The 136,390-nt window shown below is 38.0% G+C and overlaps 2 protein-coding genes across 4 annotated transcripts in view; both read right to left on the reverse strand.

Annotated features, from left to right (window-relative positions):
• Nucleotides 1-19,448, reverse strand: part of LOC134529582 (vesicle-associated membrane protein 2-like) — a 34,599-nt gene extending 15,151 nt beyond the window's left edge. The window contains exons 1-3 of the mRNA XM_063363821.1: nucleotides 19,332-19,448; nucleotides 8,645-8,750; nucleotides 2,213-2,291 (exon numbers count right to left, since the gene is read on the reverse strand). Coding sequence (XP_063219891.1) covers nucleotides 2,213-2,291; nucleotides 8,645-8,750; nucleotides 19,332-19,333 — 187 coding nt within the window. The 5' untranslated portion in view covers nucleotides 19,334-19,448. The remainder of the gene's footprint in view (nucleotides 1-2,212; nucleotides 2,292-8,644; nucleotides 8,751-19,331) is intronic.
• A 32,351-nt stretch (nucleotides 19,449-51,799) lies between these two features.
• On the reverse strand, nucleotides 51,800-118,637 carry LOC134529583 (uncharacterized). 3 transcript variants are annotated; one of them, XM_063363822.1, is made up of 8 exons: nucleotides 118,554-118,637; nucleotides 103,191-103,523; nucleotides 100,366-100,561; nucleotides 97,263-97,480; nucleotides 94,929-95,178; nucleotides 83,975-84,214; nucleotides 78,065-78,261; nucleotides 51,800-58,813 (listed from the first exon to the last, which is right to left on the reverse strand). In XM_063363822.1, the coding sequence occupies exons 2-8, from the start codon at nucleotides 103,482-103,484 to the stop codon at nucleotides 56,846-56,848; spliced, it is 3,363 nt and encodes a 1,120-aa protein (XP_063219892.1). In that variant the 5' UTR covers nucleotides 103,485-103,523; nucleotides 118,554-118,637; the 3' UTR covers nucleotides 51,800-56,845. The 3 variants fall into 3 exon arrangements, with proteins under 3 accessions (XP_063219892.1, XP_063219894.1, XP_063219893.1); XM_063363824.1 differs by lacking the exon at nucleotides 118,554-118,637 and adding an exon at nucleotides 118,463-118,524; XM_063363823.1 differs by lacking the exon at nucleotides 118,554-118,637 and adding an exon at nucleotides 104,620-105,737.
• Between the last annotated feature and the right edge of the window lie 17,753 nt (nucleotides 118,638-136,390).

Raw genomic sequence — 136,390 nt, forward strand, 5'->3', positions numbered from 1 at the left:
CATGGTCCAAGATACAGGTTTTAGAGACCCCATGTCACTGGTCAAACCAAAATATAGCATGCCTGACCGTAGAACGTTTGCAAGGCGTGTGATTCCAGATCTTTATGAACATCGTCTTGAAAGAATAAAAACAAAACTGGCAACAGACATTGACACCGGAGTAAATGCCATAGCTTTAACCACAGACCTTAATGATTCTTTCTTATCATTAACAGCTCGCTACCTTGATGAAAATTTTGCACCTTCACATTTGATGCTGGAAAATTCTCCCTTCACAGGTGAAAACACTGGAACCTGCAATTGCACATACCTTAACTGGAATGTTTGAAAAGTATAACATTCCAAACTCGCTACCAGTATATGTTGTGTCGGACAATGCCAGAAACATCAAGTTGGCATTGTCAAAGACAACTTGGACTGCCTTCAGTTGTCTGGGTCATACGTTACAACTGGCAATCAATGATGCAAAGAAAAAAAACGCCTGGAATTGAGACCCTTTGCAAGAAAGCTCGTGCAATTGTAGGGCACTACAGACGCAGCACACAAGCCCGTCAACGATCCCACGATCTTCAAGTTTTAATGAAAATATCTGAACACAAGTTAATTCAAGTAGTTGAAACTCGCTGGAACAGCGAATTTGCCATGTTGCAGAGACTTGCTGAACAAAAAGAACCAATTTCAGCAGAAACTGCATCATCTGGATCCATTGACAATTTGAATTTAAATGAATGGAAACTAGCTGAAGGTGTAGTTAAGGTTCTTGAACCTCTAAATCGTGCAACTCTAGAATTCAGTAGCCAGAATTTCCCTACAATTTCAAGATTATACCCATCATAGATGGTATAAGAAATATGCTATATTGTTTTGTATCAAAAGCAGAGTCGGGAGATGGAATTTTGTTTGCCAGGAATCTGTCGAAGGCTATGTTATCAAGGTTTACACATATTAAACTGACGGGAGAACATGTCGCGGGTATGATTCTTGACCCCAGGTTTAAAGCAGTTCTACTTGAAGCTCACGAACGAGAAAAGGCAATTGCCTTAATAAAGCGTATTATTCATTTTCATAAGAATGTTAATGTGCCTGCCGAGTGCATTCGCGTAGACAGGACAAATTGAATGTCAGGCTGGGCCACCTGTAAATATTTGGAGCAATTTCGAGGAACAATGTGCCAAGAATGAATCTTGTTTCGTTGGAACATTCAGTGATCCGGTGGAGCATGAGATATCAAGATACCTCAATGAACCTGTTGAGAAAAGACATATTAACACATACGACTGGTGGAGAGAAAACAAGACTGCATACAAATATTTTTCAGCTGCTGCCAGGAGATTCCTATGCATTCCTGCAACATCAGTTCCCAGTGAACGTTTGTTTTCTGCTGCTGGAAACATTGTAACATCTCGAAGGCAATGCCTCTCGCCAGATGTTGTTGAACAGTTATTGTTTTTACATGAAAACATAAATGCTAATTAGCAATAAAACTGATAGTGTCAATAACAGTGAAATAATTGATTTCTTATTCTGTTTATTTATAGAAAATAGTATGTATGCTTTTGAGTAATGTACACTATTTCCAAGTACCAGTTTAAAGGGCATTTATCTTCAAATATGTAAGAAATTAGGGTAAGTAATATCATCTGTTTGTAATATTGGTTAAGAAATATGTATCTAAAGATTAAAGAATGTTTGCCTACATTGTTATTAACTTTTTTACACTTATTACCTTATGCATTTGGTCTAGAATTAAGGAATTGAATCAAAATTGAAATTTCAATTTTTTTTACAGTAATTCTAATCGGAATCGAATGGAAATGAAATCTGTGGAATCGCCCAGCCCTAGCCATGACGTATCGTTAGAAACTAATCCAACATTTGCCTGGAGTGATTCTTGGGCCACCATGATAAACTGGAATGTTTGGTTTGACCTGAATTTGACCCAGCCCCCCCCCCCCCCCCCCCAACCCAATTGTCTCTAGTTTCTAAAGACAATGTTGACGAGACAGACACCAATTTTCCATTTGCACCATCTGGCTCTGCAAGAGATATGAGTGATGTCCATTCTGTAACTGATGAGCCCATAGTCATTGGTGTATGCATAAACAGGCTTCATTAACAAGCATACCTAAGAAAGGCAAATATCAAAAATTATAAAAATCCTAAATATTTTATCAACCCCTAGACACAAAAAAATATTAGCAAACTTGCTTACCTGCTCTGTTGTCAAGTTCTGACAGTTTAGAATCACGTTCCAAGACCTTCTCCACATTCACCCTCATGATCCCGACCACCTATCAAACATGCACTTCTATATAAAAATATATCAGAACAATAAAGTTAGATCCACTTTTTATAGTATAGTAAATTAGACAATTATGACAGCTTATTAACTGATTCTGTTTATAATGTCCAAAAAAACTAAATATAAAAATATCAATAAAATAAATTTTTGTACAGTTACTAAAAATACTAAGCAGATTCTACAAAAAAAATTGCTTTATTTTCCAGTCAAAGCATAGGCTTTGAAGAATGAAATTCCTTCTATTTAATTCCACAAATAAATTTCATAAGCAGAAACACACCTCAAAAGATATCAAAATTTCTCATCACTACTTTAAGACTCCCGGTGATATTAGATGACATTCTGTCATAAATTGTAAGTAAAATCTTGTTAAGTCAGATCAATAAAGACCAAAGTCAATAAAGGATAGCGAAAATCCAACTTAGTAAGAGTTTGAGGAAACTCGATATACGAGAATACACTTGCAGAAAATGTCTTTTATAAGTATTGACAAAAAAACAATATAAACATGTCACCTGTCAATGCCATCTTGCCAAGTAGTGAGACTTACAGCATCATTGTGTAATCCCAAAAAACACACACTTGTACAATACAGTTACAAATGTGCATATCAATTTACACAATATTTGTTCCCGTAATTCTAGCAAAAAAAAAAAAAAAGACATTTCTTTGTTCGTAAATAAATATTTGTACATTTTAACACTTCTGACTAACTATTAAATTTAAAAAATTTTTTTATTTGTTCCTCTTAATCGGTTAAATTGGTTATAAAATACTACTCAAACGAGGCTGACAAAGTCCTATAGCACATACATTAACTAAATAGTTAGCCTATCTCACTTTGAACAAGATGCTATCGCATAAATCACATAAACCTTAATTGAAAATAACAGCAGTTAACTACAGATGATACAATGATACAATATTAAAATTGTTATCTATTGGCTGGTAACTACCATAAAAATGTAGAACATAAGAGCTTGTTGAAGAGAAAAAAAAGAGAATAACTGCGATAAAATATGCCAATGTTAAAGGGCATACAAAACTTCAAAAAATATTTTGGTTATAGGCAAAAATGAACACACCAAAGTTAGAGGGAATATAAATATTTTTTTAAAGGTTGTGGTTGTTAAAACTTTTTAAAAATCCTAAAATCATTTTAAAAAAGGTGCATCTTGAACATTTAAAAAATTTATTCAATAATTTCTAATTTCTCCAAAACATATTTTACATACAATAGTAGTAGCATTTAGATGAAAGCGAACACATTAAAATGTAAATTTCATTAGCATTAAGGCATTACTAGCCAAAACATAACACTTTTTAAACACTCTAAAAAGTCAGAATGCCCAACTCATAAACCAACTATCACAGGATAAAGTTTATCACTTGGACAAGAGGTTCTGTTGTATCTACATCTAAATCCACAAAAGGCAATGACCAAACACCCCACAGTCCTCTGCCCAGGTCGTATGTGATTATCTGCCAGCTGACCAATTCATAAGAGTAAACATATCCTCTAGCATAGCTGGCCAAGTCGTAAGTGGATAACTGCCAGTTATGACAGAGGAGCCCCAGCCAATATTAAGCAGACAAATAAAAAACACTAAATATATCCTATAGCCTAGCTGGCCAGGTCATAATCAGATAACTGCCAGCCATGATGACAGAGGAACCCCAGCCTGCATAGTTCTCCCCACCTCATCACAGTAAACATGTTCTCTTTCATACTGCACACATTTAGAATACTTCTACTGAAAACCTTTAGTATTCTTACTGTAACTTACTTATGAAAAAGTCCTCCATTCACATTTAGGATCCTCCACTGGCATTATACTTAACCCACCTTGCTTATATTGCGTGTGTCAACGGTTTGACCCCAACCCCTGGCATGACAAGTTTAAGAGGACCGAGTCAGCATCCAAGTGGTTTAAATATCCTTGGAGCTCCCTTGCTCAAAACCTTCGTTCATGACCATGTGATGTCACTTTGCCTTTTAGCTCAGACTTCTAATACAGTGATTTAATTTTATTGTATTATTTTGTACCAACTGCTTTGCATAGAAATTGTTTTATTACAAAACCAATTTAAAATGGTATTTTTTTTTGCTATTTTTATAAGATTCACAAACACATTACATATATTTATACTACACTTAATAATTATGAATGCTACAACACATAATAATTATAGCCTTGTTTAGTAGATGATTTACATACTTACGTTTCAATAACATCTCAATGACTGGCTGCAACAGTAGTGCATATCATTTAACTAATTAAAATAGAAAACAATACTAAAACAAATTAAAAAATATGCTGGAAAGCTACTAAAAGACAGTAACTCAAATTTAGTTAAAGCATGAAAGCCTTCTCTATTTTACAATTATATAAATTTTAAGATGATTACTAAAACCAGGCAAAGTACTTGAACTTTTTATTCACATTGAAATTTCTGTATATTTCTCTACTAGAATAATTTTCAGTTAGCACTAAACATGTGACATAGTAAAGTTCACAAAAAAGTCTGAGATTACTACCAAAAAACTATACATAAACATGGATTCTAGAAATGTGTTTTATCAAGTACAGATTTTTCACACTGTCACAGAATTGTACATATATTTCTTGCATTTTCTGTTTTCCCAGCCATTTATTAAATTTTTTGCTCATCTTCAAAAAAGAATTTTCTAACATGGATTAATGATAATGTAAAGCTTCCCTAGCTTTGGAGCATTGGGATGGATGGCCAGAACCTGGCAAGGACTGCGGTTTACGTGAATGGAGCAGTTTAGGTAAGCAAGGTAAAAGGTATCAGGTACACAGACATTTTATTCAAACAACAAATCATAACATAAGGTTACTGATGAAGTTAAGTCAATACAATTTAGGGAAGGTTAAATACAATAATCAAAAACAATGATTCTAGACAAAACGGGCTTCAAGGGTAAGCCGGCTACACCGTGTAAGCGTTCCCATTATACAACGTGCCGTTAACGCGAGTTAAAAGCAGTGCCAAGTATGCATTACAGTTCAAACTTATTTACTTTTACAAACTGCTGCAAGATGCAGTTACAATTACGGAAAAGCGTTACATTGACAAACCTACTGCAAAGTGCAGTTACATTTAAATTGTTACATTATTAAGAAAAGATCAAATACGTGCGACGACGTCTCGGGAAGATGGTTACCAATAAAAAATACTAAGTTTCCAGTTAAGTTACATTAAATCATTAATCCAAACTGAATAATTTTTAAGGTGACGGCTGAAAGGGAATTTAGACAAACCAATTTACAAATATATGACTACATTAAGGCGAGGGCCACCGCCTCACAGACACTTCAAACCAACTTACATTTTTCCCCTGAGGTCGCACACACACGTAGTTCTAAGTGAACCTAATCGACTACATGCTCATAGATTACAACGCTGACAACCGAGCCTGACAAAAATCAAGAAAGAAAGAGGCTCCTGACCAATTTACAACTCGTTTTATAACATCGCGCCGCAGCGCGCGCATGCGCCAATCCACGAGGGGGAAGGGGGTGAACGAGTAGACATAGAACCACTAGGAGGGGAGGGAATGGAGGGAGAAGGAGGAGGGGAGCGGAGTGCCGGAGGCCGATGCGGCGCGCACAGTTCAAATCGCTACAATAAAAAAATAAAAGCTTCCATCAGTTCAGAATCATACATCCTCAAACATGACTAGAAATAAAAATACTATAGCAAAGATGCTTTAATAAAAGTTGGATTTAGATTTGCAAAATATTACATTATCTTCTTTCTAAACTGAGATGTGGTATGAACAAAAGCTGTGCTCTGCAATTGTTTTGTCCATGATGCAAAACAAGAACCAGAAATATAGTTAATGAAGGAAAACAATTTACACTGTTTTGCCACATTTATCACAAATATTTATTAAATACATATATATATATGTTTAATTTGGAAAGACATTGATTGATACATTCAGCAGACTGCACTAAAAAAACAAAAACTAAGTGTTTTTAAATTCATAAACATTCAGTGTTTTTGGAGTCTATTGAATTTTGATGTTTTATTTAATACTGACATAGGAATCTTATTGTTATTAAACTATGCATCATCGTAGTTGAATATACCAATCATACAGCACTATACCATCATTATTTTCCTTCCAATTAAAATTTTGCTTATTGAATGCCTCTATTGATTTTACCTTTAGAGTGTTTCAAGTAGCTTTTACAGTTCCTCTAATTTTCTTGTCTTTAGCCATTCTGTTATTTGTGTGTTTTGTTTAGAAATATATCCTACTACTAGCCGAGCCCCACCGTGTAACCCACGTTAGATTTGAACTATACATATTATATCTACATATTACCCTATAAACCTTCAACAACAAATAGTCTATCGGACAACAATTTAATGTTTATTTTGATTAAAAAGTAACTACTGGTTTAGAGCTTATCTGTACACAATGTTAGCCGTAGTTTTATGTTCTGGTAGAAAAATATATTGGTTTTCTAGAGTTCCAACTAATGATAAGCCAACGTATAGTTAGTTAGTTGCCCATGGAAGAAACACAATTTTCGTAAATCAATGCCAACCAAAGAGAATGTTTGTCACCGAGCTTATTAATGGTCAGAGCAAATTAATTTTTACAGGAAACTGGGGCCGTTTGAAACATATTGGCAAGTTCGTGTGGATCATTGGAATCCTCGGGATGTACACCAACTGGCCCGCCGCTGGGTCGCCACAATTGTTGTCTTTTAGGTCTTTTATTGTAGCCTTGTGCCATTTTAAATATTAAGTGAGCTTGAATTTCTTAAGAGCATGACAGGCATACAGATTTGTAATAATAGTTTGTGAGGTGACAGGCCAGATGGATTCAGTGAATTAAAAAATTCTTGTGGATAGTGGACTACATCCTCGACATTGCAAACTGTGTCAACCGACTTACAGTTTTTAACTTGGCTGGGAACTTTTTGTAGAATTATATTGTTGACTTCATTGACAGTGTCGTTCCTAGGTGACACTATTGCTCTTGAACAGAGCCAATGAAAGTCTCTAACGAGTAGTTTTTCAAGGTCAGGATATACTGCATCTATAAGATGCTGCAGGCTGTGAACTATTCAACCTCGTGTCTCATTTAGTACGATTTAAGCACAGTTAGCATTCAATTTTGAAGAAAATGCTCCTTTTCCAAGGTTGAGTAAATGTTGAAGAAAATCATTACCCAAATTTCCACTAAGACAGGCTCTCATGTTTGTTTGCAAATTCAGTCTTTAAATGGAACTCCATAAGCAAGATAATTTTAAGAATGCTTTAATAATATCTGCACATGTCCCTTCTGTAACGACGGGAAGTGTCTGCTAAAAATCACCAGCAAACACAAAAGTAACCCTGGCATCTAAATTTCCGAGGTTCTTTAACGTTTTGTAAACAGCTTCAACTTGGGCTCTATGACTCTTAGCACATTCGTCCCATATTATCAATGATTCATCCTGTAACAATTTGCCTAGAGGCCCACCTTCGGTGCTGGTCTCCCTAGCACTAACTTGCGAAATTTAATCTCTGTGACTCGCAAGACGCTGCATGGTTTCAGTAGAAGACTTCCGTTCGGCGTAGCCTTGCTGCTCTCGTCTAAGATGTCATTCGTGAGAGTTGTGATTTTCTTTTAGGCATGTTGCCATTATACAATTACAGTTACTACAAGCCTTCAATAAGATAAAAGTTAGAACCTAACCTAAATGAGTTTTCAAATTAAAACAATGTCTATGTCATACATGTACTGATTAAATTATTCATAAAGATATTCATAGAGAATACTTGAAAACCTTATCTTGTAAAATTTCTTGGACTTTTAACATAAAAACAGTCTCTGTGGTCGGAATATTAAACTTAGATATATGGTATTGCGGACTTCTTTGTAAAGATAATAAAGTTCAATATTTTTGCTATACATTTTTTTTAATTTCAAAATGTTTAGGCAGCGCACGCCGATAAATCAGCTAGACGGCTAGTTTTTTCTGACTTTAATTATAGTTATTGTGATTTTTTCTCACTGAAAACACATCTTTATAAGAGTAAAAAACAGCCTATAGCACTCAGGAATAATGTAGCTTCCTATTAGTGAAAGAATTGTCAGAATAGGATCAGTAGTTTCAGAGATTACCCTCCTTACATCCAAAGTTACAAACAAACTTTAACTCTTAATAATATTAGTATAGATAACACCTAGGGAATCTGAAATAGAATACACAAAAATTCCATTCTTTCAGTTTACGTAAATCACTATGCAGAAATTATAACTATGCAGCTCTTCATAATATTTGACTGTAACAAGTGAAGGCTGATAGTTACCTCATCAACTTGTGCTTGTGTCTTCTTCAAGTTTTGCTGAGCTTGCTGCTGTTGTGGCGTACGCGGCCCACCAAACCCATCTCTGCTGCCGCCTGCCTGATTGTCCCTGGAACAAGCAAACCTCACAGGGACTCCAAGATACACTAACAACTAATCACAAATTCAGTACACTAGTATAAATATTCAGTGCACATATTATTCAACCAATGAGTAACATAGAACATAACGGGAATATTGCAACTCAATGTGTTGAAGACCGAAAAAAAAAAAAAAACAAAGTTAGAATTAGAAATAGTTCTACCATAAAAACCGTCTCTAAACCAATTCATAAAAAGACAAAAAACCTTTTTGTCACGTGTTCTGAACCATACAGGAAAAATATAAATTATTGATTACATTTCACAAGAAATCAACATGGCTCAAGTTAAAGTGACAAAACTTCGTACAAAATTTAACACGTTTGCATCTTTCTATGTACGTATCCATCTTGGAAGAGAACTTTGATAGATTAAACAATATTGTTTTCTGGCCAAGTGGATGTCTTATAAGCACTTTATATGGGAAACTTCATCCAGATCAAGTAGCCAGCAATGTCTTAATCATTCAGGAGCCTAATAATGCTAGCAGCACAACCTCCAATCCTTCCATTAAGGACTCTACTTCATCCCCGGTGCAAGGAGGAGCATTTTAGTGTCCTTCAGTGCATACATCTAGCAAAGATTGATTAATTTCCTACCAAAACATCAGGGGACTTCGAACAAAAGCTCTTGAATTATTTTTAAACCGTGCTAACTCCACTAATGACATTATTTGTCTTATGGAAACGTGGTTCAATGAAAACAGTATTAATTTGCATTATTTCATGGACCAAAACATGATTTTTAGAAATGACAGGAACTTGCTACTTACTATGAAGAATAGAGGTGATGGTGCTTGACCTGAGTTACATTAGGAGGCAAGTAAACATTGCCGAGCGTGAGAAAATTGGAAGGTGAGATTTTGATTCTTAGCTAAACAGCTTCAATTCCCAGGAAATCAAAATTGTCAATAAGTTTAACAGATGAAAATTTAAGTTTAACAGGTACAAAACGACAAGAGCTAGGATGCGGCTCAAGAGTTGTCACTAAGGATACATTATCTCGTAGACAACCGACAGCACAAGATAAAATAAACCCAATCGCTGAGGGACATGGAAAATTTTCCTGTTTCACAACAAAAAATTTTTTTTTGTAAATTCATTGAAAATTTTCACTAGAAATATTTTCCAGGAAAACGTGCTAATTATTATGATACAGATTCTGTAATCAAAAGCAAGTTGTGAAATTATTTAGGAAAAATGGCTCATAGTGCAAAACTCATGTTTATCTAACTGCTCAACCTATCTTTTGTATTAGAGTTAAACTATACTATTTTATTTGTTAGCATTTGACTATGTAAGATAAACCTTTCAAATGAAAGAATAAGTGTAATCCACTAATATAATTCTCATTTGACCAATTTTAATTTTTCCCCACATAACCAAGTTTACAAGAACATATACATTTCTCGTCATTTTCCATTTTCAAACTGAACCACAAACATACCAAGCTTCTGAAACACAAATTATCCTGCTGTATTTTTAACATCACCACTACACCTTTACAAGTACATAGTTGAATCAACCACAGCATATAGTATTTCTGGCTTTCAGTGATGCCATATGCCAGTCACTCAAAAACAAAAGTACAAACCACAAATTTAAAAAAAAAAAATTCACTAAGTACAATTTAGTGATAGTGTTAGCACGGTGCTTGACTGCAGCCAGCCTACAATAGCATCGAAACTGACTCGACTGGAAACTTCGGTGCAGCCTATCTTTGCAAATAATCCATGCTTAGGTCTCAAGTTTTTTGAAAAATAATTAGCACTGAGGGAACTTTCCCAATTTCAATCTAACAAAAGTTTTTTTTAAAAAAAAAAAAGCTTCACAGCTTCTTAAAATAGTTTTTTTGGGCAAGTAAAATTTATAAAATAGGTATTACATAGTTTTTTAATACAAAAATTCCAGAAAAAATCTTAAAAGCAACAAGGCAAAAAACTTAATCATAAAATGAAAAAAAAATTACATTGCAATATAGCAAAAATTGTATGAGAAACCAACGTAAATATTGTCTACAAATAAAAATCTACTCGTAATATCACAATACTGTTTGGAAAAATAACATAGGTATCATTAATTGTAGGTTCTTAGATATTTCATTGCTTAGCTCTTCTTTTAAGTGAGATAATAAATTTTTAAAATCTTTTTACTAGTTTTTGAATTTAATTTTTAAAACTAACAAAAACCTAGAATTTTGCATGTTTCTTATCAACAAAAATTCTTGGCACACTTGAATTATTGGAGCCAGAAAACTCAAACACTATTTACTTGAAAACTATTTTAGCTAATGTGATTTCATGTGACAAAACTTGATAGGGATTGCAGTATTAAAAAAAATCTAATGTTTTTATAGCAGCATGTTGCAATATTTTCAGTAATATTTTTACCTATTAAATTTTATATTTTGCCATATTTATGTCCGTTAATAAGATCAACTTCATCAATCATGCCTGTCTCATGCTGAACAAGTCACTAATGTATCGGTGCCATTGCTTATGTTTGGATAGCAGCGATTGAAGCTTATTTTATTTCATATAAAATACTTGTGCCTTTTTTTTTTCAGTATATCTTAAATATCCAGTTTTATTTTTGTTTTTTATACTTAATTTATTTGCTTTCCAGTTCCAATGTAAAGAACTTTTGCTAAATAATTCAAGGTCTGTATCGTAAGTGCACCATTTAGTTATGGTTTTAATTTGTGAATATGTGAATTTTTGTGATTTAAAACAATTATTAAAACATTTAAATGAATTCATAATTTGTTGCAGATTTCCAGAAAAAGGTTTGCATCTTAATCATTTCATGATCACTGATAACTATTTTTAACTGCCTCCAAAATAGATAATTTTTTCATGACTTTGTAGTCCTGTTTCATAAAATTAATATTCTTTCATTTTGCATTGTCTTCACTTGCTGAAATTCTTCTGAAAAGTGTTTGCGATCTTCGTGTTAAATTCTGCAGTACCTACCACTATTTAACAAAGGTTAAAGTAATGGTAACGTTGGGGCAACCTAATTTAAAATACACTACAAGGGTTATTTAATTATTAAGTTATACAAACACATTTTTAGTTGTGACTGAACCCTCAAAAAATGTTATAAATTATGGGAATGGATAATTTAAATACGATGAAAAATTCTTAAAATTAATATAGGTAGTATGTATGAATGGTTGAATAGATTAAAGGTTTTGAAAGAAAATACGACAAAAATAACTGAAACGTGCCTTCCCAAAGCATGAGCAGTGTGAGCACCAAAGCCATACCTGCAGTGTATCATAAAGTCTCACAGTATGTAAGTGAAAATATTGTAACATGTTCAAGTACTTACATTCAAACAAGTGAAACACAGACATTTTGACTAAAGGTCCTGCAGGGCAAAGATGAAATATTTTGCAAATGCTTTGGGTATTCAAGAAAATACATTAGAGTTAACATTAAAAATTAATTTAGCAACAAGGGGAAGTGTTAAAATGTGTTACTTCATTTATTTAATGCATTTGTTACTCTCTATGGAATTGCCATAGTTGTGTATAAGCTCCTTGAGTGTTTTGTTTATGAGTAAGAAGTGCGCTAAAAATAGTTTTCAAATTTTTATGGAAACCTTTAGTGAACAGAATGGATTATAAGAAATAAAAGTTTAGTGCAATTCATTATAGTTTAATTTTTTAACAAAATCTCCATGTAGAAGGGTGTGCTTGCAAGCTTGCTACGCTCAGGCTCCAACAAGTAATGTAGTGCAGATTTGCATTAACACTGGAATTTGTATATTTTACCAGTTTTGATTCTACAAAATATAATCTTTTCTATTCTTATTTTGTTTTATTGTGTATATAGTTAACATGTTCTCAGGCATTTTCCATCCGTGTTCTCCTTCCCAATCATTTTTACCCCACAATATTCCTGGTCTTCATAGTGTTCCCAAATTTCAAGTATCTTTAAATCTGATTTGTAATTGAAAAATCATGGTTGCTACAAGCTTAGAATTTAAAAATTCCATGACTTTTCCTGATTTTCCAGGCTTGAACTGACAAATTTCACTGACCTTTCAGACACAAACAATCTTGCGGCGCTACTATTTGATGTTGACGGTTTTTCTGCAGAAAAAGAAGGTGTTATTTGCCGTTCAAATGTGTGATTTTCATATTAAAACCTATGCATACCACAACAAATTAATAATTACATGATTAAACATTACCGAATTTTTGAGGTGAATAAATGTCAATGAAAGCTGTATTTTCCATTTCACTTTTGTTAGCAAAAGAACAGATTCCAGAAAGATGTTGTGATTTCCCTGACATTTTCCGAAATTCTCTGATCATTTTAAATTCCATGACTTTTCCCGGTTTTCTATTCCTGTAGCAAACATGAAAATACACCTTTGCAGATAAGCAAAAAACATTAGTATTACTAGAAACTTAGTTTATTTTTAAGAAAAGTCCTTTAAGCTCTTGACACAAAGTGCTGATAGCCTGTCTACCACCGCGCTTCCCCTGGCACAATTTAACGACTGATGTTCTACCATAGGTGGTCTAGATTTATGTAGCTTGTAAATAAACTGTTAATTTATTTTATTGCATATTTTACAAAAACTTGTATTTGCACACATATAAGTAATTTTATGTAAGATAATTATTAAAAACATTGTTTCATTTACCATATCACCTTCTTGGTTGGGAAGCCAAGACTTTATGTAGTTATAAGGCTCTGCCAAATGACCCACATTCATGGGACTTGAGAATTTTTTTTCTGTACACCCAATATAAACATGACCGGTCATGTTCGATAGTCAAAAAATACAGTGATACTTCATTGTATTATAATTCCAATTAAATCCATAAATGTTTTACCGTCTTCATTAAATGAAGCTTAGATTTTATTTAGCTAATTTTTTTTATGTAAGTAATTGTGCTTTGTTTCATGACGATAGGCTAAAATCCATAGTAACAAGTTCAACTAGTGATCTATAATTGATTTAGATGAAAAAGTTTCTCAATTTAAAAATAAGGGAGGGGGGATGTGTTTGGCAGAATCTTCAGCCTAGGGATTATGATTTTACAAGAGTAAAGCAGGCGGACCCCCCCCCCCCCCCCCCCAGAAAGGAGCTTATAATTCCAGGGGGCCTGTCCCTCTCCTCCCCTAATCTATGCGCCTATGGCTGTAAAAATGTATGTTTGTCAAAAATGTCTACCTAGACTTAATAAAATCAGCTTTGACACAAAAAATTATGTAATTTCCAAATGCAAACTCAGTTACACGATCGAGCAATTCACTTGAGACTCAGTTTGAATGAGAAAGGGTTTCAGCGGAGACATTTTCATGATTTATGTATATAATCAACATAGATTTTAAACTGATATTTTTAACACACAGGTAATGAATTAACATTATTTACTGTGGCTACGTAGCAACAAGAAAAACCAAATTAAATATGGTAAGTATCCTTAGAAAACCTAAAAATTTAAATACAACTTCACCAATACTTAGTACTAATTTTAAAAAAAATTTTAGGCTATAAATATGTAAATTTCTATGGCAGTACAAAATATTCCGGCAAATCCAATGATTTTGGACTCGTATTGCGACAAACTTTCTTATCAATAACTGCTCACAATTCCAACTCATTATTCACAATGTATAACATTATGATCCAATCCACAACTTTTAAGATTAAGTAGTTTCATGTTTTAACTTTTTTAGTGACTTAGCAACTTATCAAAATTGTTAAGATTATCTGGAATATACTATAAGTCTATAAATACAAAATGTTAAATCTATTCTAATATTATAAAGCTGAAGAGTTTGTTTGTTTGTTTGTTTGTTCGAACGCGCTAATCTCAGGAACCACTGGTCCGATTTGAAAAATTCTTTCAGTGTTGGACAGCACATTTATCGAGGAAGGCTATAGGCTATATTATATCATCATTAACATTAGGGATCCTTACTAAAAGTCCAATTTAGAATCAAATGCGTTGGAGGGGGTTAGATACAACATGCAGTACACGTACGAAGTGTGTGTTGACAATGCCGCAGGCACTAGAAGTTTATTTCCTATTGCCTATTAACATTGTTGCCACGCACTAGATGCCTTATCATTCTTAATTTTCCCATACAAGTAAAAAACACCCGTGTGATATTAACAACGAAGCAATCAGTACCCTCATAAGAGTTCAATTAGTATTTAAATGCTTTTTATCACTTTAAATCGCAAACCTAAACTATTGTTTTTTTTTCCTCTCTCTGTGTTTAATTTGTTTTTTATTGCCCTTTTTTTCAAGCATATATATTTTACAGACTTGAAACTTCACAGTAATGTTCCTTATGTTACGCAGGATGATATTTTCCGAAAATTAGATCCCATGGGTGGTTAAAACCAGGCAACAGTGGGTACTTTGTCTGCATGAGAACAGGATTTTGCATTGTTCATGCCTTCTGCATCTCCATGGCAACGGGCATCACGCGGCAGTGGCGTACCCACAAGGAGGGGCATGTATAATGAGCGGCGCAAGAGTGATCTGCCTGTAGACTGCCGTAGCGAAGTACAGGTACATCAGTTGTACGTTGCGTGCACGAGTCGGGAAACTATCGGTGCTATTCATTTTCTCTCCGGTACATTATACAGCATTGTAATAAATTTTCACTGAATTTTTTTTTATTTACCATTACTGTAAATGTGAGATGTGGCTTAATTTTTTTCCATTAGTATAGCCGTGCGAAGCCGGGCAGGGCAGCTAGTTTGTTATAAAAAAAAATCTTAAATATCAATAAAAGAAAAATCATATTACCTACCAGTTGATCAACATTGTTTGAAATTTAATACTTTAAGCCTTGGGAACATTGCAAATAAGCATTTTCTTCTATTGTGAAATTGTCCCTGAAAAAATTTATCACCTGTCCAGGGTTCCCATGGATATATTGAAAAAATATATATAATTTGTGTTCCTATAATCTGTAATATATAAAAAGTAAAACATTGTTATATTGTATTTACAAGGAGGATTCCCTACAGCTATTCTTACAAGTAACAGAACTAGAACAAAAGTTATCTCGGAAGAAGCCTTTCACCTCAGGAGCATACACAGAATTTCATTTCGGGGGGAGATACAACCACTTTGTCTGCTGTTTTTTCCTAATTCTTTCTTTTTGTTAGTGGGTATGCTAGATTTTTTTAGAATTTTGGGGAGGGGAAGTATTCCCCATCCCCCCTTGCATTCGCCACTGCTTTCAATCGTTACTGACTACTCTATAGTCACTACCTGCTCACGAGCTGAAAAATCAAGTTAATTTAACGGTGTACAAAAGAATGGAACCTAGGGCTATTTGGTACCCAGTCTCATCGACAATGTGGTCGATAACATACAGCCTTGGGACCACGGTGGATGAATGATTCCTGCCCCGGTGTTCCCGGTTTGAATACCAGCAAGGTCTAATTTTTTTGAATACACCTGTTAAAATTTTAATTTTTTTTTAAATCGCCTTCCCCCCAAAAAATTCTTGTATCCGCCACTGACCTACACTAAGTGAGTATATACAAATACATAACAAAATGAGAAATATCTTTTATCCTACTGGCTTTTGAGAAATTACACTGGAGTGATGCGGTGTCGTCACTGTGCTTTAGCCAGTTTCTACTGTGAATCCAAACATAAGAATTGACCCTTGACAAGTTTTTTTTTTTTTTAAAAAGCTATATGAAGGTGTGAAGCACTCACCTGTTACATGCAATAGCACATAACCTGACACATAAAAAGGATTGTCATTACATGTATCAAACGTACTAATTCTTTTTTTACGTCAGGTTACTGCTATTACACACAAGTTGGCATTCACGCCTCCATACTGATGAAAAACATCCCTGTCGATGCTAGGTTGATGCTTGGTTTTGGATGCACTGTAGGGACTCACATATTTGTTTTAATTTTTATTTACCTCACTGTATCACAAAATCCAAATCCAAATTATACATGTTCTTATATAAGGAGAACCACAGTATCAGCAACACAAAGTACAAAATGGCTGCAGCCAAGTCAACGCAGAGGCTTTGGAATGTAAACAATAATCTGTAATTTCTATCAGAAATTAGTACGAATTTATGAATGCTGTTTTAAGAGTAAAACAAGACTATCTATAGAACTCAAAAACACCATTTTCAGAATTTTATTATTTTATTCACAGAAAAGCCATGACAATTATTTTATTACATTTTTTAAACACTAATATCTTCATATTATGAAAAATTATCATGTGCTCCTTGTGTATACCAATACCACCATGTACCACAGGATCAAGCCAAAAGGATCATGCCATCAGGATTAAGCTTTCACGATCCGAGGATAAACTTTAATATATAAATGGAAGAATGAGCGTATTTTTAATTCTACATAGTTGGCTACCGTTGTGCTAAACAAGAAATACACGATTGCAGGTAAACAATGAATGGAGGCAGCAATGTGAAAACTCAGGTATTATAACGTAAGCTTTAAACTGTTTTCACACACAGTACGACTTAAACAATGTTTTCAGGGTAAATTTAGGGACGTCTAGTACCTACTTGAAAAACATATTTCCCGGGTTTTTTTTACTTTTCGTTCCTCGAAGCCGCGACGTCTGATGTTGGTATAGTAATGTAAGCTATAAACTATTATTTTTCACAAACTAGTAAGAATTATGCAACCATCTCTTAAGGGTAAATTTAGGGGTGTGTGTAGTGTGTGAAACCATTTTTTCTGAGTTTTTTCTTTCCATTCGAAAAAGCCGCTACGACATAAATGGTAAATATGTAGTTGGGCGGTATTTGCGAAAAAAAATTTTAAAAATCCGAAAATACTTTTATTCTATGCTCTTTAACTTCCTCTTTTCATTAAAAGCGGCGGAGGTAAGAAATTCCAAATACTTTAGGAGATATTGAATTTTTAAATTTCATCATATGTAGTTGAGCGGTATTTGCGAAAAAAAAATGTTAAAAATTTGAAAATACCTATAGTAGATGCTCTTCAACTTCCTCTTTTCATTAAAAGCAGCGGAGTTAAGAAATTCCAAATACTTTAGGAGATATCGAATTTTTAAATTTCATCACAATTATACCAGTGCATTCTTGTGGCATTCCACATTGTTTCTTGTTTACGGGTATCTATTTTTTTATTGGAAAATGATGTCACGTGATTGATCGTGATAGGCCAGAATTCTAATGAACCAATACGTGATTATTTAGTTCATTTATTGTTTTAAAACAGTGTTTAATTACCGCCTCCAACTTAGGCGAGTTTTTAACGTTTCTAATTTTAAAGTCTTATTTTTTATTGTTGCGCAAGTAATAAGTAACAAAAAAATTTTACGTGAGTTGTTACTGTTCATCCTTTGTCCTGGTTTGTTAGGTCAGGTCAGTTACATTATAAATACAAACTAAAGAACCATTGAAATAATTTCATATTATTTGTAATGTACGCTTAGTTTCAAAGTATTTATAATGTAACTGACCTGACATAATCGACCATTTTCTTTAATTAGGCATTCACAAACACACGGCAAAATAAAAAAAAATGGCGACGGTCGAATTATAAACACAGGTCTTGTATGCAAAATAAGAACGGCGATATCTCCTAAAGTATTTGGAATTTCTTACCTCTGCCGCTTTAAATGAAAAGAGGAAGTTGAAGAGCGTCTAATAAAATTATTTTCGGATTTTTAACATTTTTTTTCGCAAATACCGCTCAACTACATATTTACCACATAAATTTACCCTTCGGTGAACTTCGGAACTACTCGGCAGGGTCTTATAACTATGTGAAGTGTAGGCTTCCCTTCTTGTTTGTTACTGAGCCTTCATACATTTGCCATGCATTTGATTGGTTCACATCATTCAAGGCCAATAGTGCACACTGTTCTAAACTGCAGCTGACCTGCATACCAACCAAATCAAAATTCACAAATTCCATTGGTGCAACTTTGCCCTGCTCATAAGCTGTAGATATGTAGTCACGTAAAAACAGTTTAGCCAGTCAGAAGCCAAATAACTACTGGCAGACGGTCGGCACTGCAAAAGATTGGCTCATTGTGCCATATTATACAATAAAATTACCAATGTAATATCAAACACCACTGTAGTTAACATATCTAATGTACATTCTACATTTACAACTAAATTTACTAAAAAATTCCATACGGAAATATTCAAAAATACACCTACACGATAAAGCATATTTTCTTATATTATTACATCTTCACCGTAAGGCTAAGAGACATAAAAGATTTATTCAAATCTCCTACAAAGGTTAATATTCTAGACAAAAGTCATATTACAGACATGGGACAAACTCTGCACCATTAGATTAGTGTCACTACGAGTTTTAATTGGTGCGCAGAAAAAAAAAGTGTAGTTCGACACATTTTCATTCAAAAACAGTAGTTTTTCAGAGGAAGTGCCTCTATTAAACTTAAAAATTTTACAGTGTATATATTATATCACAAAACATAAGAAGCTTACGCGATAAAGAAAATGGTTAATCAAGAAATAACTTAAAACATTCACGAACTTATCTTTCTTACTTACATTCTTAGAAATGGAAGTACAGTAACTTAATACTAATCGTAATATAACCTCAACAAGTGATATCTGTCGTTCTGTCCTTGCCTTAACTTTTATAATGACATTCCAGATGAAATCAGGGTTGCCAGAAATATTAATAAAAAAAAACTATCCTTTCCGAATGTTGCCAAACTTAGCTTTGTTCGAAGGACTGATTCTATTTCCCTCAATTGAAAAATAAGAAAGTATTAATATTTAAAAAGGGTCCGGGTTAAAAATTTTCAAAAGATGGAAATATTACTATCCGAAACCTCAAGGATAAAGGCCCTGTGACACTGACAAATATTTGTCTCCAATATATCATCTGGACAGATAACCTCAAATATGTTTTAAATCTTGTCACACAATCAAATATTATTTTTGGTCTGAGCTAACTCAATTTTTTTTCTAATATGTTTCTTAATTTTGAAATTAAATTTTGAATCAGAGTTATAGACGGATTTTTAAAATTTGTTTTCATGCTTCTGAACTTTTTATTTGTTTGAACTGACGCCGTCCCCGTTGCCTAATCTGAATTTACGTAAATTTAAGCTGGTATGTTAATTTTGAATCTCAAGGGGGGGGGGGGGTTCCTGGCCTCGTGGCGGTAGGCAGGGATGCGGCGACAAAGGACTCCCCGGGCTGTTATGGCCTCCCAGGACGCCTTATTAATGAAACACACGAGTTCCTTTGGTGATTTATTGCGGAGTACACTCTACAGGTCACACGTTCACGTGACTGGCCGCTTCACCGTCGACCTAAGCTCCGCGCACCTGGACCTGCTGGGGTCACTGCGAGAGTATACGGACGTGGCGTGACGAGTGAGGACGAACGGTCCCACGACTTAATTAAGGGAACACATGACACTAAATTACTGTGGTTAGTCCGCACAAGAGAATGATTGGCTTATTAAAACACGTTACACTAAGTTACTGCGATTAGTCCCGCACAGGAGAATAAGCCACTTATTAAAACACGTTACACTGAATTACTGCGATTGGTCCGCACAGGAGAATAAGTTACGTACTAAAACACGTTACACTGAATTACTGCGATTAGTCCCGCACAGGAGAATATGCATGAGCGGATAGTCCGCGGGGTGGCGATGGCCACGTTAAGCTGGGAACGGACACGGTGGAATCTGGAGCGATATCACACACGTGGCCGTGGCACGTCCCAGGTGAATACTCGTCCGAAAGTTTTGGTCGCGTTCGGCGCAGTGCCGCCCTGCGTGGGCAAAGAACTATGTCCCGTGGTGGGACGTGAAAGCGTGAGGCGCAGGTGCCACGACGGGTCACCTAATTGCATACGTAAAATATAAAAATCCCTGATGGGATACACATGTTATTAAAAGACCGCGCGTGACTGCTAACGGCCGATTTGGGCCGACCGGGGAGCTGATATAAAACGTTTGGACTATATTTACCTATTGCAGTTATATGGCGTTGGTGCAAAAATTGAAGGCTCCCCGTGCGTGGGCTGCCGGCCCGGGCGAGTGCTGGATGGCGACTGCCTAACCTCCCTGGCCGCCGGGACCAGGGAGGGGGAAAATTCCGCGGGAAAACTGCGGAGCGCGGGAAGGTGACTTCGGCCAGTTTTGTGAATTATACCCTTTTAACATATGATCATTTAATTAACATTAATTATTGAATGGTTTAGATTTCTTAGTTTTTGTTTATATTATGAAATGCTTGAGAAACAATACCCTTGCGCAGTGCCACACCCGGCCGGGCGCTTTGCAAACGTAGGAGGCCGTGACTGACGTCACGCCGTTCGGGGCACTGCACTACGTTGCGCGCGCGGGCGCGTTCGGGGCGCGGCACTTATCAGGTGTTGAGGACACATAACGGCCTGTGCTCTCAGAGGGAGCACTGACGGCGGCGTCAGAACATAAATAAATTTAAATCACAAAAAATAATCGTTACATTTGAAATCAAATTTAAGAGTTTTTTTAATTATAAAACATGATTTAATTTTTATGGATATGCTTGCCGAGCATGCTTGCCGCATGGCCGCTACCACACATTACACAAGCATGCTCGTCTCTTTCTCTATAAAGACAGTCGGTGTTGTAATTGCACAATGGCTGCAAGCAGCATTGCACTGTATGGCGGATTATTTTGTTTGGATGAAGAGCCACTAAAAAAGAAACTAAGAGTTTGGTCTAAAAGGTGGCTTATGGGTCGAAATCGTTATAGTGACATGTCACTGCTAAGAAAGCTGGAAATCTCAGAGCCAACAGACCTGCATAATTATCTGAGGATGGATAAACGTCCAGTGAATGTTTTTTTTAAATATTGTAACTTAAAGCCAATTAGCAAAATTAACACTGAGCTACAAGAATTAGTAGAAGAACGACGAATTGATACCTTGCGCTTCCTAGCTACTGGTAGAAGTTACAAAGATTTGAAGTTCAACTGTGCTGTTTCCCCTCAGTTGCTTCGACGAACTATTCCGGAGACCTGCTCCGCAATATTTATAGTATTTGTATTGAAATAAATATATACACTAACATCGTCCGGCCGAAGGCTGCCTTAAACCCTGCCTGCAACCACCAGCATCTGACCCCGCTAACGGAATGCACCCCTAGCAAACCAACACGAGTCAAGCAAGCCTCCCAACTCTAAGGTAAAACTGTTGCCACAGTGACGCCAACCACCGGTGCTCCCTCTGGTCCGCTAAGACCGTTATGTCACAACAACACTTACTCTTAAGTGCATCAAACACGCCCGAGCGTGATGTCCGCCGAGTGATTGTAAGTGCACCGCGACGAACGCCAAGTCGATTACAGCGTCCGGCCGGGTGTGGCAATGCGCTAAACTAAATCAGTAAATCATTCTTTTAACTAAAAAAACAACCAAATTAATAACAATTAAAAGATGATTAATTCAAGGGAAATTATGTACAATTGTCCAAAAATCATAGATTGTGAAATATGTATTTTAAGTACAAAACTGGTCGGAGCGGTTTTCCCTCGTTTCACGTGTCTAGGCGCGAGGTCGCAGGGCACCCTCGCGCTCAGTTACCGTCGGGAGCTCGCAGGGGTCGGTCGCTCCGCGAACGCAGAGCCTTCAACTTTCGCGCTACATCCAAGTCTCAGCAATAGTGTATAAGTTCTTCAAATCCTTTTACCAGCTCTGCGCCGACCCCACTCAGTCGCACACCTTTTCGTGCGACTCGTTAACTAATCATTTATTCCCAACAGGGAGATTTTCAACTGTTTACGTAATTTTCCTGTCCAGAGTTTAAGGACAGCGTAAATGAGTTTTACGCAGTTTTCAGGCTTCGAAGCCAAGTAATCATTCTCGTCAAAGGCTCCTAGCCAGCCTCGTGTGTCGAGTTCTAATTCGTTTATCTACGTATCTAACTTTCATCTAATTTAAATGTGTAACTTCTACATGTAATCTAACCACGTCATAATTGTTTAATAAGTGACTGTAACTTGTATGTTTGTATCTAACCGGACCTATGGACTATTCGGGAATTTTATGTTTTGCAACAGGTTAGATTTCAACTAACTTTAGAACATTCATTCGTACGTGCTGTCTGACATAATAACGCCAATCTCTGCATAAGCTGTTGCAGCATTGTAACTCCGCGACTATCCGCCGCGTCTTTCACGTTGATAATCGGCCACTATGTAAGTCCACCCATACCACTTTGCAACCTATCCTGGCCGCGCGCATCGTCTACGCACAGAGACTCGCGTGCCGCGATGGTCAGACAACAGACACGGCCAGTACTTGGATCAGTGTGTGTAACGGTTCTTAATAAAGTGCAGTGTCGTGTCAAACAGTTTATTATTTATTTATAAGGCGTCCTGGGTGGCCTGAACAGCCCGGATAGGTTTCGAAATACGACGCGCTCCTGCCTGCAGCCATGAAGCCGAACCCCCGTTAAAATCCCTGAGATCACTTTTCAAATTAACAAGTATTAAAAAAAACTTAGACAGGCAGCGGGAGTGGCGTCAAAAGCACTTAACCACCATATCGCTTGACACCACACCTTATTATTAGACGCCACTCACCAGTGATTTTTATATAATTTCCCAACGCCTTCTGGGGAAAGTGCGATGCAGGAGTGCCCAGGTCACTCCCGCAGGAACGTGTTAATCTATGAGCGTGAGTGTCCCCCTTGCGGCCTTCCGCCTTAATCAAGTGTAGTGTTATGTCTACCAAATTAGGCCTCCACATTTTTATGCATAAGGAATTACTAAAGTAGTCAACAAGTGACTTTAGATTTTTAAACATATATTTACGTAAATTTCATTAGCATATTAATTATTATAGGCCTTCTGTCGCCTAATTTGCCTATAACTGATTATTAATAGAGTTTGTACAATCATTACTTACTCATGTTTCATATTTTTCGAATAACGGCACTTTAGGAACCTTGGCGCTCACCCCCTCCCTCGCGCCAGGGCCAGACACCAGTACCTGCGCGACTCGCGAACCGGGGCGGACCTAGTGTCCCACAGGGAGCTGCATTTTTGTCTTCACTGAACTGTTCATTCTGGTAACTATTAACTCATTATCCTACCCCTTTTTCTTAACTACCCCCCATGTCCTTTTACTGTGCAGGGCTTAGCCCGGCCGCTTAAGGTTTTGCTCATGTGCGACTTAGACCCACTGTGTAGTAACATCACGGCACGAGCCAACTCCCAAGGACTCAAAACTTTTTTTAATGTGTCAGGAACACGAGTGCCGATACCAATCGCGTAACAGACTTGTTCGCTTAATTTAATTCGGACCGGAGCTCACACAGGTGAGCCCGGCCCCCACTCGGCTTGTAATTTACGGAATTGGCCGCCTCCAATCGCCACCCCACCCGAGACTGGCGTTAGGGTATCACGTAAGAAGCAGTGCCTTTCAACCTACATAGTTTTACAGTGTAATGTGTCGTGTAACTTCCTTTGTAAGGTATCGTGTAACTTCATTTGTAACGTGTCCCATCACTCCGTATGTAATTGCAAACATTCGTACAAGGCAGGCTATGCCCAATCAATGCGCACTGCGCAATTCAAAGACGTCTCATAAAACCTGCATACATTATTTGTAGTAAGTACCACCGACGATCCTAGTAAACCATGCAAGGTGCGAAACACCCACACCCACATCATGGTTAGAGCAGCTAGCCTGGCGCCCACTCGGAGAAACACCTAATAGCAACATATATGCTAGGACACACGCCCGGTCTCGAGCATGAGACCCCGGGCAACGGCAACACTTACTGGGCTGTTGTAAACATCTTCAGTTTCTCCATCATCATCTGTCTCTGCAACATAGCCTTCAGCACTCCTCTTTGTCTGCAATGAAGAAATTCCTTTGCGCCCACATTCTTGGTCAACAGTGAAATGTAGTATATTAAAATACCACAATGTCGGCTGGTAAAGATTATCACTTCCATTTCCTGTTTTTTTGGATGTTTTAATTTTTCGCAGTTCACGACGAAAGCTTGCAAGTAAATTGTCAATTTGTTTCTTCACAAAGTCGACGTCGGCGTTTGGAAACATTTCTCTGGCTTTTTTCACTAGCTGTTCGTAGCCCTCTCATTTTATATGCCTATTGACATATTCCCTACTCCTTATATCCTACACTGGTCGATGAGTGCTATGGTATAAATTTATGAACTCCTCCCAAAAAACTTTATTGTAATTAGAAGACATCATGATGCAATAGCAGATAGCACACTCACTGTGGGCTCGGGGCGAGCATGTTGGGACCTGCCACACACTGGCGGATATGCTCGGTCCGGGGCTTGGCTCGGAGGGAATTGCCATCCGATGGCGAGCTCAGCATGCTCGGTTTGACAGAAGCCGGACCAGCCCATACACTAGCGGATATGCTCGCAGAGCCAAGTCGGCGAGCATATCTGCTAGTGTATGGGGCGCTTAAGATGTTTTCGCATTTAAAATTCATATTAACATTCATTTAATTATTTAACTTTTTTTCTTACTTCTTTAATCGGCCATGTTCTATTCGTAATTTAAAAGAATCGTTGAGAAGAGATCGGATGTCATTTCTATCTTCCTTAGGCACGATTTTGATTGGTCGATAGCATCCAATATCCAACTCATTTTAGAAAAAGTTGGAAAATATTTTATGGAAAATCAAGTCATCCAACTTGTCAAACAAACATGGCTGCGCTAGTGACAATATTGATGACATCATAACTCTCTAACTTTATTTGACACGACATATTGGATGGTGTTGGAACCGAAAATGTGACAGTAAGACAGGGCCTTAATTAAAAATCATGGAGGTATTAGCAAAAATTGTAGTAGAACAATATAGGATGCCGTCACCTGACCTCTGTGAAAGGCCCGGGGGGTACCTGACGGGCGCTACGGGCGTCGCGATGGTCTTGTTGTCCGGAGGGGCGCCAGGCTAGCGGGCTGCTAGGCCGTTGGTGTGGGGTCGTGGGTACTCTGCCCCCGCGTGCCCCGCCAGGTTCACGGCTTGAATGTAACCTGAATGGTTCTACCTTGACTGTAAAGGCCGCTCGGCCGTGTGGAGGACGGGGAATCACGGAAAATGATATACGAGTTGGCGAGAATACATTTAATTTGGGAGTTTCACCGGGGGTCCATGTGGGTGCACAGTACACTCTACAAGTCCGCTCCGCGGTTCATTCCCGCTACAAAAATTCTCACCAACACTAAACACAACACTACGTGACAATGGTTACCGCGGCAGTCTCGCGGGACGTGGGTCGATGCTCGCTGGAGACGGACAGCGCCGAAAGTTAACGGGTGCAGGGGGGGCTCTATGAGCGGGCTCCTAAATTCGGCGAAACACTTACGTGTGTGCAGCCGGCAGGCATATGCACGGCGTCCTAAAGTATAAACACTTTCGCTGGAGTCGGCCAGTACCGTACGTTCTGTGATACGATACGTCGCGTTATCACGATGAAGACGGTCGGGATAGTACCGGTTCCGTAAAATACGCGCAGAGTCGACGTGGGCAGCGATGAATTAATAAGAGGTTTTAAATTTAAAGATTTAGTATAGAATAAAATAATCAAAGAAAGAAAACTTGGATGCTGCCCACGGACACACGTCTGTTCCCGGTGCGGAGTGGTTGGAGACTGCCGAACATGGCCGCCTCACAAGGAAGAGAATCTTTCTCTTCTTTGTGAGTCGGCGTCAAAAAACTTATATTAATTAAATTTACTCTATTACCAGTTAAAACATGTTCCAGGTGCCCAATTAAAATGTAGCACCTGGTAATTGGGTGCTTAAGGCTTAACAATGGTTTTAATGTATTTAATTATTTAAATTGTGACATCAAGTTGGCGACTGTAAATTTACTAACATATTGTCCCACTGTGAATTGTTTTAGAGGGATTTCTCCTATTCTGACTTGATCATAGTCACGGGCATTTTAATTAGGGCCAGTGGCCGTGGTGACTGTTAAAGAGGTTTGTTGTCTGCTCCGTGCGTGGTGTACTCGCCCGGAGTGGCTACGACGCACTTATTACATGTCGGGTAAATAGTAATTTCGTACTAATGGCTTTTCCCTTAATTGAATTATGGGTTCGAGCCTCCGGGGTTCCGTACCTTTAAATTTCGTTATGTCTATTGGGGTCACGCCCGAGGCGCTCGCCTGACTCAATCCGGCTGGGCAAGGGGCGTGCTCCGAAAACGGGATACGGTACTGGCGGTGCGGAGCACGGGCTTAACGGCCATGGTCGGTACGACGTCAACTGCTCCCCCCCCCCATTGGAAGCCCGTCTCCACCCCGTGTTCCCGCTCCTGCGCTACGACGACCCCCTAGCACAGCCGGTACCCTTCGACACGCGATCCCATGGCGCGTGGCGCCTTAGCGCCGGCGGCGCATGAGGTGCTGGCGCAGGCGGACGCCGACTCGGTCGCTGCCGTCGGGGGCGCTCTCCCGGGCTACTCTCTTCGGGGCACTCCCCTGCGACCTTCATTACCCGGTGCCGGGTACGGCGGGGTTGGCCCCTTCTCTGCCGGCGTGGCGTGGTGTATGTCCCCGCGGGCTCCTCTTGCCTCGGGGAGGGCTTGCTCTCGGGGGCTTCCCCCCGTGTCGGGGCTGCTGTGGAGCAGGGGACCTCGCGGGGGTCATGTTCTGTGTCCGTTTCCGGTCCTCCGGGCGGGTGTGCGTCGGGAGGAGTCTCAAGCCCGTCGGAAGCTGTGCTGGCATGTGTGGGGGGCAGGATCTTGTTTACCTCAGCCTGGTGAGCGGGGGGGACGTCGATGCGCACGTCCACTAGGGCCAGTACCGTGTCCTGGTGGAGGGGCGTCTGTCCTAGGGCGTACACTACACATCTCTCCGCCCGCCCCAGGATGAGGCAGGGAGGTTCCAGCGCTAAGACCGCGTCTTGCTGGGCTAGCCAGGAGAGTCCCAGCACCACCTCCTCGCGCAAATCCTGCACCACCACCGCGGATACACAACTGTCCGATTCTCTGGTACTCACCGCGTTCTCGGCATGTCCCAGCATCCGCCCGGTGTGCGTCGTGGTGGCCAGGCATAGCTCGCCACCGCCCGGTCGTAACGCGCCTGCGGGCACGAACGAGGGCCGCACGAAGACGTCGCTCGCTCTGGTGTCGACGAGCGCGGCGGCCGGCCATCTGTTGACCTCCACGGGGATGCGGAACAAGTTGTCCAGCGGGTGGTCCAGCTGTCCCAAGGTCGGGAGGGCGTGTCCCTCTCCGAGCGCGTGGCTGTGGGCGTGTGCGGGGGAAAGGCCCCCCTATACCTGGGGCCGGCGGGCTGGCGCGTTGCAGCGGGGGTGGTCTCACGTGCGCCTCCTGGCGCGGCGGCGTGGCGGGTCGCGCCGCCCGGAATCCCCGCGGGCACTCACTTTGCCAATGACGTTCGCCGCGCAGGAACCCCAAGCGACACAGCGGGACGTGTTACCATGCCGTGGCGTCCTGCGGTGGTCGCTCCGCCCGCCAAGATGGCGGCGCCTCAAAGGCTCGTGTTCCTCTGGGCTGGTATGGGGGCGTGTCCCGTGGTGCCGTGTTCTGCTGGGCTTCCGGTGGGTTGTCATTCCCTCGGGCGTTCGCGGCGGGGTCGCGCTTGCAGGCCCGCTGAAAGTTGCTCTCTGTCTCGCGTGCTTACTGCACGTAATCTGCTACGCCACCGGCGTGGTAGCGGTGCAGGAAGGGTTGCAGCTCGTCTCTCACCAAGCTCGTGATGACGGGCAGGGCCCCGGACAGGTCGGTGCCGGGTGAGATGCGGCGGAACAGTCGTATTTTCGTGGCTATGAACGCCTCGACTGCTTCGTCGTCCCTCTGCCGTGTCCCATAGAAGTGGAACCGAAAATGTGAAAGTGATACAGGGCCTTAATTAAAAATCATGGAGGTATTAGCAAATATTGTAGTAGAACAATATAGGATGCCGTCACCCAACCTCTGTGAAAGGACCGGGGGGTACCTGACGGGCGCTAAGGGGCGTCGCGATGCTATTGTTGTCCGGAGGGGCGCCAGGCTAGCGGGCTGCTAGGCCGTTGGTGTGGGGTCGTGGGTACTCTGCCCCCGCGTGTCCCGCCAGGTACACGGCTTGAATGTAACCTGAATGGTTCTACCTTGACTGTTAAGGCCGCTCGGCCGTGTGGAGGACGGGGAATTACGGAAAATGATATACGAGTTTGCGAGAATACATGAGTTTCACCGGTGTTCCATGTGGGTACACGGTACACTCTACAAGTCTGCTCCGCGGTTCATTCCCGCTACAAAAATTCTCACCAACACTAAACACAACACTACGTGACAATGGTTACCGCGGCAGTCTCGCGGGACGTGGGTCGATGCTCGCTGGAGACGGACAGCGCCGAAAGTTAACGGGTGCAGGGGGGGCTCTATGAGCGGGCTCCTAAATTCGGCGAAACACTTACGTGTGTGCAGCCGGCAGGCATATGCACGGCGTCCTAAAGTATAAACACTTTCGCTGGAGTCGGCCAGTACCGTACGTTCTGTGATACGATACGTCGCGTTATCACGATGAAGACGGTCGGGATAGTACCAGTTCCGTAAAATACGCGCCGAGTCGACGTGGGCAGCGATGAATTAATAAGAGGTTTTAAATTTAAAGCTTTAGTATAGAATAAAATAATCAAAGAAAGAAAACTTGGATGCTGCCCACGGACACACGTCTGTTCCCGGTGCGGAGTGTTTGGAGACTGCCGAACATGGCCGCCTCACAAGGAAGAGAATCTTTCTCTTCTTTGTGAGTCGGCGTCAAAAAACTTATATTAATTGAATTTACTCTATTACCATTTAAAACATGTTCCAGGTGCCCAATTAAAATGTAGCACCTGGTAATTGGGTGCTTAAGGCTTAACAATGGTTTTAATGTATTTAATTATTTAAATTGTGACATCAAGTTGGCGACTGTAAATTTACTAACATATTGTCCCACTGTGAATTGTTTTAGAGGGATTTCTCCTATTCTGACTTGATCATAGTCACGGGCATTTTAATTAGGCCAGTGGGCGCGGTGACTGTTATGAGGTTTGTTGTCTGCTCCGTGCGTGGTGTACTTGCCTGGAGTGGCTACGACGCACTTATCACATGTCGGGTAATTATTAATTTCGTACTAATGGCTTTTCCCTTAATTGAATTATGGGTTCGAGCCTCCGGGGTTCCGTACCTTTAAATTTCGTTATGTCTATTGGGGTCACGCCCGAGGCGCTCGCCTGACTCAATCCGGCTGGGCAAGGGGCGTGCTCCGAAAACGGGATACGGTACTGGCGGTGCGGAGCACGGGTTTAACGGCCATGGTCGGTACGACGTCAAGGAAAGTCTTCCAAAAAATTGGGAGATAGGTACCTTCATGATGCAGCGTATTCCAGAGGCGGGGTCTGGGTCTATACCGTTAGCGCATTTGTGATAAGGGTATTGGGGCCATTTAGAATGTAGTTTCTTTCTTCAAAATTTTCTGCAATTGGGTCTATTTATTATGCCTTTAAAAATTCGTACGATGTTCAGTTGTAATAATTACAATGTTGCTAACTGTTTGAAGTCGTTTTTGAATAATGTATGGACGACAGTCGTCGTGCCCTCCTAGATGTAGAGGCCGTACCTGACCACCAACGTGGGCCTAGGGGAGGTATTTTCCACATTAGTGCAACCTAAGTGCAGTGCAGTGTCCACGATCAGGGACGCACCTGCGTACGCCCTGGAACGTTCATAGATGACCATGTGTTTTGTAAATAATTTCTACTCTATTATAATTATTGTGTCATTATGTTTCTGTGTCAATAATCACGAGCGTCTACGTTTTGTATAATTTGTAACATTGCATTATTCTGAATACCTTGTGTTTATGTTTTTGTATAATTACTTATAATGTCGTTTCAACTCTGAATAATTTGTATTTATTTTCAAGTTGACGCCGACCGCCAGTGCTCCTCTATGTCGCATAGACCGCTATGCCTCATCAACGTCTCACGAAGGCGTGTGCAACGAACGCGCTCGTGCGCGCACCGGAGTGTAGAAAGTGCAACGGGGCGAACGCCAGGTAACAAGTGCTATGTCGGCGGAAGGATCCGGCCGGGTGTGGCATATCCCTCCACCGAACTACAACAAATGTAATGTATGTATTTTTCCACAGAATATTATTAGACATTATTTTCATAATTTAATATTTTATTTCTTTCAAAATTAGGTTTCCCTGTGCGCCTTGTCCAGAATCTGGCCGGTTCAGTTTCCCGTGAAAATCACACATTTTCGCTAGATTCTCGCAGGGGAAGGGGGTCGCGCGCGGTGAGAGCGGCAGTTTCCTTCCGGAGCTTATAGAGGCCGGCAGCCTCCGCGCAACACGGGACCAGCAGTTCTTTTTTTTCACTGATAAGTAGTTTCAATAGATGTAATCTTTCGCAAACCTTTTTCTTTCAGTTCCGTGGTCGGCCTCGACTTACCAAGTGGTATTTAACTTAATTATTCAGTGCTCCAAGACGAGCGTTCGTTGTATTATGTAAGTCCTGTGTGCGAACTACGAGATGTTACTTAGGCGCTTCACGCGATAACCTAGCCAACCGGCTAACTAGTTTCAGCCCGCACGGGGCAGCCAGTAGGCAACATGTACATTCAAACTTACTAACGCATCAATTTTTGGGATAGGCCTAAGAGTCAGGTACCGTCGCCGGAGTTACGGGCCTACGTGTTCTTAGCCCAGTGTACTACGCAATGTGTAATTGTGCAGTGTAATATTTTATCAGGATTATAGTATGTCATGTTAGGGTTTGTTTTGTAATCACCACATCGTGTCCAAATGTATGACCTTACCAGGGAATAAAATCGTGAGCCGCCACTGAGAGAGTGGTCGCGCGTGTGACGATTCAAATCGGGACAACCGTTACGGCCAGGACGGGCAGAACTATGTATAGGGCTGTGCCGTAATAAATTAATCAGATATCAGCCGGTATATTCTTGTTCTTTTCAGGCGTCCCGAGTGGCCTAAACAGCTCGGGGGGCCCTACTGTGTCGAACCACTACCTCTAGCCACAAGGTCGAACCTACCCTGAGATTTCGAACAATACTAAAATCACGTAAATTTTCATAGAGGTAGCGGGGTTCGCGTCAAAGTGCTGTGTTCGTAATATGTAAACCGCAACCTGGCCTGCCGTGAGTCGCGTCTCTTCCACGCCGGCCTTTTTCCCCTTCCCCTCCTCCGCGGACTGCGCATGACGGCGCGCGGGTGGGCGGAGGAGGCAGTGGCTAGCCAGACTCCGAGCCGATCAGACGTGCTACCGCTCGCTCCGCTCGAGGCGCGCGCTCAGTACGGTATAATTCTCGTAACCAGCAAGTTCGTCACGGGACTGCCTCCGCAGTCGTGTCAGGTCGCGTATGAGTTATTTTGTGCTGTTTAATTCTCGTAACCAGCAAGTTCGTCACGAAACTGCCTCCGCAGTAATGTCAGGCCGCGTATGAGTTATTTTGTGCTGTTTAATTCTCGTAACCAGCAAGTTCGTCAAAGGACTGCCTCCGTAGTCGTATCAGACTGCGTATGAGTTACTTTGAACGTCTGAACTCTCGTAACCAGCACGTTTCGTCACGGGGCTGCCTCCACAGTCATATCAAGTCGCGTATAAGTTGCTACCAGTGTACTTCCGGGAATCCGGGTCGCGGCGAGGGAGAACGTTCGTCCTGCAACGTGTCGGCCAGGCTGCGACAGGGCTTCGACGGAATAAAATAACTCGTAAATACGGACAGCATCGTCTTCTCCGTTCAACCCTCATCTTAACCACCAACCTCTACAAGTTTCCCTCCCGGTCCCACGTTTCCCGGTCCTGGCCACGTTGGCCTGAACTCCACCATCTCTCTGACTGGAGCTACGCGGGCAAATCAGGGCGAGATTCAGGACCATTCGCAACAGGTACTTAGGGACCCCAGGGCGAGGGACGTCAGTATGTTTGCTTACACGAACACTGGGGGACATATCAAGTTTATTAGTGTGCCAAATATATCTTTGTGATAGACTGCCGTCACCTGGCCTCTGTAGAAGGCCCGGGAAGTACCTGACGGGCACTACGGGCACTACTGGCATTACAGTAATGCTGCTGTCGTCCGTTGGGGGGGAGGGGGAACCAGGCTAGTGGGACACTTAGCCGTTGGTGATGGGTTGCGGGTACGCTGCCCCCGTGTGCCCCGCCAGGTATGTGGCTGGGAATCTACCCTGAAACTCCCTATTTGACTGTAAGGCCGCTCGGCCGTGTGGAGGACGAAATGGTGCGGAATAATCGCAGATGACACAGTTTATATTAAATTGGCTTTTAATCCACGGACTTCTCCAGTGGTATGCATGGGTACGCTGTACTCCCTACACATACACTACGCGGTGGCAGAACCTCTACAAAAGCTAGAATAGTGCGCTATGTGGCATCTGAGCTGTTGTAATATTACACTAACATGTACTGATTACAAAACAAAACACGACACAAACATAACACTGTGAATTTGCCACGGCAGTCTCGCGGGGACGCAATTACTAGTTCGCCGGAGACGGCCAGCACCGAAAGTTAATTGTCTTAGGAGAGCTCAATGAGCGTGGTCCTAAATTCGGTTCCACACTTACGTGAGGTTGCAGCCGGCAGGCAAATGCGCGGCGATCTTAACAAAGACGAGTTGGCTGGAGTCGGCCAGTGCCGTAAATTGCGTAGTGCGGAATCACCGAGGAAACGGTTGAGATAAGCCCGGGTCTGCGAAATACATGCCGAGTCTACGTGAGCAGCAATGAATTAAAAATGTTTAGGTTATTAAATCAAGTACAGAGTGAACGATCGCGGGAACAAAATTGAAGGCTGCTCACGGACACACGTCTTGACCCGGCGCGGAGTGGTTGGAGACTGCCGAACATGGCCTCCTCGCATGGGAGGGAAACTTTCACCTCCTTTGTGAGTCGGCGCCAAAAACTTATATAAACTTAATTTGCTCTATTATAAGATAAAAACACGTTCCAGGCGCTCAATTAAAAGGTAGCACCTGGTAATTGGGTGCTTAAGGTGTAACTGTTTTATAGTATTTAATTATTTGAATTGTGGCATCAATTTGGCGACTGTATATTTATTAACATATTGTCTCACTGTGAACTGTTTTAGTTGGATTTCTCCTTATTTGACTCGATCATTGTCGCGGGCACTTTAATTAAGGCCAGTGGCCGCGATGATTGATAATGAGGTTCGTTGTCTACTCTGTGCGTGCGGTGCTCGCACGGAGTAGCTACGACGCACTTGTTTAATGCCTGTGAATTAATAATTGTGTCCTAATGTCTTGTTCCTTAATTGTTTTATGGGGTCGAGGCCCGGGGTTTCGTGCCCTGAAGTTTGAGAATGACGCCACTCCCGCTGCCTGTTTTAGTTTTTTAATTAAATATTAACTTTGTAAAAGATCTCAGGGGTTTTAACGGGGGTTCGGCCTCGTGGCTGCAGGCAGGAGTGCGCCGTGATTCGGAACTTCCCTGGGCTGTTCAGGCCACCCAGGACGCCTTGTAAATGACTAGTAAACGGATTACGAAACACTGCACTTTATTCAGCATTGATACATTGATTGGTCCCGGTACTGGCCGCGTCCGTTGTCGGACCGCTGTGACACGCGTATCTAGGAATGCGAACGGTGCGCGGGGCCAGGATAGGTTGCAAACTTATATCAACGGGCTGAACCGGTGGACACTCGTCTCTATGTGAGATTCAACAGAAAGTTACGGAATTGATGTTGCAACGACCTTTGCAGACGCGTTAACATATAGAGGAAAAACCCGTGTTCAGGGTGGTATGCAGTCTAGCCTGCGACGGGATATTAATGACTTTGAATTTACGTAATAACGCCAGTGGGCGACGTACACTCTAAGTCCCTTGAATTGGAAAGCTAGTCACTTAAAATACACGTTACACTTTGCACTATCAAAATGGAGAAAGTTAAGAGACGAAAGTTAGTCAGTATTATTCTGAACACTTATTACGGATGATCTACGACGATGACGATTAATTGGCTAATGAGCCGAAAATTGCGTACCACTACTACGCGGTCCTTAAACTGGACATGGAATTATGCATGAAAATAAAGTTCCCTGATGGGAAGAATTTAATAAATTAAGAGTCGCACGGAATATCGTGCGACTGGGTTGGGGTCGGCGCCGAGCTGATTAAAAGATTTACAAAACTTACACTATTGCTGAAATGTTGAAGAGATGCTAAAGTTGATGGTCCGACGTTCGCGGAGCGCCCGACCCCTGCGAGCTCCCAACGGTAACTCAGCGCGAGACCGCCCTGCGGCTTCGCGACTAACCACGTGGAACGCGGGAAAACCGACCCGGCCAGTTTTGGACTTAAAGACAAGTGACACAATATATGCTTATAAAACAATTAGACATAATTTCCCTTACATGAATCCTCTTTTAAATTGTTATTAATTTAGTTGTTTTAATTTGACAAAATAATTATATAATTAATTAGGCGCATTGCCACACCCGGCCGGGCGCTGATGTCGCTTTGGTGTTCGTCGCGGCGCACTTTCACACACTCGGCGGACATCACGCTCGGGCGTGTTCGATGCACTTAGGAGCAAGTGTTGCTGTGGCATAACAACCTTTGCGGACCAGAGGGAGCACCGGCGGTTGGCATCAAGTCTAGTGAGGTCACGGACAGTTCACAGAGACTGTAATCTGTGGTCAGTCTGGATAGTGAATTACAGCATGATGTAAATTTGCAGGTTACCGAACATTTAACTATGGAGGTGGATAATAGTAGTTTAACTAAGAGGAAATTGCTAACTGAGGAAGTTACTGAGGTTGATAGACAAGCTAAAGCTCATAAGATTGCAGATCCACAGCAACACAGTTCTCCTAATAACAGGTATGTTCATCGTTCAGAGTGTCGTTACCCCATTAACCATCCTGGCCCATATATTGTCCTGATAGAATCAATGCAACATAATATAGGTAACTTACACCCTTTGACCATTGGCAAAAAACTTCATCCTAACCCTTATATTGTCCAAATTCAGCGCTCGGGGCCTAACAGGCTGAAGATTACCTTCGCTACCCTACAGGCAGCGAACCAATTTGTTACCTCAGATCAAGTCAAGTCACTTCAGGTTAAATGTCTTATTCCCCAAGGTCTAATCCAGCGGGAGGGATTGATCTATGGCATCCCTTTGGACGTGGCTATCGACGATCTGCTAGAGGGTATCGAGTCCCCTCAACGCGTCATACATCTTGAGCGGTTGACTAAATATATAGCTCCAGATACCCGGGTGCCCATTAAACTAGTTAAAGTGACGTTTGAGGGACAAACTCTTCCCGAATATATTGCCATCTTTAAAGAGCGTTTCATCGTCAAACCTCGTGTTCAGTCAGTCCTTCAATGCCATCGATGTCATCGTTTTGGTCACTCGATCAAGTTATGTCGATCTAAGGCTCTATCATGTGCAATTTGCTCTCAGGAGCACTCCTTGGATACATGTCCCCATAACGATTCTCCATTATGTGTCAACTGCCGGGGTAACCACCCCCCCACGGACAAGGTTAAGTGCCCTGCTTGGGAATTTGAGAGGGAGATAAAACGGGTCATGGCCTACAATAATCTCTCATATTCGGATGCGAGACAGCAGGTACAGCGCGCTACTGGTCGGATATACCCATTTCCTAAAGATCGTATGGATCCCCACCACTTGCCGAGACTCACCAGCTTCCCCCCTCTGACGCAGCCTTCACCTATCGGTCCACAACACATTCCCATTTCTGATCACTCTTACGCACAGGCTATTCACTCCGACTCCCCGCACCCACCCCTTCGACCGGATGGGTACAGGGTTTGCTATAAAGCAGTACCACCGATCACGAATGTCACAAGTCAGAATTCTTTCAATCTTCAACATTATTATTCTCAGTTTCGGCCCTACACGCCTGACATCACCAATGGTGTGGCACTGCCGGGGCCTCCCGACGGAGGACTGTCCTCTTCTCCCCCTATGATGCATACGCGTCATCCTTCACAGGATGCCCTACAGGACACTTCCTCTTCTGACGTAGCTCCACCTCCACACTCCACACGATTAAGGCTTAACATGGAAAAACTTAAGTCATTGGTCGATACCATTGAAATTATGATAGCTACAGCTAAAAAGGAAACTGATTACGCCTTCGACAAAGAAAGCCTCATCGCGGCTTTTGTCCAGGTGCTCGTTTAACAATGCTTCTCAGACACCCCTTCTTGCTTCTTCAGTGGAATGCGCAATCTCTTTCGGCTAATAGGTTCCCCCTGCTCCATTTTCTCTCTACAGTCTCATGTGATGCAGTTCTTCTTACAGAAACTCTCTTAACTTCAGGACATCATGTTACTTTTCCCGGCTATAACTTATACCTCTCGAAAAAGCTGGATAGGGGTACGGCAATTCTGGTCTTTCGAAGACATCCCAGCACGGAAATTAACGTGTCCTACCCTCCCTCTATGCAACGCGTAGATGCTATCGCTATCAGGCTCCTCCTTGATGATGTTCCACTCACCATTGTCTCGATTTATGTCCACCCCCGATCTTCGTATACATCTCAAGATTGGGAAGACTTTTTTCAACAATTCGATGGTGCTGTGTTCATTGGGGGTGATTTTAATGCCCATCATATCTACTGGGGCAACAAATCTAATGATGCAGCTGGGATCAATCTTCTTGACTATTTACATACGTCTCCTTATATTCTATTAAATGGTACACAACACACCTGGATGGGTCCTCCTACTGCGTCATCTACTGCAATCGATCTCTCTTTCATAACGTCTAATCTGGCTGGCAACTTTAAATGGGAGGTTCTTTCGGACAACTGGGGCAGTGACCACTTCCCTATTCTTATCACCACGTCACAGCCCACTACCTCAAGGCACTCAGAAGCACACTGGTATTATACTTTTCTTTCATCACGGGCCGATTGGACTTTGTTTTCTTCGTGGCTGGAATCTCGGACCGCAGCTACGTTCTGCTCTTCCAATGATGACCTCCTTCGCTTATACTCTAGCTTCTATAATAACCTCTTCCAAGCAGCTCGCGCATTTATGCCATTCCGGTTAAAGGGTCCTGTACATAAACAAAGTAAGGCTCCCTGGTGGGATGAACACTGTGCCAGTGCCAATCGGCAGCGCTTAAACGCCCTACGAACGTACAAAACACGGTCTACTTTGGATAACTTTATACTTCTTAAGAAATCTCAAGCATTTGCTAAATTAACCTGGAAAAAGCGTAAACAAGCTCACTGGCAATCTTACTGTGAATCTTTTTCACGTTATACCTCTCTGAAAACGTTATGGCGACAATTCAATACTTTTAGACATAGTCTCACATCCACGGCCTGGGCATCTCTGCCTCCCCATTTACTCCATGACTTCATGTCACTGGTCGCTCCTCCTACAGTTTCCCCTCCGCCTTTCCTCGCTGACGTTCCTCAGGTTCGCCCCGCGTCAAAGGATAAGGTCTGTACCTCGCTCCTACAAGACTTTTCTTTTTCAGAATTCTCTCAATGTGTCCAGACAACACCTGATTCTGCACCCGGACCGGACTTGGTTACTTATAGTATGATCCGTCATCTTCCTGTCAATGCGCAGTCCTTCTTATTGCACATTTTTAACCTCATTCTACGGCTTGGCATTATTCCACCTAGCTGGCACGAATTCTACATCCTTCCGATACTTAAACCAGGCAAGTCTCCTCTTGAGGCCACCTCCTATCGACCTATCGCTCTCCGTTCGTGCTTGGCTAAATTGTTTGAGAAGTTACTCAAAAATAGGTTGGTGTGGTGGTTCGAATATTATAACCTCCTTCGTCCAGAACAATTTGGCTTTCGTTCTGGTATGGGCACTGAAGATGCAATCTGCTCCCTTTACTCCCAAATTCGTTTAGCCTTTCAACGTAAAGAGATATTCTCTGCCATATTTATGGACATATCTGCGGCTTTTGATAATGTCCAACTTCCTATCCTGTATTCGAAACTATACAAATTAGGACTTCCTCATCAGATTATCAGGATCCTTTCTGCCTTACTCTCTTCTCGTACTTATACACCGCGGATGGTATGGCCTGCACCTTACACCCGACAGGTGACCCAAGGATTAGTGCAAGGAAGCTCTCTTAGCCCTCTTCTCTTCCTTCTCTATACTCAGGACCTTATGTTTCACATTGGAACTTCGGCTAAATTAACTGCGTACACCGATGATGTGGTGTTGTGGTATCGTGGTTCTACTATTCTTGACACTAGTACTACTCTTTCAGCTGCCCTCACTCAGGCTCAAAGTTGGTTGGGAACGCATGGATTCAGTCTGTCCTTATCGAAAACGAAGATAATACACTTCACACGAAAACGGGTTACGACGCCTGCTCATGCTATTTCATTGGATGGTGTTCCCTTACCTATAGTCACGTGCATCAAATACCTTGGTGTTTTCTTAGATCAACGGATGCTCGGTATCGCTCACATTAATTATGTCATTGATAAATGCTCTCGTCGGTTACACCTCCTTAAGGCTCTAGCTGGGAAAACTTGGGGGGCTGATGTCCGTAGTCTTCGCTCGTTTTACATTTCTACTATCCGACCGAACCTTCTCTACGGTAGCCAGGTATTAATGTACGCGTCCACTTCTCAGTTGCAAAGGTTGGAAACACTTCAGAATACTGCTATGCGAATCATCCTAGGTGCGTTTAAATCCACACCTATCATGTATATGTACATTGAACTAGGCCTTATTCCATTATCCTTATATCGCCGTATGCTATATGCCCGCCATTGGGTTCACCTTCGTATCGTAAGGCTGCCAGGTTTACGACGGGCTATGGACGCCCTATATGACATCCCCACTCCAGTTCTTACAGCTGCTCGATCCATTGATCCTGGACCGTATGGCTATAAATACTGCTACTCGTTTGATGTTCTTACTTATGTCCCCTTGGTTCGTATAGAGGGTCGTAAAGACAAACCCCCCGCGGTGCTTCGGCAAATATACTTGGACCTTCTAGCTTCCTACCCCTCTGCCTCTCGCATATATACGGACGGCTCTAAACGTCAGGATGGTGTGGGTGCAGCATGGTTTGACTCCTCGCACGGTCGATCTGGACTTTACAGGCTTCCTGAATACACTTCCATCTACTATGCCGAAGCGTATGCAATACTTATGGCCTTACAATATATTCTGTCGCACGTGGTTCCCATTCCCTTGATTGTTTCCGATTCTGCCAGCGTTCTCACGTCCCTCTGCTCATCTCATCAGACCTCCGACTTGCTTCTCTTACGTATTAAACACCTCTGCCTTCAAATTGAACCACATTCGGGCCCTGTTACATTCCTTTGGGTTCCCAGCCATGTGGGCTTGGGGGGAAATGAAACTGTAGATAAGATGGCTAATTTAGCCATATCCACCGGTCACCTAGTACAACCCGCCTCGTACCAGCCTCTGCTCCCTCTCGTGAAGAGATACTTCAAGGAGATTATGTTCCAGGATTGGATTGCTTATGCCCACACGCATTCATCACTCTACCCTTCTCTCCATCCCTCTACGGTTCCAGTTTACAAAACTCTTCCCCCTTATGCTTCTCGCCGTCAGGCGGTCATGTCCTTCCGTCTTCGGTCCGAACATCTTCTGACTCCAGAGCACCTCTGTCGACTGGACATGACACCCCATCCGACCTGCCCTTGTGGGGCTCCTGTTGCGGATGTTCAGCATCTTTTATTGGAATGTCCCCGTTTGAGTGCGAGAACACACCTCCTACGTACTTTTCAAGAACTGGAATTGCCGTCCCCACTTTCATACCCTAATATGGTATACACCTCCACCCACGCTGCATATTTGGCAATTATCGCTTACTTTTTGTCCAATGGTATCACTTTTTAACCCTGGGGTTGCTCTTGTAACTTCCTTGGTGACCGGCCCTCCCCAACTCCTTGTTCCATGCTCCACGGCCTACTCCACCCTTGGTAGACGGGCCTCTACCAAGAAGATGTAGTTTATTCTCTAGCCTCCTCTTCTGATTAACATGCTCCCGACACTCTGACCTATGGCCATGGGCTTCATGCTGTAGGCCACTATCCAATTAAAAAAAAAAAAAAAAAAATAGTGGGGTCACGCCCGAGGCGCTCGCCTGACTCATTCCCGCTAGGCTATGGGTGCGCTCCGAAAACGGAATCTTGTACTAGCGGTGTGAAGCACGGGCTTAGAGGCCATGGTCGGGACGACGTCAGCACAAATATTCTAGAATACATCTTATAAATTTAATAGTCACACAAAGTAACTGTCACAAGTTGAAAAAAAAAAGTTACTATCATAACACCTTTTTTATAATGGATTAGGTATGTGTATTAGCTTTGCATTTTTGTGCGTGGTTAGGGATATTAAGTACCTACTTGGGATCAAATCCCCTCAAGTTGAAATTCAATATTTAATTTTCTTAAGAGATTAATTATATTTTGATACAATATTTAAAGCAAATGATATTATTACTTGTTATTGTTATTGTTTAAGTATTATAATAGTAACTATAAGTACACAGCCCAGTCCGTTGGTTTGGTTATTTACACTAGGTAGGCATTACATAAAAATTAAATCTTATAAAAATAATCGAAATTATTTATTGGGTATACATGAATAAGTGTGTACAGATAAATATAAAGCAGAGTTTATATAGCTTGTTTGAATGTTTTCAATATAAATTTAAAGTTTTATTCCGAGCTTGATTAAATTTTATACACTTGACCTTCAAAATAAGTAGAATATCATAGTCTACATAAGAAGCCTAAAAACCACCCGAGTCACACTTAACCCCCCTCACCCCCCCACTAAAAAGGTTTTTTGGTACTTCCTTAGTGAAATTTTGCCAAATTTCCATTTAAAATATGATGAATATCTAATTCTGAAAAAAACTTACGGAAACAAATCTCAATGAGCATGAAGTAAAGAAGTTATATACCTAAAACATTACATTATTTAAATGTTTATTCTTTTTGTAAAATATAAGGTTTTAAATTTTTTTGTAAGTATTAAATGATAATATTCTAGAGTATGTGCTTTTATAAAAAAAATATATATAAAATTCTGAAAAATGTATTAAGTTCCTCTCATTCTATTTGATGATAGCTAAACAGCTTTGCTATCTTTTAAAGTAATTTAACAATAGTTCACTGATTTGAACGGTTGATACTGCTAGGTTGGCTACATTTAAAATGCTGTTTATTTCAGATGAACACCTATTCTAGGAAATTAAAATTTTATATATTGTATCATGTTTCAGGGAATTATTTACAAAATAATCAATTAACAAAAATTCAGGTTTGAAGTTAAGTAATCTTTAAGTCAATAAATTTTGTAGACTGCGAAAACTTGTTTCGATTATGAATGCACTGTTTTCACACAAATGTATGGATTGTAAATTTATTACTCTACAACATTAATATATCAAACAACAAGAGAAAATCTGCGAGTTCACACATTGTAATACACTGGAAATTAAACTTCGCGGGAGTTCTTCAGTTCTTGGGTATATCAGAAACATGTACATATGTGCTTTAGATATTTTTATTACATTTCCATTGCATGCAAAAATTTCACCCTCAACATACCTATAGTAGTATAACTTTAAAAGTAGTTAAGGATATTGGAGAGGTAGAAGGGGGAGGCAGGGGCGTAGCCAGGGAAGGGGTTTTAAGGGTTCAAACCCCCCCCCCCCCTAGCACCAAATCTTTTATTAATTTCTTATTCATCACTCAAACAAATTTAATATTAAAATTAATAAAATTATTACCATTACAATATTTAAATTTAAGAACCGAAAACTGCTAAAATAGCACTATTTTACACCTTAAAATCCAAATTTTCCCGGGGGAGGACCGGGGGGAGGGAGGGGGTGAATGTCGTTGGAACAATGACTAGGGCAGAAACTGGATAAATTTGTAATGTTGGTAGTTTTAAGACTTGGTATGGCCAAAAATGGGTTAGATAAAATTTGGTTGAGTTAATAGTTCTGTAAATTTGGGACGTAACAATAGTAAGGTTACAATATCCATGTTCTGCAGCATAATTTTTGTTGCATATTTATATAATAAATACTGACCCCAACAGTATTTACACACACATGCCGAATGAGACAATCAAAGCATCATTTGGACAATGGGTAAAAACAATAAAACAGCACAGCTTAGCAGCTCAAGAGGTAAATATTTATTATAAAGAAATATTATTTATTTTTTTACACTTTATTGTTGTTAGTTTAGTTCTTTAACATTTTATTCATGTGAAAGTTAAATGTGTTTGGTTTATATGAAATGGCAGATAATTCTCACTTAAGTGAATACAATGTTGGTAATAATAAATGATCATGAAAGCAATAACATAGACTACCAACAATGATTTGCTCACTGCAATGAGCATGTACAAATGACAGTATTTTTTTTCAAGCATAAGGAATAAAAATACATTCAATAATAATTATACAAGCAAAATCAATTGTTAAAAAAAGATTATTTTCCCCCCTATGCAAACAGATTATTGTATTCACCTACATGCAAGACCAAGAAGGACTTTCAAGCATAACATTTTTGTTTAAGTATAGCTTTCAAATATGTATCTCATTTGGATTACATTTCATTTGAAAGCTAAAAAACATGTGTCTGTTAATTCCAATCACTCCAATGTCACTAATAACAACAAGAAAGACTTTTGCAGCCTGAACATGTTTCAAGTTATTAATGCATGAACATATCTTCCTACTAATAATCTGCGTTCTTTCATCCAGCATTCTTCAGTTCAGCACATTCTGTAATCCAGCACGTATCCAACCACTTGTGTTTAGATTTTTTGTTAAGTGGATTCAGGCGTTTGTTGACCATGACTACCAGGCCAAGCCACTGTGAAACGTGATATGAGACTTTCTAGAATGGCAACACTCGTGTGTATTTTTTCTTGCCATAGAGCAGCTTAATACAATAGGAATTAGGCAACATATTATTTATGTTTTAAATGTAATTGCACTATACATATTAATTTTCCTTTGGTATTCCCATTCAAACAGAACTGACTTTTACTAAAACAGTAATAATCCAGCAAAATTGGTAATTTTTAATGGCAGTGACCCCGAACGTGCTGGATTAAATAGATTCAATGTTATTTGGCAGATACACATGTGTTAGTAAATTTGATGGTGGCAAATCAAGTTTTTAGTGCATGCAAAACTTAAAATTTCTTGGTGCAAACACAGCAAAGAGGAAGCAGTGATGAAAGTGTCCAACCAAAAGCAATAAACTTCTAGTAAAGAATACATTTTCTAATTATTTTCTTTATATAACTACCCTTTAAAATCTAGCATTACTACTGGTTCCCTGTTGTTTGAGGCGCACACCATGAGCTACATATTATTTTCAGATCTTAAGACATTAAATAAATTAACAAATAAAATTGTTTAAAGTTTAAATAACCTTTTAATTTAATCATTACATTTAAAAACATTATGTTAACTTTAAATTATTAAGCTTTTGATTGATTAAAATTAACATACATTGGTTTTGTCATTGTCAGAAGGCAACAAAAATGACCAATAACTAGTGTAATGTTGTTTCACAAACTGTGATGACGACTTCAAGAGGCCAAAACACCTGTTATTTACACACACCTTCGGGAAGAAGAAAGCCAAATACAGGATTTCACACCACTACACACCAAAAATTTACAAACAAAAATTAACAATACGTTAACACAGTTTCTACCATGTTACATCACTTTCCACGATTCTGTTAAGTTACTTCTACTGTTGTGTAATAAAATTGACAGTAAAATTCAAGCAGTTCATTATGTAAATAATTTGAAAGTTACCAGATAGTGCATGTTTTCGCCACTATCCCTCTGCATGGTGGTCTGGAGTAGGGGAAGAAATACAGGAAGAAAGATTTTTATTTCCCTTGGCTGAAGGACACAGATTTGCTAGTTCTATGCTAAGATTTTATGTGACTGCAAATTATGTAACCTTCAGGCCACTGCAGTTAATTAGTGCCTTTCTGTGTGATTTATAAAATACTTATATCGTTTAATGTTAAAAAGATGAAATTGTGCCATAAATTACTGCTCAAATAAAAGTATTAAAACTACAGAGAATCAAATAAGATCTTTCTAAAATTAATATAACATGATTGGATTTATGCAAACCAAATTTGTGAAATAAATTTGAGCAAGGATAAAAAAAAAAGTTGAGTATATTTTACTAAAGAAAATGATTGGTAGAGACGGTTACTTTACCATTGTACTAGTTCCTTTACATATAATGATCAAAAAATCTAAATTTATAGGAAATAATGGGCTACAACTTATTTCACAAATTTTACAAGCCTTCAGGTATTTGTGAATTTTGGAAAATTACTCAAATCATATTTTGTGAGTTTAATATTTTTAATTTTTAATACTATATTTAAATGTGTTTATAAAGTTTTACTTCAACAAACAAAGTTTTGCGGTTTCTTTGAAACTTTAATTTTCTTGATTCAATTCTATTCATTAAATTGTTCTTGAACATTCCCTTAGAACAGTTATTTATGCATGACATAGCTTTTAACTTCGATCAGTTAACTTTTACATAAATAATCATGTATCAGTTAAATATTTTTGTTATCTTTCCTCAGTATGCAAATTTAACTTGTGGAAAGAAATATCTATCTACCTGAAGGACATTCTAAATAAAATAGTAAATACCTGTATTAAATTTGTTAGAAGGCTTGTCAAAAAAACAAAAATTAGAGAGAAAACATTCAAACAAACAGGGGCGGATCCAGGGCCGGGCGACCCGGGCAATCGCCCAGGGCCCCGTGTCTGCCCTCACCCTAGCACCTGTCATGTAAGGTGTCTGAAATTAAGTTGTACACCCCTAATGTTTATTAGAACCTCTTTTATATGCATTACCCGCAACATGCAGGGGACGAGTGTCAGATAATCGGGTTAGCAATATGTGGTGCCGGCGATGGTGATTAGTGTTTGCTTCAGGTTACAGATATCACAGATACCGCGACAACAAGGCTTTGCTCTGAGTGTCGTTTTCCTCTGATATATCTCTGGGGAAGGGCGAAAAGTACACACAGTTGTACTTTTTTTTGTTTTATGTTTATATTACCATTATTATTATTATTATTATTATTATTATTATTATATTATCAAAGGAATTGAAAGTATAGGTCGCTATGTATATCTACCCTAAACTTCCTCTCAACCTTCTCAATTTACGTGACTGTAGTCAGCGGCTGATAATTAGCCTTCCCTTCCCTTTTACGATATTCAAAAGTGGAAGGGGTGTGAACGTACGCGTTACAGACCGAGTATTGTTATTTCAGTGTCGCCACATCAGTGGAAATATTAAGTCATGTATCGTGCAGTGCACATTTTGAATCTCTATTCGTTCATCCTGTTATTTTGTTGTAACTACTTTCAATGATATTTATTAATAGGGCTAGTTATTTTTAATTAGACAGTTTCATAATCAAGGCTGAAATTTTTATTTGTTAGTTTCAGTCATATTAATTTACAATGACCTCTCGTGATCGTGACTTTGGTAGGAAATATGATTCTGGCAGTTCCAAACGGAAAAAAATTGAAAACAAAATTAAGTTTAATTTTCTAATTTTCCGGGAGAGTGACCACAAATCCCCCTTTCCCTAGTGGTATTCCATACTCCAGTCTGATAAGACCCCCCCCCCCCCCCCCCCCTCTAACCGAGATACAAGGGCCCCGCTGAAATAAATTGTCCAGGGCCCCGCAGAGTCTAGGTCCGCCACTGCAAACAAATGTAACAACTGAATATTACAAACAACACAGCTATATAGGACACTTAATTACATGCACAATAATATCAAAATAAACAAAAAGGAAACCACTTTGAACCTACTCACCATTTAAGTTTCAATGATTTCAAAGTTATGAAGCTATCAAATGGACAGTTGTATAAATTATGAAGTACAGAATTTCCCTGAAATTAGTTGGTAACAACCTTGGAGGATAGCCATTTTCAAGATGGATCAGGATTAAAAATAAATTATGCAAAATATAGTAAAACTCGCTTAAGCTGTCCCGCATAAAACATTTTTCCGTTTATAATGTTTAAACAATTATTCCTTTGATCACTTCCCTATATCCCTATGTTAATTTTTCCCATTCAAAATGTTTGCATTTATAGATGCTTTCCGCATATAACGTTCATCATTTCAGGAATAAAATAATATAATAAAGTTTATCTTTACACTCTTAAACTTTATTTATAGTTAAACCCTTAAACAATTGTTTCAAAACAATAACAAACATGATCGTCAAAACTTTTGCCGCACACAGCACGCTGTAACAATATATTTTTCGACAAATCATCTACTTGCATTTGTATCTTATGTGAGGCTGTTCCATCTGTAAATCATTTCCCTCATTGGAGGCATAACATTGATGAATACACAACAAAAAACAAACCACTAGCCATTTGTTGACCTGATTGCATGACATGTGATGCAACTGGTACAGCAGTATGTGGAGCTTATTCAGTTTCATTGTTTGTTAAGCACTGTGGTAAAAATTTAAATAGTGGACGTAATGATGAAAATTTTAGTTTACTTGTCTTACTAATTTTCGTTTTTGGCCAGACTTATACCGTATCTACCCGTAAATTGTGCACAATTTTTCATAAAACACGTGTTGAAAAATCATGGTATGACGCTAATTCAAAACTTGACAACACCGCATAGCAACGCTGCATAATGAATAGGATTTTTCCTCCAAGCTCCAAGGCTAATTGACTTGTTACTGCTTAAAGGAATGACAGACATCTTTAACGTGAACTGTGCTTTGTGATTTTGTTTTTCTGTAAGAAGATGTTGCAATGATTGCTGAAGGTTTGTGGTATCGATCATCTGCGCATGCTGAAAAAAAAAAACTAAAATGATTTTAAAAAGCTCAGGATATGAAAACTTGTGCCTTGGGTAGAAAAATATCGCGGAAAATCATATATGCAATTGGAGAGGAGGGGGAAAATTGGTTTTGAGCGATGGTGTTATTGTAATAAAAAGTTTATTTAAAAGGTGAGAATTTGTGGCTTGGTTTTTTTTTATCCAGTCCATTATGGTAAACATGTTATTATTCAAAAATAAAATATTTATTACCCGGTATATTTAGATACATGTATTTAAGACAAAGAATTGTAAGGAAAATATTTATAAGTTTTATGATACCCTTGAAGCAAAATTAAAGAATGCTGCAAAAATATAACCGCAGAGGTTAACACCATTACCAAGAAGGCTAACTGTGCTGAAGTTAGCTCTATCCGCTGGATCTATTTACCGCCCGGGTGCGTCATTGTACAGAGAGTTTGGGACAAAAGCCTACGCGATTCCATGCAACTAAGGCAAATTCTGTCCTGGCTTTTATTTTTTTTACATCTAAATGTGCAGTGATGCCAATAGACCTAAGCACTTTCCTACAGGTGCCTACTACATTAAAAAATAAAATAAGAGAGGCAAACACTGTACAGGTTGCACCAGGGCCTCTGAGGTTCTCAAGTGTCATGGTAACTTAAAAGGTAATTCAACATTTTGAATAATTACTTAATTCCATAATAAACATTTAAAAGTAATGCAAGGCTTTTAACCAACAACAAATATTTGTGGTAATGGAATCCCCACAAATGGTTGAATAACAAAAAAAAACAAAAAACTGAACAGCGTACAATCTAAGTATGTCATTCATTTTAATGATTTTTTTATGTAGCAACTGATCTGTACTATTTCCCTTTTGAGAAATTTTCCCTGTTAATAAGTTTTTATCATCCAGTCCATTGAAAAACATCTTAACAGGGTTTTACTGTACCTACTACATAAATATAAATACTCCATTGATAATTAAACCAAACAATCACTTAATACAATTTTAAAAAAGTAGTTAAGATAACATTTGCACCTTAACCTTAAGAACCAAAATGCAAAGTCAAAGCACTTTTGAAGAGCTGATCAGAGAAGCCAACACCCAAAGAGAAAGCAATGAACTGTGAATGTGAGCACAACCAAATACGAAGAGTCTAGCACAAGAAAATTAATAAAATTTTTGGCGCTGGCTCAAGTGATTGCACGGAAGTCAGTTGTTGACTGGCAACTAGGCTCGTGCGAATGTTTTTTAGTTCGAATCAAATACAAATAAGAATACCAAATTATTCGTGAATGAATATTGAATTTGAATATTAAGAATGATAGAATCCCACAAAATTTTTTTTTCACATCATGTAACAACTTCTGGAAAATTAGACAAATGTAACAACTTCTGGAAAATTAGACAAGTAATATTAAGTGAAAAGTTGGTTAAGTCAAGTCAGCTACAATAATTATATGGAATATGATGGTGAAAATATAAAAAAAATTATGAAATAAAATATTGTGTTTTTACTTATGCAACTCATTAATCTTAATATAACCTAACCAACCAAACTTTCATTTCAGTTCCTATTCGCCTTATTTTCCAGAACCTGATACTCTATGTTGATCCAGAAAATTTTCACAAACTGCAAAAATACTGTGAAATCCCGTGCAATTCATTTCCGAAGTGAATATTTTTTTATAACTACTGTTTTCTCAAATAAAATAAGCTCATATTTACATATTTAAACCTTAGTTATTCACAAGTTTCCATTATTATTGCAGTCAATAATTTTTTTTTTGTTCAGCAATATTATAAAAACAATTTCTGCCAATTTAATCTGAAATCTTAAACCATTTACTTTGTTTTTATATATATATTCTTGAGTCGCATCATCTGTTTTGTCATAGTTGCATACAGCAAGGAAGCTGCAACTGTGTCACATGGCAGTAGATTGATTGTAACAACCGATTTATACGTTGTTCAAACTATGACATTTACGTCTTTAATGGCCACTGCGATGGAGTGTCCGTGTTTTGTGGTGTTGTAGTCCATGGTTGTTAAGGTTTATTTATTTATTTTTTCCCCACTTCTGGTGCGTGTGACTACGATATTTGGTATGATGAAATGAATACAAATAATATTTTGTTTTTAAGTTTGAAATAATAAATGTGAAATTTTTTGAATTGTTCACGCAATGTTTACATTACCAGACCTGCCAACATTCAAATTTAAAAAATCATGAGGTCCTCGATAAAAATTTCCAGGCCCATAAATACAGATTAGATATAAAAAACAACAAATGAGAATCTTTAAATTTAAGTGACATACCTGCACATGTGTTACATGGTCTCTGCTTCAAAATTTATTTCAACAAATTATAGGTTGCAGATTTAATTTAGTTGAACATAATTTAGCGCTGTCGTGTAGTGACCATGCAGGGCCGCAACTAAAAAAGATGTAAAATAACATTCTGCTCGTGTAACACTATTATCACTGCTCAAAGCAAAATTAATTTTTTTATTGGAAGCAATACACTTCACGTGTTAGTTGTGTTTTTTTGTAGCGACATGTTTCACAATGTCTCCTCTTCCACTACGCGAGATAAAAAAATCAGCACGGCACACGCTACAAAACGCAAAATTGCTTCCTTTACGTGACTCGAGTATTGATGGAAACTCGTTACTGTAAGCTTTCGTAAAACTTGTTTTGTAACTTTTACTAACAAAATCTTGGGGCCCCAAAAAATCGTGAGGAAACACTATTTTGGCGTGAGGGCGTGAGATGGACCTTAAAATCGTGAGCCTCACACCAAAATCGTGAGAGTTGGCAGGTCTGCATTACTGTTTAGTGAGACAGTAATGATAAAACCTTTGAATGCTTGTCGCAAGTTTAAAATGTTGCTTATTGTTCATGTTTCTGATTATGAAGTCCCACTAAAACATCAAAAAAGGGTATTCATAGCATACAAATTACCTAACCTCAACAGTGAACGTTGGTATACAACAAACTCATGCGGTATGCTAAGTCAAATATTTGTAAGGAAACAAATATTCGTAATTACAAAGTGTTAGTATTTTAGGTCAAATTGAATACAAATAGTTTATTATTTTTATTCGTATTAGAAAATTTGAATATTTGCACAGGCCTACTGGCAACCAAACAACTGCTATAAATAAGGCGAGATGAGGGGTAATGAAGTCAAGTGCCCAATGTGAGTCCAGGGCAAGAGCCTATTAAGAAAGCAGTTTTTCTTCATAATTTGCACACACTAATTGGCTACATATATAAAATTTCAATAATCAGTTATTCACAATTACATTAATAACCATAGTGATATTTACCGAAAAAAATCATTCATAATTATAACTAAGATGAAATTCTTGTTTATACTTTTAAAGGGACAAGTAAAAATGTAAAATGGAGAAAATGTAAAAAACATATATAACAATTTATCAGTATTAAATAGGATAGCAGAAAGGTGTTGTAAAATAAAGAAAATTCTAAAATCAGAAATTGTAAATAAGGGGTTCTACTGTTCAAAAACTTTTCAATAGACAGTATATCACATTATTAGATTAGGAACTCTAAAAATTCAACCTGTTAAATTTTTATCTGACTCAAACTCAAATTCAATGTAAATAATAACAAAAAACTTTTAAAATATTAATAAAACTTTTTTGGACTAAAAGTCAACTCATCTATTTATAAATTGAAATTACATATCAATTGTTGCAATAATATAAAGTATAAATTGACATCATACACAAAAATACACCTAAATCTATGTGTTACTAAAATGGATACTGTTGAAAAGAAAGTGACATCAATATCATTCCAAGTCATAAAAACATTTTATAACACAGTAATCCTCATTCAAGATTTTGATTTGTCAGAATTTAATATATGAAGATTACAGAGAAAGAGAGAACGCCAAAAAAAAAAAAAAAAAAATTCTTTTTGAAAAGCTTTACGTGGTTTTTAAAGGGTTATTTTAGCTAACTCACCACAATATAACTAAATGTATGTGTTAAAAATATAACAAAGCAGAAAGATTAGCAGCAACAAATGAAACTGAAAGATATACCAAAAAAGCTGTTAAAATGATTCTCTTTATTTGATTTTAGGTTTAAAAAAAAAACAAAAAAAATTTTAAATTAGTATATTATTAAAGTTCCCATAACTATGATAAAAAGAAATTTTTTTCAAGCAAATAGTTTTATAATCAAAGCATCTTGTCTTCTGGTAAATACATTATTCAAAACAATATTTATCTATTTTAAATGCTGTAAATTTGGGACAGATAAAATAGAAGTTAGTATCATAAAACAGTCTGCAACATTTCACTTATTTTCATTAGCATCACAAGTAAAACAAACATTTATTAATGCAAAAAGCTCTGCCATAAGCACAACAAATACATTTTTGATACACTAAATAGTATTGTTCATTTTTAAAAGTAAATCAGAAGCTTCACATTGTTGTATATTCAAATAGAAAAAAAAAAAAAAAATCAAATATCTCAAAATTTTTTCAAATAAAAACTCTTTTCATAAAAAATAAATAATAATTAAGTAAAACAATAATTACTTTTAGTCAAAGAAAGCCTACTAACATATACTGCCATAATTAAATCAGGAAATGCTGACTTATGGAATCAAGCTGACTTTTAAAATAAGTTTTTCTTAAAAAAACATACCAACAAATGCAGACAACACAAAGGCTTTAAGATGATAGTCAAAATTTGTACAGATCATGTTTAGATGACGTACAAAAAATTTAAATGTAAAGCTAGTAGCAATGTGATTTAAAAGGTACAATAAAAACCAACATTTCAGTTAATGCCCATGGTCAGCTGTAAACAATTACAGTAGAATCTCGATTATCCCATGTGTGTTTAAATGTGATATGCTGATAATCTTGTTTGTTGTTGGCAGACTTTGTTGAGTGCATGACAGCCATGCTGGAGTATAGGCTAACAGTGAATCACCCCTCACCGACTGTTTAGGGTGTATCCACTGATTCCAGACAAACTATATAGATGCAGATGCTGACCCATCAGTATCTGTACATGAAGCAAGTTGCCACTACCCTGATGGTGGTTTGAGGACATAAAAGAAGGAATATTTTAACAGGCATCAAGCCTGCTGACACAGATATCTGGTCAGTGGAAGTTTATTCTAAGTTTCTCTGCTATTCTAGCTCAAAGTTTTGGTATCTACTCCGACAGACTGCCCACTCGCCAATCAGAACAAACCAGTTTGACAGGAAGTTTTGAAAATGCTATTTTAAGTGCTCTCTTTGCAATTTTGAGTCTAATGATTTCCCACCACTACGCTTCTGCCTTCCCCTCCGGATTGCCAGACAAATGTGGTGATATTAACCAACCCTCACCTCTATATAATTTTTTACAAAATCTTCTTACCAATTCCTACAAGATCCATGCTTACAAAACAGTCACCTATTATAAAAATATTGCAGCAGCATAGGTTATTTTAAATACATTGTCATGTATGAACAGAACACCGTCTCTTCTTCCAAAATAACTAAAGCAAAATTTAAGGTGAAATTTCTTCCTTTGTGCCAATCCATTATTTTATTTAAATGTATGCATATGGGTTAGGAGATGGAAGGGCTATTAAAAATGGTGATTTGTCTAATAAAGAATCCTGCGCAATTCACAAAAAGAACATCTTGCAAAATTCAAAGTAATAGAAGTTATTTGCTATGATAGTTTTATATGGCCATATAGCATTATAGATCAATATAGCTAGGCTATTAGGCAAATGCATTTGGTTGGTAATTGATAAATTATTCATTGAAACATAGTATTTAATCATTAAAAACATAATATATTTATAACAATACATCTATAAACCATACACTTAACTTGGTGGTTAGTGTGGGGGCGTGGCAATAATTTAGTTCGATTCTCCGACTTTTTGCATGTAATGTCTTCATTACTTTATCATGAGCTTGACCGCTCTGCAATTTCTACCTTCAACATAGGGTGAGGCAACCTTATAACCTCTTGTACATATTGGGAAAATAGGTTATTAAAATAAATTATGTTAACGTGTTTTAATCTAATTTAAGAATATAATGAATAATGCATGAACAGTTGTGTAAATATCCCACTTATACATATAATTGTTGCCACCACACTTCTAATTCGCCATGTTTAAAAGCAAGCTGACTAAAGTAAATGAACCAGTGGAAAATGGTAAATAAAATCTGTGACTTTAATGTTTAATTTTGGGGTGAAAAAAAAACAAACCATTAAAACATTTAGCAGAATTTGTTACTATATCTTTGAATTATGCTTCTATTTGATAAAAGTAATCCCCCATAATCAAAATCAGAAATTAGTAGTTCAATGTATTACTACAATAACAGTTAACAAAAAGTAAATGTATTTACTACAATAACAGTTAACCAAAAGTAAATACGTAAGAATTATCATGAAAATATATAGTGATTACAAATTTTTTTTAATATCTAGTGGACAAATTTTTTGGTCTTTCAAGATTTAGAGGAAAAATAAACCATCTGAAATCTGAGAAAAATTATATTTGCATGATAAAAGTGGTAAAACCTTTCACTTTAATCAGGTGGTGGTAGTTTTTAAACTTATTATTGCAAACTTTTACCATTCTTCTACCTGGTGCACACACCAGCGTATTTTCTGGAGTTTTGCAATCTTGTTGTATCCAATGATCCGCAAATAAACTAACATGACCTAAACTAAAAGCTTTACAATGTTTTTAAGAAAACAACTGCATAGGATAAAAAACTCAAGCATGTTTTTGATTGAGTCTCAACACTCAATCCAGAAAGTTAAGTATAACAGATTTGTAACAACTGTTAAATAAAATCTTTGACCCCAGCCAAAATGTAAATAAACAATGCCAACTGAAAAAAATGCACAACATATTACCGTATTTACTCGTGTATAGCGCGCACCACGATTTTTGCAACAAATTCCAAAGAAAAATTTTTTTTTTCCCGTAAATAAATTGTACTAACATTTTGTGGTACCTGTTAAGTAATTACGTATGAAACAAATGATAATTTAAATTGATGTGTGGTGATGCGTCAGGAAAATACTAAACTCTGCTGTGTAGACGGAAGATAATGAAGCGCTGTATCGTCACAACTGGTACGTGGGCGGGAGGAAGGGAGGCAGGCAGGAATGTGACACGGAGGGCTAGATGACTCACCGGCTAGATGACTCACCTGTAGCAGCTGCGACGTAAGCGAAGGAAGTGGGAGGGGGACTGGTGTCAACATTCTCTCTCTCTCTCTTTTATTTTACTAGCTGTAGAGGGGGAGGTCTAAAAATAAACAAGAGACCTGCGAGCTTGCGCGAGCACGTGTGTGTGTGTGTGTGTGTGTGTGTGTGTGTGTGAAAGAGAGGCCTTGTTTCTTGTGCGTATGTGTGGGGGCTGGCCAGAAACATCACCCGTCAACGGCAGTTAACGACTTCCACTCCTCCCCGCCTCATCTACTCACTTTTTTTTTTCCGTGTATAGCGCGCATCCTTATTTTTTTCCTTTACTTGAGGGGAAAAAAGGGCGCGCTATACACGAGTATATACGGTATATGCTAAGTAGATGTGAGCACCAAAGAGAAGCCCTTCCAACAGCTGCCTAAAAGCACTCTACTGCAAAATGCATTTAACGTAAAAAAAGGATTTTACACTACCTTATTAATCTGTGATATTGACTTTGTGTTATTTTGAAAATTAATCTTCTTAGTTTGAAGTGTTGCAGCTTTTTGTGAAAACTAAATGCAGTAAATTAACATAAAACTATGACCAAAGTTGTTTTTACATATTTTAAATTACAATAAACATTTATTTAAAATACTGCAATTTCCTTATTAACAAAATTTGACTACTTTTACAGATAGTGAAGTCAGGTTCAGACAGCAAAGTAGCAGTCTGGTACTCCTGATCAGTGGCCTACGAGAATTGGAACACCATATGTAACTTACTATACGAAACACCAGACATTGTCAGAGAATAGTCATTTAACAATCGAGAACTCCTTTAAAATTAACTCAGAATAAACTCCTCAGTCCTTTAGCCAAACGAGCATCAAAAGTCCAAGTACAGTTACGTCACAGTTAGCAATGGAGAGGGGCAGATAGATTTTAAAAAGCATCAAAAATGTCAGAGCATGGAAATGTAACAAATGATGAATTACATATCACTTGATTCCACAAACAGCAATTTTCCATCACAGACACACTGTTCCACTGCATTATCACAGATGATAGAGATTCCACTGCACTACAAAAAAAAGTATCAACTTTTTTCAAAAACTAATGCCAGTTACAACTACATTTGTAACACAAAAATTGAATAGGTTGTTATATACTGAATATATAACATTTATAATGTATGATTATTTAATAACTATAACCAAGCTGAATCCAAGTTCCAGATTTTAAACCAACCAATTTGGTCAAATTTACAAAACAAAATGATTAGTGACAGCAATATAAGGCACCTTATACCAGAGTATTAGGTAAAAAATTAATTAATTCCCCTTAGTCCTGACTTCTAAATCATCTGCTATCTGTTAACTACTTACATGTAGAATATGTTATAAATGCTTATTAGAGGTCTATTACTTGTTATATTATTAAAATACAACTTTTGGCACAATCAGTAGGCATATCAGCATAAAAATACACATTTTTTTTTTAAAAGCAGCACTGCCTACTTTAACAAACTAAACAATTAATTTTTTTTTCCTGCATGTATTTCAAATACAGATATACAAAGTTAGGAACATGTTAATTTGAGAATGGTTAAAAATTCATTCTCTATATTAATAAAATATGTATTTACAAACACTGAAAAGACAAAGCAAAAGCCACAACAAAAACTAGGTATCAAATATACATATATTTATACAAAAATATACTTCACAAGTTATGTTTTCATAATATGGTACATTACAGTGTTAAATATTACCTATAGCGTACAAATCTGCTGAAAAATTAAAATGTTGCATGTACATAACATGCAGGGATAGTCTTCCATAAACTATACCTAATTTACACTTAAGATTATTGATCCCCACATCAAGTATTAATGATTCCATTAAAAAATTACAAAGAAAATAAAAAAATAAAAAAATTCATAACCTTCCTAAATCTGTGCAAATTGACATATCATAGCCTTTCTTTTCAGCAACAGCCACATTGACTTCCAGTAACGTATCTATACTACTTATACTAATTCCTTTCATAATGTTCTGTGCTGTGATGGACTTGAAACTGACCCTAAGATCACTGAGACTTGTACATGGAGATAATCTGGGAACTTTATCCTCATTATCTCTATCCTGAATACTATACCTCATGTCATCTAGGTTCTTTAACTCTGTCACAACTTCTTGAGCATTAGGAGCATTAAATTTATCATCATTGTTTGAATCTTTCAAAAACAAATTGCCAAATGATCCTCCAAAGCTATCAAAAGATTTTGTCATGCTTTGTGTATTATTCATAACATCATTCTTCATACCTAGCGAAAATGAGCCATCAACAAACAAGGAAAGATCCCTTTGAAATACATTTTTATAATCCAATTCTTCTTTGCTTTTAACAGGCAGTACAGTTGTGGTTTGAGTCCACTTTTGTACGTTGTTTGTAGTAGGCTCGTACGAATTTTGCCGCAAATACCGAGGAGTGTTATGATATAGTGTTATATCTGTCTCATTGCCATTTCCAAATTTTAATAAGATACCTGAGGATCTCCTGCTGCCACTGCTATTAGCAGGAACATTTTTACAATCATTGTTACAGTCACTGTCATGTTTTTGATTAGGTTCAACTGCTTCTACTACATTCTCAATACCATCATTTTTCACATTTTTATACTCTCTTCCACCATGAATGCTATTGGAATTTGATGGTTCTTTTAAATTATTTAAGGAATCAGGACAATTTAATTTTAGCTGAGTATCAGTTTCACAATTATTCTCTCTATTCAAATGATCATTTTCGTCAAGTGATGGTGAACTCTCCTTTTCCATAACTGAATAGCAATTCAAGTGCACTGTCTCTGCTCTTGCATGTACGCAACCATTATTGTCATTTTTTACACCATTCTCAAAAGTGATAACGGGGTTTCCTGGACTATTTTCTTGCAGATTTATTTTTGTGTTGCACTCACTGATAGCACTGTTTGACGAACTATTAGCGTATACTGCTGATGATGTAACCGTCATATTGCTAGTCATAAAATCACAACTTTGCACAGTTGACAATGAACCATTGGTGTGTCCATTTTTCAACAGAGCAGTATCAATCTCTTCATTTTTGGATGAATTTTGGCCACTACAGCTGGAATTTGGTAGTGTGACATTTCCTAAGCCTGGCATTTGAAAATGGGAACAATTTTTATTTTCCTCTGTTTGTGAAGCATATTGAGAACTGTTATTTTGCATAGGACAAGACAGCTTACTTTTAGCCTGCACAGGTTTTTCATTGCTGTAAGTATTTGTTGGGATACCATTAGTTAAATCACATTCTTCATGGTTTTCATGTCTTTTCACAGTTACAGTCTTATTTGAACACACATTTTCTTTATTGCTAACTTTGTGAGAAGAACACACAACAGAACTTTTAACAGAGTAACTACTTCTACTGAGTGAAGAAGACAGTTTGTTAGTGTTTGGAAAAACCGGAGGAAGGCCTGCCGCCTTCCTATTGCAGCTGATGTTATTTTCAGCAGACACTGCTGGAGCTTGAGGCTTACAACACTCTGAAGACATGTCCACGGCAGGTGAAAGAGAGGAATTTGGCAATGGTACCGAAACAACATTAGGTATAACTGAATTACGAGAAGTGGAACATGACAAAGTGTCACTTTTTTCATAGAATGAATGCACTTGTTGCTGTGCTTGACAACGAAAGGATGGAGAGCGATGACGCCTTGAAGATCGAGGAGTTGAGTTGCTGGTAGTGGTGACTGTGTGGCTCTGGTTGTAAGTGGTCAAGCTGATGGCAGAATCCCTAGATGCAAGCCGCCTGTGCCGCCTAGGAAGAGTAGCTGCTTTAGATTCTCCTTCATCCGTCCATGGAGTGATGCTTGATACAAGCTGGAAAAAAAAAAAATTACAAACACGGTACAGGTTGAAAATTAAGAATAACCAAAAAAATTCGAGGTAAGTAGTTTACAATTTTTTTTAACAATTAATTAATTTTATATTCACAATGGTACACACTTGAATGAGAATGACACAGCTAAACAATGAAATGTTCAAGTTAAAAATGCTACAGGCTTAGCTTTATCCAAACCGTTAAATTTTTTAAAGGCTTAAGCCAGGATTCCACAGAGACAATATCTAGCATGCATTTTGAATGTGGCATATGAAGAGAAACATGTTGCATGTAAGTAGGCAAATATTGTCACCTCATGTAGCATATTACCATGGATACCATTTGAATGAATGTCACTAAAGTATTTAAGCTGTTTCTACAATAAATTAAATTTTTTATTTATTTATAACTGTAATAGGCCCACCAACAGTTGGGAAACTTTAGAGGTGGCACAACATACACAAATACACAAAGGGCAAATTAGGCACTACTAGCAGGTAGGCACCTGCTGCAGGTATGCACGACCAACAGGGAAAGCACTGCATGCAGGTAGGCACCATATACAAGCGGGAACTACATACGTGCAGGTACTATGACAGAACAAGAAAATCAAGGACAAGAACGGACAAATCCATAATATGAACAAAGGATTTTCTTATTTAACAATGAAGTTGCGGAAAACATAATATGACATTCCGAATTATTTATTTAAAGTATTTTTCAGTATTCAGTTTTATTTATTAGGTCTAACGCAATATTACTGCGTTTCATTGCTTGGGAATGTTTCTCAAGTCGTTGTCATTGACTGCATAGACCCTAGGTGGCAGACAAATTTAGTGCCATTTTTACATTGTAGATAGAAGAAGCAGCAAGCAATTGACAGTCTGGTGATTCAGCCTGCACCGCTACAAAGTCGGGATGCAGATTTTAAAGTGAAACTTCTTGGCTGTGGGGCTAAAATTTGTAAGCGTTCCACTCCAACGCATGCACTAGCGGTCGGATGGAAAGATGGCTAGAAGGGAGGGGATAGGTACGTAGTGTAGCATGCTATATGCTAGTTGCAATGGCCAGATAGGGAGACAGCAGGGGAGAGGTAGAAATGACGCAGCAGTGATGCCACCGTAATGCTGCTTGTGTTTTGTCTACTCCTCAGTTTTCGCAACGGCTAACAATTGAAGTTACCATATTTCTTTAATTTTATTTAAAGTATCCACAATTTACTTATTCGTGTGGCAAATAATTAATGATGTGTGCAATTAACTTTATGAGATTAGTACAGTAACCCAAGGAATCTGGCGACCAAACGTAAACAAAGCAACAGGTAGTTGCTTTATAGGTGGGCGTGGCACGTGATGACGAGGGAGGCGAGGTGGGCGTGGCACATGTGGTGGCGAGGGGGGGCGTGGCAGCCCGGCTACATGGCGGCTCCTCAGGTGGTGGTTGTTTTTTAAATACCACATGGTGGGGAGCTGTCTCTGATGTTGATGTCACAGTCAGCGGTGGCGATCTTGGTTCATATAGTAACTGGGTAGTGCTGCTGTGAAGGCTGAAGCGAATCCGAGCTTGTAAATCGGCAGGCTGCGATGTTAGCCAGTAAACCAAAGTGGCTATTGTAAAATTAATAAAATACATTTTATATTTTTAGTATAATAAACATTTAAACCAATTACTGTAAAGACGGCACAGATTACAAACACTGAATATGATGAAAAATAAATAATAAGGATATATTTCAAAATTATTTATAGCAAGAAAAATAATTTTTCATCCTAAGTCTTGTCATTCATTTTTCTGCAATATGTTTAAAATTCCAAGGTTTTCTGTACCAAACTGTAAGCACAAATTAATAAATATTTCAATGGATAACCACAAATCTGCAGGGAAAGCTATGAAATTTTTTACACACACCCTAGTCCCAACTTGTTCACTAAATCAAACACAAACTCAAACACACATTAACAAACACACTCTCACGCGCACTCACACTTATACTAGCTGAAAAGTATTCACACCCAATCCAAAACTCAACCTCAAAGCGTTAAACAGTACCAAATATGTAAGCATAAAACACGCTATTTCCGAGGTGTTTCCACCAAGACGTGGAACTAATTTTTCAGTTATCTCATGCTTTGATTACCAATGGGAATATTTTTATAAATGCAATAATCAAAAGATTTAGTGTATACCTTATAGTAATTATTAATTTCTTATGAAGAATAAAGTAAAAGATCAGAGTTAATGGCTAGGGCATAACAGCATTACGACAACCTCAGTCAGAAAATATTAAAAGAGATTTAGAAGTTTTAGTTATTTATCTTTGCTATGTTTGATATTAAATTAGCTGTAGCAGAGAACAACAAGAGAATTTTAAGGAGACATAAATTATTTATAGTGACACATGTAGGGTTAAGTTTTCATGAGTAGAATACTGTACACCCAAGAAATATTAAAAAACATGCCTATCTGTGACCCACGTCACACATAGTGCCTCCGGACACTTTCTCCCGGGGGTGTAATGGGATGTCTTGGGAGTGTTAGACACATTCAATGTTCCCAATCAGCTAGTGAAAGAAAAAAGTTCAAACTCTCCCCTGCTAACAATGAGCTAAGTTATTTTGAATCATAAAAAAAATTACTTTTTCCATTGAATAATCCTCAGAAAAAACAGTCCCACAACATTACAAACACTGATAGGAAAAGAAGTACGTAAGTAGATCAGTAAGAAAAAACTAAAATGCAGCACATAATGAAACTTATTCCCTCTGGAATACAGGTGAAAGTACTTTGCAAAGAACCCACATATATGCGTTGATTTTCCCATCAAGCTTCCGCGTGATCCAAGACGTGATCCTCTCCATAACTTGGAGATACTCTAGAAAGCACCATTTAGGTATGAAAAGTTATTCACCCTTTAAAGAAAAAAACTCTTAGTATGAGTAAACATGATTCCAATCTATCGTGTGCAAAACGTTTATAGTTTGGCTGTTCCAGAGACTTGCTTACAGAATCTGCATGAAAAATAAACCAGTCCCAATATGAGGAGGTTATTAAATCGAAGCTGTGTATTTATTGTAAAGGTATCACTGATCATCAAAAATAAGAAACCGTATGAATGTGTGTACAAAAACTACTTGTTTACAACTAAATCTGAACCGAATCGGCAGTACACCACTCAAACCTAGGTAACATTTCTGATGAAGCACAATTTAGACAAGTAATGCACAATAGCACCATAAATAAAACTAAACTATCAGTAAAATAGGTAATACTGGAGAAGCAGAAAGAAAGAAACACACATAAACTTGCTGTTTACACTCCCAGCAAACTGTACTGTTATTTCAAAGTGAAGCCTAAATATTGTCACTACTGGGACTGAAGATTAAAATTAGACCAGAGACCATGCCTATGACAAGATGGTGAGAGGGATTTTGCATCAGACAAACAACTACCAAATATAACTCAGTAAATATTTTTAAGTTTCGCAACAATTCTAAACAAAATCTAAGCTGAAATATAGACCAGATGAGGCCAATTTTTTTCTGGCTAGTGTTGTGTATTACAAACACATAATATAACCATAAACATTATATTGGTTTTTCTCCACTTACAACCATTTCCCGCTAAAAAACAGTACAGTAGAATCTCACTAATCCAGCACTATTAATAACCAGAGGGAGCCGGATTATTGGAATGTTCGGATTACTGGATTATATAGAAAAATTCATAATAAATAAAATAAAGCATTTCATAAAGAGAATATAATGTATTTGTATTCATGTTCTACACATTTCTTATAACTGTAACATATCTCACAACTAACTACATAATTACATAGTTTTAAAATAATCCTTGATTAAGGTCTATTTTTGTGCAACTTGTCCTTGTTTAAAAACTTTTTCTCACATGTTTCGAAGAATTATAATATCTTTAGCAGATATGTCGTTTTCTTCAGCCCATGTTATGCAGGTATTGAAACAATTAAATGCTGTATCTGGTTTTACTTTTACAGTTGTAGTAGTTGGTGACTCCAATATTTCTACAAGGCTTTCTTCTTCTTGTACTGCTTCACATATTTCTTCATCTGTCATAATTTGCTCTGTTTCTTCTGTCCCTTCAAACGAAGAATAAAATTTTCTTCACTTGTCTCGAATCCTCTTTCTGATAAATTTTGCTACCAATCAGCAATAGTTAGATTATCTTCTGGATCCCATTCTTCTGTTTCCTGTGATACAGCATTCATTGTAAGCCGCAGCTTTTTCCACGATGATTGGATTAAGTCAGGTGAAACAGAGTTCCACGTGTGAGCGAGAGAGAATACAACATCCTTCAAATTCAATTCTTTAAGGTTCTGCGTTATGTCACCATCCTGAGAAATAATATGGATGAGCAATTTCTTTTTATACAAGGACTTTACTTTCTAGATAACATTTTGATCGATCGGTTGCAATAAAGGTGTGCAGCTGGTGGTAGAAAGATGGTTTGGATATTCCCATCACTTGATCTAAGTTCTTGTTCATTTGGGTGGCCTGGAGCATTGTGAAGTAAAAGTAAAGCTTTTATGGGCAAGTTGGATCTTTTCATAAACTTCTTCACGTCTGGGACAAAGTCTTTATGGAACCATTCACTGAATACCTCTCTCGTGACCCAACTTTTTAAATTGGTTGTTGTAGCAGACTGGCAGACAAATCTTCTTGAAAGCTCTGGGATTTTTAGCTTTACCAATCACTAACAAATCCAATTTGTGTGTTCCAGTAGCATTTGAACACGGCATGAATGTGATTCTATCTTTACTCACTTTACAACCAGTGTGCTCGCTTCTTTAGAGGATACAAATGTTTTATTGAGCAACAGTCTCCAGAACAGACCACTCGTCTGCATTATAGATTTGGTCAGGAAGAAGACCCAGTTCCTCTACTTTGTCTTTAAAATGCTGGATAAATGGTTGCACTGCAGATTCATCGCTTGACAATTTTTCACCCAATATGGTTAACAGATGGATACAAAATCGCTTTTTAAATTTATACAGCCACCCATCACTGGCACTAAAATCATTATCAGCAGATGGTAGGTTGAGTACCACCTATCTAGACAGTAGACACAAAGAGCAGGCTTCGTATCCCATGCAGACTGCTATTATGACACCACAGCAACCATTAAACTTATGAAAAAAAAAAAAAAAAAAAACGTTAATATATGGTTTGAGTCGTGTACTGCTGATTTGGTTCAGATTTAATTGTAAACTAGTAATGGTTTTACACAAATTCATATTGCTTCTTATTTTTGATGATCAGTGATACCTTTACAATAAATAGCTTCGATTTAATAACCTCCTCATATTGGAACTGGTTTATTTTTCATGCAGATTCTGTAAGCAAGTCTCTGGAACAGCCAAAGTATAAACGTTTAGCACACGATAGATTGGAATCGTGTTTACTCATACTAAGAGTTTTTTTCTTTAAAGGGCAAATAACTTTTCATACCTAAATGGTGCTTTCTAGAGTATCTCCAAGTTATGGAGAGGATCACGTCTTGGATCACGCGGAAGCTTGATGGGAAAATCAACGCATATATGTGGGTTCTTTGCAAAGTACTTTCACCTGTATTCCAGAGGGAATAAGTTTCATTATGTGCTGCATTTTAGTTTTTTCTTACTGATCTACTTACGTACTTCTTTTCCTATCAGTGTTTGTAATGTTGTGGGACTGTTTTTTCTGAGGATTATTCAATGGAAAAAGTAATTTTTTTTATGATTCAAAATAACTTAGCTCATTGTTAGCAGGGGAGAGTTTGAACTTTTTTCTTTCACTAGCTGATTGGGAACATTGAATGTGTCTAACACTCCCAAGACATCCCATTACACCCCCGGGAGAAAGTGTCCGGAGGCACTATGTGTGACGTGGGTCACAGATAGGCATGTTTTTTAATATTTCTTGGGTGTACAGTATTCTACTCATGAAAACTTAACCCTACATGTGTCACTATAAATAATTTATGTCTCCTTAAAATTCTCTTGTTGTTCTCTGCTACAGCTAATTTAATATCAAACATAGCAAAGATAAATAACTAAAACTTCTAAATCTCTTTTAATATTTTCTTACTGAGGTTGTCGTAATGCTGTTATGCCCTAGCCATGAACTCTGATCTTTTACTTTATTTTTCATAAGAAATTAATAATTACTATAAGGTATACTAAATCTTTTGATTATTGCATTTATAAAAATATTCCCATTGGTAATCAAAGCATGAGATAACTGAAAAATTAGTTCCAAGTCTTGGTGGAAACACCTCGGAAATAGCGTGTTTTATGCTTACATATTTGGTACTGTTTAACGCTTTGAGGTTGAGTTTTGGATTGGGTGTGAATACTTTTCAGCTAGTATAAGTGTGAGTGCGCGTGAGAGTGTGTTTGTTAATGTGTGTTTGAGTTTGTGTTTGATTTAGTGAACAAGTTGGGACTAGGGTGTGTGTAAAAAATTTCATAGCTTTCCCTGCAGATTTGTGGTTATCCATTGAAATATTTATTAATTTGTGCTTACAGTTTGGTACAGAAAACCTTGGAATTTTAAACATATTGCAATAAATGGGAGACATGACATACGCTGAAAATACATTTTTTTCTAGCTAAAAATAATTATAATATATATCGTTATTATTAATTTTGAGTCGTATTAAAAACTGGGATCTGTGATGTCAGTGTGGATATTGGTTTTGATGATTATTATACTAAAAAAATTTAAGGTATTTTATTAATTTTAATCCCTAAAAGATGGGGTCTTGTTTCGCACTCAAAAAAACATTCTATGTTGTGTAAAACACCGAATTTTACCACACATGAAGAAAGAGAACATTAATTTTACTATAATTATTTCTGATTGGATTTCAGAGATATATCCTTTGTTGAAACTAAAGAAATTTCAACTATAAAATACATGTGATAGCATGTTATAAGCACCAATGAGAGCGAGGCTTCTCAAACAATACATTTAAGAAGGCTAAGTAGAAACTACCACTTTTTTGATTATTATTTTAAATAATCACCTTTACTTAGTATAGTTACATTTGTCTTTCTATCCTGATTAATGAAGTATCAATATACAAATTAAATTAAAAAAAAAATTATGGTAAATATAATATCATGATGCATATCATCTAACACTTTGGATACCTTGCATTTTTTTATTTAAGAAAAGTTACCATAGTATTAATTTTTTTATGTTGTTTATGGTACAGTTTTACTATTTGTATGAGAATTGTGAATTTTCTTACTTTTGGGGAAATTTATTCATGATTTTTCATTCTGACAAGGTAGGTTTTTTCTTTCTTCAGGAGGATTTTGTTTACGTTGTTAATATATAACGTTTATTTTCCAGGATTCTTTCATATGGCATGGTAACTGTTCTCAGTGGCATAATTCTTTCTCGTACAGCATTTGTGGTGGCATCTGAGTATGGTTTTTCGCGTGTGTTGGATGGAGTGTCTGGGTTCGTGTCCTGCGTCGAGCATCTTGCGGTTATTTCAATGTACTTTTCTGGTGTGGTGTGTTGTTGGGATGCCAGTCCAACAAGGAAAAGAGAAAGGGTAGCTCCAGATGCTCAGCAACAGAGCCTCTGGTGTTCTGTGGACAAAGTTCCAGACATCCCAGTTTACACAGACGTCAGTGGTCCTAAACCAGTTACTTTATAATAACTCTTGTGAAGAGCAAGACTTTTTTCAATACTTTTGGACAACAATGTCATAAAAAATATAAAGGAACAAACCAATTTGTATGTCCACCAAAAAATTTTGAAGCTTCGCTCTGAAGGAAAACATTCACTAAAATCCATATTTAAGCACTTTAATACAGTAACCATGAGCAAAATAAAAAAGTTTTGTTGTTCATATGCACATCTGTCAGACCAAACATCAAGCATCATGGACAGATGAGCCAGTTCTTCAGTGCTGTTTTTGTTCAAATGTCATGCAGCGTGAAAGGTTTTTGTCACTGTTGTCACTGTTTCATTTGAACAACAACACATAATCCAAACAAGTGGGAGAAGCTGATCATGATACACTATACAAAGTAAGGCCATTGTTGGACACTTTGAAAAGTGGGTTTGAAATTTTTTTATTCCTGACGAGGCAGTTAAAATTGACAAAGGCATTTATCCATTTAGAGGAAAGGTACCGTATTTACTCGTGTATAGCGTGCCCTTGTGTATAGCGCGCACCATGATTTTTTGCAACAAATTAAAACAAAAAAAAAAAAATCCCTAAAAAATAAATTTAACTAACATAGTACTCTTCCACCTGAAAACAAAACTTTTGTGGCATACTGTACCATCTGAAACGACCGCGCAAGCTAAACTCTGCTGTGTAGACGGAAGATAATGAAGCGCTGTATCGTCACAACTGGTACGAGAACGGGAGGGAGGGAGGCAGGCAGGAACCGGACTATGACATCAAGTAACCTTGACAGTTGACAGGACTAAACACCACCTCTCCTGTCACCGTTGCTAAGCTGGCGCGGAGTACTAGATGACTCACCTCGCCCGCACGCGCGCGCGCGCGCGCGCGCGTGTGTGTGTGTGTGTGTGTGCACGAGAGACCAGGCTGTGTGTGTGTGCGTGCGTGTGTGAAAGAGAGGCCTCGTTGCTTGTGCTTATGTGTGGGGTCACCCATCACCCGGCAGTTAACGACTAACGCTCCTCCTCCCGTCTCCCCCCCCCCCCCCAACTTTTTTTTTCCGTGTATAGCGCGCATCCTTGATTTTTTTCCTTTACTTGAGGGAAAAAAGGGCGCGCTATACACGAGTATATACGGTAAGTTTCAGAGTATACATGCCATACCAACAAGTACGGAATCAAAATTTACATGTTAACTGATTCTAAAGAAGGGTACAAATGCAGTTTTGATATATACAGTGGTAAAAATAGCAACATTCACAATTCTGCAGCTGCTGTAGTAAAATGTTTAGTAGGAAATTTAGACGGTATCGGTCATAATGTGTAGAATGAATGACCAAATTTTTACAAGCGTTCAAATAGCTGAGCATTTAGCAGCATCCAACACCTGACTAGCAGGAACAATAATGAAAAATAGAAGTATTTCAAAAGATTTTGAGACAGTATTCTTGAAAAAAGGAGAAAATAAATTCTGCAAAAAGAGAATATTCTCATTCGAAAATGGACGGCGGGATAAACGGGACGCGTGGGTCACTGGTACCTTCTTTTATAGCATAATCGTCACACCTATATTTTAGGGCGTCAAAATTTGGATAAAAAAACCTCTCGCCTATTCATCGCATGATTTTTTTGGTCCCGCTATTAGATTCGGAGCACTTTGTGTGGGTATTTTTTTTCCGTATAAAACAATGTACATATTTTAAAGTAGAACTCTAATATTTATTCGGAAATAACCACTTATTTAATTAACGGAAATTGGAAGTTGTCTGATGTGTAAATTTTCTTTTAAAGACGTTTTTTAAACATTATAACCTTTATATGTTCGTTTGCATCATCGCCACCATGTACCACTTACAAAAATGTAGCCAGCGCTTGTTGGCATCATTCATGTTTGGTTATGTTGCTTCCTGTATAGAGAGCGCACACGTAGTCGAATATCGATATCTCGCCGATTGCATGGAACGTGCGCGCTCTCTGTCGAGTGCCGAGTTAACTACATTTGATGGCCCGCACTCTTTCGTGGTGTGTACTACGACGATAGTTACGCATTCGTTCAGGCTCGCATTCGGATCACAGATTTTGTTTTTCTATTTAAAGTTCAAGAAAGGTTTTTGTTGCATGACTTATTAATTTAAATTGTTTGGCGTGCTCGTTCATACTTCACTTTTTAAATAAACTAACTTTCCATGAATGGGTTGACGTCAACTGGGCCAGCGCCCCAGAAGCCTGGTCAGCCTCCGCCACCTTTCCCCTCGCCCCCGTCCCACTTCCCACACTGGCAGTCGCTCCATCACGAGTGCGTAGTTGTGTGTGTGTGTTTGAATAGCGCGCCACGAACTACCTCAAGAGGGCGCTGTAGCAACAGTGCGACATCCCCCTAAATTTGTAATAATTATATTGTATAGCTTTTTATTTTTTCCCCATTTATTTGTGTCGCTACTGACGGGCGGGAGGGCTTTTGTTTTGTTTAGCATGTAAGTTTTAGTGTGTAAATTAAAGACATTGCCGATCGGACACGAGCAGACCTGAACATGAACAAAGTGACATGTATTTAAATTTAAGTAATTAATAACTCTATGTTAAATAGTAATAGAGCCGTGGGAGAGAGTGTCTTAATTTTAGGAGTGTTCTTGTATTTCTTTATGTAAGATTGCAAGGCACTTAATCGGAAAGGCGTAACAGTAATCTGGCAAGGCGGGAAGGTGCCATGTTGTTCCGAGGGAGCCTTTCGCTCAGTCAGTTCCACGCCGCCAACGACCGAGGTAAGACAATGCCTTCCGCACCCGGGGACTTCACTCTTTGTTCGCTGACCATTAATTCCGTTTTTGCTTAATTACTTCAAATCTCTTTCACGTTATCCCCGGGGCTTGCCTCGGTCGGGGGACTGTTTAACTTAATCATTTTTTTAACTCTTAACGAGACTTTTAACATTCTGAAGTAATTGCTTGTGCAGGCCAAGTGTGTGGGCCTTATTCCTGTGTTCCGATTAAGTGCCTTGGATCTTGGAAACGCACCCTCATGAGGCCTTGTATGGGAGTACGGGCACGTATTAAACATCTTAATTATAATTGTCTTCATGTTTTTTTTTCAACGAACAAGTGGCGACCTATACCTCGTGCGCAAGCATGTGGGACGCCTGGAGAGCTCACTATTACTTAGTATAACATAAGCGTGCCCGACTCTGAGAGCGGGCCAGGTCTGAGCGTACCACGGGAGTTAACCGAGGGTCCAGTCTTGCCTCACACGGGCAACGCCACGCCCTGAGACGAATCTTAGCCTAGTCCACTTGCCTTTCCACGTGGTGGCGCCCATTATCAATCAACACCGTATCGACCCTCACAAAACCCGAACCGCGACAGGGTTTTGTTTTTATGAATAACTTTACCTACCAAAAATTTTTTTCTCTCTCGTATAAACGTCGCACCCCTACTTTTCAAACTTGATTTTAGCATAAAATGTGCGACGATTATGCGATAAAACACGGTAATGTTGGTGCAAGGGAAGCAGTGTGCTGGTCTGGTTCCCCAGTCCAGCTGGTGACTTCGGGTACAATCGAAATACATACGTGAAGATGGCCGAGCTCTGAGTTTCAGTGTAAAAAGTGGACGACAGACAATGAATCACGGCATTTAAGAGCTGAGTAAAGAAATAACATTGTCTCGAAAATTTAGTGTGTGTTTACGAAAAATAGTAATTCTACTGAAAAAATGTATTTGAATAAGAGATTGAGAATCTAATTAAAAAGGTATTTTATTCATCCTGAAAGTAGGGAAACTGATGGTTCTCTTGGTTACATAGAATAAAAAAACTTAGAACAGTTGTTTGAAGTTGGAATATCTATGTAGTAAACACTGTTAAATTGTGTTAGGATATAAATTTAAAATCTTTTTTAACCTAACTATTTTACAGTATTTTTAATGCAGCTGATCTAACCTAATAAACTATTCAAACAATTTTATAGTATTTTTTAGGCATGTGCGAGAAAGACTTTTTTGAATTCGAGACGAGATCGAGAAAGCAATTTAAAAATTCTCGAGAATCGAGTCGAGATCGAGAAATCTGTACTTTAGTTAACAGGATAATATGATCCAAAAAAGTAAAACTCAATAATCTGACAAACATACATAATTATTCAATAATTTTATCAAGTATCCACAAAAGACGATGAATGAAACATTAGTTTACAAAGAAAGAACACTCTAGTGGCTAGCCTAATTTAAGGTCTAAAGCGGCTATTTAAAAACACCAGCTGTTCAACATTTCCAGCCAACAAATTTTCACGCCTAATGCTCACAGTGTTTCCAGCAGTACTAAATAGTCGTTCGCTTTCAACTTGTGTAGCTGGTATTGCCAGATACCTTCTTGCTACTTTAGCCAGAGCTGGAAAGCGTATCTTGTTTTTCCACCAGGTAAGTGGGTCACCGTTCCTTGGAATTACATCTTCACGTAAATATATTTTTAGTTCTTCCTCCAGACTTGATGATTTAGTCCTAACTGATGATTGTGATGTCTTCTTCAACACTTCAAAACTTGACCACAGTGAGCAAGTCTCTTTATTTTCACTTACCTGCTCCAGTTCTGGTTCAGGATGATAATCATTTTCAGGTTGCTGATGTGAAGTGATGTATTTCGTGCACAACAACTTTTCATGGTCTTGCAATATCACAGTCTTGAATCTAGGGTCAAGCGCCATTGAAAGAAGATCTTCTTTCACACAAGAATATGAAGGAAATCTTGATTTTAAACCTCTTTGCAGTGATTTAGCAAATGCAGTACCAGATTTGCATTGGTCTGTTTGGACATAGTTTGTAAGCATTGCTTCAATTCCATATATCAATGGGATTTTTGATGACAGTGTTGGGAACTTTGAGTAACATAACTCGGTTGTGGCCTCATCTATTGGTTGCAAAATATGTGCAATGCTAGCAGCTAGTTTCCACTCACTAGAGGTGAAGTTCTCCACTGCCATGCTCTCTCCTAAATCAGCAGAAATGGGCACCTGCTGCTCAACAAGACGTGACAGCATGGTGTATTCACTATTCCATCTAGTTGGCACCATTGGCAGTAGCTCGTGAACAGGTTTGTTTAGCTTCACTTGAAGTGCATGCAGCCTCTCACGAGCAACATTACTGTGTCGATAATGGCCAACAATAGCTCGTCCTTTTGCCAAAAGTGCTGTAATATCATGTTCATTTTTTGCATCGTGCAGTGCCAACTGTAGTTAATGTGCAAAACACTGAACATGATGAAATAAGGTTTTCCTTATGGCACATTTAAGGTTTTTTGCATTGTCTGTTATGACATAAACTGGGACTTGATCAGTTGGCAAATTCCATTCTTCCATTGCCCCTACAAGCTTTGCATGTACTGCATCTGCAGTATGTGAGCCTGGAAAGTGGTAATTGCCAAGAATATGGCATTTTAATTTGAACTCTTCTGTTAGGTAATGGCCTGTAAGCAAAATGTAGCTTTCATGTCTCCTAGATGACCATGTATCGGTAGTGAAAGAAAGCGACTCCAGACCATTGATGGCATCTGTACTAATTTCATCAACCAGTTTGGTTCTTTCCTCTTGATACAACTGTGGTATAACCGTCCTTGAAAATGTTGTTCGCGAAGGAATCTCGTAGCTAGGTTCTAATTTGTTGATTAGACCTCTGAAGCCATGGTCATCCACCATGCTGTAAGGTTGAAAATCACAAGCCATCATGATAGCAATTTTTTGTCTATTTGATTTTTCCTCACATCGCTGATGCAAAGCTTCTGTTTTTTTGCAACACACTCAAACATTGAAAGTTGTCGACTAGAAGTCTTCTTTTCTTCAGCAGTTATTTTGTTGAATTCTTTTTCAGCGGCTGGATGTTGTTTCAAGTGCCGCAAAAGTCCACTTGTCGAGCATGAAGGCGTTTTAATAATGTTTTTACACAATTTACATTCGCCACCTTCTTTCTTTTTTAAATATAAGTTCCATATTGTAGTGTGGCCATTTTCCGTTCTTTTTTATCCACACCACTAACACTTTCCTCCATCGCACTCAACTTTACTTGTTTTCGGTTTGCAATTACAACTTTACCTTTACACTCACTTAACAGTTTATTTGCCTACTGTCGTATGTAAACATACGTTATTGACTCCATAGTCTATACAGTTTCCTTGAGCCATGGACGGTACTTGATCATGAAAGTCTGAACATTCACCACTATCGATATGTCACTATCGATACGGACCGCAATTTAAACATCATGTTGCTTGTTATATACTGCTGGCCGTGTGTATAACCTAAGGCCATAAAACAAAATGCAATCGCGGAAGAATTCTGCAGTCATGTTTATATTTTTATTTTTTACTGTACCATTTTACGTTGATACTTGATATTGATACCGAAAATGATTTATTTTTAACTTTAATGTTGGTTTTATTAACGGAAAATAATCATTTTATTCTGTAATTTAATGTGATAACCACAGCACAAGTCATTGTTTACGTTTACCGTTTCATGTAGTGACTTGTGAACGGAAGTTGTTCATTTTTAACTTTTTAATAATTTATCATGTATACTATCGTAACAAGCGTAACAAGTATATTTTATTTTATTCGATCTACGTTACGTTGAAGATATGTTAATTATTTCAACACGCAACGCAAAATGCTGCCTCAATATATTATATTACCTAACCTATTTCTTGTTTACAAAATTCTCGAAAATTCCAAGCCAAAAAAATTATCTCGAGACGAGATCGAGAAAATTTCTGTCTCGACTCGTTCTCGATGATGCCGAGACTCGCACATCACTAGTATTTTTAATGTAGCTAACCTTACCTAATACACAGTCCACATTAATTTAAAATATTTTAAATGTAGCTAAGCTAATGTAGAAAATACTGTTAAGTTGTGTTAGATAGGAAGTATGAATTTAAAAGCTAGCTATTTTAACTTTACTATTTTACAGTACTTTTAATGTCTCCGTGCTCCGGTCTCACGCAGCGATGCTGGCTTGCTGTTCGAGAAAGTTTAAAATTGGCACTATAATAACAGAAAAATAAGTATTACACTAGCTGAATAGATGCTTGTAGAGGGTTAATGAGAATTAATATTTACAGTTATGATTATGACTATGTAACGGTCAGGTCCGCTACCTTCAAACTTCGCGTGTCAGCGCGGGTGTCGGCGCACCTTCCCCCTCCTAGTGTGTGTTTGATTTCTCCTCGCCACCCCTCCTGGGGTTGGCGCATTTGCGCTGTGACGCGCCGATTTAATATAAGCTGCTGTCAGGTTGTAATTTGGTCTTGTTAGCTTGGTTTGCTTGTCTCGCCTCGTCTGGTCTATTTCAGTAGCTTGAGTAGCTACATTGTCTGTTTAATTCGGCATGTAGTCTGTTAGTCTTTAATAGTAACGACGTGCGAGAGCGACCTCGGGGGAAAAGAATGTAAGTGTTATTCTTTGTTTGCGAGTGAGGCGGTGGCCATTTCCCTAATGTAACGTAAAATAATAGGCTGTCTTGTTTAAATTCCCTTTCGGTCGCCACCTAGAAAATTATGTTTGGATTAACTCAATGAACTTAATGAACTTAACTTTCAACTTGTAGTAACTGATCTCCCCTGAGGCGTCGACGTACGTAAAACGTACGTAAAGTAATTTATTGTAACAGCATGTAACTCTCTTACGCGCATTATATTGTTGTTCGTGTATTTTTGCCTTTGATTTCTCATTTGATGTAACATTTCTGTATTTGAGGCGTCTGTCTTGTGTGGACACAACGCCCCTTTTGATGGTCCGTATAGGGACCACGCACTGTTAAGCAGGTGTCACTTGCGTTTTTCTTGGTCTTGATAGATGGCTCGTCTACCTGAATAATTTGTCGTGTATGTTCCTTGTCAATTATTAATGTCACTAATTAATTGAAACCTAATTGTAAACATAGTCTGTCTTGCTGTCTTACTGTTCATCAGTATTTATATTTAGCCTAATTATGTGCAAACGTAAAATGTAAACTGATAGTATGTTTTTGAAGTAATTAAACCTGCTCCCAAACACCATTCCGCAGTCCCAGCCATGTTATGGCCCTCCCTCCTCGCCTCTAAGCTTATAGGCTTTCAACTATGTAACTTTAATTCTTATCACTATATAATACTTATTATTTAGTTAAGCAAATAATAATATTTAGTATCCTTATTTCAAATATAAAACATTTAATACTAAACATATTTCTTAATACCCTAAATATATAAAAAAATACTAATACTACTAAAATACTAAACATATATATTGCACATAAAGTATACTCTAGCTATCAATATAGAGTATCCCGAAAAAACATAAGTATGGCTTTTTATTAATAATTAACCAAAATATAGAAGAGATCTTTCCTTATAGAGCTATTACTATGATGAACTGAAAAATGTATGCCTATAAGCTACCATTCATTACAACAAAATGCTTATAAGAATACTTATGAACATTAAATTAAAACACATTAAACAAACAATTTAATGGATAGTTATACATAAATATGATATTCCTATAACCCACTGTACTTTCATATATTACTATAAAGAAATTTAAAGCTATACATATTTAATAAATAAAGTAAGCCTGAGATAATCTATACTAATATTATAAAGATGAAGAGTTTGTTTGTTTGTTTGAACACGCTAAATTCAGGAACCACTGGTCCAATTTGAAAAATTCTCTCAGTGTTGGATAGTACATTTATCGAGGAAGGCTATAGGCTATATTTTATTATCAATAACATTAGGGATCCTTACTGAAAGCCCAATTTAGAATCAAATGCTTGGAGGGGGTTAGATACAACATGCAGTACACAGGCGCTAGAAGTTTATTTCCTATTGCCTATTAACATTGTTGCCACGCACTAGATGCCTTATCATTCTTAATTTTTCCATACAAGTAAAAAACACCCGTGTGATATTAACAACAAAGCAATCAGTACCCTCATAAGAGTTCAATTAGTATTTAAATAGTTTTCATCACTTTAAATCACAAACCTAAACTATTGTTTTTTTTCCTCTCTCTGTGTTTAATTTGTTTTTTTATTGCCCTTTTTTTCAAGTATATATATTTTACAGACTTGAAACTAGTAATGTTCCTTATGTTACGCAGGATGACATTTTCCAAAAATTAGATCCCATGGGTGGTTAAAACCAGGCAACAGTGGGTACATTGTCTGCATGAGAACAGGATTTTGCATTGTTCATGCCTTATGCGTCTCCATGGCAACGGGCATCACGCGGCAGTGGCGTACCCACAAGGAGGGGCATGTATAATGAGCGGCGCAAGAGTGATTTGCCTGTAGACTGCCATAGCGAAGTACGGGTACATCAGTTGTACGTTGTGTGCATGAGTCGGGAAACCATCGGTGCTATTCATTTTCTCTCCGGTACATTATACAGCATTGAAATAAATTTTCACTGAATTTTTTTTAATTTACCATTACTTTAAATGGGAGATGTGGCTTAATTTTTTTCCATTAGTATAGCTGTGCGAAGCCGGGTCAGGCAGCTAGTCTTAAATATATTACTATAAAGATTTTTTAATAAAAAAGTAGCACTAACTAACTTTATCACTAAAAATGTGAAACTAGAGTATAAGCATACACATTACTATAAGGATATTTTTAATGCAAATCCTTGGGCGCACCAAGCCAAAATATGCTGTCTATTCACGGCTTAACTCCTAATAGACAACAAAGTCGTTGAACTGGTAAATTTGAATTTATCAGTTACTACTTTTTAAATTTAAATGTGGTACCCTTTACTAGTTATGAGTTTTGAAACTTAATGGTGTCAATCTCTTGTATTATAAAATTAAAATGTGGTGCCCTTTAGTATTTTGAAATTTAATTGTGGTACCTTTTACGTTTTTAAATGTGGCACCAACAACTAGTACATTGGCACACTCTAGCGATAAATAAAAAGATTGCGCTGTCTGGAAGCATGAGCTGGAATTAAAGAAGGTGCTTTCTGGTAACTATTTTTTAAATTTAAATATTATGCGACCTATCATAAATTACTATAGCCTGACATACACTAGTTATGGCAAAGATATATTATTATTTTTTTTAACTGTTGCTCCCTAGTTCTCAACATGGCTGTTATCTGACTTTGACATGCAAAAAAGATGGCAGGTTCCGGCATTTAAACTAATATTTTATTCTGATGCCTTTTACTATTTATGTTTTTGAAATGTGGCATGCTATTTGAATTTGGTGCCAGAAAATACTACTACTACTACCACCACTACTACTAGTAGCAGCAGTAGTAGTAGTATTAGTAGTAGTATATATCCCTTATTTATATCTTAATATATATATGAACTGATTCGCTGGTCTGATGGTTAGCTTCTCTGCCTGCCAATTTGCAACCTTGGGTTTGCGGCACGTCCGCAGCGATATACATTTACTCTTAAAAATAACACTAGTGCTCCACTTCAGTGACACCTAGCTTTGAAAGGATGAACCACCCGTGATGTCACCAGCAGACCCCTCTCGCAATGGTGTGCAAGGAGGGAGGAGGGTTATGACATCACAAACAGCAGCTACCGCAGATTAGCTGCGGAGCATTCTCCTTCCCCTGCACCTGCTCCTATGGCTTGCTCCTGCCTCACTACTCCCCCCCCCCCCTGAGGGATCTGTGTTTAACATGCTAATCTTGCCCTCTGCTCACCCCTCACCCTAGGTAGGCCCCAAAACTCTGGTGCTTCTACTACTTGTTTTGCTTAGAAATTTTGGATATCGAAAAAATGTTTGTTGTAATTTTTACAATTGCCAGGTTTTCACATTTTATTGCTTTACATTTCAATATTATAGGTCTAAACTTAGGCCTACATTCTTCTTCTTATGAAAACCTAAACCTGTGTCATTGTATACCTAGAAAAAATAACAGATCATATACAAACTATTTGCTTTTTTTTTCCTTTGATGAACATCCAGATTTATTTTTCATTAAGTGTTTGTGTTCACCCCCTGAAAATTAATATTTATATTTACCATTTAAACATTGCAATTGACTTTTTACATTAAGTTTACACTAGCATCCATTTAGCTTAATTTTTTTTGTTGAACCAAGCCGATATCCTACATTACCTCCAAAATTTATGAATTCTTTGATGGAAGGTAAAGTTTTGTCTTGAGCCCATTCCATTTTGTTGCTTTTAACACCCACTCTTTCCCAAGACTGCCGGGAAGGCATTCAATACTTGGTAGTAGGCCACATCTTGTCACATGCATCACATTATACACCCAACATTGTACCCTGCTACATTGTCTAGTATTGTATTTTGTGTGGGAAGGTCTTCTCTAGAGACAGTGTTGATGCGACATGTTGCTAAAATGTAGCTTTGGTTGAATCCCTGCTTCAACCATTTTTGTTGACAGGAAAGAAAAAATAAAATGTACAGTGCCACAAAATCATTACAAACACAAAGTAACCTATGATTCCCCGTGCTCAGTTTTGCAGAGTAGTGGTTATTCAGAACTATTTGCAAACTAGTCAACTATATAGGATTTAAATTAAAAAAAAATAGTAGAGAGTCTGTAAAGCTACACTTGAATAAGCATACAATAAGACTTACGTCATTGGAAAGTGGTGTTTCCAGTTTGCTGGATACATTCTGTGTCTGTGTGCCAACTGAATGCAAGTGAACCACTCTGGGGTTAAACCATTCAGTTGGAGGAAACTGGGCACCAAATGTGGAAAGAGATGCTGCTGGCATGGATGCTCGTTTCTTCACACTACGACGAAACAGTCTTGACAAAAAGGACGGCTTTTCTAGAAGCATAAATAACAAATTTCAATTTATGATTAAAGCTAAAAAATAAAATTACAGATCTGAGTTTAATGCTTTGATGTATATAATAAATCAATATTTAAAAAAAAATTCTTTAGTAAAATTTTTACAAATAATGATAAAATAATATTAAGTAAATTGAGAAAATGAATTAGGGTTACACAACTTGTCCCTGAGGTCAATAGAGACCAAAAGAAGGAATGCAATGATAGAAGGAATGAGGGTATACTGAGAAAATCCACAGCCTCACTGCATTTTTCACATTTCCAACCTAGAAAAATTTCACATATGTCTCAATTGAGATCCAAACATAGTACACCAACACTGGAAGGCTAGTTATCTGACCACTCAACTTTAACTGTCCTAATTAAGAGATTTGTAACATACACTTCTATCCCATCTTCCTTGATAGAGATCCTCCATAATTTTAATACCTTGATGAAATCTTTCACCTTGCTCCTCACTGCTGTCTCCTAAATTTTCAGAAAATGGTCCAGGTGGCTGTGTAAATTGTTCACCTTAAAACTCATGTTGCACCCAAGGGATTTGAAATTTTTAAGCATATTGTTTACCAGTTCAACATAGTTTTCTGTTTTTCGTTGGCCCAGAAAATGTCCGACAACTGCGCACCAAATGAGGTCCAGGATTTTCACTAAGCCTCATTCATGTAATTTACGAAGGCTTGGTTCTTAATGAATTTTCTCATTTCTGGGCAGTTAAATATTATTCCTGCTTTAATTTTTTCCTTACTCAAGTGAGGCATTCCCCCCCCCCCCCCCCCCCCTATAAATGCAAAGCATGAGATGTTCTCATCAAGAGCCTTTACAAACTGCTTGATATGCAGTGGAGGAAAGATGATTTTCTCTTGTTCGACTAAGGGTTCGTTAATGATGTTTTTTTCTCCAACGACCATGTCTTCTCTCTTAGGCCACTTTTGTCTAACCAGGTGTTGTGTTTTGTCTCTGCTATCTGAGAGGCACCAAGAAACAAGGATGATTGATGTAGCCATTTTGCTGTACGAGGAGAAAGTTTACCACTTTTAAGTTCACACAAATCACCCATTGATGTTCACGATACCTTATCTTCTCCATACCAAAGCTATGATGCTATATGTTTCTTTCATTGTCGTCGAGTGAATAATTGGTACTGAACCATATTTGTTACCATTGTGTAGAAGAACACATTTCAAGCTTCGCTTTGAGCTATCAATAAATATGTGCCAATCATCTGGAAAATATTCAGGAAGACTCATTTTTTCCAGGAGTGCTCTAATATTGTGACAAAATACAAGATTTTTTTCTTGAGAGAAGAATGGTAGCAGACCCGTTTCTCTTGTACGGTAAAAAGTTCAACCTGGAAGCCAGTAATTCAGAAGCTCTGATGAAGTCATTTCACTCATCCTGGTTGAAATGTTGAGGAATTGTTGACATCCCCTCATAATCACTGTCACCTTCATTAGTATCAGAAGGGTGATTATAAGGACAACACTCATCCTCAGAAAGCTCTGGAAGCTGGTGAAATGCTGGGATCAGTAGGTACTTCCTCTGAGTGAGGGACCGGGCGTCTTGCAGAGACTAAATCAGGATAAGTCCACTTGCGACGGTTGTTTCGATTGATTCCAATAATATTTACTAGACATATGTGGTTTTTGGGTGCTCTCCAAACCATTGGTACACCGAATTTCAAACTTTTTCTTTTCCTGCTAGTCCACTGGCGTAAATGTTCTGTACAAGTTTTACAAACCTTATGCGGTGCCCAGTATTTATCCTGATCACCGAGCTTAACACCAAAGTATCCATGATAAGCTCTCTTTACAAGGTCACTAACAGTCTTTCTGTTATCTTTTAATGTGTATTCTCTGCATATGTAGCAAAACAAATCAGGATGATTCACATAACTTCTTCAACTGGAAACCATTTTTTATCAACTTCGATCAATCCTACAAGGCTAAAACTCACAAACTGACCTCAAATTTATTTGTTGAAGCATTGAAATGAAGGATGGGATACCCATCCTGGAATGTCCCAGTGATGAAGTGGGGATTCCCAGCCTGGGGTATCCCAGTGACAAAGTGGCTTGAGCCAAGCAGGTGGTTTTACTTCTTTTTTCACACTTATCTCAAAATGTAGAGCTGATAGAAAAAAAAAATTTTCATATTTAGATTTAGTTAAAATCAGTTCCAAAATCCTAGGGACAAAAAATATTTTTTTTTTCTTGTTGGCATGTGTTATATTTTGTGACTACAAATTTCCATACTATATTTTTTTATACAATCCTTAATAACCCTACTATTAATAAAAATTCAAAATAAAACACAACATTCTATGCTTTTTTTGGTAACTTTTACTATTCATAGTAAACCCCGCCTGCCTTTTTACGGATTTCACCCGTTTTCACAGGTATTTCAAGAGTAAAACGGATTAGCGGAAAAACAGTGACATTCGCATATTTCTAATGGTTGAGCCAATATTTTCCTATTAAAATTACGTTCCTGTAAATATTTACATTTCACTCCGCTATTAACACAGAGACGACAGCTGGTTATATGGCACCATAACACTACCAAGCTTTATATCAGCAGACCAAAAACATTTACCCAAAGGTACATTTTCACTTAAGCATTGAAGTACAGCAAAATTTAACGTCGTGAGGTATGTAAATGTTTTTGGTATGTTGAAATATTAGAAGTGTCATGGCGGTACCCTGGTATTGGAATTATTTGTAGTTTGAGTTTCCGACGCCATGCTGTTTAATGCTGATATGATTTAAATGTGTTATGATAGAGCAAAAAACGACTTCCATCGCCAAATGAATCTTTGTACAATAAAGATAATGCCAAATTTTTTTGGCAACCGTTAAAATGGTTGAGGCATGTTCAAACAAAATGTTCAACCATCTATATTCCTGAAATTCTAAAAGAAATGGACAGGGTGTGTTGAAATATCTTTGATGGCATGAAAGTACGTAAACATTGTTCATACGGCAATTGACGAGCTGCGTAGCAAAGTTGTTTTTTGATATTTTTTTCTCCTTAAAACTGGACAGGAAAATGACTGATGCAAATTACCTGTTATAGGAAAATTTGTGCACTCACAAATACTTGTAGAATGCAAAAATCTAAATATAAATAATTATGTACAGTAAATAGTTTCCTTTTGAAATAGTAAATAATTTGAATTGCTTTTTTTTTTAAATTTCATACACAAGAAAATACTGAGGTGGCCTGGATTTTAAAATAACTTGATAGTAATTTTTTTTTTACAGGACTAGTAAACTTACCTGAATAAAAATATTTTGCCATAAGGTAGTGCAAATAAATTTTTTTTCTACAAAATTATTGTGCTTGGTTTTGTTTTGAACTATTATCAATAGTAGTATTCAGGATTGTGTAGCAAACATTATACTAATAGCATAATATATAAATTTGCATCACAGTATCTTCTAATAATTTGGTGCTCATTAGATATTAAAAAACTTGGAGAAAAAAAAAAAGAATTATACAACTCATAAACCATTGTCACTTTAATTCTAATTTTTTTTATTCGAAACAGTCATTAATCAGTCCATTAACTGTTTACAGTTTGATATTGTGGCATCCTGTATAGCTACTTGCTTTATCTCATCTTTTTTAGTCTAGCAACCACAAAAAATGTTTTATGGTTTTTGCAACCTGGCAATACGAAAAGGTCATAATGTACAGGCAACCGTTTCTCCCAACCTGAGACCAATCCATATGTCTCATCTCAAGGGGATAGAGTATCATTAACAAAGGAAATCCTTGCACTACAACCATTTTGGTTGTAATACTAAGGGTTTATTTTACACTTACATGTTATATATGTAGCAGAGTAAGATTCTACTATGTGCATGCACATGTTAAAATTGTTTGGATCATTTAAGCTGTACATACATACAGCAGGAGGGTCAGAGAGCAAAATAATTTGTAACAAATTTTAAGCCTCTTTATTTGTGTTGTGCGGGAAAGTATTTTCTGATTCAGGAAATAGATTGGTAAAAAAAATTAAAAAATTTTAAAGACATGCCACCTACAAATTTTTTTTCCTGTAAATATAATATATATATATATTTAATGTAAATATTTTAAATATAAATATTTTAAATATAAATATTATATATATATTAAATATATATATTTAAATATATAGATAGGTATATATTTTAAATATATATACATATATATATATATTAATATTCCTTCACCATAATAAAATATAAAGTGTGCCTAAGTTTAAAATTATAATTTGAACATATTAAAACATTCAAACTTATTAAGATTTCTTTTGATTAACATAAAACACTGTGGTAATATATCAACTTTTCAAAATAATATTTGGTTCTCAAGAAGGAACACTAATTCCTCCACAGTCATACACCTTCATGCATTTATTTCAAAACTTTTTGATGTAATTTACAAATCTTTCTGTTGTGTTAGGAATTATAAATGTTGATTTATGGGAGTGTTTTAGCACGAGCTGTAACATGCGACGAAGTGTACTCAATAGTTTACAGTTTACTGGCAAAAGATATCCATGTAGCAGCCTGTAGTTTCGCGTTGTTTTTCGGCATTAAATTTGTGCTAAGAACTTGATTTTTATATTTTTGACTCCAGTCATTTTTGTGCTACCATTTTGTGGTTTACATTTTTCCATGAAACCAACAATAGGGATTTACAGTGTTTATGAGAATTTTCTCATTTAGCAAAAGTTTAATGAGTTTTTGGGTAAAGCCCAGTTAGTGGCTCTGTTTTTGGTGTCTGCCATAAAATTTTAAATGGTTATTCAGAAGAAACTTACAAATGAAAAAAATAATGAATTGTTACTCAAAAGTCAAACTTACACTTTTTTTTATTTTTATAAAGATACGTAACTAGTTACTTGCCCCAATCAGACACACAATTACATCTTATATATCATTAAATATAAATAGATGGTGAATTTTAAATGCTAATTAGTATGCTAGTAGTTTTTAAGTGAAGAAACTTTGTGTGTTTCACACCACTAAGCTGATAGCAAAAATTTCATAATTTTAGAAGTAAAGTGTGGATAAATATTTATGTTATTCATAACTATTAAATTAAATAGTGTGGTATGTTTTAAAAATTGTTTAGGTAAATTTTATTTTAGAACTACACCTCTGTCAACCAGTAAGTCATTACTTTCCAATGATTTTTGCATTAATTTATTTAAGCTCTAAGTTTATTTTATTTGCATAAGTTTATTTCACATTTACTTTTTGCTCTCTGTTTGTAGGTAGGTTGGTTATTGTGGTTTAACATCTCATCAACAGTGAGATCATTAGTAATGAAAACACACATTACAAGTCAGCCAAATTGGGCAAGGAATCGCCTCTAGCTTATAAGGATCCATTTCATAAGTGACCTCTGTAAAGTTTGGAAAACACAAGTCAAGATGGATGGACAAAGATTCAAACCTAGATTCTTCCAAGAGAGTCAAACATTTCACCACTGTGCCACCTCTCTCGATTGCCTTTGTTGTACATAACTATTAATGACACAAAAGTTATTTTTACTTTAGTTTTGAAAGGCCCCACCCTATGTTATTGTTTATGTTTATGTTTATAAGAATGTCAGCTGCCAAAAAAAGAGGACTTTGAGATTACTATACACAAGGATAAGTCATTAAGTTTTTGTACATTAAATCAACATTTACTTACTCTCCTCATTAAAGTTTCTGTTGCAAGCTGCACTGTGACACTCAGTAGAGCTTGAATGATCTGCTTTCAGTGCATGCTTGTTTGGAATGTGGCGCATTGAACTACATCGGCTTGGCGACGACAGGTGCTTGCTACTGCCAAACAGCCTTAGCGAGTGGCGCCGATCTGTATGCCTCTGCAGCGGGGAACTTGGGTTCTTCTTCCCGATGCGAGGGTGAATGATTTTGTCATTTGGATTCCCTAAAAACAGTTGTAGAGAAATAAATAAGTTTAATTCAATTACAATAGAGGAGGAAAAAATTGTGTAAACACGACTGCAAATCAGCGGTCAGTAATTCTAAAAAGTAAAAACAAAAATTCCAAAATTTAACAGTAAAAAAAAATTGGTTGTCTGTAAAGTCGGTTTACGGACGATAGTTTAACATGACAACGTTATAACAAAACATTGATGAAATGATTGCATACTTTTATGAATAAAATTGAATAATTTTTATTGAATTATCACTATTTTGTGTGGATACAAAGAAGGAGTGAAATAAAATCTACAATTTAATTGCTAAATTTACTTTTATTTGCACTCATTAATTCAAACGTGTTTATTACTTTAACGAAGAGATTATTTTAACTATGACTTTTATACATGTTTGCTATTTAACTTCTTTCAATCTGTGTTATTCTGTTAAGGATAGGACGATGATAGGAAAAGTAGGAAACGAATGGGAGTGTTTCAAGTTTAATGTGCTTCGAAAAAGTCAAATCGATGGTTGTTCCAATCGAGTGGAAGAGAGATAGATACGGCGCAAGCGTACAATGAGCATAACGGGACACAGTGTAACGGGACACTTTTTCTTGCGTGCAGCCGTCGTTCATCGATTTATTAGACGTCACATCAAAAAGTTGTCTAATACCTAAGAAAAGGAAATTTTCATGAAATAGGCCAAAACCTGTCTCCAGTAACTGAATGTCATTGTATGGAAAACATTAAGCCCCAAACTTTAAAGATAATCCCTATAGCCTTAAATCATTAGGTCAATAACAGTAAAGGCTCTTTAATTCAGTATGTTTGGGACCCCGGCCATGCTTGATTATTGAATTTTAACGTAGTTTCAACACAAATACCAAATAATAATATACAGAAAAATTATATTTAAAACAATATTTCTTGAACGAAAAAAAAAGAATTACTGTTTACAAAAGCAAGTGATAAAGTGATAACACATCAACAAATGCCTGAATCCACCCAAAATAAATTCTAGCGTATGTGGCTCGATAAGAGTGGCTTCAAAAATAGGCCAAATGGAAGGATGCTGGATTAAACAGTGCTGACTTTACTAGAAAATAACCGTTTTAAAGTTTAAATGTAACATTTTTGTAATAATCAGCACTACTCATTAATTAAAATCATGTTACAGTTTGCATAGCTGGCAAGTACACAAAATGCATAGTTAATTGTACTTGTTTTACTCAATAACTGGTCACCTATATGGGTTTCACCAAAAAATTTTTTTTCAATTAAAATGCTACAATTTAATAAAAAAATTATTTCCTCAAAGTGTCACTTAATTGTGTGCAATAACACAGTTTCCCTTACATTCTTAATGAAAGCGTGTGATATACTCCCTCCAAATGTTTATTAATTGCAGGTATCAATACAAGAATACCAGGCAAGTAGGATATCACTATATCTTATCTCCTGGGTTCTAGCAACAGGAGTCTACATAACTATAATTTATACAGAGTTATTCTTACTCTAGTCTTGAAAGGCATGCCCCTATAAAATTGTTTATGTTCATAAGAATGTTCATTTCCCAAAGGAGACACTCGGTAGGGTATGGTGGGGTAGGGTGGGTAGGGTGTGATAGAGTAGGGTCTCATAACTTGATGTAAGTTTTTGGACATACGCCATTGCTTAGCAATGGCGTATGTCCAAAAACTTACATCAAGTCATGCACTCCCATTGCACAAATCTTTTAAAGATAGGGTCTCATAGGCTGGAGTGGGATGTGGTAGGATAGGATGAAGTAGGGTAGAGAGGGGTGTAGTGAGGTAGGTGGGGTACGGTGGGTTGGGGTAGGTTAGTTGAGGTAGGGTGAGGTGTGGTAGGGAAGGGTTAAGTGGGTTAGGGTAAGGTGGGGTAGTTGAGGTAGGTGGAGTAAAGTAGGGTAGGATGAAATTGGATAAGGTGGATACAGGTGGGATAGTTGGGGAAGGTTAGGGTGGGTATGGGTGGGGTAGTGGGGGAAGGGTAGTGTGGGTATGGGTGGGGTAGTTGGGGAAGGGTAAGGTGGGTATGGATGGGGTAGTTGGGGAAGGGTAGTGTGGGTATGGGTGGGGTAGTGGGGGAAGGGTAGGGTGGGTATGGGTGGGGTAGTTGGGGAAGGGTAGTGTGGGTATGGGTGGGGTAGTGGGGGAAGGGTAGTGTGGGTAAGGGTGGGGTAGTTGCAGAAGGGTAGTGTGGGTATGGGTGGGGTAGTTGGGGAAGGGTAGTGTGGGTATGGGTGGGGTAGTTGGGGAAGGGTAGGGTGGGTATGGGTGGGGTAGTTGGGGAAGGGTAGGGTGGGTATGGGTGGGCATGGGTGGGGAAGGGTAGTGTGGGTATGGGTGGGGTAGTGGGGGAAGGGTAGTGTGGGTATGGGTGGGGTAGTTGTGGAAGGGTAGTGTGGGTATGGGTGGGGTAGTTGTGGAAGGGTAGTGTGGGTATGGGTGGGGTAGTGGGGGAAGGGTTGGGTGGGTATGGGTGGGCATGGGTGGGGTAGTTGGGGAAGGGTAGTGTGGGTATGGGTGGGGTAGTGGGGGAAGGAGGTTGGTAAGATAGAGGGGTAGAGAGGGTAGGGTAAGTGGGGTAGGGTATGATAGGGCAGCATGGATGGGTTTAAGTGGGGTAGGGTAAAGTGGGGTGTAGTGGAGTACTAGGTAGAGTGGGGTATGGTGGAGTGGGGTATGGTGGAATGGGGTAGGGTAGACTGGGGTAGGGTAGAATAGGGTAGTGTAGACTGGGGTAGGGTGGAATGGGGTAGGGTGGAATGGGGTAGGGTGGAATGGGGTAGGGTGGAATGGGGTAGGGTGGGTAGGGTGGAGTGGAGTAGGGTATGGTATGATGGGTAGGGTATGGGAAGGTAGGGTATGGTGAGTTAATGGTATGGTGGGGTAGGGTGGAAAGGGTAGGGTATGGTGGGGTAGTGTAGGATATGGTAGGTTAGTGTGTGGGTGGGGTTTGGGTGGGGTAGGGTAAGGTAGGGTAGGATGGAGATGGGTGGGGTAGGGTAAGGTAGGGTAGGGAAGAGAGGGGTTGGGTATGGTATAATGGGGTAAGGTTGGGGGAAGGGTGGAGTGGGGTAGGGTATTGGCAGGGTAAGTGTGTAGGGTTCAGTGGAGTAGGGGAGGGTAAAGTGGGGTGAAGTAGGTTCAATATTTATAGAAGAAACTGTTCTTAAATTTGATGTCTTTCTCAAGTAGTGTTTATGTCTTTTGAAACAATATATTTAAATAATGATTTTCATGGGTGCACAATTCCTTAATATAGATGATAGGCCATTAAATTTAATGTTTTTTGTTTATAAAACCACTCTGCATTTTTTACTTTGAGTTCAGTATCAAGTAACATGCAAATAAACTTAATTACAGGTGTACCAATGCCAGCTTGCAAACCTTGCGCAATAGCATTTATGTTAAAAGTTCAATTTAACTGCCGCATCCTTGGTGTCATATCTTGTGTAGTTTTGCCTAGTACTGCATATGAAACTATTTAATTATAGGTATCTCGTATGAAGTCATCAAAATATTTAAATAAATTATCTCCAGCATCAACCATCTGAAGCCTCTAAATTCTGCAGTTTTATATCCGATAACATCCTTTTTGTAAACTGTTTAAAGGCCATCCCAGGCAGTATCTGAATTTCCTAGGCTTGTGTTGTGGGTTGAACCAACATAAGTTACAGAAATATTTGTGTAGTGTTTTGGTCAATATTTTAATTGCCACCTTTACGGTAACAGTATGCATATGGATTACACTCCATTTTCCCTAAAAATTTTTTTTTGCATAACAGCTTGTGACAAACTAAAAATGTGAAAATCTCTGTGTCTACTGCACATTTTGCCTAACAATGATTCCTATCTAACATAGAAGTTTTCGAAGCTAGAATGAGAGATCTGTGTTTTGCCAAATTTATTTAAACTTAATGCATTTTCCTTGAAATAAAATACTTAAATTGTGACAGCAACATTTATCCTACCTTCATTTTACCCAATCTTTGTTCAACTTCATAGTCCCTAACTGCATTCTGCCCATCTATAAATTCCACCTCAAAAATTTACCTGAATGTTACTCTAAAAATGGTCTGTTGATTTGCACAAAGTTATTTCCAACCTCTCTAATCCCTTTGACAGGCATTCAACTACATGTGAGTGCAGTAAACTACTTGAGAAATTGGTGTGTTTTTTCCTGTGCCAGTTTCCTCATTCTTAAACTTCTCTACTGTTTCGTAGTTTTTTAAAAATAAATATCAGTTGCAAGGTTTTAAATTTATAGCACATAGCATCTATTAATAATTATAAGTGAAAAATCCATGTTCACTCTAATTACATCAAATAGATATTTTTACAAAAATACACTGTATTCTAAAGTAATACATTTGAACCATAAAGAAGGGCGAAACTTAAAAATCTAAACTTATAGAACATGCCTGGAACAGTCAAAACATACTTTGGGACAATGCTACTCCACTCATGCAAGAACACCCAATTAAAAGGAAACTAAAGGAATCAGCATTTATTGTCAACATTACTAATGTAATCAGTCAAAAAATATAGAATAAAATTTATTTTTGGATACCTTTAATAAAAACAGAAACTAATCTACCACAAAAATAATAGCCAACCACTAACACTCGTAGCAAGACACAGCCAATAACATAAGCTCTTAGATGCTGAACCAATCAGGTGAGTGCTCACCTGTCATTAACCGGACCACATTGACCCCTGGTTTTCCAATGTCCACTATCATTCTTTTTGTGCCTGATGACAGGAACAGATGTCAGTTACCGGAATTTCGCCAACTGTTTTGTCTTAGGAAGCCTACTGTGTTTGTCTGAGCTGTCGTCATGTTGTCTAGAAGGGAGGGAAAGAGCAAGAGAGGGAAATGCATAGTCTGTCTGAGATGATTAAGGAGCTAGGGCGGGAACCATTAAAAGGGAGGAGATATAGGTGATAAAGGGAGAGGGGGGCTGGGAGCAGCTGGGGACTAGGATACACAAAGGTGGGTATAAAGGGTGGAGAGATCACGTGTGGAAGCTCCAGAGGGACTGGGGGCAAACGGAAAGGGGCTAGAATGCTTTTCTTGGCAAGACAGGAAGGGAGTGGAATGGGATGGATGAAGAGATACTAGGGGTGATGGATGCAAAGGATCTGAGGTGAATGATAAAAATGGGAGGGGGGGGGGGGGGAAGTGAGTGAAAAGTGAGGACTCCTTGCCATCAGGTGAAAGCCCAATTGCGAGCCTAATAGTCAATTCAATTCGTTTAGTTTCATCGCTGGGTTTGCCTGTGCGTCACTGTGTTGTCGTGTTGTCAAGATTAACTGTTTTGTATCATTGTTGGGTTCTTCTGTTTGTCTCTCTTTTGTCTTAAGTTGTTGTTTGTCTGTATTTTCTGTTCTTGTTACAGCTGTCTCGTCCATCAGCCCACTGTGTTTGTCTGTGCCATGATAATTTTGCAGACTAATCCCTTCTTTGAATTCTCTGTGCTGTCTCTGCATTTGATGTTTGAAATCGGTTGATTATGGCTTGTTTTTTATTTGTATTTGAGTATTTATCTTGTTCATTCTTATGGTTTCTCTATGATATACAGTGAAAACCAGCAATGGCGTATGCCCATAAAAGTATTTTAAATCAATCTAACCATCCTTTTTTTCTGTTTTTAAACACTTATCAGCTTTACATTTTAATTCTGTAACAAAATGTGCTAAAACTCAGATGTGTAAATTTATATTTTGATCATCTCTTTCCCTATATTAGTATCTAATTCCTTGGCAAGTGGCACGGTAGCTCTGCTGCAACTGGAGGAAGTATATTTGGGTGTGCAGGCTGAGTGTGCATTAGTCAAGCAATTTGAAAAGTAATATAAAATGCTAAATATATTTATTGCTCAGAAGAGAAACATCTAGTTTAGCATTGCAGTGTATAATACAACAAACATCAGTGATATAAGTGTAATTTTAAACAAATCTAAGTTTTTAAAAGGGTATCTTACATTAATTTTCACAATAGCATGTTGGTGGTGATTAGCTTCAAACAAAACTGAATTTTAAACCATTTAGATCTGATTTCAATTGATTTATTTACACGAAGAAGCCAAAATAGCTACACAACCTATAACAAGTAGCATAAGCCGAAGCTGTGCATAATTCCAAGGACTTGCTTTGAGGTTGTGTTTTAATATCCTATACATCTTTAACAATCAATACTTACCACCATAATTATATGTTACAATCATTGTTTAAAATATCTCTATTTGTTAATAATTTTAATATTGTATATTTAGAAAGTGAAGTTAGCAGTTAGAAGTTTGTTTCTGAAATCACTGATCTTAATTGAAAACAGCAGTGAGCAGATTGCAATTGGTTGTTAAAACTCAGTGCAATGTGCGTACTACCAGCCAATAAGAAATATCACCATGCGCCAAAGTGTAAGAACTCAGCTCGCTGGGAGTTACAGTACTTCACCGCCAGGCCATTGATGCAGCAGACTTAGTATTAGTAGTTGCCTGCTTCATGTTTGGCCGGTATGATGGTCACTGTATGGTGGTCACAAAGTCATGCTTTTCTTGTCTTTATATTTTCTGTAACAGTGCTGCAGCGACTAAGCTGAAGTGGTATGACAATTCCATTACATGTCTACATAAATCCTGTGATGTTAGCTAAATAAGTTTTTAAGTATATTAATAGCAGTGCGATAGATTCACGGCCAGACACCAAATATACATTTATTCATTATTTGATGGTGAAATTCCTGGAAATAAACACTAGAAGTATAAGTGTACAAAGCTTCATCAAGAGTGAGGATGTTAGAGACAGAAACACAAACACAATGAACACAAAGTAGGTAAATTGGGGAAGGATCTGCAATTGCATACCTGCTAACCTACAGAGTTAAAAACTCTTAAGGTTTGTAAATGATTGCCTTTAACTTCAGCAACTTTATTTCAGTAAAACATGTGAAATCTAATTGTAGCCTATAGTTAAAGTGGTTAATAGCCACAAACTAGGCTAAAAATTGCTCCACTGCACAATTTATGGCAGGTTGGCAAAAGCAGCTCAATAACAAAAAGGTTCCCTGGAACAGACATAAAAATGACCCAAATTCTTTTCAACAGATTCCCGTTTCCTTCCAGTTCAGCCAATCAAATGGCTACACTTGGTTGCAAGTACCGTAAAATCCCATTGTTATGACTTCATTTATTACAATCACCCCTCAATAGCGCCCCCTTTTTGAAGAACCATAAGTCTAAAATTTTACGAAAATCGATAGGAAATTTTTTTGAGCGCATTGCGCTGCATTTCTCTTGGTGAGAACGGTACTGCACGTAGCACAGTAGACACCCTTTCCTCCTGGATGAGTCTCTTTTCCCTCCTACCCAAGATAATGGTTTTGTGGCATCAGGATGTCTTCCCGTTGCCCGACAGCCAACAATGTGTCATGGGCAAGTCAACCTCTTAGTTTGCTCGTTATTATGACTTAGATTTAGTGATTTTAGATATCATTTGGTTTTGATTTTGGTTTCTTGACTACTTATAACTTTTTATTACTCAGATTCATTTATACTTCTAGAATAGATTTTGTGAACAGTTGTTGGCAAAGCACCTATTTTTTAATATAATATATGGACTACTGATTTGTGTAAAATAAGTAGTAAGGTTGTGCACAATCTCAAAATTTCAGGAAATGTTTCAGGACTGTCAAGATATTTTTTTCATCCTACTGAAAAAAATAAATTGTTGGGGAATTTTTTAAGGGTTATTCATGTGAAGGGTTTTTATTTTCCACTACATTCAGTAACTTAAGTAGAGAGAAAACTAATGCAGAAAAAAACGGATTAGTGTTTTCACTAGGGATGGGACGAATCCACATTTTGGTCGAATCCGAATCCTTGATCGAATCCTCAGTGTTTGTTATCGAATCTCGAATCCCAGTCCCACACTAAACTTCACCACATGTTATAAAAAAAATCACACATTTATTTTAAAAAATTACATAGGCCTATGTATTAAAAAAAATCATGTGATTTATAAAATTGTAAAATAAGTGCATAGTGTATACACCTGATATAAAATAGAGACAAATAACCTCAAAAACCACACACGTAAGTTTGCATCTGTCTAATTCTCTGTTAAATTAATCCTTCCTATGTTTTCAATAAAATACGTTTGTATAACAGACACCATTTAAAAAAAAGTTACGTTTTTTCAGCAATGTTATAATATTGAAGGTTGGAAATGATCGAGTAGTTATGCTAATTGACAAAATGCAGCGTAGTTTATCTTATGTTTGTGCTATTTCCGTTACCTTTATAATACAGTTTAGGTATACAATTTTCTAGAGCTGGGCGAACCTCAGTTCTCTGGTTTCGAACCGAACTGAATCGAACCATAGCAAAAAAATTTTGAACCGAACCTCATACAGAAATAATTGTTTTGAATTAAAATGAACCGACCACCAACATTTCGGTCTTTAACTGAATGGTGAGAAAGAAAGGTTCTCCAGCCATATGTAAAATTAAAACATTATATAGCTTAGCTTTATTAAAACATTGCAAAACATTTTATAAGTAAAGTTTATGCAATAAATAATGAAGGAAAGAAAACATTTTAGAGAAAATCATTTTGCATTTAATTTCTTTATATGTATATATATACTTTTAATTCATGAAGAAGTTCCATCTAAATTTCAAAAAAACTATCTTCCTTTTTCAGTGTACACTAACCTTCATTAAAAAAAAAAAATAAGATTATAAAGATGACTAACATTCAGCATAAGGCCACATAACATATTTTTGTGGTAGACATAACCTAACATTTTTAAAAAGTAAAACTTTTTAATAGGACATTAAAAAAAAGTCGAATGTAAATTAAGTTACCAATCTACATTACAAAACCCGCTGACTGCAGTTGCTGTTTTCTTGGAAGAATGCTGCTCGTCAGAAGAAACTTTAGACATTTTTTGGGGTGGTTCTGGGTCATCTGGGTCGTCATTATCTTTTCTCCATTTGGAAAACTTAAACGACGTAAGCCTGCTCATCGCAAATCACCTCAAGAACAATAATATTGTAAACGTAACGTAACGTAAGTCAGTGTGGTTATAAAAATTTGCGACGAAAAAAAGAAAACAAAAGAAATAATGATGGCTGCCGTGACTACGCTAGTCAACTTAGTACCGTACTGTAAAATTTACTGGACCAGTACTTTTAATACACAAGATTAAATTAATATTTTCAGTACCTAACTGTTATAACCAAAAAGGCCAAAGAAAATAAATACATACCAGTAATTTAAAATACGTAATTTACGTAATCATTTCCTACCGCATTTGTCTTGTGTTAACTTGATCACGTTAGTTTTGCCAAAATACGAGAGTTCTCGTACATGCGCTTTAGTTTAACGTATGGGGTACGCAATCTTTGGTGATTTTACAACACTTCTCGTACACACACTATAGTTAAAGGTATAATATACAATACCTTTGGCATTTGTACAATAGTTTATATTACGTAGTACGAGAAATGCATTCAAAATTCTCTAAAGTAAACAAAAAACAAAGAGCGCCTATAAGAAAAAATGCTATGAGAGTTATGCGACGATTAATAATTTTTTTTTATTATTATTTTGGCTGCGCTTGAAACTGTTGAGGCGACGATTATGCGATAAAAGTCGGAATATTACAAGTAATGGAATTTTGTTGTGCTGTTTTGTGAATGGTCTCAAATGGGGGTTAGAAAATTATAAAAACGTAATTTTTTTTTAAACGAACGTTCGGTTTTTCAAATATATTTTAAGAGGTTTCTAACCGAACGTAAGGATTCGGTTCGGTTCGAAATTTTCAAACTTCGCCCAGCACTACAATTTTCAATTACTACCTAAAACTCTTAAAAACCCACCTCGAATCCCACCTCGGATCCTACGAATCCTGGAATCCATAGGATTCGGTATATTCGACGAATCCAAGATTCGAAAATCCCATCCCTAGTTTTCACCAAGATGTTGAAATTTAATGGAGGGGGAAAAAGCAGAATTTCTTAGTTTTTTGTGAATTTTCCACTTAACCATTTTTTGGGGTCTCTAATAATGTGTACAAATGTGCCTATAAAAAAAGTAAATTAATAAGATTTTGGGTAACCAATAAAGGCAGTTTAGTTTTAAAAGACTAGGCCTTTGCATTAAAATTTTAATAGATGGATTTACTAGCTATTTGTAGGCGATAAAGAGGCGTGCTATTGGGCACGTTTTCACTAGCTGAACGATAACAAGTGTAGCAAAACTCATTTAAAGCTCTGTCTCACTCAGCATGTAAATTATTTCATTTTCTCATTTTCACTATTACTAAAAGGACATTTCTGTGAATTTATTACAATAGCTCTCTTGCATTATCAATTTTCGTTGCAAAATTTCAGAACCAATTATTTCTGTACCTCTATGTTTATGGCTTGTGTGTGTGTGTGTCTCTGTATGTATGTATTTCTCTGTGTGTGTGTGTCTCTCAGTGGCTCTCCATCTTTTTCAGTATGTATGTGTCTGTGTGTATGCCACTTTTTGGGTCTATGAATTTATATCATAAATTAAATTAAAACCAGATAATGTAAAGTGGAGTTACCTAAAATAATAATAATTGCATGAACAAAAACAGTTTACAAAAAAATCTGTAACTGTCGATTCTGGAACTATAAAAAAAGACACTAAATATCCTTACCTCCACAAATGATATCAGCAAGATTTGTCTGCAGAGACTGGTGTGTGACATCGCCATCACGAATAGTCTGCATTTCACCATGCACCAAGACCAATGCCTCTTCAGGTGACATTAGCAGAGAGTATGTTTCTGTTCCTTTGGGGTCCATCTTCGAATGATTGCTGTACTTACGATGGCGCCTATAGTGGTTAATCTCTCTCCTTTTGCGTTCTGGTGTCATTACAAAAAAGCCTTTTGATGTTTGATATACCTGTCACAAAAATTCAAACATTTTTAAAACCAATACATCAAAGCCAAAATTCTGTTTACCAATTTGAATTACAGAGAAAATAATTCCGAAGAGCACTTAATCAAGGTAGAATTTGAATCAGACAGTATTAACATTAAGGTGAAAGCCCACACTCAGTTAGTTTGATTCAAATCCAGTAAGGAGCATGTGCACAAACTTTCAAGTGATGCTGATCCACTTTGTTTCCTTTGCTGCTAGCTCATCCATCACACTGTCATCTATCATTGAACGTCAATATAGGCATGTTTTTCCCGGCAAAAAGGAGGGGAAAAAAAGTAAATTATGTATATAATGCTAATTTGTGCCCAGCATGTTTGTCTAAGCGAGTACTGATAAGAAAACTATAAAACTAATGTTGCAACCACTGGTACAGAAATATTATAGACACAAGACCTTGATAGTACACATGCAAATGTTTGAAAGAATAAAAACTATAGCAGATTCAATTTTTATAATGACTTACATTGGGTATGTTTTTTGAAAAAAAGTTTTTTCTATTATTATAACAGTACTTATTAATTTCCATACAAACGTATAAAAACTAAAAACTTTGAAAGCAGTTTATACTAAATGAAACTATTGATTAATGTAGTATTTAGCTCGTCATTTTTTACTTACTACTTTATCAGCAGTATCCAATATTTTCGAAAGGCAAATTTAAGCATTTCAACTAATTTCTTCTTTACACATTTTAATTCTAATGAATTATTTACATTATGATTTAAAACCAAAAAATATAAAAAACAATATTTATAAATTTGAGCTTTTCAACTCATAAAATTTTTTATTAATACTACAGAAAAATTTTAAAACTTATATTAAACATTTTTTTTAACACAATATACATAGTTAATTTATGTTCAAAAGCATTTATTAAAATGAACAAAGAACTAATAAGGTAAAAGGTTATTAAGTTTTCATGCAATAATGAACAATATTGTTGATAAAATAAGGTAAAACAAGGTTTACACTTATTTTCTAGGCAACTTGAAAATTTTTCTTGCCTTTTTATTGGCTCCAAGAATAATGAAACTATATAATTTTTTTAACTTAAAAAAATACATATGTTGTGGAGTTTTGAACTCTTTAATGCTAACTCAATGAACTGGTTGCTACAAGCTTGAAATTCCAAAATTTCCTGACTTTTCCAGGTTTTCCAGACCTGAACTGACAAATTTCTCAGACCTTTCAGACACTAAAAATCTTGCAGCACCACTTAATGTTCACGCTTTTACTGCAGGAAAAGAAGGTTGTATGTAGTGTTCCAATGTGCTATTATAATCTTAAAAAAATGCACGCATAAATATTTTTTTCCCCTTGTTCAACTACAAGTTTACAGTAAAGAGGATAATTCACAAAAATAAGGAAAAACCACCAAATTTAATTATATATAACGTTTTCAAATTTTTTGAGGTGCCTAAATGTCAACAAAAGCCTATTTTCCGTTCACTTTTATTATCACAACAATAAATTTTAGAAATATGTTGTGATTTCCCTGACTTTTCCCAGTATTCCCTGATCATTTTAATTTCCCTGACTTTTTCCGGTTTTCTAGTCCTGTAGCAACCCTGATGAAGTTAACACTGCCATTTTTACCATGTACTTAAATGGTGAGGAAATGGCTTATCAAATCATGTATATACTACAATATTAATTACTAAAACAAGAATTACATAAAGGTGTTTTAATTCACTTTAAGAAGACTGTGAATATTCATCAACAGTTATTGCATGACTATCCAGCTTATACGTAATTGCTGCCATCAAATTTCCAATTCACCACATAAGCAAGTGAGTTGCTGGTCGTCAAAATCAGGTTTTGACAGCACAGTCACTCCAGATCAGCAACCAGCAAGAATCGAGACACCATGCATAACTTAGTCTTACCACAGGCCCACCCAGAAAGGGCACAAGTGGGAAAACACTGCCCAGCCCCCAGTCAGCAGTAGAATACCAATTCGATTCCAATTTATCATTGGTTTCCTACACTCACATCTCTTAAAAGAGAATGCTAGTAGAACTCCAGTCAAAAGGACTTTCACACACCTTTTCTTCTGCCATTAGCTGGGCAAGAACATCATAAACCACTTCATTCGACGGCACCTCCATGTCGGGAAAGGAGCTCTGGAGTGCTGAGAAGATCTCAGGCAGCACAGCCGACTGACCTGCACTGGTGAGCTCCAAGATAACCCAACAGAGGGCTTCCGGCAGAGGTGTAAAATGCCCCTGTGGTAAAGGCTCTACTACACAATCGGAAATATCTCCTGTAATGTGATAAAAACAAGAACAGTGAATGACACAGTAACATAGTCTTAATAACATCATTCATTACTGATCATGCAAACATTGATTCTGTACTTTTCCTTTATTAAGCTTCAGTAAGATCAAAATAAGAATATGGTTTCGTTACCTTGAACTGTAAACATTCAATACAAATTCTTGAAACTGATTTACTTAAAAAATTTACCAAAGCCAAATGTAGCATCACTTGTTGAAAGCAGAAAACAATTAGATATACTATTTGTTCATAATTTTTATAATTTAAAACTTAACTGCAAATATTTACTAGAAAATACTGGTCTTAGAGAATCTAAATTTAATAGCTGTCTACAGTACATTCTTTATTTAATACATAATACACAAAACATCCATAGATTAATCTCTAATTTTAAATATCTCGATAAATATTTACATTTTTTGATAATCAAACTACTAGTAGTACTAAAAAAATGTGTTCTACTCATAATAACTCAACATGAAAAAATAAAATATATATATATATATATATATATATATATATATATATATATATATATATATATGTATATATGTTTGTGTTAACATATGAATTTGTTAGTTTATGAATATGCTCATTTTATGTGGTGTGTATCCATACATATATTTTCATGAGCACATATTTATAAATAAATTTAAAAAAACATTAAAACATTAATATACATAAATATATTATATGCAAATCAATATACTTATATTTGTTCTGCTCTAACCATTAAGTACATACATAATCTTAGGCTATTATTTTTTATTAATTGTAGAAATGTTTAGTTGTTTTTTTCCATCTTTTATTTCTGTCCTGTTTGTATTTCCTGCCTGTATGTGTTGCCTACCAGCAGATGGTCCTTCCCTGTATGAGATGCCTGCCTGCAGGTGGAACCTACGTACATGCAGTTCCTGCATCTGGTCACTTGTATTTTTTTTTGTATGTGTCTTTGATTGGTTATTGTGCCCAACTTAAAAAGTTCCTCTACTATTGGTGAGCATGGTACAAATTATAATCATAAAACTTAGTCTCAAAAAGCAGATTTCTGAACAAAGTCTTTAATATACAATTAATATTTACATAAAAAATCATGTGTGTAATGATTTTAAAATTTTTGTTTCCCAAGATTATTTAACAACCATTTGTTGATTAATTATTTATATTAATATTTAACAGCCAAAATATTTCTACATACTAACAAGAGACATTAAAAAACTTTTAATGAAGGTTAACTCAGTTACATATAAATGTATTTATGACATTCTTTAAACAATATAATGAAGTCACCATTAAAAGACAAGATTTTAGTATGATCAGTATATTTTTTAAAACATTGTGTGCATACTTAAATCAAACTGGTTGAATATTTAAATCAAATATATTTTTTAAAACACAAAGGTTGTCTTGTTGGAACACAATCAAACCAACAAATTTCGCAAAATGAGTCAGATTTTAAGTTTGAATTGCCTGAAAATAAGCATCATGCACTACAGGACCTCTGCAACCAATCCAGCAAGCAAGTGTGGTTACACCATCAGCTGTAACCAGAAAAAATTATGAATATTAAGGGAAACGTGTGCTATTAATCCTGGTAGTCTCGATGAGAAATGCTAGTACTCGTCTCCACTTTTAGTTATAGGAAATATGAAGCAAGCAAACAAAACTCCAAACACGCTACACATTTTTGTGAAATTTTATCAGAGTACCAGAAATGCAGGTAGCATGTCAATTTTCATTGGCACAGACATACCTGTCATGAATATTGAGAATTCCTTCATAGACTACATTAAAGTGGATTCCTTACAACTATTGAACGTGTGCTTATTTAATATAGTGATGTCTGGGTGTAAAGCCACATTAGCATATAATCTGTAGTGAATGTTGCCTACTTTTCAGGCAATTTAAATATAGTGTCTAAAATGCACACATTTCTTGAAAATTGCTTGCCTGATAGGTGTTCTGACCAAATGTTCATTTTTTTTTAAAAATTCAATGTGCTTGTTAATTGTATTCCACTTGAAAATTTTTAACAAAAAAATAAGCAAAAGAATGGTAGTAAGTACATCCTTATTATTGTAGGACGATGATACTGTCAACTATATTTCACAAGTGTAAATCTCAGTTAAAAGTAAAATTATTTGCTGATTTGTTGCAGAGTTACAGGTAGTTCCTGATATTTCTTGAAAAAAAAAAAAAGTCTTTTAAAATTAGGCATTAAAGGGCATATTCATTATTTTAGGAGTAATGAATATTGTTATTGTTATGAGAGGGCATGAGGGTTTAAAGCATAGCCCTATTGGTTTAATCTAAGTCTATTTATTCACTGATATTTACACAAGTCATCTTCATTATCTTGTTTAGCTAAATATTTAATCTATAATTAAATTAAATAGTTCACAGCCTTTCCAAATTGGAAGATTAACCTAACCATGTTTACTATTGGTGTCTGACTGATTTATCTGTGGTCTAGAAACCGCCAGAGAATGTGTCCAAGGTTGTGTTTCTGGGCAAGAAAAAGTCAGAAATTTCATTCAAGATGTAAAGATACAAAATGTAGGTGCCATGTGATCATAGCTGCATGATAGGGTGGCATGACCATAAATGGAAGCTGGCATGCAGGGGCTGAAGTTGTTGCCAAGGATAAAGTGACCAAGAGAGAGCTGATGCTGAGCAGCAAACAAAGGGAACCAGATCACTTAGTCAACACCCAGGGGTCATACGTCTCGCACAATGTAGAATGGTGATTTCTGGAAATATTGTCTTGCAACAATATGTTTTCGTCTTGTTTTCTCATAAGGATACACTTGCCAGTTAGCAGTATTGTTCAGAAACACTCAGTATAAAATAGAATTACAACCATGTACGCACCCACAATAAGAATAATGAAATTGGTCGGTGGCCGCAGCACATTTCTAGACCAAGCAGAACGTACAACTTCTAAAGCGCAAGGATTTGCAGTGACCATAAGTACCCCTGGAGCAACATAGCCACGGAACTTGAGAACTCGTACTGCTTCCAACAAAGCAGTGTTCCAAAAGCACTTGAGATTCTGTTCAAGGAAATCCTGGAAAACAATAAAAAAATTAATAACAATAACAGTATTAATTAAATTATGATTCTGAAATATTGTGATTAAATGACCAAACAAACCATTCGTTTTCAATGTAAGTGTTAACATAACATTCCTGAATATAAAGTAATTATACTAAGCCCTTCTACTGAAACATAAGATTAGTTTGTTGGAAACTAAAAATTTAAACAAAAAAAATTAATCAACTTACATTCTCTTATATGAACAATGTCAACACCAGTGCTGAGGTTACTACACACCCTTCAAATAATAGTAATCTGTAGGATATTTTGTAAACCATGTAGTAAACGATGAAAATATAATGAACTTAAGTTTATACAGCCAATTAAGCTGAGGGGGAAATCCAATGATAAACAACCTTGACAGCAAATGACTACCACATAAGCTAATGAAGTAAGAACATTCTCTTACTGTTTGACAAGTAGGTACTAAATATTCATACATCTAGTGTTACTAACTACCACCAATCAAATTACAAACACAGGAACCATTTTTAAATATTAGCCTAGTACGATTAGATACACTCAAATAAATATATTCTTTTAACTAATCCCTGAAAACATACTTTATCGTATTTTCCCTCACCATAATGAATACAGAATGTATAAACCTAAATATGGGATTAAATATATTATTCTTACTTTTTTACATTGCATTAAAATAAATTATACTTTATTATAGCAAATAAAATGATGACAACTTTTTTTTTAAAAAAGATACTCAGAAATAAGTCTAATTTGATTTTAACATTCATGTGTTTATACATTTAAAAGTTAACCCGGACAAATTAAGACATACACTTTTATGCCCACATATTTAAGGCAAATTAAACATACATCATTGTCTAACCAATGTAACACTGCAGTTTAAAATACAGTATATGCACCATAAATTGTGTCATTAATAGAATGATTTGGTGGGCCTACATTGTTCACTTAGATAATATTCCTGCAAAAATACCATCTAGGTAGTAACCAACACTTAAAATATAGGACTGTGCGACTTGCTGCAGAAACATTTGGGAAAAATACAAGTATTATGGCCAAAAACATTCATTAAACCTGTTAAACTGTAAAGTTGCCGGGTCTATACACAGGCCCAAAAAATAAAGTGAGATTTCCCTGAATTTTCAGTAACATGGCTTGAATTTCTTTAATTTATTTTAATAAAGTAATTCCTAGACTTTTCCATGTCACTAGCCTCCTGGTAGATTGTTTTTAAACTTAAACACTTAAGTGTTGAGGGAAACCAATGTGAGTCTACGTAATAGATTCCTTCAATAAACTACAGTAAATTAACTATCAACAAAATTTATTTACTATTTATTTAAATTGTAACATGTCTACCAACAACAAAGGGCCAAGATGATAGACACCCTACATATATACAAACAAATACACGCAAAGAGACAAAAAAATACTAACACAAAACAAATCAAATGAGAAACAAAAAAAAGTCAATAAATAGACATGGAGATTTTCGAAAGAAAAGGTAAATTAATAAATAACAACAATATACATGAAGTGCTACAATAAAATTAAATAATTACATCAAATGGTATATGAGTATATAAAAACTAAGATAATTAAACAACTACAGTAAGTCCTCTATTTACGTCGTACCGATTTACGTCGTTTCGGATTAACGTCGCTAATGTTTGAGTACTCATGTTTCAATTTAAGTTGTCGCCGATTCACAATAACGTCGTTTACAATGACCGTAAATCTTTATTTTAACCAAAACACCGTATATAATTCGTTTATAATTCTTTGTTTCCTTCGGTAGATAATTTATGCTATGTAGCGTAAGCTACACGTTCACCGCCTTATCTTATCATACATCATGAGGGACGCTTCCTGCTCTTACGTACAGTATGTACTATATATCTGTTTTTATATTTCAATCAATAAAGGTAATAAAGCAGCTGGTTAAAAAACCATTCTATAAAGCTGAGAAGTACTAGTTGGACTTGTTTCCCACGCTGTCGGTTGTCATTTGCTGATAAAATTGCCCGTTGTCACGTCTGTATGCCAGCGCTTCCGGCCGACCTTGCGCTGTGGTCAGCCGGTGGCATGAAACATTGCTCATTTTGCGTCGTTTCTATTTACGTTGCGGTTTTCAGGAACGTAACCCCGACGTAAACCGAGGACTTACTGTATTAGACAGATCATTGCAATTAAGAAAAAATATCATCAAATTAATAGCTAGGGTATATTAAAATATGCTTGTAAGGAGCATACAATAAGTTATTTTTCTGCTACTGGAAAAATACTATTTATTCTGTTGAAATTATTTACTAATATGTATAAAATGTCATTGTTTTTACTAATAGTGCTAATAATGTTACAGGGCGTCTAGAGACTTTAGGCATGTCGCAGGCTGCCCAGCTCACGTGGATGAGTCACTGTAGAGCCAAGCTCCAGTCAACAGTATTAATGTCCGATTGATCGGTGTGAGACTATTTTTGCGGACAGAGATTGGACTGTGTGTTATTTATCAAATTTAATGTGTAAATAGTAGTTAATAAATGAACATTGGTATTAATTAATTGGTCTATCTTTTACGAATCCCAGGTCCCTAAAAGTAACAATAATAAACGTACCTGAAATAGTAAGTAACCATTATCATACATCCAAAAGTCTCTGTTATGAAGAGAACGGGATTCCGAGATCTTCTTCCCATCAGGCCGAAATGAAACTTTGAGAAGTTTGATGGCTAAACACCTCTCCAGCAAAATGAGACATCTTGTGCCTTTCTCTGCTGGGCCTAGTTCACTTGGATAAGAGTTCTCTTGCAGACATTGAACACTCTGCGGTGTGTGGCAGTTTTGTCTCGTGCCAGTGCGTGAAGCAGCATCTGGGGGTCTGCCCTGCGTGCGTAGAATATGTCCACTCATAGTGTGTCTGCACTAGCCACTAGCCAGTCATTTCACAACCTGCAACATGACAGTATGACAAGTACACCAAACTACCTTAGCACTTTCAACATCATTCTTGTGCGTTATACCATTGCATCTATTAATGCAGTCAATCGACAGATGTATAGGCTATATATGCAGCAACTTTACTTAATCTTAGGTACATTTTCTCACATTTAATACCTCTCTGAGATGTATACTGTAATATATGACTTAAGATATAGCCTGATAAGCGTAGGCGATCTGCTCCTGACAGAAAGTCCTTTTATCAAATGTGTTGTCAGTTAGGTGAACCTATAAGTAATCAATATGTATAATATTTTTGGACCACAAGGCAGTTATTGAGACATGAAAGAAAATTTTAAAAATATTTTAGTTTATAAATTTTTTCTTGATTACTAGTTAACAGAGATAATTCCAAAACCTTGTAACAGTGAACATTTTTGAGAATATTATGCATTTTTTTTACTATACCAATCCTCGTAATTAACAATAATAATGGTTAAAATAAATTTCAAGTTAATTGTATAGGTCTCTTACTAAGTAACCACATTAAAAAAAAAACATGTTTTAATGTGGTTTATTAACATTAAAATTTTTAATCATAATTAGAGGAAAACAAAGTAAAAAAAATTATATTACAATCACTATCAACTAAAAATAGAAAAATTATAAAAAATATATATTATTTTTATATTCTTGAAAAGTAAAAAACTTCTGCTAATGTGAACAACCATCCAAAGTTCTATTACCATTAAAGCAATCACAACAATATTTAAAAATACTTTTATGACCAGAACCATACAAGGCATATTCAACATAACATTGATAATCTTTTTTATTTTTTATTTGACGAGACTTTAAGTTACTTCTATCTTTAATGTATGCGAAGTTTGTTTTATATATCAAGAGCACACGGGAAGAACGATGAAGGTCAATTTTGGTCAAAATGAACTAAGCAGGTAGTTAATTGTGTTTATGTATGTATAATCGCAGACCTGCCAACATTCAAATTTAAAAAATCATGAGGTCCTCGATAAAAATTTTCAGGCCCATAAATACAAGTTAGAAATAAAAAACAACAAATGATAATCTTTAAATTTAAGTGACATACCTGTACATATGTTACATGGTATCTGCTTCAAAATTTATTTCAACAAATTATAGGTTGAAGATTTAATTTAGTTGAACATAATTTAGCGCTGTCGTGTAGTGATCATGCAGGGCCGCAACTAAAAAAGATGTAAAATAACATTCTGCTCGTGTAACACTATTATCACTGTTCACAGCAAAATTAATTTTTTTATTGGAAGCAATACACTTCACGTGTTAGTTGTGTTTTTTTCTAGCGACATGTTTCACAATGTTTCCTCTTCCACTATGCGAGATAGAAAAATCAGCACGGCACATGCTACAAAATGCAAAATTGCTTCCTTTACGTGACTCGAGTATTGATGGAAACTCATTACTGTAAGCTTTCGTAAAACTTGTTTTGTAACTTTTACAAACAAAATCTTGGGGCCCCAAAAAATTGTGAGGAGAAACTATTTTGGCGTGAGGGCGTGAGATGGACCTTAAAATCGTGAGCCTCACACCAAAATCGTGAGAGTTGGCAGGTCTGATAATGTAAGGATGGTTTTACAAATGGAAAAACAGATGAGTGAACAAAATGGCAGCCATGTTATGAAACCCTGTACACTGGAAGAAAGATGTGGGTACCAAGACAGCAAAGAAAAACGGATGTGGTTTACTCTGTTTTGTTTGTAGTTCTGCCAATTTAACTAGTACTGTAACCTCATTAGGTTGTGTCAAACATTAATTTATCTACTAAAAAAACATTTACAAAATTTTGAAGACAATTATTAATTATTATTCATTAAGGTACTAGACATAACCTGTTCCCTGTTCTAGATATTGTATTTAAATTTTTTATTAACTATGATATATAAGCCTATATGTTTGAAGGTAGCTAGTAATATGAAAAAAAAAGTTTTGTAACTATGTGTAATTATTATTAAAGGTGTGAAATCGCAAATTAAAATTCACACATACGGTAGTCACCTATGACAACAATATGCGTAGATGAAACAGCTTTTATTTCAGGCAGAAATGTTAAGTGCTACTTCTAAATGAAGATAAAGTTTTAAGATCAGGTACTTAGAGAAAAGTGTTATTACATGGTGACAATATCTGTTTAAGTCTTCAGTGTTTACTTTGTTATTCATTAACCACTGCTTCATATTCAAAACATAGGAGATCCACCACGTTTTCACAATATGTACAACTTCATAGAATGTACAACTTACAAAAGCTGTTCATGCAGAATATGGTAAGAATCTGTATGACAAATATAAGAAAAATTTGATACACAAAATATTTTTGTGCATTACCAACTCATCAAGACAGTTTTGTGTATTTTTGCAAACATGTTTTACACAAAATACTTTTACCTAATTCTAGTGCATTTCAGCTAATGTAAACATTTTATTTTGGTTTCTACTTCTGAAGCACAACATTCAACTAAAACATAGTATGTCTTACAACTTTATAACTTACAGCATACTAGATAAGGTAGTTCCATTATGCAACACTTCTATTATGGAAGGAAATAAAGTGTTCAGATGATTTGAAATATGCTACATCGAAATCCCAGTCTTGCACTACCATTGCATTCAATGAAACAACTTAAATAAATTTAAAAAACGTATGTACGAGGCGTGTCCAGAAATCCAGTACCATTTGGTCACTCAAAAAATTAACTCATAAAAAAAGTTTTATTGAAAGTTTTAGTTTACTACATATCTACATCACATTCTCACATAGTCGCCATTGAGTTCCAAGCACTTTTCACAATGCTCTACTAGTTCATTTAACCCTTCAGTATAGAAGTTCACCACCTGGAAATAAACCCAGTTCACAATCGTAATTTTGTACATTTTGCTGCATTTGTTGACTCACATTTCATTAAATCAACCAAAATGAAGCCCTTTTCATCCCAAAAAAAAAACTGTAGCTATCATTTTTCAACTCAAGTATGGAGATTGCTTAAACTTTTTCTGGAGATGTTTACTAAGCGCCTGTACTTAGGCTACACTCCATTGCTTATTCAAGTCCATGATGCCTATGGCCGAGGCATCCATTCCCTTTCCTGGTGGCGAACATCTATGCAGAGGGGTTAAATAAACTGGTAGAGCATTGCGAAAAGTGCTTGGAACTGAATGGTGACTATGTGAAAATGTGATGTAGAAATGTAGTAAACTAAAAATTTCAATAAAACTTTTTTTCATGAATTTTTTTTAATGACCAAACGGTACTTACTTTCCGGACACGCCTCGTAATACTTTATATCAACATCTACCTTCAATTGAAGTATTATAACATACACATCAAAAACATAATAGATGTATATTTTTTACCATCTTCTACATGATTTGCAACAGTGGAAGTCTGTATTTATTTTAAGCATCATTTCAGTATTATTTTAATTGCAAAGCTTCTACTAAGTGTGATTACGATGAAATGATGGTGCTGCCCCACTATCTGTTGACCCAGATCCAATGGAATGCGAGTCTAGGTCCCACCACTGTGCCACCATGCTCTTCAGTTCTTAATGTTCATATCCTGATGGTCATTCCCAAACTAAACATTATAACACTTGAGGAAGAATGGAGAGTCAATAAATATTTTATTTGTCCTTAAAACTGCTTTGTGTGTTTGAGAAGCATCTTTCTTGTCAATGCTGAGGCATCTTGTTGTATAGTTTGCTTGCTGATAAAAAAGACCCTTTTTGCTACAGCGTTTAAGTTCAGTTGTGGCATAAGTAAATAATTGGTTCCTGTAAAATTTAGTTAATAGTTTAAAATAAATTAAAAATAAATAAATAAAATAATGGAATACAATTTTGCAGGCCCACTCTGTGTGTGCTTTAGGAAGTCAAGTAGCACAAATGCACCTTTCAAAAATAATTAATTACCAAAATTAGAAGGACCAAAAAACACAGAGAAATTTTTTAAACCTTTTACAGTAAAGCACCTTACATCTATAGGCCTACCTAGTGAGCATTTATCTCGCATTGCTAGGTTATTAACTGTCCCTGTGTTCAGATGTAAACCGGCCCAATGGAACACTAGAGTTTCCCATGTGACCTCTTAATATCAAATGGAACCCTTTTTTTTGACCAGCCCTCTTAATGCAGCCAGACCACCTCTGCCTATGATACACTTGAAAAAACTCAATCAGCAGTGATCCCTCGTAATGAACACATACTGGGATAGGCTTGTGAGCTTAATTTGACAACAAGGAGGGCTTATTAAGCATGCAATATCATCCTATGTTATTAATCTGTTCTAGGCTAGCAGTCAACAACAAAAAGGCTAAGTTAGCTATAATTGCCTTGTATTACATGGCCTGAGTTAGGCTGAGCAAGTCTGCTACATTGAAAATCATTGAAGGCTTACTAAGTGTACATCACCAATGTTGAAAGTGTTCAGTGAAAGGTCTTTAATTCGGTAACATGAGCAGCTTGCCTTAAGATTTTTTCGGGTGGATTCTGGCCGTTGACCTCGGCCAATAAGTCATATCACTGCGCTGCCGGTGTTTTCAGTTTAGTACAGTGTTTCCTGTTTTATAGTAGTTTGGTAGTTTCTATAAGGATATTTGAAGATGACCAATGTTCATCTGTATTTTTTATAAAACAACTATTAGAACTTGTTCAAAAACTGGTTGTTTATCTTCCTGAATAAACAGGTTTTTGTTTCTTCAACATTGAGTTCACCAATTACGAGTCATGAAAGTTAACGCAAACCCTTACAAACGCAAAAATCAGCACTTTTGTAAAACAGAAATGGCTGTCATCGGAATTCAGAAAAAGATACAAATTTTAAATTAGTCTTTTCGGACACTTTAATCATGTAAGAATTAACGGACCAAAATCATTTGATGTTTTTGGGTTTGTATTTTTAACAAAAACAGTTGCGAATGGAAGTTGCTAAGAAGTTGCTAAATGAAGTCAACAATGATGCAAAACTACAAAACAAAACTAAAAACTAACAGGTGGTGAAACCTGGGTTTATGGAAATGACGGCTAGATTAAGGCTCAATCCTCCCAGTGGAGACATTCTGGATCGCCAATACTGAAAACAAAAAAATAGACAAGTCGGTCGAATATAAAGGTTATGCACACTGTGTTCTTAGATTTTACCAGCATAATGCATCATAAGTTCTTGCCGCAAATTCAAACGATCCATGAGGAGTATTACCTACAAGTTAAACACCATTTGCACGAAGCAATAAAAATAATAAAAAAGGCCAGATTTGTGGCGAAACAATTAATGGCTTTTGCACTGAGATAATGCACCTGCTCACACTTCATTGGTTGTTCGTACATTTTTGGCCAAAAACAACACAGTAATGATCCCTCAGCCTACATATTCAACAGACATGGCCCTGTGTGACTTTTTTCCATTCCCAAAAATAAAGATAACCTTAAAAGGCCATCATCTTACAACCATAGATGAGATTAAAAATGCATCGCTGAAATAGCTAAATGCTATCCAAAAGATAAGTTACAGAAGTGTTTCAGGTATTTCGTCTTTTCGTATTGCTGTGTTTTTGTCTCGTTTCAACTGTTGTGCTGAATTTTTTGGGTTCAGTATTTTTGTGCTGTCATCATTTGTGGGGGTTTTTTCGTTTTTTCGTTCTGTTAGTCCATTTTTCTTTGTTTTTCTTTGTTTGTTGACCATATTCCGGTTGTGGAGTATTGTGTGGCGTTAAATCCTGACAACAGCAATTTTTTGCTTAATTTGTGTTTTTCGTCATTTGTGTTTTTTTGTAGTTTTCTTCTACAGATATACATGTGCTAAGCAATGGCGTATGTCCAAAAGCCTACATCAAGTCATTATAATAATTCATGTAGTTTATCAGTATTTAACCATTTTAATGAGAGGTTAGGTTTATATATTTAAAATCTGTGATATTGTGAGAATGGTCAGTTGGATTAGATTAGCTACATTTAAAATACTTATAAATAGTGTGGATGGTTTGTTAGGTTGAAGCGCAAGGAATACGGGTCAAATTCGGTGGCGAGGAGATATGACTTCTAAGGTAAGTTGAGGGGGTGTAAGAAAGTATGGAGGGGGAAAGAGCAGTGAGTGAAATGTGATGGGTATGGAGTTTGGTTTCACACAAAATTTGAAGGAATCAGTACAGTTGAGTACAGGGAAGTTCCATGAGAATGTGGACATGGTGGAAAAATATTAAAATTGTATTTATTAAAAAGAAACTTATAACCAATTCTGAAAGCTAAAACTCTGTACTTTTAAATTCAACATCACTTTTATTTCTATAAAAGTGCTGAAATTAAAAAAAAAATGCATATAGAATCAAAAAATTATTTTTAGGTTTGAAACATGTAGATTTTTCAACTATTAAAAATAATTCATTAATGGTCCATACAGAGATTAAAAATTCATGAGAAACATTACAATTATCTTAATTCAACACAAGCCAATAGGTGAAAACCAATTTTTTAAGAAATTTTCTAAAATACTTATGTTCAAATGACTCCATTCTGTCATTCCGTTACCAGAAAAAACATATTTTTTCCCATGAAAACCAACAGAAATTTTATGCAAAGTTAAAAACAGGCAAATAAATATAGTATAGCGTATAAAGTAATATACCTATAGCAAATACTTAGATTTTCATTTCAATAGCACATTTTTAATTTGGTAACGGAATGACATAAAATGGTAAAGGAATGAAATAAAATGGTAACAGAATGACCATAGCCCTACTACTTTGTTACAATTTTATTTTGTTGTTTGTTATATAGTTAATTGTTTGAGACATATTTGTTTGCTCTACTGATACCAATGTTAGATACGGTAAATGTACCTAATGATCAAAGAAAAGGCGGGAAAACAGTTTTAACACGAAAACTTTACAGACAATTAGCTATGTACTTGGCACTTAAAACCTAGAGAGACTTCAGAGAAAGCAAGTAAGTATTTACTTTCATTTCAGTAAATAAGGAAATATAAAGCTCAAATACTTAGTATGAGCGCAGCAAATTCTTTTTATTTACTGGTAATTGCCACATAACCTCAATGTTTATTTTCAAGTAGCCTAATAAACTTTATTTTTTTGTTGCAGAGGGTGCCATGCCGCACACAGCAGCTGAGAAGATGAAGCGGTACTGGCAACGGTTGAAGGAGAAAGGCTTGGGTGATGAAATGAAGAAAAAAGATAAGGAAAGAAAAAAAAGCACAGAAGTTTGACTTCTGCTCAGCTGAAGGTGCTGAGAAAAAAAAAGAGAGAATTAATCAGAAGAAATGTAGAAGTAAGGTGGGAAACTTAGTTCAAGAAACTAATGACCCCCACAACAGTAGTGCTACCAGTCCTTATAAATCACGGGCAACATTACAGAAAGCTGTTAAACGTGTGTCTACTCATTTACCTAATAATCCAAGTAAGCACAAAAAAGTTGTCCCTGAGATTGCAGTTGCTCATGGACTTTTGATTAACACATCTTACGGGAGAAATAAAATTGAGTGTTTACAACCGGGTACAGAACAATCTATTACTGCATTTTATGTTTGAGATGACATTTCATTGCAATCTCCAGGAATGAAAGATTATGTGATTGTTAAAGCTAAAACTGGTGAAAAAGTTCAGAAGAGATTCATGATCATGACTTTAAAAGAAGCTTATGCCTTATATGAAGGAGAGTTTCCAAACATGCCAGTGCGACTGGTCAAGTTTAGTTCTTCGTGACCCCAGTTTGAGTGTACTGTACAAGAAACACCACACAATGTTCGTCTGTGCCGTTATCACGAGAATGTGAAGTTGCTTTTACGAGCAATAAGCGAGAAACTTCCACAAGTTGTTATTACATATCATGATTTAATTAAGTCTGTAGTGTGTAGTCAGGAGAATGAAGACTGTATGTTGTCGAAGTGTGAGAAATTTACAAATATACTTCTTAAAGATAAGTACTCTTTAGATGAAGAATTGCTACAAGTGGTTAGGTGGGATCACTAGAAGACAATGAATCAACGTGTAACTTTGATTGAAAAACTAGGAACGGTTGATCAGTGTCTTGATGTTCTCTCCAATTTGCTACCCTATTTCTTACAAATTACGTTCATTAAACGACAGCAGTCAAATTTTTTGAACAAAAGAAGAATTAGGCAAGTAAAAGGGACATTTTAGTGCAAGTGGACTTTGCAGAAAACTACACTGTTCAGCAGCAGAATGAAGTTCAGAGTGCTTATTGATCAAAGGCACAAATCATAATCTTTACAGCATATGTTTGGAACTCAGAAAATAGTGGATACTCCATTGTTGTTGTTAGTGATGACCTTGATCACTGTAAGTATTCTGTGCATGCTTTCTTAGATTAAATAATGAATTACATTATTTCTGCTAACCCATGTGTAGAAACTGAAACATTCATGAGTGATGGAGCTGCCAGTCAATTTAAGCAGCGTTTCCTATTTTGCAATTTGACATGTTTTAAAAAGAACGCTATGGGGTAACAGTCTCTTGGCACTTCTTTGCCACGTCCCATGGCAAAGGAGTTGTCGATGGGTTTGGTGGAACCATTAAACGTGCAGTATGGACAGCCTGCAAATCTGGTCAACATGCAGTCAAGAATGCAGAGTACTTTGCAAGCATTGCACGTGAATGATGCCATGGAATACATATTTTGTATGTTTCCAGCCTTCAAATATCTGAGCATAAGGATGACTTGGATCATATGTGGACTGAAATAATTCCAGTAGGACAGACCAAAAATATCCATGCTGTGATACCCATTGCTCCATACATAATTGCACATTGGCACTATTTATTATCATCCTAGAAATTGATTCATAATTTCAAAAAGCAATCTTTAACAAATTGGAATATTGCACAGGAACCTGAAAAACATCCAGAGCTATTTCAAGGAGATTTTGCTTTGGTATCCTATGCTGGAAAAATAAGCACTCTTTTTTTGTGGGCCAGGTTACTGATACTGATACAAAAACATATGAAATCTCATTTCTAAGAAAAAGTGACGAATTCGGGAACATCTTTGCATTTCCAGCTAAAGAAGATAAATGTTGGGTAGAAGCAGACCAAATTGTTATAAAACTTCTGTCACCTACTATCGATCAGAGGAATAAATAACATTTTGCTTGCCCCGTCACTATAGCAGAATTAAGATTAAGTTGTCATTCCGTTATCAAATAGTGTCATTCCGTTACTGTTTTGTTTATTTTTTTTATACTGTCAATAAGAGTGTGAAACATTTAATGAATATGAAATTTTGTTCCTCTTTATTTTCTTTCTATTATTTAATTTTTGCATGAGTTTGTATCCAGTTAGTGAACTGAATTATTATTCTATTGTATGGGAAACAAAATGCATGTCCAAAATGATGTCATTCCGTTACCTGCAACTGTTTTGTATATAGCCACAGATCTGCTAATAACTAATAAATTTTAAAATGCTTAAAAATTAAGTTTTCCACTTCCACTGAGAAAATAGTAACTATCCTCACTTTAATTTTCTAGTGGTTCAAATCAGTGTTTACAATGTAAAGATAGTTCAAAACTGTCATTCCGTTACTCATGGAACTTCCCTACAATCTGTCGGGAGAGGATACTGGCGAGTGGAGATGTAGGAAATGTTATGGTGAAATGATAGAGGAGGAGGAGGAGGCAGACAAGGAAAATGTAGAGGAAAAGGAGGACAATGAAAGGACCAAAGAAATAAATAGGCCTGTAGGGGAAGAGGGTGCTATGCCAGGGCAGGAGATAGTGAGGTTAGGGGGAGTAGTTAAAACCAGCTGAAGGGAGTTTAAGGTCTGGCTAACAGATATTATAAATGAAGAAATTATGGAGGGAGGAAAGGAAATATGCCAGGAGTGGAAGTGGTGAAAGGGGGAAGTGGAAAAGGAGCTATCTGGGAGGGAGAGAAACCTTGAGGGGCTGATAAATGGCAACAGAAGGGACGTGGACTTGTTGAAAGGGGGAAGGAAACAGGAGGAAGGGAACAGTGGGAAGAAAAAATGGAGGATGATGTGATAAAGCTAGGGCAAATCCTTAACTTGCTGGAGAGTAACTTTGCTGAAATTCAGAAACAAGTTCAGGATGAAAATGGAACAATGAAACAAGAAAAATGGGGTGGGGGGAGGGGGGGGGGAAATCGAAGTCGAGAAGTAAACGCAGCGTTAGATGAGCTGCAGGAGAAAGTAAGGGAGGAAAGACTAAAGAGATTGCAGGCTGAAAGAGACATAGTTAGGGAAAGACAGAACTTGAGAAAAAAATTGAGATTGTTGGAGGGAAGGGGGCAAACTAGAGATGGGAGATGGGTTGTATTGCAAGGCATATAGGACCTGGGAAAGACAGGGTGAGCAATTTGGGATGATGAGTTAGGGACCAGAGGTGGAGGAGAAGGATATTGAGTCAGAAATAAGGGGTAGAGCTCATGGGGGGGGGGGGTGGAAAAGGGGAGGAGGGAAAGTGACAGCGCAGGAGTAGAGGAGAAGAGTATGGTGGATTTGAGTTAATGGGAAGGAGTAAATTGGGGGGGGGGGGGGGGGGAGCAGACAAATGGGTGAGGGGTGATTTTTGGGCAGAGGTGGTGGAGAGGGGTGACAGAGGCCTGGAAACCGGTAAGAACATTAGTAATATGGTTGAGGAAAGGGGGAGGGCAAAAGCTGCAGCAGAGCTGGAGAGAGGAAGGGCAGTATGGGGTCGCCAACAGAGAGGAGGGAAACATGGCTGGAGCGAAGGGAAATTCCAGGAGAAAGGGCAGAAATGAAAGAACGAGGAAAGATATTTATGAATGGGACTCCATGATGAGGGGGGTCAGGGTTGGGGGAGCTGGGGAGGTGTACCGTATGTTTAAGGGTGGCAGGAGAATAAGAGATTTGACAGATGTAATCAGAAAAATGAGGAGTGAGAGAAGAGTGAGATCAGTAATTATCCAGGGGGAGGGGGGGGGGGAATATTTGATGTACATGGAGGGGGTTGAGAATATAAAGGAGGAAATGGGAGAGCTTGTAAAGGAAGCAAGAAGGAAATGGGGGCAGGGGATGGACTTAATAATACACGGAGTTCTCCCAAGAAATGGAGTCCCCACGAGACATTTCGAGGAGGATGATGAGGGTAGTATGTGGAAAGCTGGGGGTTTAGATATGTAAACATAAGGAGCCAGCTGGAGGAGGACTATGTCAGTGAGGATGGGATCCACCTAAATCTAAAAGGGCAGGAGAAACTGTCAAGGTTTCTGGAGGAGGATGTCACAAAAGCACGTAGGGTGGTGGGAAGAGGGAAATACCATTCGGAAAACGGGAAAATTCATAACAGGAAGGGGGTCAGGAAGGGAGGGAGAAAGGACTGGATGTGGAGGAGTTGGACAGCGTGGAGGTGGGGAGGTGGGGAGATGGAAACGGAAGAACAAAACTACGACAAGGCAATAAACATGTGAGGGTGGTAGTAATAAACTGTAGAAGTGTGTAACAGAAGTCAGACATGTTCTAGAGCATAGTTGAGGCATAAGGAGCAGATATTGTTGTAGCGGTAGAGACTCGGTTAGAAGAGGAAATTGGGGATGGGGAACTAAGGAGGGCTAACTATGAGGTATTTAGATGGGACAGGAATAGAACATGAAGGGGTGATGGTATGCTTGCGAGAGGGACTTACAGGTAGGGTTGAATGGGTGGGTGATAAGACAGAATCGTTAGAGATGATAGAGGATTGGGATGGCAGATAAGGCTACTGGCAATGTATAGGCCACCAGGGCAAGGGGAAGAAACCATTCTAGAGCTTATGAATAGACTAGACAGGCTAGGAGAGGAGAGTTGGGTGATGATAGCTGGAGACCTTAACTTGCCAGGGGTAGTGTGGGAGCAGGGACCAGAGGAGATGGGGGCAAGGGAGCAGAGATGGGACAGTTCAATTGGTAAATAGAGGACTGAAGCAGGTAGTGGGGGAGAATACCAGAATGGGTAATTGACGAGAAGAGGAGGAAAATGGAACTCTGCTAGATGTGGTACTGGTGAGACCAGTGGAGGAGGTTGTAAGCAGTATGGTGATCAGTGACCACAGGGTCTTGGTGGTGGAGGTTGAAATGGGGAAGCGAGTAAATAAGGAAAAGAGGGAGAAAGTGCGTAAAATATGGGGTAAGGCGGATAAAGTGGGAGCAGAAGCATATCTGAAGAGGGAGTAAGATTAAGGGACTTGACAAAAAATTGCCCGCCTTGAGAGACTGATGGTGGAGCATTTTGTGCCTGGAAGGAGGGTAGGGGAAGGGGGGTGATCCTACCTACTATGGGAGGGAGATAAGGGCCTTAAAGAGAAAGTGTAGTAGGCTACGTGCAAGGGCCGGGAGGAAAGGAGGGGGAGAAATAAAGGCACAGATGGAGTTGGGTAAGGAACTGGGAGGAAAACATGGGAGGCAAGGGATGCTTACATGGAAAAGCTAATGGGAGAAAGGAGAAAAGGAAATGGAGCGGACCTTTACAACTATGTGTGAAGGGTGAAGGGAGAGGAAGGAATAGCGGTACTCAGGGGAAGAGAGGGGCAGGAATGTACGAAGGACCGGGAGAATGCAAATTTTCTACAGGAGCAGTACCTATCTGTGTTTTGTAAGGGGAGAGGTATGTGAGTATCGGAAAGTAGCAAACACTGTAGAACAAGAGGTTTAGAGATAAGGATGGAAGAGGTGCGAAAGGGGGTCCGGAGATTGAAGGATAGGAAGGCATCTGGGCCGGACGGGATAGGGAAGTCACCTTGAGTTGGGGTGGGGGAAGGAGCTGAGGAGGTATGTAGATACTTAACAGTGATATTAAAACAATCCCTGGAAGAGGTGAAGTTGCCAAATCAATGGAAAGAAGTGGTAGTGGTACCAATTTACAAGGGAGGTAGGGATAAGACTAACCTGGCGAACTACAGACCAGTCAGCCTGATGTCCTGTATAGAGAAAATAATGGAGAAGCTGGTGGGCAGTAATATGGTGGAAGTAATGAACGATCTAGGTTTGGTGGATGATAGCATGGATTCAGTAGAGGGTTCTTGTGTGAAACTCAAATGGCAGAGTTGCTGGAGGATCTGGTGGAAGTGGTGGAAGGGGGGAAGCAGATGGATGCAATTTTCCTAGACTTTGAAAAGGCATTCGATATAGTACCTACGTCTCACAAAAGGCTAATGGAGAAGGTAGAGATGTTGGTGGAGGATGAGAGGGTGGTTAGTTGGGTAGGAGACTTCCTGAGGGATAGAAGGCAGAGGGTGAATGTGGGTGAGGAAAGGTCTGAAGAGGGAGAAGTGACTCAGGAGTTCCGCAAGAGTGTGTGTTGGGGCCCCTGTTGTTCACGATAATGATGAATGATATTGAAGAGAGAATGGAAGCTAGAATTAGAGTATTTGCGGATGATTGCGTAGTGTATGAGGTCGTGGGGGAAGGGGGTCATCTGCAAGGTGACTTGAGCAGACTGGAACAATGGACAGAGCAGAATGGGATGTCGCTGAATGTTGAAAAGACGAAGGTGGTTAGGTTCACGAGGATGAGGAAGGTAACGAGGGAAGTGTATATATGGAAGCGGCAGGAGATAAAGGAGGCCAAAGAGTGCAAGTAGGTACCTGGGGGTTACCTATACAAAATAACCTGGGGCAAAACAAGTTCAGCAGGTGGTGAGTAAGGATAGGAGGGTCTGGGGCTGCTTGGCAGGACCCTGAAGAGGGCGGGAGGAGGGTAAGGGAGAAGGCATACATACTCCATATTGACCAGGCCAGTGATGGAGTATGGGGCTGTGATCTGAGACCCTTACCTAGTGACTAAGGTAAAGGAGCTGGAGAAGGTGCAGCGCAGAGCAGTGAGGTGGGTGATGGTATGACGATGAGAAGGGAAGGGCAAGAAGAAGAAATGCATAGTCTGACTGAGATAATTAAGGAGCTAGGGTGGAAACCATTAAAAGGGAGGAGAATTGTGGAAAGGTTAGTTAAACTGTATAAGGAAATAAAGGGAGGAGGGGGCTGGGAGCAACTGGGAACTAGGATACACAGAGGTGGGTAGCCTATAAAGGGTGGAGAGATCACGGATGGAAGCTCCAGAGGGACTGGAGGAGAATGGAAAGGGGTACAAACGCTTTTCTTGGCAGGACATGAAGGGAGTGGAATGGGTTGGATGAAGAGATACTAGGGGTGAAAGATGCAAAGGATCTGAGGAGAATGCAAGGGGGGGGGGGGGGGGGAGTGAGTGAAAAGGGAGGACTCTTTGCCACCAGATGAAAGCTCAATTTGAGCGTAATAGTCAATTCAATTTAATGCAATTCAATGACTTCTTAAAACTAACAGATATTGAGAACAATTTATTTAAAGCCCTCCAGTGCTCGCGCTTGACCCAAACTACAGTCCGAATCAGACTTTACCTCATTTACGCACCACACAATTTTTAAGTATTATTATTTTATCTAACCTAACCCAACCAACCATTATCACTATATTATTACTTTATTTTAATATTTTTGGTAATTGCTTCTGTTTATGATGCAAAGCTATAGAATTGCTTAAAAATATACTTGATTTTTAAAATATGTATAAAACTTTTGAGAAACATTGTTTCTGGGAGCATTTGTTCCGTGTAATGTATTCAATTGTATTATGTAAAATTTAGTAAGCAGTTAAATGTATTTAGAATACGAAAATGTACCATGTCCAAAATATATTTAGTTGTAAAAATATGACCTTTAAAACTTTTTATGTTAACTAGATACGCATTAAGAAACAATTACCTCAAAAAAATTAAATCACACAAAAATTCGACAGTAAAAAACCACACTCGGTTGTAAGTTATCTTAAATTAAATCATCCAAAAATACTATTCTTACGTATTATTCCCGAAAGCTTACAGAACCATAAATACAAGGACAACTCATTTACACGAACACTTCGCTATTCTAGGCTATATACCATAACAAACCAATTTCCACATATATGTAAGTTCTTAAATAATTCCTAGCCCATCTATGCACAATACTATCATAATAATTAATTTACTCACCCAAGATTTCAATACAACCACCTGACTAACAATTTCCAAATCAAACAAATACCATCTTTTTTTTTTTTACCATTTTTGGCCAAAAGCTGTAAAAAAAAACAGCCATAATTGAAATACATTTGGTACAGTCTTGCATACGTTCTAATAGAGGTAACTTTTCGACCTTTTAACACCTTTTCGTTCGATCTACTAGAAGCAACACAAATATAGTTACAGCAACTTTCTGGCCACCGAGTGGGTGACAGCAGAAGGGACCAACCAAAAGTGACGCAAATACAACCCTCGATACTCAAGTCGGTGTATCTAAAAAAAATTTTTATAGCCTACATGGTCCAGGCTCTCCACCACTTGAATTTCTGCTCACTTAACTCTTCATTTATATTGACGCGTACCATCGGTGCTCTTCTGGTCTGCGCAAAAAGGCCATGGCACATCGCTTCCTCGCCAAAGCATGTGCGGCTGGAACGCTCCCCAGCGCAGTGTAAGGCAGGCAAGTGCAGTGCTGTGAATGCCAACCGCATATCAATTGCCGCCCGTGCGATAGTCGACTAGTGCTTTTACAGTTACTTTGTGAATCATTAATACTGTTTGTAATCAAACTAAGCGACTAGTAGACAATATTAATAGTCCAGTAACCATGTAAAAAGCAATTACTAATATCTGTCATAGCACAACTAAGAGCATGGCCTGCCTTACACTTTTGCACACATGTTTCCACAGGAACCGAGCTGGGGAACCGCACCGAGTCCACAGACTCGGCCAGTTCGTCATCATCCTTAAGCAGAGCAGTCGCGTATAACGACGTGGGGCCCGTCAATCTTTGTTTCACTGCATTCATCACAGCAATAGCAAAAGTTCTAAATCCTTCTGCACCCGGCCTCATAGGGGACTTTTGCATTCTATCATAATTTTGTACTTTGTCTGGGCGCATGTTACGACCCAGTATTCAATGAGTAGTATTTTGTAGCCAAGACGTTCACAGCTTCGCCTGTGCAGGGCCACCATTTAGGCGAAATGCAACAAAGAACTCTTTTTATACATACTTCCGGGGTCCGCAATTAGTCCCACCCACATGGCGTTAGTTAAGTTTAAGGCAACATGCCAAGTAGCTAAGTTTAATATGTAATCTTTTCCCTTCTGTCAGATGGCTTGTAATGTTTTCAGTGTGCATGTATTGGGGCTTTTGTATTTGTTGTTATTGTGACCATTGGGGTTGGCCACTATGTGTAACTTGCAATGTACTTCTTGATTATTTGATCAGTAAGGATTAGGATTGATGCATCATGTGTGTGGACACTCTCGTTTATATTTAACACAGAACACCGAGCACACCTGTCAAAATAGTTTGTGAACGAAGGCTAGAGAGCCCGTAAAGTCAGTAGCCTTAGTATCATTCGTAACTCTGTGATGCAATATCAGTGTGACCAGTAATGCATGGAATGTCGAGCTCAAGCTCTTAAGTGACCAGGCCATGCAGTGAGCAGCACATGTAAGAGTGGCTCTGCTCAATAAAAAAACTTTCACTGGAATGCCGAGTGACTGATATGTAACACACCCGATCATTATTTAGCATAGCGTTCCTGGTGGCAACACCAACCGGGAGTATTTCTGTAGGGCCAACACCTGCTGCCTGCAGGCCATGTGACGATGTCACACCCTGATTAAAGAGTCTCTAATGCTTGTGCACTAGCACACAGGCGTAATTGCTAGTTGGAGCCTATGGCAACCAATTCCACCTCAAACATCTCTGCGGCAGAAGGTGGCAGGTTGACGATATCATCTATTTGTTCTTTTGTTATCCTGTTTGCTTAATTACATGCCATACTGCACCCTACATGATCGAGCCGAGGGTTTTCCTTGTGTCTATCCAAAATACACCTGCACCTACCTTAACTAGCTGAAGACATCAGTCGGTGCTCCTCCAATCACACAGGCTACTATAGCACGTCGCCACTTCTCCCTGGCATGTGCAACCAGAATGAACACCAATGCAGTGTAGGGCAAGTGAGTGAAGTGCGACGAACGCCAGCCGCCCGGCATAACGATTGTCTCCCGAGCAGCGATCTACCAGTGTCTTTGCATCTCAAATATAGTTCTATTTTACTCACTAGGCAAGTGTAAGATAATTTTTGCAGGGAAGGGCACTAATAAGTGATGTAACCCAATTATGTCTTAGCACCAATGGGTGAATGCATGGCTCGAATTACGATTTGCACATGACAAATTTTTACAGGAAGCTGGGCCAAGGTAACACGCAGAAGCCTCTGTCTCGGTCAGTTCATCACCACCCATCATGCAGACAAGGCATGTATCATCACACAGGGTTCATCAACTTTTGTCTACTGATTCCTTTACTGCAATAGCATAAGTTGTGCATCTGGCCCCACGGATGGCCTGCATGGCCAGCCTGAACTCACTAGCTGCATATCTTAAATATGTGTGCTCACGTATGGAATGTTTTCTTAATTTTACATAAAATAGTATTTTAGTTTGGGAACGGGTCATGACCCAGACCACAAAATAATATTTCATAGTCATCACAACATTCCCAGTATCGCTCATGCAGGGCCACCTATTCAGCATAATGTGCACCCACGTGTTATTTTAATCAAGGCCCGAGGACTTTCGGGGCCCATTCTTTGCTCAGCCCGTGTGATATTTTCCTAGTTTAAGGCCGAGCACCACCAGTTCCACACAGCATTAAATGTTATTTAGTTAACCATGCATCCAGTGGTCTTCAGGGTCATTTAATATATTATGGTTTGATGCTGACCGCCAATGCTCCTCTACGTCGCATAGACCGCTATGCCTCATCAACGTCTCACGAAGGCGTGTGCACCGAACGCGCTCGTGCACACACCGGAGTATAGAAAGTGCAACGGGGCGAACGCCAGGTAACAAGTGCTACGTCGGCGGAAGGATCCGGCCGGGTGTGGCATATCCCTCCGCCGAACTACAACAAATGTTTATGTATTTTTTCCACAGGATATTATTAGACATTATTTTCATTATTTAACACTTTATTTTCTCCAAAATTATGTTTCACCATGCGCCTTGTCCCGAACCTGGCCGGTTCAGTTTCCCGCGAAAATCATATGTTTCCGCGGGAGGGCTAGCGGGGGAGGGGGTCGCGCGCGGTGAGAGCGGCAGTATCCTTCCGGAGCTCATAGAGGCCGGCAGCCTCCGCGCAACACGGGACCAGCAATTCTTATTTTCACTGATATGTAGTTTTCAATAGTTGTATAATTCCGCAAACCTTTTCTTTCAGTTCCGTGGTCGGCCTCGACTTACCGAGTGGTATTTAACTTAATTATTCAGTGCTCCAAGACGAGCATTCTATTTGATACGTAAGTACTGTGTGCGAACTACGAGATGTTACTTCGGCGCTTCACGCGAGATCCTAGCCAATCGGCTAACTAGTTTCAGCCCGCACGGGGCAGCCAGTAGGCAACACGTAACATTCAATCTTACTAACATGTCAATTTCTGGGACAGTCCTAAGATTCAGGTAGCGTCGCCGGAGTTACGGGCCTACGTGTTCTTAGCCCAGTGTACTACGGAATTGTGAATTGTAATTTTGCTCAGGATTCTAGTGTGTTATGCTAGGGTTTGTTTTTGTAATCACCGCATTGTGTCCAAAGTGAATGACCTTACTGGGTAGTAAAATCGTGAGCCGCCACTGAATGAGTGGTCGCGCGTGTGGCGATTCGTTTCGGGACAACCGTTACGGCCAGGATGGGCAGCACTATGTATAGGGCTGTGCCGTAATAAATTAATCAGAAATCAGCCGGTATTTTCTTTTTCTTTTCAGGCGTCCCGAGTGGCCTAAACAGCTCGGGGGGCCCTACTGTGTCGAACCACTGCCTCTAGCCACAAGGCCGAACCTACCCTGAGATTCCAAACAATACTTCAGTCATTTAAATTCACATAGAGGTAGCGGGGTTCGCGTCAGGTTATGTATAAGCTGTAGTATGACCATTGGAGAATGACCACTATGTTTAATGTGTACGGTATTTTGTAATTGTATTCAGCCTAGTTAGTTCACAGTGCATCGTGAGTGTAAGGAGCTAAATTGCAATTCAATGCAGGATGCCAAGAGCACCTGTCCTAGATATTTTGACCTAAGGCCAGATGGCCCTTAATTTACTGTGCAGCCCCTTCATACTCACGACTATGTAAGTATCTATACATGCCGCGTCAAGCTCCAACTCCTACAACCATAACGATGGCCATGACACCAGAAGTGCCATGCATGAGAGTGCCATGTTAATCAGGGCCGGTGCAAGGTAAATTGGCGCCCTAGGCGAAAAACCTTAATGCCACCCCCCCCCCCTGGCCAGACACCCTATTTTTTTTTCCTTGCCTCAAAATACATCACGTAAGCCTAAGATTTTGTCAACAAGCAGGCTTGTGTTTTTTTTTTTACTTTTTTACTTATTAGAAATCATAAACAGGTCACCGTGGACTTTAAATAATTACTTATATCAATATAAACGTTCCAAACTGTTACACAAATCCATTTTCATCTAGTTTCAATAATCGTTAAACATATTATATCAGCTGTTATGTGTCGTGCTGCGCCGCCCCCAAGCTACTTGGCGCCCTAGGCGGTTGCCTAGTTCGCCTATATGGACGCGCCGGCCCTGATGTTAATAAAAATAATCATACACGAGCATTATATCTTTCACTAAGTAATTAATTAACCTACCATCAGGATGTCATAGTCCAGTAATTAATTAACCAGCCTAATAATCAGCATATATGGTGGTGCAACAGCCAGAGTACTTAAGTTAAGTTGTTTCCTGCCATCTGCTGGTCAAGTGGCTTCATCACACCCTGAATCAGAGTCTGTGTTCTCCCTGCGAACTAGCACACATGCCCGCATAAACTGCTAGTTGGTGCCTACGGCAAGACTTATCAACCTCATCAGCGGTAGAAGATGGCAGGACGACAAACAAACAGTCAAGCATTAACTTGAATTATGTCTCGAGCCGATATATTATATTTGTTGCAGTTTATACAATTTTAAATTATTTTACTTTTTATGCTTTAATAAAAAAATTGTAGCCTAAAAAGGTGACATAAATGGTGATTCTGTTCCTCTTTAGGCATTATTTTAAACCCAGGACCAGTACTGTCTGTGGCATGCTGCAGCTGTTAGAACATGCCCTGTTACAATACTGCTGCAAACAGCAGTTACCCTGTGCAGTGGTTATTTACAGGTACTTTAAATATAATAAACAAGACAGGCTTACTTAATTAAAAATGTTTACTGTGTTTATATTTTTTAAAGTGTAAATTAACAGAATGGGTGCAATTTTTTAATTTAGTAGTGTTCCACTCTATGCATGCAGAAGTGATGCCTCAGAGTTCATGGTTCTAGTGTGGGCCACTGTTGAGGCCAGCCGCTGTCACAAGGTACTCTACCACCTTTTGTTTCTTTGTTTTCTTCCTTCATCACTTCTCTATTTCAGTAGTTCTTGAACATTTTTAGATTAGTAATGGAGCTGGAAGCAAGGGTCTAGTAATTTCATTAGTGTATTGTCATGCATGGATGTGTTTTTTTAGCAGAACTTCTCATTGCCTTGTGCTACAATAAATAGGACCAGTCACATCGCCACTGAATGGTGAGTAGTATTTTCCATGTCCTCCTATCTCTCTTTGTCCTATCCATGTGTGTGTGATCTGCATTATAAGGATGTGTCCATGGACTCAGAAACATCTACCAACTAGGCTCAACTGCCAGCTTCCTGCTGCCATAGTTTCTACTGGTACTGTTACATGTTCACTGTTCATAGGAGCCGAACAATCCACACTATGCCTTCCTGGGGATGCTTTTCTTTAGGAGAGCTGGCCCTAGGAAAACCAAAATATCACCGACCACTGAGCAATTTCTGCCACATTTCCCATACCTTATGTCATTGTGTGTTTATAGTTATAACTCAGCTGATTAGTACTTTTAAAAACCAATTTAATAATGTATTTGGTACAGTAAACACATCTTAATGTTAATTTTGAGACTCATTCAGAGGTAGGTATTAGTAAATTATGTTTCCAAGATTTTGTTCATCCCCAAGAGATGGCCTTTTAAATTCTTGTTAAAACACCTGTCAAGTGAACGATATGAGATGCTGATATAGGTGTTATTGGTGGGTGTTCTGGAAGATCCTGAGGAAAGCCCGCTTCATTCACCACGTTATGCTCAGGAGACATTCCACTACCAACTCGGTATGAATTGTTATGTGGTAAACTAACAATAGAATCATAGAAAACACTTGCACGAAATAACACTCACGTCTATCCAGGCACCAAATTGTTTTATTGTAGCGAGTACCATACACAATAGCTTACATTGGATAGCTGGGAAACATAACACTAAGGCATTGTCAGTCCAAAACATCGGAGTTAACTCAGGGAGGAATGAAAAGGCTACAAATGAATAATAGTGACAGCTGGAAACTAAACTGTCAATGAGAACAAAAAATTTAATGACTTCCCAGTACTTGTGCCTTGAGTATGCATCAGAATGACCCTTAGACATACACAGGACTATTATGTCTTAGCCAGGGACAAGAAATAACATCACTGAACCCTTTGACGACATCCATCGGTGCTTCCTCTGGTCGCTTAGGATGTCATTGTCTATTGCCATCCTTTCACCCGGTGTGTGATACGAACGAGTGTAGTGCAGTGCAGTGAATCGAAGCGAATGGCCCGTACCATCAATAAATCGAGAGCTATCTGTGTTGCTATCGATTAGAGTTGTGTATGTGTACACCATTAATTTCCATTGTAAATTAATAGCAAACTTATTATAAGACAATGTTTAACTTCCGTTAATTGTTTTTATATAAATAATCACTGTTTAATTTGCGACAACGTTACCAAGCATAGCCTGACTAATCTCCTACTCTCTATGCATTTTACGCCCGAAACACGACACGAGTGGCGTGGTGCCTTCCGGGGCTGCAGCAGTTTCATCTCGCCCAGAATGAGAGGCAGACATGTATGTGCACCGCAGAGCCAAAATCACCATTGCCAACACTGAGATAGCTACAATAGTTCAACATTTATAAATCCATTTCAATCAGCTCCACAGCGAGTCCTTCTTGGCCCAGTTCTAACCCAATGGAAATTTTACTAATTAATTAAGCCTCCACCAGGAGTTGTATTGTGTTCTACGTATTTCTTATTTTGTGCTTTGTGCGCCTGCCATGAGGTGTGGTACAGGCTTCTAACAAATATGGTTTGAGCCACACTGCTTTCAAAGTTCGCATGCACAGTTCCTAACAGCGATCAGATGGGGATGCAGCCAATGGCCTCATTGTACGGACTCCATAGTGAGAACACCATGAAAGGGATGTGTGTAACCTATTGGCAGTAGTTCTCCTGGATTCAGAGGTGGAGTCCCTTCTTTATTTCTTAGTTCTATCCTTCAGTGGGATTTCTCTAGAGATGGTATATAGCAGTAGTCCAATTGAACACTTGTGGACTTCGGCAAGTGTTGCTCCGCTGTGCCCCAGTGAACAGATTTTCATTGTCTGTCAGTATTTTTCTGGGAAACACCCAACTGGGAAATACTGCTTTTTTGAGAATCCTGATTTAATTTAAGCTTTGGAGCTCCTCATGGGGAATGACTCCATCCACTGGAAGAAGAGGTCGGTTGCCACTAGGAGGAAATGGTTTCCTCGGGAACTCGTTGAATAAGAGCCCTTGAGGTCGACAGCCACTGTCTCTAAGGGTTTTCCAGACTGCCGAGGTTGGAGTGGGCTGGGTCCTGTTGGGTTATGTGCCTTGGCAGTATTGCATAGGCGACATTGTTCCACATAATCTTCCACATCATTCTTAATCCTTTCCCAGTTGGAGCCATTTTGGATTGCTCGGTCAGTATACTTGGTCGAATTGCTATTGACACCATTAATTGTGGGTTGGCCCCTTCCCCTGGCAATCTCACCAGTACACCTGGGTCTAGACAATGCATTAGGGAGAATCACTTGTCAGCTGGTGTCAACTATTAGGTAGAGAATTTTGTATGCTCTGTAGGTCGTCTATCAGTGCTTATATACTTGGGTAGGCCACTTGTTCCTTTTGGATCACCTGGTAAAGACTTTCACCTGTGATTTTGGTTTTTTGCAGGAACATCTCTTTCTTTCTCCAGCAATTGGCTTGTTTGGATATCAAGACCATTCTGTCATAGTCTTGGAAGTTGTCTTTCATTTGTGGCTCGATCGGGGCTCGGGAAAAAGCATCTGCGAATTTGTTTTCCTTCCCTTGGCAGTGCTCAATGGAGATGTCATATTTTTGTAGCAGTATTGCCCAGCCAGTGAGCTAAGTGTTGATATCCTTCATCGAGGACAACCAGGTAAAGGCTCTGATGTCAGTACGCAGTTTGATGTGTTGGTCTTACAGTTAGTGCTGGAATCTTTTTATGGCCCATATGATCGCCAGACATTCTAGTTATTTGCTGTTGTATATATGGTATGCTAGTAAGAACTTGGCACTTGCATAAGAGATAATTCGCTTGTCCTCTGGAGTGGGCTCCTGGTAGACAACTGCCCTTAGCTCATTTTGACTTGTGTCGGTCTTTAGCATAAATGGTTGCATGTGATTGGGTCAGCAAAGTCTCTTGACGTGAATGTATTGTTTTTTTAGGTCTGTTTAAGCCTGGGCCGGATAAATTCCCAGTGTAAGCGAACTTGTGTACTGAGTGTGTCATGGGCCCCACGAATGCTGGCGAAATTGGGTATGAATTCACTTATACAATTGCAGAATCCTATGAGTTTTCGCAACTGTCTCACTGACCTCAGGGCTTCGGCCTCCATTATGTCCCGAATATTTGTTGGATTGGTTCTCTTGCACTTTGCCGATACCAAGTGTCTCAGGTATTCCATCTGTCCTTTCCTGAAGTGACATTTAAGTGGCATGTTAGGTTATGCAGTTGACAATGCTCTAGTACCTGGGGTAAGTAGCTTAGGTGTTTTCCCCAGGAATTGGAGAATACGATAATATTCAGATAGGCAAAGCAGAATTTGCCTAGAAGGTCGGGTAGTACATATCTTATGTCATCATCTTGTCGACGTTAGGGCCGTTCCCGTGGTTCGGAGTCGCTGCCCAGCTGCTCCGGTAGAGAGGGTATGTGCCACGTGGCAAGAGAACTACCCTAACTCGGGTGAAATAAAAGAGTTTATGACGTTAAGTTGTGTTTACTGCACACATCACACACTGTACATGGGCTGTCATGGCTCCCATCTGTGACAGTCCATCAGGGCGAGGCCCGGCTCCACGCACTTTGAGCGCGACACAACACTACCAGTGACCTGACTGGCGGTGACACGACAGTGACGCGAATGGCGGTGACACTACAGTGACGCGACTGACAGTGGCGTGAATGATGGTGACGTGACTGGCAGTGACGCGAATGACGATGACATGAAAGACTGTGACGTAACTGCCGACGCGAACGACGGTGACGTGACTGATGGTGACGTGACTGACAACGCGAATGATGGTGATGTGACCGACGAAGACGCGAATGACGGGGACGTGACAACGGTGACACGACTGACAGTTCCGTTCGACTCTCACTCACAACTTCGCGACCGCACTCTCTCATCCCACTCAGGCGACTTACTCCACCCACGCTCCGCGACGTCTCAGCGGCCTCCCCCCTTGCCGCGCGCACATGAATCCCCCCTCTTCCCATCGTGTGCGAGTGCGTGGAGCCCACATGGTCACCGGCGGGGAGACGCGACTCAGTCGCCCGGGAAACACATCTACAGGTACACAACAACATAAATATATATTTACACACTCACATAATTACATAAACAAAAACTTTGTTACAATTTCGCGCACGGGCGCCGGCAGACACGCAAGCCTGAAGCAGCAACTGGCAATAATGGCCTCAGCGAGCCGGAGGAGCACTTGGGACGATGTCAATCTCTTATCAGAAGGGCATTAACTTGAACTGATATAGCTCCCCCGTAGTGATGGCAAATGATGTGATTGGTTTAAATTCACGATGCATGGGGATTTTCTAGTATGCCGATTTCAAATATAGTGTGGAAAAGGCTTTTGTGGTCCAAATTTCATTTAGTATCTTGTGGATGTTCATTTCGGGAAGGTTGGTGCTAATTGTGGCATGATTCAGAGGCAGAAAGGTGTTGCAGAAATGTCCTGTTGCATTATATTTCTCCACTATGATGATTTGCGAGTTGAAAGGTAATTGGCTAGGCTCAATGAAATAGGCTTTTATAATTTCGGAAACTTGTTCAGCAATCAACTGGTGCTTGAGAGGCGAGGAGAGTTTCGGCCTGGTATGGATCGGGCTCTTCTCCTTCAATGTGATTCTGTGCGAGACACTTGATGTTCTGGGCAGATTTTCATTAGGTAAGAATGTGGTTACATAAAGTTGAAGGGTATCCAGAAGTCTCTGTTGGAGGTGCTCAGGGAATCACTGTTTCAAGTCTTCCAATGTCTGGATCGGAGGCAAGGAATCTTTTATTTGCCTGGAGACCCAATTCAGAGTCTGATGGGTGCCTTCCCAAAATATATTTTTTGTGCTTCGAAATCCATTATCACTCAATGCTGAATGAGTCAGAATATCCTAATATAATATATTCGTGAAGATATTTCACTACCAAACAGAATATGTCCAAATCTCTGTTCACGATATGGCTTTTCATGGTGGTTCTATCTTGGAGAGCAATGCTTGTACCTTGATGTGCCAGTTGGGCGAAGTGTACCTCGGTAATCATAGTCGTTGCTGTACGAGTGAACCATTAGGCTTTCACATAGCTGGTGGTGACTGCAGAGTTTAAGAGCGCACAGACTTGGTCAGGGCCAAGTTGTATAGAAATTCAGGGCAGGATACGAACTTGTTCATGTCGGATACTCATGACTTGTTTTGCACCCTCTGCTTCGGCGGTTCTTGGAGGTTGGGTCCGAAGTACCTCTGGTCTGCTGGGAAAGGCATTGGAGGAGGGTTTCATTCCCTTATAGGTTTCCATTATGGGCATTCCCCTTTCATATCCCCTGCCCCTGTTGTCGGACTGAGCATTGGCCATTCAGATGTCTTTCTTGAAAATACCATTACTTCATTAACTTTTGATTTTGGGTGAAGCTATTTTTCTCTTGGGCAGTAAGGTTTCTCGTTTTGCTGGTGGTAGTTCCTAGGGTTTCTTGGAAATTGTAGCTACTGGATTGCTAAGGTGTGGTGAATAGTTGCATCATATCTCCTAGAGGAAGATATCTTAAAAATGAGCATATGTTGAGCCACACTAGCTCTAATAGAACTGAGAGGAACCTGTTGATGTCCTCTTCAGGATAAACCCTTTCCTAGAGTCTCTTCTTTCATATAAGCCTTACACTTCCTCGCCTTCTCTCTTTTTTGTGGTCAAATAGCTAAGCAATGATTTCCACAGTACTAGATTAGTTGCAAAGTGATTTAGTTTGATTCTGGTGAAATCTTCCCAATCATTGTACAGTGGTCATGGTCACTCTACCATTTAGCAGCTTTTACAAGTAAGTAGGTTCCAATCAGATTTACCCATTCGGTGGGGAGATCCCATTGTGGTTGCAATGTCTGTTCCCATTGCCATATCTGACAGGCCGGGTCCTCATGATCCTGGCCTTTGAATAGTTTGGGTGCAGTAGCATGTTCAGGATTGGTTCAGACATGAGGATGGAATGTGGCACTTCCTACATCTAAATGAGAACTCGGCGAGGTTCAATGGAGAGCCTTTCCAGCCTAGGCACGAAATATGGTATTTCTGCTGACAGGTTTGGCACAATGTTAAAAGTATTGTGGTCCACAGGCAGTTCAAAATGAAGTAGTGTGAAGTGGTTGGGGTTACTGGATTCATATTTGTGACAGGGGTTGCAGAGGTGGCCGAATGCCTGATGTTCTATAGGTTGGTCCTCCATGCCAAGACACTGCACATGAAACTGGGAATGTTATACTACACAAGGGAATCTATTGGTCTTCTGTGGTGATGCAGCTTGGTGTTGCGCAGATCCTTGACACCATTCTGTGGGTTGGGTTTTGGTCGCCAACAGGTGTTTTCAGCACTCCTAGAATATGTGGATCACTCCAGTAGCTTTGGGTGGCAGCATCAAAGTGTTCGAGAGTCTAGCTAGACTTTACAGACCCAAGATTGGCCATCAAAATGACAGGTCTCAAGATGTCTATTAGGAAATCGGGTACGGGAGACGGTAGGAACATGTCCCGAAGGTCGCTACTTGGGAAGGAGGTTGGCGAGGTTCAGAGCGAGTTAATGAAGGCCACTACCAAATCAAAGGAGTTTTAATAAAATATGACTTTATATTAGTAACTTTTATTATGTTGGGTCTGTGCTTTTTCTTGGCTGTGTGCTGTGACACCCATTTCCGGTTGTCACATTTCGTTTTGCATTGCACGTAAATGTGTTTGTGTGACGTGGGCGGGTCGTTGAGCGCCGCGACTTTCTGTCAGCTGTCAGCGCAGGTTGGTCACAGCGCTAGAGTAGGGGTGTAGCGGAACCAGCGCCGCGGGGGAGTGGGAGTCGAAACTGTGTTACGCGCATGCGCGAGCAGATGGCGCGGAGGAGAGGGGAAGTTGAGTCTAGCAGCGAGGGGGGAGTGGGGAGATGTGAGGATAGGGGGTCAAGTGGTTGACCGGAATGAGAGGGGACAGCTGTGAGCTGTCGGGAACTGGAACTGGGACTTCAAGTTAAAGTTATGCGCTGTGAAGCTACGTAAGAAAAGGTTGTCTACGGCGCGATGAAGTTTGGGATGGATGCGTCGGGAAGAAGATCGGTGGTGTTTAGTTTTGAAACACGAAGTTGGCTCGCAGGGAGGCGGGTGATAAGTCTCGCGGACAGTTGAGGGCTCGGTTGGCCGGTAGAAATCGTTGAAGCGGGGCGGCAATGAAGTATTAAACAAGCAACACCAAAAACTTGTTTTGAACAGCATTTTCCAGTAATGCAAGAAGGGTCAGCTACGTAAATAATATAATAACATCGGGGCCTCTACATTACGACGCAGTATTACTAAAGTTTATTATTAAGGTAAATTGTGAATATTGATCAAGAGCGAAACACAACTTTTTTTGGAAACGAGGTATTAGGGAAACATAGGACTTAGCTAGAAACGACGAGAATGTTGCCGACGAGCAGGCAGAGTCAACTTGAACAACTACAACATCGTTGAATTAATTTTTTCTAAACTTTATTTTTTTAACAATTATTCTTCAGTATTGCGGTCGAAGTTTAGTATGAATAAATTTAATTACTTTTTTCGAGTCGTCCTGAATCTTATGAAGATCGGCAGTGAATCGGCGGTTGTTTGTAATTCGGAGCTGTGTCTACATGATGGTCGAATGGATTGTCTGTGCTGAAGTAGTGGGCAAGAGAGGTCGGCAGTTGCAGTTTTCCAGTTCAGTTTCAGCTGTCGCAGAATAAGTGTTTGTGCTTCGGGTTGCGTAAATTATTAGTGCATCGTCTGAATCCTGTAGATGGCATTTGAAACAGTAAGTGTTGGTTTGTCTTAAATTATTCTTGGTGATAGATAAATTTTCTTGTGAAGATTTTGTTTGGTAAAATAATTAAATCTGCCCGTGATTTTTTTAATGTAATTTTGTTTCCTGCGGCATATACGCGTGTTCCTGGGCAGTTGAGGTTGAGATAGTGAATTCTAGTCTCAAGTAAAGTATTTTGATTTTGAATATATTTTATTAGATTTGTGTCATACCTTTTTATATTGGCGCTGTTACCACGCAGTAGGCTGGAGGGCGCGAATTACGATACCCGCGGCTTTAAATTATTTTCTTGAAAAGAAAAGCATTGAGTTTATAAATCTAAAATTATTAATTCCTATGATTTTGTGTAACGATTGCTGAACTAAACATTTTCAACATAGTTCTGAAACAGTATTCTGAGGGGACACATATATGCATTTTTTAAATACGAAATGGAATTTTCTAAGTAAATCTGTTTGGAAGTTTTTTTAAAAAAAAAAAAACACTTAGGCTGTATCCGAATACCTAGGGATGCGTCCTTTAAGTTCACATCCCTACATCCCTAAACAAATGCACCCACAGTTTAAAGGATGCATTCGAAAGGATGTACGATATTCGAATTGTATTACAGCTAGCACTACCTGTTGGTTTGTCATTGTACTAATGTGGATTGGCATTTTATATTCATGACATCTAAGGTAAGCCAGTAAAACGTAAATGAACATTCAAAATTTGAAACAATTTCGGATGATTTCAATTATCGTTGGGAATTGAAATATGGAAGAAAATTTGAATCGGGGACTTGGTGTTCCTACAAATCAAATTAATTTACTGTTTATGTGAATTATGTAAACATATACTTATGGTATAAGTTTTTATAAATACCATAGTTACATTTCACGTGTTTATCTTCTAGTTCAAAATCCATTTTGATTAACTATCTCGTATCACACGTTCGCTCTTTAAGGGTTATGTTCACAATAACAAAGCTAAGGGATGTATGGACGTATCAGTGGATGCGAGAGTCGCATCCCTAAAAATCTCGAATTAGTGGACGCATGAGAGGATGCATCGACATCCCTTGTAGTGCATTCTGTTAGTCTTCTATTTGTGAAGGATAGTTCATATTTGGATACCAACATGAAATTTGGCACAACATGCCTTTGTGTAAAAATCATCGAGACACAACTCATAGTTGCCACCAGAGCAGGCTTGGGGGGGGGGGGGGGTTGTATGGCATAGAAAATAATTTTTTTACTGCTGGGTAACTTATTTTTTTTGCTGTTGAAATAATAAAATAATGTTTTCCTGTGCAGAAGGGAGATAAATATGTGAAATATACGTTACTGTGCTACTTTGTGTTTTTATTGACTATGTGTGAGGATGTGAACATTAAATAGTATACTTATATTTGTCACAGGGCCGGCGCGTCCATATAGGCGAACTAGGCAACCGCCTAGGGCGCCAAGTAGCTGGAGGCGGCGCAGCACGACACATAACAGCTGGTATAATATGTTTTACGATTATTGAAACTAGATGAAAATGGATTTTTGTAACGGTTTGGAATGTTTATATTGATATAAGTAATTATTTAAAGTCCACGGTGACCTGTTTATGATTTGTAATAAGTGAAAAAAAACACAAGCCTGCTTACATTTGATTGTTGACAAAATCTTAGGCTTACGTGATGTATTTTGAGAGAAGGAAAAAAATTTTTGGGGTGTCCCGGGAAGGGGGGGGGGTTAATTAAGGTGTTTCGCCTAGGGCACCAATTTACCTTGCACCGGCCCTGATGTTTGTCTACAGGTTTGTTTGAAAACTGAACTGGAACATGATGACATCCAAACGGAAACATAGTTTGGTAGAGGACTTAACGTCCATACCTCCTGCTGTTGAATGGGATAGATGCATCACGTGTCAACAGGTCAGTGATCAAAAACTAGTGAATGCATCAGAAAATGGACTAATGTCGTTAGCTGAGGGATTCAGGACTCTCGGTGCTCTACCGAAGTGGGTTCTTTTCTCCCAATTTGATGAAGGAAGTGGTAAAGCCGAAACATTTATTTCACATGGCGCCAAATTTCAAAAGGTTTGCAGAACAAGTTTGATAAACAAAAGCTTAATCGAGTAAAATGCAAAAAAAAAAGTATCCAATCAAGATTCCAGTGAGTCTATTTCGAAACGAGTGAAGAGGTCAGAAGCAAACTCTGTGGATATACGTAGCAGCTGTTTGTTTTGTGATGGAAGTGAGAAAGAAACACTTGCATCAGCACAAACACTGGACATCGGACCAACAGTAAGGTTTTTGGCACTGGAACTTGAAGACAATAAATTTTTGAAGAAATTTACATCCCCAGACTTTGTTGCTTTAGAGGCAAAATATCACAAAAAATGTTATGCAAGCTTCAGAAATCGTGCTCGTGCAAAGGAACGCAACGAAGGAAGAAAGGAAGGGGGAGAGGCAGACGAGTGTCGTTTGGTATATGGTTCTACCCTAGCTCATATTGTACAAAACATTGAAGAATTACAATTAAACAGTAACGCATCACCAGTGATAAAGTTGGTGCCCCCTTTGTGCATTGGCTCCACCCTTCTTCATCAAAGACTTTCGTCGACTTCACGCACAAGGTTTTCCTTCCAGCTGTGAAAGATCGCCTCCAGCATGTAGAAAGACTTGACATAATCTTTGATCGATACATAGGCAGCCTTAAATCCGATACAAGATCAAAACGAGGTAGTGGACAAAAAGTTTTTGTGAAGCCCAGTACACCTTTTCCGAAGACATTCAACAAATTTCTTCTTGATGATGACAACAAAAAACAACTGTTTCATCTTCTTGCTACAGCGATAACAACATGTGAAATAGGTAAAAAAAACTCCTAGTATGCAGTGACGAAAATCAAGTTACGAGCTCTGGCAACGTAACATTCAACAGTGAAGGTGTTGCACCATGTAATAATGAGGAGGCTGACAGTAGACTTCTATTACATGTGAAAAACTGTGTTGAGGCTGGCCATAAGAATATTGCTCTTGTTACAGTGGATTCGGATGTGGTAGTTATTGCAGCAGCTGCCTTGTCGGAGTTAAAATCAATGGGTTTGCAAAACCTTTGGTAAGAACAAAACATATTTCTCATTAAGTGTGTTCTTAGAAAATATTCCAAATGATATCAGAGCAGCTTTACCATTCTTTCACGCACTCACAGGGTGGGACACGGCCTGGAATATTTGGAAAAGAGTGCCAGATATTACACCAGTCTTCAATCGCTCTATAGAAATTCAAGAACAAGATTTCAACATGATCGCATGGTTCACAATTTTTCTGTACGACACGACTATCACCGCAAAAAGTGTAAATGAATGCCACAGGATTTTGTTCACAAAAAAAAACCGATCGATCGAGAATATCCTACTGATAGAAGACGCTTTATGGCTACATGTGAAGCGTGCGATGCTGCAGGCGGTGATTTGGAATCAGTGCCTTCAACGTCAATTGAAAGTTCCAGAAATTACATTTTTTGGATGGAAAAGGAAATCCTCTTCGGGATATGAACCAATTTGGACAACTATTCCAGAAGTTTCAAAAGAAGATTCTCAGTTGATTTGTTGCCACTGCAAAACCATGTGCTCAAGGAACTTCAAGTGTGAGAAAAACTGTCTTTCCTGTACTTCATTATGTGCCTGCGACGGACAATGTGCAACTTAAACCAGCTTTTATGAAGTGGAAGATCCGCGATTTCAAATATAACTCTGACTCCATGCTCTGATCAAACATAAATGTGAACAAAATATTTGCTAAATGAGTAATTAATTGCAAGTAGGATCAGTTGCTCTGTGAACAAAGTGTCAATACCTCATATATGAATGACAGAAATGTTATAACTTATTCATCCCCAAGTTAGTACCTATTACACAAGTGAAGTGGGTAGGGAATGAAATTAAAATATATTTTATTAAATCTTAACATTTATGAAAACTAATTAGTGTAAATTTGCTTTCAATGAATTGCTACATTAATTTCAGTTCATCATTAATCTCCATATTCTGAACATATTAATGTTGATTCACAGTTATTATTGGAAATAAATAATGCATTTTAATTTATTTTTAACTTTATAACTTGTAACAAAGATCTAAAAACATTTTTCCTCACTTTCAATGTCATACCTTTTATTTATGAGCTACAGTATTTACAGTATCGTACTTTTTGTAGTATTTTAATGTTCTTAGCATTTTAAAGTTCAATTTTGTTGCCTAACGACTCGTTAAATGAAAAAAACACTTAGAGACCTTTCTTAATGAAAATTTTATGATGCATATTTTTTACTTGAAATATTTTTTGAT

The sequence above is a fragment of the Bacillus rossius genome, chromosome 2 (assembly GCF_032445375.1).
Source record: "Bacillus rossius redtenbacheri isolate Brsri chromosome 2, Brsri_v3, whole genome shotgun sequence".
NCBI classification, from domain to species: Eukaryota; Metazoa; Arthropoda; class Insecta; order Phasmatodea; family Bacillidae; genus Bacillus; species Bacillus rossius.

What these genes read in the sequence shown, in the direction of transcription:
- LOC134529583 (XM_063363822.1), bottom strand. Translation starts at nt 103,484, where the DNA reads ATGAGTGGACATATTCTACGCACGCAGGGCAGACCCCCAGATGCTGCT. An exon ending in CAGAAACTTTAATGAGGAGA is followed by an intron (nt 78,262 to 83,974) that starts GTAAGTAAATGT and finishes TTATGCTTCTAG; the next exon opens with AAAAGCCGTCCTTTTTGTCA. An exon ending in AAACACCACTTTCCAATGAC is followed by an intron (nt 58,814 to 78,064) that starts GTAAGTCTTATT and finishes TTTTTTTTCCAG; the next exon opens with CTTGTATCAAGCATCACTCC.